At 47.1% G+C, this 115,888-nt stretch overlaps 8 protein-coding genes and 1 non-coding gene across 15 annotated transcripts; 2 read left to right on the plus strand and 7 right to left on the minus strand.

Annotated features, from left to right (window-relative positions):
• Nucleotides 1–13,493: 13,493 nt before the first annotated feature.
• On the minus strand, nucleotides 13,494–20,594 carry Fam50a (family with sequence similarity 50 member A). Its single transcript, XM_048457599.3, has 13 exons — nucleotides 20,371–20,594; nucleotides 19,080–19,164; nucleotides 18,878–18,977; nucleotides 18,243–18,388; nucleotides 15,923–15,999; nucleotides 15,741–15,807; nucleotides 15,334–15,395; nucleotides 15,092–15,168; nucleotides 14,694–14,748; nucleotides 14,459–14,507; nucleotides 14,306–14,376; nucleotides 14,066–14,176; nucleotides 13,494–13,684 (listed from the first exon to the last, which is right to left on the minus strand). Exons 1-13 carry the CDS (start codon nucleotides 20,479–20,481, stop codon nucleotides 13,676–13,678), a joined length of 1,020 nt encoding a protein of 339 aa, XP_048313556.1. The 5' UTR covers nucleotides 20,482–20,594; the 3' UTR covers nucleotides 13,494–13,675.
• Nucleotides 20,595–21,948: 1,354 nt separating this feature from the next.
• Nucleotides 21,949–28,984, minus strand: Gdi1 (GDP dissociation inhibitor 1). Its single transcript, XM_048457545.3, has 12 exons — nucleotides 28,864–28,984; nucleotides 28,652–28,772; nucleotides 27,399–27,506; nucleotides 27,147–27,246; nucleotides 26,854–26,988; nucleotides 26,233–26,431; nucleotides 25,853–25,984; nucleotides 24,625–24,724; nucleotides 23,605–23,776; nucleotides 23,196–23,340; nucleotides 23,039–23,093; nucleotides 21,949–22,944 (listed from the first exon to the last, which is right to left on the minus strand). Exons 2-12 carry the CDS (start codon nucleotides 28,694–28,696, stop codon nucleotides 22,792–22,794), a joined length of 1,344 nt encoding a protein of 447 aa, XP_048313502.1. The 5' UTR covers nucleotides 28,697–28,772; nucleotides 28,864–28,984; the 3' UTR covers nucleotides 21,949–22,791.
• Nucleotides 28,985–29,347: 363 nt separating this feature from the next.
• Nucleotides 29,348–37,240, minus strand: Atp6ap1 (ATPase H+ transporting accessory protein 1). The gene is made up of 10 exons (XM_048457524.3): nucleotides 37,038–37,240; nucleotides 36,609–36,735; nucleotides 33,749–33,823; nucleotides 33,309–33,502; nucleotides 32,694–32,734; nucleotides 32,037–32,122; nucleotides 31,439–31,677; nucleotides 30,721–30,768; nucleotides 30,407–30,635; nucleotides 29,348–30,196 (listed from the first exon to the last, which is right to left on the minus strand). The coding sequence occupies exons 1-10, from the start codon at nucleotides 37,181–37,183 to the stop codon at nucleotides 29,987–29,989; spliced, it is 1,395 nt and encodes a 464-aa protein (XP_048313481.1). The 5' UTR covers nucleotides 37,184–37,240; the 3' UTR covers nucleotides 29,348–29,986.
• A 10,347-nt stretch (nucleotides 37,241–47,587) lies between these two features.
• Tafazzin (tafazzin, phospholipid-lysophospholipid transacylase) lies at nucleotides 47,588–55,056 on the minus strand. 4 transcript variants are annotated; one of them, XM_048457551.3, is made up of 10 exons: nucleotides 54,699–55,056; nucleotides 54,382–54,510; nucleotides 54,094–54,139; nucleotides 53,769–53,854; nucleotides 49,754–49,834; nucleotides 49,633–49,674; nucleotides 49,337–49,402; nucleotides 49,130–49,182; nucleotides 48,668–48,745; nucleotides 47,588–48,551 (listed from the first exon to the last, which is right to left on the minus strand). In XM_048457551.3, exons 2-10 carry the CDS (start codon nucleotides 54,503–54,505, stop codon nucleotides 48,450–48,452), a joined length of 678 nt encoding a protein of 225 aa, XP_048313508.1. In that variant the 5' UTR covers nucleotides 54,506–54,510; nucleotides 54,699–55,056; the 3' UTR covers nucleotides 47,588–48,449. The 4 variants fall into 4 exon arrangements, with proteins under 4 accessions (XP_048313508.1, XP_048313505.1, XP_048313506.1 ...); XM_048457548.3 differs by having other exon boundaries at nucleotides 54,671–55,056; XM_048457549.3 differs by having other exon boundaries at nucleotides 49,337–49,399; nucleotides 54,671–55,055.
• A 5,500-nt stretch (nucleotides 55,057–60,556) lies between these two features.
• Dnase1l1 (deoxyribonuclease 1 like 1) lies at nucleotides 60,557–64,124 on the plus strand. Its single transcript, XM_048457533.3, is given in 8 exon segments — nucleotides 60,557–60,879; nucleotides 61,170–61,258; nucleotides 61,552–61,638; nucleotides 62,403–62,503; nucleotides 62,650–62,762; nucleotides 62,843–63,091; nucleotides 63,214–63,291; nucleotides 63,293–64,124. Coding segments are annotated over 8 exon segments (915 nt in total). The 5' UTR covers nucleotides 60,557–60,726; the 3' UTR covers nucleotides 63,338–64,124.
• Nucleotides 64,125–64,203: 79 nt separating this feature from the next.
• Nucleotides 64,204–66,526, minus strand: Rpl10 (ribosomal protein L10). The gene is made up of 6 exons (XM_087902483.1): nucleotides 66,383–66,526; nucleotides 65,658–65,716; nucleotides 65,466–65,573; nucleotides 65,182–65,320; nucleotides 64,509–64,671; nucleotides 64,204–64,423 (listed from the first exon to the last, which is right to left on the minus strand). Exons 1-6 carry the CDS (start codon nucleotides 66,403–66,405, stop codon nucleotides 64,271–64,273), a joined length of 645 nt encoding a protein of 214 aa, XP_087758609.1. The 5' UTR covers nucleotides 66,406–66,526; the 3' UTR covers nucleotides 64,204–64,270.
• On the minus strand, nucleotides 64,716–64,850 carry LOC125415505 (small nucleolar RNA SNORA70). The gene has a single exon (XR_015737103.1). It is a non-coding gene; the product is annotated as a small nucleolar RNA SNORA70 (small nucleolar RNA).
• Nucleotides 66,527–80,781: 14,255 nt separating the features above from the next.
• Nucleotides 80,782–83,583, minus strand: Emd (emerin). 2 transcript variants are annotated; one of them, XM_048457636.3, is made up of 6 exons: nucleotides 83,294–83,578; nucleotides 83,022–83,129; nucleotides 82,808–82,885; nucleotides 82,467–82,600; nucleotides 81,607–81,653; nucleotides 80,782–81,524 (listed from the first exon to the last, which is right to left on the minus strand). In XM_048457636.3, the coding sequence occupies exons 1-6, from the start codon at nucleotides 83,373–83,375 to the stop codon at nucleotides 81,194–81,196; spliced, it is 780 nt and encodes a 259-aa protein (XP_048313593.1). In that variant the 5' UTR covers nucleotides 83,376–83,578; the 3' UTR covers nucleotides 80,782–81,193. The 2 variants fall into 2 exon arrangements, with proteins under 2 accessions (XP_048313593.1, XP_085541205.1); XM_085685079.2 differs by lacking the exon at nucleotides 81,607–81,653 and having other exon boundaries at nucleotides 83,294–83,583.
• A 4,964-nt stretch (nucleotides 83,584–88,547) lies between these two features.
• Nucleotides 88,548–115,036, plus strand: Flna (filamin A). 3 transcript variants are annotated; one of them, XM_048457742.3, is made up of 48 exons: nucleotides 88,548–88,696; nucleotides 91,664–92,152; nucleotides 95,047–95,295; nucleotides 95,404–95,501; nucleotides 95,590–95,737; nucleotides 96,300–96,418; nucleotides 96,509–96,586; nucleotides 96,680–96,842; nucleotides 96,929–97,126; nucleotides 97,675–97,812; nucleotides 97,893–98,016; nucleotides 98,160–98,296; nucleotides 98,397–98,590; nucleotides 98,808–98,921; nucleotides 99,013–99,156; nucleotides 100,151–100,274; nucleotides 100,362–100,522; nucleotides 100,604–100,694; nucleotides 100,780–100,949; nucleotides 101,135–101,252; nucleotides 101,377–101,639; nucleotides 102,135–102,732; nucleotides 102,816–102,989; nucleotides 103,078–103,240; nucleotides 103,322–103,482; nucleotides 103,572–103,742; nucleotides 104,099–104,222; nucleotides 104,308–104,464; nucleotides 105,070–105,259; nucleotides 105,418–105,441; nucleotides 107,627–107,874; nucleotides 107,984–108,079; nucleotides 108,238–108,340; nucleotides 108,429–108,569; nucleotides 109,077–109,205; nucleotides 109,403–109,576; nucleotides 109,663–109,824; nucleotides 110,046–110,249; nucleotides 110,330–110,482; nucleotides 110,587–110,709; nucleotides 110,799–111,065; nucleotides 111,223–111,360; nucleotides 111,575–111,690; nucleotides 112,222–112,354; nucleotides 113,008–113,184; nucleotides 113,345–113,563; nucleotides 113,648–113,851; nucleotides 114,529–115,036. In XM_048457742.3, exons 2-48 carry the CDS (start codon nucleotides 91,780–91,782, stop codon nucleotides 114,714–114,716), a joined length of 7,941 nt encoding a protein of 2,646 aa, XP_048313699.1. In that variant the 5' UTR covers nucleotides 88,548–88,696; nucleotides 91,664–91,779; the 3' UTR covers nucleotides 114,717–115,036. The 3 variants fall into 3 exon arrangements, with proteins under 3 accessions (XP_048313699.1, XP_048313698.1, XP_048313700.1); XM_048457741.3 differs by having other exon boundaries at nucleotides 88,549–88,696; nucleotides 96,926–97,126; XM_048457743.3 differs by lacking the exon at nucleotides 105,418–105,441 and having other exon boundaries at nucleotides 88,549–88,696; nucleotides 96,926–97,126.
• Nucleotides 115,037–115,888: the final 852 nt, after the last annotated feature.

Consider the following 115,888-nt stretch of genomic DNA (forward strand, 5'->3'; position numbering starts at 1 on the left):
CTTTGGAGCCTGTCCTGGAACTAGCTCTTGTAGACCAGGCTGGCCTCAAATTCACAGAGATCCACCTGCCTCTGCCTCCCAAGTGCTGGGATTAAAGGCATGTGCCACCACTGCCTGGCTATTTAGGCCTTTTTAAATGTGTGTGTGTGTTTGCATGTGTGCCAGAGGATAACTTAATTTGCATGACTCAGTTCTTTCCTTCTAGTATGTGGGTCCTGTGAATTGAACTCAGGCTATTAGGCTTGGTGGTGAACATCTTTACCCTAGTTTGTTTTCTGACACAGGATATCAATATGTAACCCAGGCTATCCTCAGATTCACAATGATCCTCTACTCTCAGGCTTCTGAGTGCAGGAATTACATGTTTATGCCATCGTGCCCAAGCTTCCTTTTATTACTGTATCTATTTATTCATTTCGGTTGTTTTGTTTGTTTTTGTTGGTTTATTTGGTCCTGGAATTCACTGTGTAGATCAGGCTGGCCTTGAATTCAGAGATCTGCCTGCCTCTGCCTTTAGAGTGCTGGGATCAAAAGAAGGCACCACTAATGCCTCACTCATTTGGGATTTTTATGGCTTGGTTTCATAAAGACCGGGCTATCCTTGAACCCACTATCTGGCCAAGACTGCCTTGAACTCCTGATTCTCCTGCCTTGCTACCTCCTGAGTGCTAGAATTAAAGATGTGTGGTTCTATTCTGACTCTCCATATTCTTTTAATTTTATATTTCAAAAAATTCTTTCTGTCTCACTTAGCCTGTTTCTTCTAGCTAAAGATCTTTGAGGGGCTGGAGAGATGGCTCAGAGGTTAAGAGCAGTGTCTGCTCTTCCAGAGGTCCTGAGTTCAAGATCCAGCACCCACATGGTGACTCACAACCATCTGTGAGATCTGGTGCCCTCTTCTGACTTGCAGGTGTACATGCAGACAGAACACTGTATACATAATAAATAAAATCTTTAAAAAAAAGATCTTTGAGTATGTGGTAGTTCTTTATTGCATGCTGGACATTTATGACTCTTTTGTGGTTTGAATGTCTGGATTTGTTGTCTTCCTGAAGAATATTGGACTTTGGCAGGTGGTTAGAGATGCACATGATTCTCTGTTAAGGTCTGTTATTAAGCTTTGGTAGGGCAAGTCTAGGAAGCCTTTACCAACAGTCAGTGTAGCCCTGTTCCTAAGATGTGAGCCTTCTGGGTTTTCACTGATCTACTCCTGGATTTTCACCCTATGAACATGCAGTTGAATATTCAACCTACAATAATGCCAGGCATGGTGGCTCAAGCCTGGAATCTAGGCTATCTTAGGTTATATAGCAAGACCCTGTCTCAAAAACAATCAACAAGACACCAGAAACAAATTTTTGAAACCTAAGTGGGAAGAGATGTATATAACAAATATGCAGGGGTGGGCTAGGATGAGCTATAGAGTGCTTACCCCACTGTTTTATACCTAGGTTCACAGAGTAAAAGGGGAGGGGAGGGATGGGAGAGTGGGGAAGGAGGAAGGGGGGATGAGTCTGCAGAGGTTATTCTTGTATAATTACAGAGTAGAGGGATTCAAGGCCAATTCCTGTGGTTACTCAGCATTCTCATGTAAATATCACAAGCTCCAAACACAGTTGCTCACCCAGTCACATCTGTTTCTCAGTCCCATCTTTCCCATCTTATTTGCTTGCACAGGAAGCCTAGGTGCCATCCTTTGGTCCCCATGGCGATCTCTAGTTCAACAGCATTAAATAAGGTCTTTCTTGAAATAACTATGATATCTCTCCTGAGCCTTGTAATGTCTCCACAGAATCGCTAGTTCACAGATACACATCTCAACTTGGCAGTCCCACTGGACTACCTAGCAGGAATCTCTATAAAACATGTCCACAAATAGTAAACTGTTCACCAAAAACTTGCTTCTCACCAAGAACCCATCTCAGAGCAGATGCTAGAGCTTAGTATTGATGTGGGAGAATTGTCTGTATTCTGTCAATCATATTTTAATAAAACGCTGATTGGCCAGGCAGGCAGTATAGGCGGGAAAACCAGACAGGAAGTAGAGGTGATGCAATGAGAACAGGAGAATTCTGGGAAGCAGGGAGGTTCCTCAGCAGCACTCCTGCGCAGACCACTGAAGAGGCAGCATGTAACTTGCCCAGCTGAGAAAGGTACGGAGCCATTATGGCTAACATAGATGAGAATAATGGGTTAATATAAGTTATAAGAGTTAACAAGAAGCCTGACCTAATGAGCCAATCAGTTTATAATCTTATGGAGTCTTGTGCGTGATTTTCTTTGGGGCCTGCCTGCTGTGGGGTACTGGGCAGGACAGATACCCCAACAAGCCAGCCCCACATACTACATATGGTGCCCAGACGTGGATAACTGAATCCACAGAAAGCCTGAGAAAGCTTGGGAAAGAATAGCGTAAAGCATGTTTTCTTGGTATGGTAGCAGCAATTTCTCAGGTCTACTCTGCTTGCTAGAGGCAAGCAAGCGCTCTCGTCTAAGAGAGGCTTCCTGACTCAGCTTTAGCGGCAAAACCCTGCAGCTCATTAAGAGGTCCTGCCATGAAACACTTACGGTGTTGATCAAAAGCTGAACGCATGCTTTTCGGTTTTCAGCCGTAGCAGGAAAAAAGCTGCGCTGTTTTAAAATGCCGGCTTTCTGGACTGTCCTGCCAGGGCAATCTCTGACTCTTTCAGGCAGGCAGTCCGACTGAGTGTGGTCTGTGAGCAGAATGCTACAGCTTGCTTGCTAGCAAGGACCTTGAAAAGCCATAGAGTTGTGGCAGTGAACACAGCTCTGGCTGGTATCTCAGCCACAAGGCTGGAAAGCTAAGGAATGGACTGGATCTAGTCGTCAAAGCCACGGCTTTAAAGGAGAGGATTAATCTTCTCCTTAAAGACTCATGTAGTCAAAAAAGAGAGAGAGATACAGTAAAGAGGTTCAAAGATGAAAAAAAACCTCTAAAGAGTTTACAGTGTGTTAAAAATATATGGAGGCTAAAAGTTAAAGTCATTAAAAATAAAAAAGAAAGAAAGGGAGAAATAGGGTGTGGTGGTACATACCTTTAATCCCAATGCCTGGGAGGCAGAGGCATATTGACCTCTGTGACTTCAAGGGGTAGAGGCAGATTGACCTCTGTGACCTCAAGATGTGGTAGTACACGCCTTTAATCCCAATGCCTGGGAGGCAGAGATCTCTTGAGTTCAAGGTGTGGTAGCATACACCTTTAATCCCAGTACTGGGGAGGCAAAGACAGGAGGATCTCTGAGTTCAAGGACAGCCTGGTCTACAGAGTTATTCCAGGACAAAGATATACAGAGAACCAGTCTCAAAAAGTAAAAGTAAAAATAGGAAGAAATCGAGGTTAAAATAAAGATGGAAAATATACAGAGAATCTTGATACTGTATGCTATTATGCTCTCTTTGAATTGTTTGAATGCTGAGGCAGAAACAACAGCTGCTAAAGGACTTTTGTTTATAAATGCTGCTGAACTAATCCAAGATAGGTATTTTGAAAATACCTTGGCTTCAAAATTGAAGTCAAAAGGTATGTTACTTTGGAGAAGAGATTTTGCTTTTGTTTCCACATAAAATGAGAGGCTCTGGATTTATTCAGAGTTAAGAAAAATCATCTTTGGCCAAGGGAGACCTCCTGAGCAATCTCCGGTAGGAAGAGATGGCCCAGATGACAGAGTTCTACATCCAGAACAGATTCAAGACTGCTGCCTGAGATGATCAAGACTCACAGGATACTCCAGTCAGGACTTGATTATAACTTTAAATTTTCTTTAGGTCCCCATAAGATCATCAGCGCCCCCAACCAGCAGGAAGTAGCCTGAAATACTACGCCCACATTCCCAACAAATGGACTATGGGTATTTTTCTTTGTTTAAAAAAAAAGAGGGAAATGATGTGGGAGAATTGTCTGTATTCTGTCAATCATATTTTAATAAAATGCTGATTGGCCAGGCAGGCAGTATAGGCGGGAAAACCAGACAGGAAGTAGAAGTGATGCAATGAGAACAGGAGAATTCTGGGAAGCAGAGAAGTTCCTCAGCCACTCCTGCGCAGACCACTGAAAAGGCAGCATGTAACCTGCCCAGCTGAGAAAGGTACGGAGCCATTATGGCTAACATAGATAAGGATAATGGGTTAATATAAGTTATAAGAGTTAACAAGAAGCCTGACCTAATGAGCCAATCAGTTTATAACCTATGGAGTCCTGTGTGTGATTTTCTTTGGGCTTGCCCGGCTTTGGGATACCGGGCGGGAACAGAAACCCCAACAAGCCGGCCCTCATGTTACATAGTATAGGTATTAGGGCTTACCAGATGGCTCAGCAGTTACGCATGCATACTACTGTGGTAGGGAACTAAACAAGGTTCCCAGCACCCACATCAAGCAGTTCACAGATGCCTATAACTCAGATCCAGGGGACTTGGTGACTTTTCTCACCTCTGTAGACACCTATGTGCATGAGCACATACCCATACATAGACACACACACACACATTAAAAATAAATAAGAATCTTTTTAACACCTTAGTTGTCCTTCATTTCTTTCTCTTAACACCACTTCTTACCCATTATCAAATCTTATCCTCTCTTCCCTCAGGAACTATCCTCTCCAAGGCTGCACAATCCGCCAGCATATCAATTACTTCATTTACAATATTGAATTGCAGAAGAATTTTCTAATGCAGAAACCATAAAATCAAAAGAACAACCAGCAAAACATTTTTTGGGGAGTTTTCTGGCTTGAAGAACTGGCTCAGTGAATAAAGGCTTTGCTATATAAGCAAGAGAAACAGAGTTCAGATCCCCAGCACCCATGTAAATGCTGAATGAGTGTGGTTCTCCTGTAATTCCAGCACTCGGAAGAGACAGGGAATCCCGAGAGCAAGTTAGCTAGGTAGACTAGTCTACCAGTGAGTCCCAAGTTCAACTGACAGACACTGCCTCAATAAATAAGGTGGAGATCAACATTCTAAGATAACTTGAAAAATCAGAAAATTGTTTATATGCTTCTATTAGATGGCACAAAGGCTATTTTTCCTCATACATGGAAGGTACCTACATTCTGAATTTTTTTAAGGTGGAGGGCTAGAGCCAGGCAGTGGTGGTACATGCCTTTAATTTGAGGCCTGACTGGTCTACAAAGTGAGTTCCAGGACAGCCAGGGCTGCACAGAGAAACCCTGTCTTGAAAAAATAAAAACAAAACAAGGGGCTGAAGAGAAGGCTCAGAGGTTAAGAGCACTGGTTGCTCTTCCAGAAAGGTCTTGAGTTTAATTCCTAGCAAGCATATGGTGGCTCATAATCATCTGTAATGAGATCTGGCATGCAGGCATTCATGCAGGTAGACCACTGTAGACATAATAAATAAATTTTTTAAATGGTGAAGGGCTAGGCATGTAGTTCAGTGGTTTAGAACACTTGTTCTTGCAAAGGACCTGGGTTTGGTTCTGAGTATCAACATGGTGACTTAAAACCATCTATAATTCCAGTTCTAAGGGATCAAATACCCTCTTCTGGCCTTTATGGATATCTATCTACATGCAAACAAAACTCTGATACATATAAAACAAATAAATCTAAGAAAATTTAGAGAGGCTGGCAAGATAACTCAATGGCTCAATGGATAAAGGTACTTGCTGCCAAGTCGGAGGATGTGAGTTTGGTTCTTGAACCTATATTACGAAATGAAAGAACTCACTCTTGCAAGTTGTCCTCTGGCCTACCTATACACTAAGACAATGTTCACACCCACACTCAAACACAGATATAGAAACATAACAAAAAATGATCACCAAAGCTGGGAATAGTGGTACATGACTATAGTCCTCCCACAAGGGAGGGAGAGACAGAGGATCAGGAGTTGAAGAACATCTCAGCTACAAAAATGACTTTAGGGCCAGCCTGGGTTACATAAAACCTCATTTTAAAACAAAGAGAATCTGGAAAGATGGCTCAGAATTTAAGATCAGTTGCTACTCTTACAGAGGTCCTGGGTTCAATTCCCAGCACCCAAATTGTGGCTCATGACAATCTATAACTCCAATTCCAGGGGATCTGTTGCCCTCTTCTGGCCTCTATAGGCACTACACAAGATGCATAAATATACACACAGGCAAAACACCCATACACATAAATAAAAATAAACAAAATTAAGGAAGTCCACAAGAGCCCAGAATAAAGGATAACAACTACTTATTTGGGGAACACTCACAATAAGGAAGCCACTGCAGTCCTCTGCTCTGTCAGTGCTGGGAGCTACGTACAGAACTCAGACCACCAGTCAAGAAAGTGAGCATGATTTTCGTCTGCACTTATCAGTTCACACATAGTACCTGAGACCACGCCATAATGGGCCAGTACCTAAAAGGCTATTGGCTGAATGAATTCCCACAACAACCAACTATATATATAAAACCTCACACTGACATTGTTTCTTTGAGTCTCATCTGAGCCTAGCTAATAGGTGCAGAGCTTGGCACTCTGTAGGCAAAGCTCAGTGCTTTCATATTGCTGTTGGCATTGCAAAATAGACAAGCCTTGAGTGGAAACTGTCAATATCTGCAATATTCACTATGGGGTATAACAACAAATGACAAGTCTGTATGTACATGATATGAAAATACATGCAGATGGCCGGGCGGTGGTGGCGCATGCCTTTAATCCCAGCACTCAGGAGGAAGAGGCAGGCAGATCTCTGTGAGTTTGAAACCAGCCCAGTCTACAAGAGCTAGCTCCAGGACAGGCTCCAAAACTACAGAGAAGCCCTGTCTTGAAAAACCAAAAAAAAAAAGAAAGAAATAAAATATAAGCAGATGTTCAGCTATCAAGTGATAATAACCATGGGGGCAGGAGGAGAGGGATGTGTAGGCAATCTACACTTTATACAGAAAGGTGAGAAGTAGGATGAATATTTATATGATCTTGTCTTTGCATAGAGAGACAGAATGTAGAATCAATAGGTGGGTCACATCAAACCCTTGCTGGGGCCACTGTAGGAACAAGACTGGTCCAGGAGCTTGCTGCTGAAAATGAATGAAATACCTTGATATTTGTCATCCATGCTGGCTTCTGGTTGACCATTCAAGGTAAATGGAGGGGGGGGAAGAGTATTGTACTAGTTACTCTTCTCATTACTGTGACATAATACCTAAAATAGACCTCAAAGAATGAAGAGTTTATTTTGGATTACAGTTTGAAAATACTGCACAGCATGAGACAAAGACCCAGTGATAAGGTATCTGATCATTATGAAGCAGAGAGGGATGTATGTTGGTGCTCAACTCACTTTCTCTTTTCTTCATTTTTTTATTCAGTCTGGAACTTCACCCGATATTCAGGGCCTTCCCTCACCTAAACCTCTCTGAAAACAACCTCACAGACACACCTAGAAGTGTCTCCTACATGATTCTGGGTTTCATTTTGTTGTTTTGCTTTGGTTTTAAGACAGAGGGTTTTAAGACCCTCTCTGTTCTTGTAGCTCAGACTAGTCTCAAGTTCACCGTGTAACTGAGGATGACCTTAAACTTCTGATTCTCCTGCCTCTATCTCCCTAGTTCTGAATTTTGTGTGCGCCACTAAATCTGCCTGGTGACTTGTCATTTGGATATCATCTCACTTTCCCAACCTTTCTTCCTTCTTTCTCCCTTCCATGAAAGACAAGGTTATGCTTTGTAGTCCATGCTAGCCTCAAGTGTATAATTTTCCTGTCCACACCTTCCTATAATCTTGCTAGATGTCAGTGATGCCCTTACGCCAGAAAAACTCCATCATTTTACTTCAGTTTTTGTTTCTTTCTATGTTGCACACACACATCACAAAATGACAGAAAAAATGAGGGATGAGGGTGCAGCTTAGTGGCAGAGTATTCTCAAAGTACCTCCAGTACTGCAAAATAAAATAGAAAAGGAAAGGAAAAAAAGAAGCACAGGATTCACAGCCAGGCTGGACTGCAAAACAAGTTCCAGGACAGCCAGGACTGTTACACAGAGAAGCCCTGTCTCAAAAAAACAAAACAGCAAACAACAACAAAAAGAAACAGAAATAAGCCTGGGCAAGTGGACCAATAGCCTTCTTTCTCATTGTACTACTTCTGTGCATGGTCCACATCCTTTCTTTATGAAGTAATGAATTGCCAGAACAGTGAATGGCATCTGCTAGCAGCTCCTTTACTACTTTCTGCAACCCTATTTTCTCTTCTGAACTCTACATTCATCACAGAGAGCCTCCCAAGGACCTACTGAACCTGGGTCACACCTAGTTAATCATCCTCAGTCTAGCACCAGCTTCCAATAATGAGGTCCATGTGGAGACAGTTGAATCCCAGTGGCCACACAGGAATCTTAGGAACTGGACCCTCTAGTTCTGTTCTTCCAGCTTGGCTTCATGATTGTTAATGTTGTCAACTTGACAGGATCTACAGTCTAGATTCTATATTCACTAAAAGACCAGCCTCTGGTTGTGTCTGTGTGGGAGTTTCTATATTGAGTTAATTGAGATAGGAAGACCCTCTCTGTGGGTATAGGTAACACCATCCTACAGGCCAGGGTCCAAGAAATAATAAAAGAAGGAACTGAGCTGAGCACGAGCTTTCACCTCACTCTGCTTTCTGACAGTAGACACAATGTGACCAGTTGCCTCAAGCTCCTGCCACTGTGCTTTCTCTGTCCTGAGTGACTATACCATCAAACTCTGAGCCAAAATAAACCCTTTATTGCAACAAGGAACATAACTAATACAGCACAATGTAACCAGACGACGTTTCTTTCCCACCTGCCAGTTCCCAAATAACCATTCAGAGGCTTAATATTACTTATAAATGTTTGGCCAATAGCTTGGGCTTTTACTAACTAGCTCTTACACCTTAACCCATTTCTCTTGATCTATATATTGCCACATGGCCATAGTGTTACCTCATTTTCTACATGTCTTGCTTCCTCAGCAGCTGGCTGGCATCTCCCGGACTCCACCCTTCTCCTGTATCTCTGCTTGGATTTTCTACCTGTCCATCCTGCCTTGCTATAGGCCAAAGCAGCTTTATTTATCAACCAATGAGAGCAATGCATATTCACAGCATACAGAAAGATATCCCAAGGCAGCGCAACACTTCAGACAAAGGGATCCTGTGTTCCATCCTGGCACAGCCTTCTGTCTCTCCATTAGCCACAACAAGAATGTGACCTCTCCTGTCAGTGGCACTGGGATTTGTCTCTATGGCATGTACAAGTTTTTGGGGATCCTATTCTCTTTGGATGTATACCTTGCTCAGACTAGACATAGTAGGGTGGGCCTTGCACCTTCCACAAAGCAAAGTGCCTTACCCTCTCTTCGGATTGGAGGGGGGAGGGATCAGAGGGTGGGTGGAGGGAGTGGGAGAAGGCGAGGAAGTGGGAATTGGGATTGGTATTTTTTAAAGTAATAATAATAATAAAACTCTGAAATATTAAAAAAAGAACTCCACTACATTGTTTTAGAATAGAAAGACACATTTCTAACTATTTCTGAAAGAATTCAAAACTCCACAGATTCAATGTAATGCCCTTTAAAATCCCAGCAAAATTCTTCAAAGACCTCAAAAGAACTGTACTCAACTTCATATGGAAAAGCAAAAAACCCAGGATAGCCAAAACAATCCTGTGCAATAAAAGAACTTCTGGAGGCATCACAATCCCTGACTTCAAACTCTACTACAGAGCTACAGTACTGAAAACAGCCTGATATTGGCATTAGAACAGACAGGAGGACCAATGGAACCAAACAGAAGACCCAGATATCAATCCACACATCTTCGAACACCTGACTTTTGACAAGAAAGCAAAAATCAAATGGAAAAAAGAAAGGATATTTAACAAGTGGTGCTGGCATAACTGGATATCAACATGTAGAAGAATGAAAATAGACCCATATCTATCATCATGCACAAAACTCAAGTCCAAATGAATCAAATACCTCAACATAAAGCCAGCCACACTGAACCTTATAGAAGAGAAAGTGGGAAGTACACTTGAATGCATTGGCACAGGGAACCACTTCCTAAATATAAGCCCAGCAATACAGACACTGAGAGAAACAATTAATAAATGGGACCTCCTGAAACTAAAAAGCTTCTGTAAAGCAAAGGACATGGTCAAGACAAAATGACAGCCTACAGAATGGAAAAAGATCTTCACTAACCCTACATCAGACAGAGGTCTGATCTCCAAAATATACAAAGAACTCAAGAAACTGGACACCAAAAGAACACATAATCCAATAAAAAAAAATGGAGTACAGACTTAAACAGAGAACTCTCAACAGAGGAATCTAAAGTGGCTAAAAGACACTTAAGGAAATGCTCAACATCCTTAGTCATCAGAGAAATGCAAATCAAAACAACTCTGAGATTCCATCTTATACCTGTAAGAATGGCCAAGATCAAAAACACTGATGACAACTTATGCTGGAGAGGTTGTGGGGTAAAGGGAACACTTCTGCATTGCTGGTGGGAGTGCAAGCTGGTACAACCCCTTTGGATGTCAGTGTGGCAATTTCTCAGAAAATTAGCAAACAACCTTCCTCAAGACCCAGTAATACCACTTTTGGGTATATGTCCATAGGAAGTTCAATCATGCCACAAGGACATGTGCTCAACTATGTTCACAGCAGCTTTGTTTGTCATAGCCAGAACCTGGAAACAACCTAAATGTCCCTTGACAGAAGAGTGGATAAGGAAAATGTGGTAGATTTACACAAGGGAGTACTACACAGCAGAATTTTGCAGGAAACTGGATGGAGTTAGATAACATTATTTTGAGTGAGGTAACCCAAAGACAATTATCACATGTACTCATTCATAGGTGGTTTTTAAACATAAGGCAAAGAAAATCAGCCTACAAATCACAATCCCAGAGAATTTAGACAACAATGCAGACACGAAGAGAGACTTACATAGATTTAATCTACACAGAAAGTAGAAAGTAGAAAAAGACAAGATGTCCTGAGTAAATTGGGAGCATGAGGACCTTGGGGGAGGGTTGAAGGGGGAGGGGAGAGGCAGGGATGGGGACAGAGAAAAATGTAGAGCTCAATAAATATCAATAAAAAACAAACAAAAAACTGGCCTCTCTTTCCATGACAGACCTTTGTCCTCTTAGTATTGATCCTAAGGACTCCCCAGACACTCGGGGTTGTTTCCAGAAAACAGATCTGTTCCATTTGTAAAGCTGTAAGCTGTACTACTGTGCTTGTCTAAAACACCTGATTGGTGTAATAAAGAGCTGAACAGCCAATATCAAGGCAGGAGAAAGGGTAGGTGGGGCTGGTAGGCAGAGAAGGGAGAGATATCAAGGTACAAGAGAACAAGAAGAATAGGACTCTAGGGGTCAGTCATCTAGTCACACAGCCTGCCACCGAGTAAAAATGAAAGTAAGACATACAGAAGTAAGAAAAGGGAAAAAAAAACCCAGAGGCAAAAGGTAGCTGGAATAATTTAATTTAAGGAAAGCTGGCTAGAAATATGCCAAGCTAAGGCTAGGTATTTATAAGTAATATGACTCCATGTGTTTATTTGGGAGCTGGGTGGCAGGCCCTAAAAGAGTCAAGAATAGAAACAACCAACAATATAGATCTTTCCCCCATGAAGACTCAGGATTGAACTTCAAGGAGTTGCCTTTCCAGAAGATGCAGAACTGAAGATAGCTCCTATCTATCTAGGCTCAGAGTCCCTTAGGCATCATCCATATGAATGTAGAGTTCAGGGAGCTTGGGAGCTAAGGAGGGGATTTGAAGCACTAATATGTGGATGAAATAACTGAGAGCAAACTCTTTTTCTCCACAGTACTTTTTCTGATGGTTTTTCAAAAGGCAGACTGGGTTTGTCACAGAGGACTAGACAATTCAAATTCAGAGCGGCTCCCAGCAGCATACATCAAGAGTAGATGAGGTCTGGTCTAACTACCTACTACAATGTGCTCCCAAGATATCCTGACCTGCTCTACTCTCTTCCCTCCTCAATCTGATCTCAGATGTCTCTACTATAGGAACAGAGTCAATCATAGCAAAGTTCTCTACAAAGTACCATCATGCTTGCCAGAGAGGCAAGGTGCTCTCCATGGTGCAGACAAACATCTGGCCTCAAACAAAGGAAATCTCAGCCTCCAAGCCAGACCACTCACTATGTCTCAGCTTACCCAAGAGAAACTGAGAGAGCTGGCCATTGAGAAGGCAGAGCCACTGGTACTGGAGGTTGAAGCACTGCCCACCCCCAGATGGATCCTGCCCCACTGCTGTAAAAGTGACCAATCCCCATGCAGACTCAGCAGGGTAGGCACAGATGTGGCAAGGGAACAGTTACTTCGAGGCACCCTTAGCAGCTAAGAGGACACAAGGACCTGGGAAGGCTTAAGGAAGTACTCCCTTTTCACTCCAGAGCCCTGGCCAAGCCTGAGGATATGTCCCCACATTCAAGGACAACAGCTAAGTGTCCTGGGGAAGGGAGGACTGGGCCATGGCAACAGCTGGGTCTTCCCTTAGAAAGCCCCTCCTTTTCCTCTCAGATTTGTTCCCATGATATCCCTTTCTGTTTCCAGGAAAGGAAAGGTCCAAAGGGGCCAAACTGCAGAAAGCTTAAAGGTTGTCAAGGTCTAGGCCTGGAGATATGAGGAATCTGTTAAAAACCCAGAAGTCCTTGGAGTGATGCAAATGATCTTGAAGGATATGGAGGGAATGTTTTCATGCATTGTGAATAAACTAATTTATTCACTCAAATATATGGTTTAAAATGGGTGATATGGTTGCACATGCTTTTAATCTCAGCGCTTGAGAGGCAGAGACAGATGGATCTCTGACTTTGACGCCAGCCTGGTCTGCATAGTGAGTTCTTAGGATAGCTATGGCTATATAGAGAGAATCTGTCTAAAGAAATAAATAAAATGAATGGGTAAAAAGAAGAATCTTTTGGTGTGGTCTGTGAAAGAGAGTGACACAGGATCGTACTCTGTAGCTCAGGCTGGCCTGGTACTTGCTGTGCAACCCAGGCTAATCTCAAAACTCATTATTCCTCTGCTTCTACTTTCCCAGTGCTAGGATTCTAGGTGTGAACCACACACATGGTAAAATAACCAAAATATTACATGTTATCTCAACAAAAATGTTTTAGAGCTGGAGAGATAGCTCAGCTGGTAAAGTTTTGCCTTGCAAACATAAGATTATGAGTTTAATCCCCAGAATCCATATTTTTTTAAAGCCCAAAACTGATGGTATTCATGTGCAATTTCAACCCTGGAGAGATAGACAGGTTGGGGTTCACCAACCTTCTAGCCTAGTGTACTTGGCAAGTTCCAAGCCAGTGAGAGATGCCATCTCCAAAAAAAATAAATAAAATAAAAAAGAAAGACGGGAACAGAATGATACCCAGGTTGCCTTCTGGCGTGCATGCACATGCACGCGCGCACACACACTCACACTCTAAAAATAAAGCACAGGTTCTTATAATGTAGGCACTCCAGCTCCATTGTGCACTTTTTTATTGTAAAAGAGAAAAACAGTAATGACAATATTGGGGCCAGAGAATAGCAACTAACATCCTCCCAGAGTGCTTTGGCATGATCCCAGGGAATCTAGGCACCTGGAGCCCTGAAGACATGGGGGACACTCTGGGGAAAGTGAAGGTCATGCCCACTTCTGGATGCTCACCGGATCTGGTGTGAAAAAATGGGGACACATGAAACAAGGAATGGAAGCCAGGAAATAAATAGGGGCAGGCTAGCATGTCACTTCAGATTCTCCTCCTCCTCTTTCTTTCTCTCTCTCTTTGTGTGTTATAATGGTCTCACTATGTAGCCTAGAGTATCTGGGAACTTGGTGCTCCTCTTGCCTCAATCTCCCCTGTGGAGAGATTACAGGTATGTTCCACTATGTCAGATTAGTTATCTCTGGTTTCCTGGCAGGATGGTTGCAGATCACTAAAAGCTGAGATGACTCCCATCCCCTGACTTTGAATTGCCCAGAACCAGCAATGGGACACCAAGAAGTGGCTTCCCAGGACCTAAGCTTCCTCCCTGTCTTCCCTGCCTTCTCACCGTGTACTTGTCCCATTTCTTCTCTGGGTCATAGGGCTCCCAGCGACTGGCAGGAAAGATGTGCTTGTTCTTCTCATACCAGCTCCTCAGCACCACTTTGCCTGCATGTGACTGGGGAATGAAGGCTGTGATTCAGGGCCATCCTTCCTGACCTTGCCTTCCTGTGACTTCTCCCCAAGGATAACCCCAATGTCAGGCTCAGGGAGTCTTTGCCTGCCCTGTAACCTGGCACTATCATACCTCATCCTTCTCCACAGTGGCATCACTGAGCAGTCGTACATCATCATGAACATCGAAGTTGAAGAGTGGCCCTGGAGGGGAGAAGCAGTAATCCCAAGGCCATACTACTGCCTTTCCCAACATATTAGAGCAAGCTAAGCTAGAATCACTCACCACTCTTCCCTCGTGCTTTGGTGACGATGAAATCGTAGAAGCTGTGATGCTAAGAGCAGAGGGTGGGAAAGGCAAGCTTGATGATCCATCTAGGTCTCTCACCCACTACTCCCCACACTCCTACCTGCAGGGTGGGAGCAGGCACCACTGTGCCTACTAGCCCTGGAAGAGTGCACAACAGTATAGTGACTCTCCTATGAAACAGTGTGCATGACTCAGGGTTGAAGGAACTCACGTGGGGGATGATTAGGTCCTCCTTGATATACATGAGCTGCTCCACCCCTGCTGACCTGAGAGAGATTGGAGAGGATGAATACCTGGAAGTCAATGAGTTGCCACAATACTTTTAATCCTTAATGTTTAAGGGAAGCTGTGTAGTTTAGTGAACCTGGGATAGGAGTCCCAGTGTCCTCCACTTCTGGACTATATCACTAAGGCAGGGCTCTCTCACCTAAGCTCTCTACAGCAGAAGTTAAGAAAAAAAGAGCACAACTCTCCTCTTTGAGGAGCACACTGCTCAGCACAGCATCTTCCCAGCAGTGGAGCAGTCAGCATGGTTGTCTGATACTCTGGCTGGGGAGGCAGGCTCTTCAGGTGCATAACACAGGCACACACAGTGCATAGTTTGCTCACCTGAGCTCACTGAAGTCTTTGCGCAAGATCTCGAGTGCTTTCTGCAGGAACTGCTGCATGGTGTTGCCCTTTTTCATCTGCAGAAGCAAGTATACCAGTGAGTTGGGAAGGAAAGACAACAGCCCAAAGAAATACCTCCAAGAAGACAAAGATCCACCCTGCTATCCACAGAGGTTTCCAAAGCCAAGACTGTCAGTTGCTTTCTATTGAACTCAAGACAAAGGAGCCCTTCCATTGCTTACCTTAACTGTGCGCCGGTGTCCAGAGCCATCCCAGTAACTAAAGGTGATTTCAATCTCTTCACCTACAAAGAAGAGTTGCCTCTTGGTCTAGAGACCCAAGTGCCCAGAGTTCCCTTGGGCTACATAGCCAAGGTGAATATTTGCAAGAGAACTGCTTGGGTCTTAGCCCTGTTCTTTCACTGGCCCAACTCTAGATCACACATATTCAACTCTACTAGAAGTAATTGTTTTTGTGTCTGTTTTGTTTTTGACTTTTCGAGACTGGGTCTCATGTAGCCAAGACTGGCTTCAAACTAGCTATGTAGCGAAAGATGACCTTAAACTTCAGATCCTCTTGCCTTAAGCTCTTGAGTGCTGAGATAACAGACCTAAACAACTGTACCTATACTATACTATATAGTACTCACTCTTGATTTTCTCCTGCTTGGCTTCCCATTCCTGACGCAGCTCTTCCCGAAGCCGATTCTCTTCCTCCTGAGAGGAAATGGACAAAGGATGAGGTTCAGGGCCGCTCCCTGGTCAAGAGTCTCCACCAAGATCAACTTCCTGATCAATACCAAAGTCAACACCAGAGCCAGGCAGTTTTTACCTCCCTGTCCCGGTCAGGCAAGAAGCTCGTATCTACATCAGGGTTCTTCCCCAATTTCCTTTTCTTTGTGGTGATCTCTAGAGCAATGAGACAAAGAACATCTTACCATTTTTCAGAAAACAATTCTGTGGTTTGTTTTTAGACAGTCACATTTATGTAACGCTGAGTGACCTGGAACTCTCATATGTAGACCAGACTGGGCTCAAACTCAGAGATCTTCCTACCTCTGTCTCCTGAGTGCTGGGATTAAAGGCATGTGGCACCATGCCTATACTAAAAATGGTTTTGATCTCCGTGGACCTGTCTGTAAGGTCTCCCAGGTCACTGGAACATGTTTTAAGAACTACTGACTGAGCCAGCCATGGTGGCACACACCTTTAATCCCAGCACTCTCAAGAGGAGAGGCATGTAGATCAGAGTTTAAGTCCAGCTTGGTGTACACAGTGAGTGCTAGACATACCACAACTACAGTTAAACCTTGTCTTAAAAATAATCATTCATGTGATGGTGGCACACACCTTTAATCCCAGCACTCGGGAGGCAAAGGAAGGCAGATCTTTGGGAGTTTAAGGCTAGCCTGATCTACAAAGCAAGTTCTAGAACTTCTAGGGCTATTACACAGAAAAACCTTGTTTCAAAAAACCCTAAAATAAATAAATAAAAACAAAGGGAATAAAACAGAACTACTAACCTAAATAAATAACAAGCATAAACTAAAAAAAATAATCATAGATGCCAGGGAGCTGGGTGTCCAGTTCCTATTGCTAAGACCTCAAAATGATGGAAAGGGAAAACCCACCACCAGTGCTTTTCAAAAGTCCCAGTGAACTCGGAGTAGTGGCACACACCTGTAATCCTAGCACTCAGAAGGCTGAGGCAACAGCACTGAAATTTAGAGGCCAGCCTAGGATATACAGTAAGACTATCTGAAAGAAAAAGATCCCACTAATACACAGTGAGGTTGACAACCTTTCCACTAGCCTGTGCAATCTAGAATTGCTCCTAAGGTAGAGGCAAGACGACTATCAAGGCCAGACTGAGCTACGTAAGACCCTGTCTCAAAATTAATCAAACACTACTTGCCACCTAGAGCCCTGAGCACTACTGAATGTGTATCTAGCTCAACAAGCTATCTAATGGTATTATTTCAGATACAGTTGGGTTAAATGTACTACTAAACTAAAGTGGAAGGGCCCAGTGTGGTAGTACACACTTATAATCTTAGCATTGAGGAAAATCAAGAGGATTGGGAGTTCAAGGCCAGCCTTAGCTACATGAGACCCTGTCTCAATAAAAGAAATTTTAAGAAATTACAGTGGCAGGAAACAACCACAAGAAGGGGGACCTACATGACTAAGATAACAACTATTACCTAACTTAATCCAAGTCCTCAAATGCATCCTTTGTCCTGTTATTTCAGTCCAACTGTTTCACTTCATTATCTATTTGTCCTACCTCCTCCCATCTCTGCAACTAATGAAATACTCATCCTTCATACCCAACCCAACTATTCCCCATGATTCTTTCTCTCACACATGGATCTAGTAATTTCCCCTGGGCTCTAAAAAGCAGCATTCCTGAGTGTCCGGAGTCCATACTGACTGTGTAGCCTGGCCAGGCACAGAACAGATATACATACATAGGGCTGTACATTAGAGGCACTGGATTTCAGAAGATATAAGATCAAATTCACCAATCACTACCAATGCCCTGTGGTCACCTATGGTGAGCAGTTACAATACCTGGCAGTGGCCAGGCATGGCACACACTTTAATGCCAGTACTCAGGGAGGCAGAGGCAGGTGAATTGCTGTGAGTTCAAGGCCAGTCTTGTCTACAAAGTGAGTTCCAGACAGCAAGAACTCTATTTTGGAAAACCAAAACCATACCAAATCAAACAAACAAACAAACAAACAAAAAAACCGCACAATACCTGGCAATGTAGTTACAAACATTCCCATTATTTCAGAAAGTTTCAGCAGGCTATCTTCTTCCCTCGGTTTATCCTGTGTGCCCCAAAGGACAGCTTCTGGATCTTTTAGACCAGGCACTAGTCCTCTGGTAACTTCCCACACATGGGACTCCTGTACAGGGACTACTGACTGGCCTTGCTCTGACTCAGTCTCCTGCTGCCAGTACCTCTGCACTTTAGCTTTAAAACCATGGTGCTGCCTTAGTTCTGTTTTCTCTTACCCTGTGTGAAACTGGGAACCACAAGCCCAGTAGGTGACCAGGGCTAAAAAATGAGTGTGCTTCTTCCTTTGCCGGCCCAAATGTTAGCCCAAATGCCAGGACAGAGCTCTGGCTGGCAGTGCCCTCACCTTCCCTCTCCAGTTCCTCCTCATACATGGCCACCTCTTCCTCCTCTTCACCTCCCTCCTCTTCTTCCTCCAAGGTGAAGGACAGGCTAGAGATCTTCCGCTTGGCCTCCTTCTTGCGCTCCTTCTCTCGCAGCTTCTCTAGCTTCCTACCAAGGCATGGATGGCCATCATGCCCCATGTTCCTGCCCTGAGGCCCCTTCTCTGACCCAGAGCCACTGTGTGCCTAGCAAGGGGTCCACTTAGCACAGGCTGGATCTCCCCAGCACCCCAGAGGGATTCTATTTGCCCTAGTTTACTTCAAGCTCAAGGGCAGGGCTCTGATTATGACACACCAAGCATAAAGGACACAGGGGTCATGGGACAGAGAGGAATGGGGACAATGCAGGATGTTCAGGCACCCAGTAAAAAGAAAGGGCTCAGAAAGGACTCACCACCTTTACAGAGGAACAGAAAGAAAGATAAACCTGGAAAGTGAGAACCAGCGTGGAGCTCAATAGATACCACAACTGCTCCCAAGGCAGAAAATGGGGTCTCCCTGTGGAATGGGGATGGGAACAGCCTGACCCACCCCAGGAATTCCCAAGCACTAGCTTTACTATAAGGGGAGGGCTGCTTAGAGAGGATGGGGGACCCACAGCTGCAACTCCTTTGACTGTTCCTTTTTTGCCAGCTGCTTCTCTCTCTCCTTCACCAGTGCCTCCTGTTTGGCCTTCATGTCATTCAGGGTTACGAGACCTGTGAGGCAAGGAGATAAGGGAGGAAAGGCTGGTCATCCAGGGCCAGTGAAGGAGTAGCTCCTGGGTCTGGAAGAAGGTGGCACAACCATGTCTTGCTTACCCACAGTACTGGACTTGAGCTCTGCTTCCACAGCGTCATAGTGGGCAGAAAACTTCTTATCAATGTTGGATTTCATTATATTCTCCTGCAGGGGAGGGACACATCAGTGAAGGCCATCCACCACTCCACTGTAGAAGTGAAAGAGTAGCTGTGGGTCCCAGATCGGTACCCAGACACACTATAATATAATCTTAAAAACACACACACACACACCCTTCCTTTTCTGAGTGGAAGGGTCCATGAAGCTAGGAAGGCTAAAGTAGCCAAAGGTGATCCTTTCCCTGGCATCCCTAAGCTGCTCTGGCCCCTTCAGGTCTCCAGCTGGGCATCAGCACTGCCTCAGTACCCTACAGCCACTACCATACTCACCTTTGGCCTTTTTTCTTACCCAGCCTTTAAGTTGAAGATCCTGAGACCCAAACCATGAGATTTCAGGAAAGAATAAACAAGAAAATGAGGGATCCCTGTGACAATTTTCCTTCTTTTTGGCCCAGTATGCTGTCAGCAGCTATCCAGGTCACTGTTCTTCAGTCCAGTCCTATCTTAATAGGTACCGTTTAGGTCCCTCTCTGACCAGGACCTCCAAATGAATGGCCAGCAGAAGTATACTTCCAGCTGCCACTGAGGCAATGAGGTCAGAACTAGAGAACTACGTGCCAATCCAAGCATGACTGAGGGTTGATGATACCTCCATCTGATGCCTGGTTCTTGGGTTTGGTTTCTCACTTCCCTAGATAGGGCCTGTTCTCACCTGGAGAGCTAATGCCCTGCTCTTGTCAGGAGTCTTGCCCAAAGGATTAAGCCAAGGTCTCCTCAGTACCACGACCCTGAATCCAGCGGCCATTCACTGAAGAGCCCTGAGGGACACATTAGTACTCTGGGATGCTAAAGGCTCTGGAATGAGCTTCAGGGGCATACTCCTGTGCCTCTCCACAGGAAATGAGCTCTTCCCTGTATGTTTTGGAAGGCTGGGAACATGAACTAGGAAACTCTGTGCTCAAGTCTCACAAACATCAATGCCAAAACTGTGGATCCCTCCTGCTGAAGTTTTCACAAGCTAGTGGTCTCAATCTCTGACACAGCCCAACACTGAGCCCACTTTACAGATTACACTGTCTCAGCTGGCTTCCAATCCCAGTCAGAGATGCACAACCAAGTCCCGCCCCCGGTGCGGGGCCCGCCCTCTGGGCTCTCCTAGCCCGCCTAGGGGTCTCCCAGAGCCAAGCAGCATGAGAACGCCAGGGGGCCCGCGCGAAGCGCGTGCTCTGAGGCGCCCGGGCCTGGCCCACACCTCTGCGATCCTCTGCTTCATCTGCTCCATTTGCTCACGCTGTTTCTCCCTTTTCTTCATTAGGTGCATGGCGCGGCCCGCCTCGCTTGCAGCGCCCTTATACTGAGCCATAGTGGCTGGCTATGGCGGTAGTAGCAGCGACGGCGACGAGCGGCAGCGACGACAACGACCGTGGCGGTAGAGACTTCTGCTTGAAGGAGTCCTGGCGACGGCGGTTTAGTCAGCTGACTATGACGTCACCCACCAGGGAACGTACGAACGCCGGCCCTGCCTTACGCCCCTGTGACTCTGGCACGTGATCACACCTCGCCCCGCCCAACAGGAGGCTGGGCTAGTTCCTTCCCTAACCGTGTTTTGATAAACGACAAGTTCTGCTCGCTCTTTTGTGACAGAGCTGTGTCCCCTAGTTTCTTGCATGCCCTCAAAGTTAACTGTTGTCTTAAACTAGACCTACAGTCTCCTTATAGTCTCTCCTGTTGGCCCCAACACTGAGCGCAACGCTTCCCTGAGTTGGTTCTTAGAGCTATTTGAGCTGTCTTATGGTCAGGTGTCCTCATAACTCTGAGGCTATTTCCCCTACTTTGTCACAGACTGACACTTATTTTGTAGCTTGGGTTTTTTTTTTCCTGAGACAAAAGTTCTCTGTGTTACCTCAGCTGTCCTGGAACTTACTCTATAGACCACCAGGCTGGCCTCAAATTCACAGAGCTCTGCCTGCCCCCACCTCTTAGTGACTTGGATTTTTTGTTATCATCCAAGGCTAAATAGGTCCCTTTGCTTCCCTAGGACTGAAGCTGGCTCCTAATCCCCTCTTGAAAATTTGTGTGTGAGACTGAAGAGATGGCTCAGGCAGTGATGGGTACTAGAGGAGAGGTACTTCCAGAGGACCCAGGTTCAATCCCCAGCAACCACATAGCAGCTCACAACAGATTGTAACTCCAGTTCTTGGAGATCCAACTCCCTCTACCTGCCTTTGCAGACAGCAGACATGCAAGTGGTGCACATTTGTCTAAGGAAAACACCCATACACATAAAATGTTAAATTTGTATATATGTGTGTGTGTGTGTGTGTGTGTGTGTGTGTGCATACGTCATGGAACAGGTGCAGAGATCATATTATGGAGCTGGGCTCCGAAGATCAAATTCAAGGTTGCCTGGAAAGTGCCTTAATCCATTGAGTCATCTCACCCGTGCTTCCCTGCCTCAGAGAGCCCAGAATAGCCTTGAACCCAAAGTCTCCATACCTAGATGCCTTCTCTATGACTTAGAAACCACTACTGCAGCTGGGCAGTGGTGGCACACACCTTTAAACCCAGCACTCAGAAGGCAGAGGTAGGCAGAGTTCAAGGCCAACCTGGCTTACATACTGAGTTCCAGGACAGCCAGAGCTGTTATACAGAGAAAACCTGTCTCAAGATATCAAAAAGATAAGAAGCCACAAGTGCAAAGATGACACAACACCAGTTGTTGATCGACCTACTTCACCCTTGAGGATACAATCCTAATTCCCGAAGCTAAACTGCTGCATTCCTGCAAAACAACCAAACAAACTTTGAGCAAAGAACCTAAAGATCCAGATTCAGGTTTCAACAGTTTTATTGGGAGGTTTTTGTTTTCTGTGAAATACACTAGAGATTGAGGAAGGGAACACATTCACTTTGCAAGATAAGGTTTTCCCACCACTAAAGGAAAAGATATGGGGCAGGGCATACTGGGGTTTGGATCCACTTTCCCACCTCCTTCTGCTTTGCTCACATTTGCTTTTTATCAGAGAACACAACACAAAGACAAGAAATTAAAAATAGATCAACTCCCAAAGGAGGCCACACCTAAACCTTCACCCAACCCAGACTTTGCCAGGGCTGGGAGAGGCCAGGGCAGCTCACTCTACAGCCCCAGGCTGCACAGAAAGGCTGAGGGACAGGTAGGCTATTGTTAATAAATTAGAATAAATTATAAGGGGGAGAAGGAATGCAATTTTGTGCTGGGAGGGGTCCCTTCTCTCCAACACATAAGTGTTGGGGGAGGAGACAAAGGCCACTACATTGGGAGTAAGAACAGTGGGGGCAGAGTCAGTTTTTCCTCTACTCCTTCCCAAACAGCAGAATTAGGGTGTACATACACACACACACACACACACACACACACACACACACACACACACACACAGGAATCCTCTTTTCCTAGAACAAGGGTAGGCCAAGAAAGAGGATACTATCCAACCCCCATCTCCCAAACTATCGCTAAGGTTAAGGATTTGGTCAGTGAATCAAATCAATAAGGTGGGTGATCGGAATGCAGTGGGGGAAGCAGAAGATGCTGGAAACAGGGATGTGCCCAGCCATACCATCTTCCCTGCCCCAGAGAAGGACATACAGGTTGGGGAGAGGGTAGTAGGGGCTGAAGGAGGGGAGTCAGCAATCACTGATCAGCCTCTCCAAAGACATCATTCTGTTTGCGCTTCATGTTCTCAAAATCAAAGGCAGACCCAGCCATGCGTTTGTAGATATCTTTGATGTCATTGCAGGTGGTCTCAAAGTGTGTGGTGGCATCATAGGAGCAGGAACAAAACACCTGTAAATAGGCAAAGACCCAGGGCTCAGAGAAGTCAGACAGAGGATCTTGGATGGGCATCAAGAGGCAGGGCTGACTGAGACAGGTTTCTTACCTGACTCTCGGAACCATCATCAATGGGTTCATACAAATCACTTATAGCCACAAACCTGCAGGGCAAATGGAAAACAGAGGTAGATTAAAGTTTCACAGTAGGCCTTGTCCATTCCTGGTCTTCAACCCAGCCTGCCCAGTTTGGCTCAGCCCCTCACTTCTGGTCAATGGGTTCCAACAGCTCCAATGCAGGCTCAACTTCCTTCTCCGGTTCTGCAGTTTCCACGGTGGTGCTGGCAATGGCGATGTATTTGCCCTGTGCTGCCACGTTGTGCGCATAGGAGATCATGCACACATAGATGTCTGACCACAAGAAGCGCTCAGTTAACATATGCCAGGGGAAATGACCACACAAAAAGGTAGTTCTTAGACAATGGACAGGAATCTGGTCCACCTGCCCCTCCCCAGACCAACATGCAGGCAGCATTTAAACTGTCGCTCTCATAAAGAAGGGAAGGCCATCCAATCCCAGGTATATTCCATAATAAAATGTCACAAGAAGCCCCAAGACTTCCTGTGAAAATAGAGGCATAGCAACAGAAGGTAGCCCCTCATGGCTTGGCCTACCTGACTTCCTGTTGACCTGGTTCTGAGGGATGATAATTTGACAGGAATTGGCATCATTGGTGTTCTTGATGGGGTGGCTGAGGATACAGATGATGCGAATAACCTGGCCAGCCTTCCGTACACGGTCTGGGATGTAGCTAGGGTCACAGATCAGCTGCTTGCAGCGCGCCACCTGTGAAGGCACCAGAAGACTTTACACCTGTCAGATTACCCCTTGCCCTGTATAGTAGTAAGCCAAGTCAAAAGTCAAGCCAGGCAGCTGAGTTGTCATCACCACCCCTCCTGTGCATATAGCCCCTTTCTTGAAGCTCAGAGAGGTGAGCCCTCACATACAGGGCTAGGTGGTGACCCTACTGCTGAAACACAATGATCACAAACACTTTTTTTGCTGTTGATGGGGTTTTTGTTTGAGTCTATTTGGCCCAAACTGGTCTCAAACTCAGGATCTTCCTCCTTTTGCCACCTCAGTGCTCATGCACCACCATACCAGGCTGAAGGATGCTTTCTTGGACGGGGGCATGTCTCAGTTGGTAAAATGCTTGCCTGTCATGCATTAAACCTTAGATTAGATTTCTAGCACTGCATAAACCAGGTATGTTGACACACACCTGTAATCCCAGCATGAAGAAGGTGGAAGTGCAAGGATTAAGAGTTCATTCTCAGCGATATAGACTATTTGAAGTCAGCCTGGGATACATGATACCCTTTCCAAAAGAATGCTTTCAGGACAAGACACAGCATGTGACTTCTGAAGATTACACCTTGATTTAAATCCATCTGCCTCTGCCTCCCTAGTACTGGAATTACAGGCACGTACCACCTTACCTAGCAATTTGAAGGATACTTTCTGCCAACAGGAATAGCTATGTAGATTTTTATTGATCACCCAGTTCCTAGCTATGAGGCTCTCAGGGTTAAGCAACAGCAAACTTATCAGCATTAAGGCTCCCTATGAACATAGCCCTAAAGAAGACTAAACCTTAACTAAACCGCAGTAACAAATGCACAAGGCATAATTACCTCTCCCTCAGATTTCACACCCACCACCTTGCCATTCTCCATGATGATGTCATCCACAGGTTTGTTCAGCATATATGTTCCCCCATAGATGGCACTCAATCTGTAGTAAGGAAAATGATGGGGAAGTTTTCTCAGCAGAATGGGGACCAAATCTACTGTACTATTCCCACCTTACCAGTGAGTAGAGAAAACTGCCCACATAGGCAATATTTAGCTCCAACCATTTCAGGTGTCCTTCCTATGAACTTGGGGCCCATCTTGGCATACTCCTTCCTCTCTGGAGTTTCCATCCAGAATATTCTATTTTGCAAAGGGCCAGTGAGCATAGCATAAAGGAGTAGCTCCACAAAGAAAGAGCCCAGGAATTCAGAATAAAGGACTCTGGAAAAGAGCCAGCTTGCAAGAAAGCCGAACCTCAAGGTTCTGGGGTCCTAGAATTAGTACTCGTGCTACCAGGAGTTGGGGAAAATATGTTAATGGCGATCTTCTCCTTTACTTCATATTTCATTTACTTTTAAAATAATTTTTTATAGTCACTATTTTATGTGTATGTATTATATTTACTCATGTCTGTATACCACGTGAATTCTTGGTGCCTATGGAAGTCAAATGAGGGTGTTAGATTCCCTAAAACTGGAGTTATGGACAGTTGTGAGCTACCATGTGGGTCAGAATTGAACCTGGGCCCTCTGTAAAAATAAGTGCTTTTTGGTGGTGGCACACGCCTTTAATCTCAGCACTTGGGAGGAGAGACAGGCAGACCTCTGTGAGTTTGAGGTCAGCCTGTTCTACAGAGTGAGTTCCAGAACAAGCTCTAAAGCTACAGAGAAACCCTGTCTCAAAAAACCAAAACCAAAACAAAACAAGTGCTCTTATAACCTGAGCCAACTCTCCAGACTTTACTCTGCACTTTAATGTACTAGGGCTGTGCCCTCATTACCTAAGGATGGAACAATGTATATGAAGATTAGATGGGAAAGTAGGAGATGTCACAAAAATGCTCAAGGAGATAATTTCCATTCTTGGCCTTAGTCTCTTATTTATTTCATTTTATTTTGGTGTTTTGAGACAGGGTTTCTCTGTGTAGCAGCCCTGGCTATCCTAGAACTCACAGAGATTCACCTGCCTCTGCCTCCCAAATGTTGGGAGGCTTGCACTACCACCTGGCTTATTGGCCTTAGTATTATACATTAATGCCAGTTGGGAGAAAAAAAAAACAGGTCCTCACCTTGCAAAGCCCTGGGGCAGCTCACCCAAGCCATAGAGTGGGTACAAATATGGGCTCTTGCCATACCGGGCCAAAGACTCACTGTACAACTTGATGCGGTTAATAGTCTCAAGACAGGGCTGATCTAGGTAGCTGGGGAACAAGAGAAGATGCTTTGACAGCAGCCCCCCTGCTCACCTTCAAAGACAACAACATTCAGCCTTCCCACCACCCTTTGTGACCTGCAAAGGTATGGGTCAAATGGAAGAGAGGGATGGAAATTAACAGGTGAGCTTGTAAAAGGGATATGCAGGGTGAGCAGTGGATACAATAGGCAGGTATGGGGAAGGTAAGATGCAAGCCAGACAAAGGGGTTCCTGCCACCAGCGAGCTTTCCTCACTCATCAGTGCGGTAGAGCGCCAAGGCGTGGCCAGTGAAATCAATGACATCTTGGCCCAGATCAAACTTCCGGTAGACATCGCGCATGCTGGTAGTCTGGGGGTCGACACCCTCAAAGGTTTTGGGGTCATTCTCATCAAAGTTTGCCACAAACACCAAGAATTTTCGGAAGCGTCGTTTTTCAAACATGCCCATCAGATCTGAAGGAAGGGTATTGAGAAGACCCTTTGTATTACTGGGGCATAAAACTCCTCTTTCCACCAAAACAGGCCAAGAAAGTTGGTATCCTGGCTCCCACCAGAGCTCAGTCATGTAACCCTGCCCCACCCTTCTCAGTCTCAGTTTTTCTGTTTGTAGAAAGAGGCCCTCCCAGCTCCACTTGGGGATGTTATGGGGATCAGGTAGGCCCTCTGACAAAAAGAAATCCTCCTCTATGAGCTTCCTTTCTGGCAATTTGCCAGGATAGATAGTACTGTCCAATAAAGGTACTATAAAGCAAGGGGCCTCTGGTACTATGTGGAGCTAAGATTAGGCTTAGGCAAATGGGAGCCTTTTGCGAATCTTGAGAATAGTCTGCCTCCTCCTGTCCCCTTATTCTCTGGTTAAGAAGATTCATACTCACTAGAAGCCAAGGCCTCAGTCTCAGTGGATGGTACTTTGTAGATCTTGCCTCCCTTGTATACAAAGCTTCCCTCTACCACCTTGAAGTCCAGATAACGAGTCACTTCTGTATACAGTAGCATCTTTACTAGTTGACCTGTGTCCAGAGAGAAGAAGGGACATCAGTGGGGCTTCCTTCAAAAGCTGTCAGTTGTTTGACTGACCTTTTTCTGGAGCTTAACCCTTCCCTCTGGTCTTCCCAATCACCACTACACCCCAGTCAACCATATACAACATCTTCTTAATCTCGCTCACCATTGGCCATGAGGAATTTTGGGATCAAGTCAACATTCCAGTCTCGGCCACGGCCCATTGACTCAGGGGGCCCTTCCAGCAACTGAAAGCGCTTATATAGCTGAAAGTAGAATAGGAAGAAAAAAAAATGTCAAGGACCACCTATCCCTCTCCCACTCTCCTGCCCAGGACCTGGAAATTACTTTACCCCATGCACCTATGTGAGAAACTAACAAGGGGTCTGGGTCTAAGCCTAGCTCCAAGAAGCCTTACCTCCTCCAGGGGTGTGATGGAAGAGCTCTCACCCCCATAGTAGGGGTTCCGGTCCATGTGCAGCACCTTCTTTCCATTCACAGACATGATGCCAGACAGGATGCATTCCTAGGGAAGGGGGTGGCATTGACAGCTACACGCCCATTTATTTGCCTTCTGACCTGCATCCCTGATTTGTGCCTGACACAAACCCGCCACAAATTTCACAATGTAAAGCCCTGGCTTTTGTAACGCCTAACACTGGGGAGAGGGAAGATGGTTTCATGTGATGTCTCCTTTATAACCCTGCTGGGCAAAACGGTGAACTACTAGAGCATTAAAGTAGACTTAGGGAGGCAGAGCTTCCACCAGACCCAAGGACAGTCTTCTACCACCAACAAGTCAAGAAAGTATCTACCTGCTTTGAGCCCACAAAAGATAAGACAACGAATCTGGAGAAGAACCAGTTCAAAGGGTCTTTGAAAGGGAAGGCCAGACCTTGAAATCCCAGACCCCACCCTGAGCTGCTCCTCCATCAAAGGACAGTAACCCCTGACCCTTCTGGCCCTATCTACTGGTCCAGATTCAAGATGCAAACCAACAAGATTTAGAGGAAGCGGGGAAGACAAACACCCCACCCTCACCATCACTGTCACTAGCCCAAGGACAAAGGCCGAGGATACATTCAGCCTGAGATCTCCATGAAAAACCGGGTTGGGGTAGAGGGAATGTGCTAACTATTCCCCCACTGCTGTTGCTTCTAGAACATTCCTTGGGTTTCTCCATCCCCTCCCAAAAGGCAGAAAAGCCGGATGAGAGCCCATCCTTGGAAAGCCCCCATACCCAAACCTTCATACTCCATGTCCTAGTGTGATCACCACAAAATGGTGAGGGATGCTAATCAAGGATGCTAAGCAAGTGATGAGTGCGGACGATGGATGGGAGCTGGGTGCAACTGGTCCAGTAGGGGGAGGGGGAAGTTTTCCATCTCGGTGACACAAATAAGGAAAATGAGAGGGGTCCGGGTTTAAGGACTAGGGTACGGGGGTACAGGCTGAAAGGGGGCCCTCTACGGGGACTTGAGAACATGACAGCGCAGTAGAGTCGACATCATAGGGTGAGGTAGAGGGGTGGGCGCGGGGCTGACTTTGCCAGGACAGGAGGAGACAGGACCGCAATGATGGGAGAATGAGTCGGGTGGCCAGAGCTCTGCATCACCACGGGGAATGGGAAAGGCAGGATGCATGGCTATGAGCGCCGGAGATGGCACTTACGGTAAGACCTGTCCCCAGCACAATCACATCGTATTCCTCGTCCATGGTCAGGTCTTGGTATCAGCGCCCGCTCGGCTCCTCCTCCTCCTTCACCACAGCAGTCGCTGCCGTTGCCACCGCACTGAACCAAAGATGGCGGCTATCAGTCGTCTCCCTATCCCTCCGCCGCGTCAAAGAGTCCCTCTCCCTCTTCGGGCCCTACCACGCCCTACCGAAATCACTTTTTTCCCCCGCTTGTTTTCTGGAAGGGTTTCCGGCGCCTGAGACCCAGCACCAGCACGACTCCGGGTACAACGACAATCTTTACGAGTCCAGAGAAATACGGGGCGGGGCGGGGCGGGGCGGGGCGGGCCCGTTGCAGGTGCTGCGCCCGCAAAGGATCCATGCGCGGGAGCCGCGCGCGCCCCGCCCCGTCCCGCCCAGCGCGCTCCCGTCCCGCTCCCCTGGGAGAAGCCGCAAGGCCCTGCTGCTGCCAGTATCTCATTGGGAGAGCTGCCACCGTCAGAACTCCTCCCAAGGCCAGGAGAAATACAGGCCTCTACCCTAACTCGTTAGAGTTAGACTATCAGCTTACTGAAGATTCTCCCACCTTTCCAGTCTCACCTCCCGCCTGACAGGCCCACACCTGGGAACTTATTCCCCTGGGTCAGGAACAAATCTACTGTCAGAAATGAGTGACACGAAGCCAAAGCCCAACACATGGCAACACGTCTTTATTTTATTATGAAGGAAACAACAGAGCAGCCCCATCCCCGCCTCTTGACAGGTAATCCTAGTGGGAACAAGTCAGAAACCCAGTGAGCATTACTGCTCACCAGTCCCTTCTCTGGCCATAGAAATAAACCCCAGTGTACGGCTCATTCTTAACATATCACCCAAAAAACAATACCCAAGCTGGACAGACAGTTAAGTAGTATTCACACCTCTCAAACTCAAGAAACCTCAAGTTCATTGCTGTTGATGGAAGCTCCATAAAGTTTTGGGAGTGAGCATTTAACTACACAAAAGCATATAAACAGCAAGGGATAGTAGCCAAGGGGCAAGAATAAATAAGGGGGAAAGAAGGAAAAGGAACCCTAGAATTAATGTCCCTTCCCCTCATGATGGTGCAACCTGGAAGATTTGCCTAATATCTATGAAGAATATATATACACTTCGTTGGAAGAGATGGGGGATAGCTCCAGGGAAGTTCCTAAGCAGGTTGAAGAGGAAGTAAAACAGGCTGAGGGTAGTGTAGGGTTCATGATATAATGGGAAGAGCACAAACCCTTCCACCCACTGTGCCAAGATGACAACCTAGACACCAACACTCCCTCAATTCCTTTCTGGCACAGGTCACACAATCTGTGTCAAAGTGATAGTGGGGCCCTTGTGGTCATCAAAGCGATCCATGGTCTTGAGGCTGAGTATCATGTGCAGGCCATAGGTGAAGATGAAAAGCATGAAGAGGGTGGTGAGCAGCCCCATCCAGATGCCTGGGGAGAAGAAGCCAGCACAGTCGCTAGCATAGGAGAACTGCTCACCCGTCACATTGAAGGCCTGAATCTAGGAGACACATAGACATGGATCAGAAGGGATTACAAGTTCCTACAGACAGCAAGAGCTGGGGTTCTAGAATCAGTGAACAGTCTATACCTTCAGAGATAGTACAAGGATGGAGCTCTCAGCTACATCATCAAGCCATACTGAGATTTTCTGAGCTCTTCTTCCCTCCCCCTACTGACACCAGCTTGGAGCCCATCCCCCTTCCAATACCTGGAAGTCGTGAAGAGTCATCTGCCAGAGTGAGGGCACGTTGGTCACAAGGAGATTGCCTTTCTTGCTCAGACTGCTGACATACTCACAGTGGAAAGAATAAATGCTGGGTCCTGTGACTTGGGAAACATTGAAATGGGCAACAGAACCATTGCTGTGGATTTCAAGTCGTTCCATGGTAAACCAGTATCGGGCAGACACTGGGTAAAAGCGACTAGCCAGAATGAATCTGGAGGTAAGAGTAGCAGAGATATCAGATGAACGGAAAAGAATGGACACACCAGCCCAAACATACTTCAGTCACTAGAACTTACTTAAATGTCACTGTTGCACCAAAGAGTGGTTCATAGGTCAGTGAAAGTCTGCAGGACAAGATAGAGAGATGCTGTCAGACCCTAGAAGGACCTTAAGCAAGGTCCTCCTCAAATTAGTTCCAACATAAGCTGCCCTAGTTTCATCCTTATAATCACCTGCCAATACAGTGTCCCCATTTAGCAGATGGGAAAACTAAGGCTCCAGTCATAACCAAATCAGGAGCAGTTGGAGGGTCAGGACCTAGGTCTAACATCTACGGCTTACAATTCCTTCAACCAGTTATCCTGAGTCCCCTGGACCCCTTTCAGCCACTTCTTAAAGGGCATTTAGCTGCCTGCTGAAGTTTCAGGGGTAGGAGGCCTAGAACTGGCTTTTGGCAGTTGGTCTGCTTTTTGCTCATGTGCAATCCCAGGGGTTGAGCTCAAAGAAGGGCCAGGGTCCCAAGGGACTGTGTGATGATAATAACCCAGAACCCATCAACCAAGGCCTAAAAAGCATGGGAAAGCAAAACTTGTGAGAGGCTCCCTCTCCAGTAACCTCCCAGCAACATCGTTCTGTGATACTTTCACCAACTCCTTGGTGAACATACCACACAAAGACCTTCTTCAATCTCAACACATGTACACCTGATCCTACAATCTTACCCTGTACTGGGCTCACAGTGGCAAGAAGGCCATGTATGATAACAGTCCTTTCTCCCCTGCCTAGTACCCTTACATGGCAAAGGAGTCGTTCCAGAAGGAGCCAGTCAAGTTAAGATTCTCCACACCAAATGTGAGGGAAGTCAAGTCTTTCCACTCGTCTTTGTATGCCACAGAGAAGTTTTGTGCCCAGAACAGGATCCTTGGAGCAGTGTCATTGTAACTCACGGGAGGATGGATCATAGGTGCTGCCACCTGAGTCTGAAGCAGCTGGCGACCTAGAGTCCCAGCCACCATGGGTACATCACGGGCCACCTGCAGAAACATTCAACAAGCATTCTCTCAACAGTCCTAAAAACAAAGCCTAATCCACTATAATGGTCTCCCTCCCAACCGGGTACCCTGTACACCATCTGAAAGTCCCTAACCCTGATATTCCATCTCCCTGAACTTATGATCACTTGCAGCAAGTGTGCATGAACACTGCCCAAGTGGTTCACAAGTGAGATGGAAAAAAGGCCCTGTGGATAGAGGAAGCAATCCTTTGTCCACTAATCCCCCAAGTTGAGGACTCCTGGGAGGCCCTGCCTATGACATACCCTTCCATCTCCAGGCACACTCACCAATAACCTCACAACCCCATGCCCCAGGGCCCCTGCTAGAACAGTACATACTCTAGAAGGGCGGACTGCAGTAAGAGCCGCGGTGTAAGGGACATCTTCAGACTTGAGTGTGCTCAGTACCTGTCCAATGACCTCATCTGAAGAGTGACAGGAGAACATATAGCCAAGTCACCAGGTATGCTTAACTACTCCCCACTTTCTCTTTAGAGACCTTCTAGACCTTGATAAAATCAGTGCTGTTAGTTTCCACTGAAAATCCCTAAAACAAGATATTTCTCCTCCTACCCACTCTGCCAGTCTCTCTGGGGACATCTGGCCTTAATCATTGACTCTAATGACAAGCCCAACCTTAAGTGAAACAAAACATATAGTGATATAGACAACTCCGTATCTACCCAACTCCCTTTCCATGCAGATAGACTGTCCTTTACAACAAAGACAAGTCCTCCTAATTGCTTTGCATAATGTTACTGGTCTATTAAATCCATCAAATCATTAGACCTGTGCAGAAACTAGGTTCCAGGGTTCTTACACAGGGGGTGATAAGGCACCTCTGTCAGATGAAGCTGACTACAGAAGCCACTGTGTCCCTACTCAGATGTTAGCTGCTCTGAGAAATGGGGCCACCCTTGTAGTGAAGAGAAACCAGTTCTATCTTCCTGGCCCAAAGGCAAGATGAGGAAATAAGTCCTCTGGGACCACACTCACCGTTGCCTGTGAGGACCTCCCTGGGCGCCATCAGACCGGAGCTATGGATAAGAAGAAAGCAAGAGGCCTGCAGGTGGCTCTTCACTCAAGCTTGCCTGGAGCAGTTCAGTGTAGCTCACTACCTTTCTCTCAGCCCTTCCAGCATCTCCTTCCCTGCTAGCCCCACTCACCAAGCCTGTGTACTTCAGCTCCTGCCCTGACAGCCATGAAAAGGCCCAGCTCAGCAGTAGCAGCTAGCCCCTGTACTTCTATTTGCTTCAGTGTCCCTACCTGGAATCCCATTTCCCTTTCCCCATTTTGCAGGTACAGCCCCTGTCCACAGTTCTATAACGAGGGCCTTAATGGGTGAAGAGGTTTTTCTACAAGTAAGGGCCATGTCTGCCTCATTTCTGGAGGTCTAATAGGCATAACTCAATGGTGGATACTTGTAAGTCACAGCCTGACAGGAAGTTCTTCCTGTCTCTTCTGAGCATACAAGGAACTTTCTGGAACAGTCTAAAGATGGTGAACATATGGTGGAGGAATATTTGGCTCAACTCTCCCCAAAGCTCACAGTCTAGGACTTTACCCATCTCTTGAAGTGCAAGGCTAGAGGCTGTGCCACCCAGGCTGTACCTGGCTGTGTAGGGCAGACGAATGAGTAGCAGGGCAGGGAGACTGGCATTGAGCTTCAGTTCCTTTAGGGTAGCTAGATCCACATGCAGGGGACTAGCCCCAAGCTTCTCCTGAAGGTAGGTGGTCAGTGTGCTGATTGCATACCAGTCCACAGCAGGAAGCACCAGTGAGGAGGGGGCCAAATCCAGGGCATTCTGATGTTAGGGGAGAGGAGAAAGGCAAAGTAAGTCAGAGAACAATGGGCCTAATAACCTCTAAAAACCTTGCCTGGAAAGCCACACCCCACAGAGATCTTGCAACAGGTTATAAAGTAAATGTCTCACATCTGACACTCAGATCCCAGGCCCTCTACCCTCAAAGCCTCTGGTCCTCTCTCTGGGAGAGAGTATAGAATGTATTATTGTCTGTCCTCTTAGTTGGAGCTGTGAGCAGACTCTTACCTCCAGGTTAGAAAAGGCACTGTCCTGCTTATTTCCAAACACACCACCGTATGCTGTGAAATCCTCAATGCTTAGCTAAAAGGGAAGCAGAAGAGATATCCTAGGAGGCTGGGCAAGGAACAAAGACTAAAATTGTGGGGGGATGTAACATGAAGGCCGGCTTGTTGGGGTTTCTGTCCCGCCCAGTACCCCAACAGCCGGCAAGCAACAAAGAAAATCACACACAAGACTCCATAAGGTTATAAACTGATTGGCCCATTAGGTCAGGCTACTTATTAATTCTTATGACTTATCTTAACCCATTATTCTTATCTATGTTAGCCACACGGGCTCAGTACCTTTCTCAATGTGACAGCTTACATGTTGCCTCTTCGGTGGTCTGCCCAGGAGTCGCAGAGGAACTTCCCTGCTTCCCAGAATTCTCCTGTTCTCATTGCTCCACCCCTACTTCCTGTCTGGCTTTCCTGCCTATACTGCCTGCCTGGCCAATCAGCATTTTATTAAAATATGATTGACAGAATACAGACAATTCTCCCACACCAGGGGGATGCAGGGGCGAGGATTCTCAGGGCTAAAAAACATTACAAGTTAGATTTGGCATAGAGGGAGGAGAGTTAACCACCAGCACTTGTGGTGGGGGTGAGCGGAAAGCTCACTCTTTCCTCCCCAGTACTCTGAGGGCAGGGTGACAAGACTTTGAAGGTAGTCATAGGGTTGGGAGATCTACAGACAGTTGACTTATGATAAAGTACAAAGCAAGAGTCAGCTAGCAAGAACTGGGAAGGGAAGCTGGGGAAGAGGAAGAGGACAGCAAAGAACATTTATTGCATGCCTCCTAAGAGGGAAGTAGAAGTCAGAGCAAAGGAGAACTTCCATGTTTAGTCTGGATAGGATCCTTTTAAGGGGAAGAAGTCCTTGCCCCACCATTTTTGGTGGGAGTTAGGAGAGAGGAAAATAATGAAACACAATGGAGGAAACTGGGACTGCTGAGCTCCCAGGACCCCAGTAACTCCGATCTCATGCCTTCCCTCTAAAGTCTGTAAGTATCTTAGCCCTCCTCCTTTCAACAGCCAGCTAGCTTCCTCTGGCTTTTTCCAGTTAGGGCCAGAGGGAATCTTAACCAGTTCCTAAACTCATTGTGTTTAGTATACATAAGCCTAGCCTCCTTTCCTAGCCTCCTCCTCTTTTTTACTCTCTTATACTTTGTATTACATATGCAAGGTTTTGTTGTACTCAGAACTACCACTAACCTTTCCTCTAGTGGCTCCATCTCTAGGTGACCTAGCAGACCATCTCGTACCCAGGACCCTTTCAGTCACTAGGCTCTGGTCACACAAGCACTCCCTTGAACTTACTAAGAGCACTCCCATGCCGAGGGCCTTTACACCTGCCATTTTCCTGCCATAATGTCCCTCCTCAAGTCCTGCTAACAAGACATTACCTCCTGAGACCCTCCCTGACAACAGTGTTATGTAAAACAGTGTCCTTCCTTATTGTGTTGCCTTAGCCTGCTTCCTTCTATAGACTAAAGGACTGACATCACATCGTGTACCAACTTAGCTCATCTTTTTTTAGCTGTAGACCAGGCTGGCCTTGAACTCAGTGAGAGTCACCTGCCTCTGCCTATCAAGTGATGGGATTAAAGGTGTGCATGTACCACTGCCACTAGGCTCCAATTTAGCTTTTAACCACTTGCCTTCACAAGAATGTCTACTTCCTAACACATACTAAGCACTCTATTATTGGCAAAAGAAGGAAATACCCTAAGATTGGGAGACTGTGGCAGGTGATTATCTTCATTTTACACCTGTAGAAACTGTGGTTTACAAAGATTATTCCACGTGCCCCAAGGCTGAAACAAGTGGTAGGACTGAGTTCCAGTCTTCCGTGTTATTTACCACCTTTCGAAAGGACTATTGACTAACATAATCACCACCATCAGCAGACACAACAACAGAGGGAGGCCACAAACAAAATGAGCCAGCCAGGCCACTAAAGAGGAAGGGACAAGCAGAGACTTGACATCCTTCTGAACAATAATTTTATACTGCACTAGAACCTTCTCATAGTCCATACTCCTTCTCTGGGTGCACACACCTGGAGTGAAAGCAAAATAGAATGCTGGCTCAGCACAAAACTGGGGAATAGGTCTGATACCCCCAAGCTGGAAGCATTGTGTTATACTATCTCCAAATCTGGACCTTCAGCAACTCAATTTACCTCTTCAACATTACTTTCATTGGTGGTTAAATCAAGAAAATGATTTCAGTTGAGCACAGTATATATGGCTAAATAAAGAGTCATTCTCCAGTTATTCTTACTACAATTGTAACAGTTAAAAATTACAATTCTAAACTGGGCGGTGGTGGCGCATGCCTTTAATTCCAGCACTCGGGAGGCAGAAGCTAGCGGATCTCTGTGAGTTCGAGGTCAGCCTGGTCTACAGAGCTAGGCTTCCAGGACAGGCTCCAAAGCTACAGAGAAACCCTGTCTCGAAAAATCAAAAAAAAAAAAAATTTACAATTCTACCAACAATTAGTTATTGGGCAAGTCACTGATTTTTCCCCAAAGTGAATCTTCTTATCTGTAAAACTGAGTGAAAATCCCCCCCCATGCTGAGACACCAGAAAATAATGCTTAGTACTAGATAGGTATCTGATGTTTGACTCCTTGCTTCCTAAATCAAGTCATTGCCATGTCCATGGGTCTCCTGTTCCCACTGAAGCATATTCTACAAATCTTCAGAAAATCTGCCACACCTGCTTACATGTGGGACAAGGTCACCACACTTGGGGAACCAGCAGTGGGGGTGGGGCGGGGTCTGCTTCCCGATGACAAAAACAGACTGGGGCAGGCTCACCTTGTCTTGCAGGAACAGCAGTACATTGCGGGGGCCCAGCTCCAGGGCAGGGTCTAAGTAGGTAGAAAGCTGCATATCGCTGGTGATATGGCCCTCATGTGTGTCGGCCACAGGAGTCCACAGGTCCCTAGAAACGGACAGAAGATAAACTGTCAGATGTGATTGCGAGGCTTGAGATCCTAAGCCCATGGGCGCCCAGCTTCACGTGGGTGGAGGAAGCTGAGAGCTCAACACTGGTCGTCATGGAGCAAGCCCCTGAATAAGAGACAGACTCCATCTGGGCCTCGAAGCCCCCGGCCAAGGACAGCTCTGGAGTTCAGCGAGGGCGGCTCATCCCCTGCAGCGCACAGTACCATCCTCATGAACCCCACCTGGCCCGACTCAACTCGGCCTGGCCCAGTCCGACCCGACCTGGCCCGACCCGCTCACCGGTCACTCGACCACAGTACCAGTGGCACCTGCTGCTCAGTGGCCACTGCCGCCGCCACCACCACCAGCAACGACAGAGGTAGCCACAGGACTGGGAGCCGCCGTGTTCCCATTCGCATCCGAGACACCACTGTTGCCGCCATCATACCCTTAGCCTTCAGTGCCTGGGCCTCCGAGGACGCTGCAGATCAGATGACCGTCACCTCCACCCGAGCCCCGCCCCATATATCTGGGCGGGGCCTTCTCCCATACTCTCCTGTGATTGGGCCAAGATCATGGCACTCATGACCACTCCTTCTCACTGGTTGGTTGTACGTATCTCCAGTCGCGCACGCTCTATGAGAGAAAGAAGGCAGAACCGAGCGCTACCGCCTGCTACCTGGCTCTGCTGGGCGGGGTGATTCTATAGAGCCCCTTTTTCTAATACTTTTCTTTTTCTGTTTTCGTCTTAAAAATCGCAAAACTGGATCTTTTTCTAAAGACAGACCCTCTGCCTGGTACAGATGAAAAGCTGCAACACTTAGAATAAGAAGAGGGCTCACCGTACCATCAGAGAACAGCCAGCACTTAAAATGGGCAGGTTGGAGGAGGATCTAGAAAATAGAACAGTTGCAGCTTCAAAAAGGAAGGGAAAACCCAGGCGGTAACCCGGTCTGAAGGACATTAAGTAACAATGTCAGTGTCATTTGCCACTAAAAAGCGGGCAACACGATGAGAGCAGAGAACACTGTTTCTTTTTACTTAGCAACACTTGCCAACTTTAGCAAGGGCGATCCACTATAAACTAGGGGAGACTCCTTGTGGGAGGATTATTCTTCTTTGTGATTTGACTGAGAAGGACTGACAGCTAGAGTCAGAAAATGGAAGTCACCAGCACAAATGAAATGACTTTTATGTTGTTTTTTGAAACAGGATTGAGGTATGAACAAAATCCACTATACAAACCTCAACTTTTCAAGTGCTAGGATTACAACTGTGAGCCACCAAACATGCTTTATTTCTGAGCCATTGTTATTTCTTGGTCTGTTGATTACCTTTACAAACACTAAATTCATTCCCACAGTACTACAAAAAGAAAAAGAAAGAAAAATAAAAAAGAAAGGAAGAGTATAACCAAATCTTGAATTCTCCAAACATATGTGATTAATCTAGGTGGTTCTTCACCTGTGGGTCACAACCCCTAAAGACACTGTAAATGCGTCTTAATTTGGAAACAGGGACATTTTTGTTCGTTTGTTTTTCAAGACAAGGTTTCTCTATGTGCCTGGCTATCCTAGAACTCACTCCGTAGACCAGGATGGCCTTAAGCTCACAGAGATCCTCCTGCCTCTCTCTTCTCCTGAGTGCTGGGATTAAAGGCATGCGTCACCATCGCCCGGCTGGAAACAGACAGGGTCTTTGCACATATAATCAGTTTATAATAAACTCATACTTACTGCTAAAGTCAGAATATGGAAGGATAAGTCACAGTCTGATGATTGGTGTCATTATAAAAAGAGGAAAATTTGCTGGGTGGTGGTGGTAGATGCCTTTATTACCAGCATTTAGGAAGCAAAGGCAGACAGATCTCTGAGATTTCAAGGCCAGTTTGGTCTACAAAGTGAGTTCAGGACAGCCAGTGCTACATAGAGAAACAGAGAAACCCTGTCAAGAGAGATAGAGAAAAAAAAAGGAAAATTTATTTACTTTTTGTTTGTTTGTGATGGACTCATATAGTCCAAGGTGGCCTCAGACTCACTATGTGGGTAATGACTTGAAATTTCTGGTTCTCCTGCTTCTACCTCCTCTTAAAAAAAAAAGAGGAAAACATAGGTGCAGACAAGGAAGAAGGAAAAGTGAACAAACAGACTGCAGTGACACAACTACAACCAATTCCGAACAACAGGAGAAGCAGGAACCAATTCTCTCCTAGAACCTTCAGAGAAAACTCAGCTGCACAAACATCCGTATTTGTGACTGGTAGTCTACAAAATAATCAGAACTCTGTTGTTTGTTTGTTTGGTTTTTGGTTTTTTGAGGCAGGGTTTCTCTGTGTAGCTTTGGAGCCTGTCCTGGCACTAGCTCTTGTAGACCAGGTTGGCCTCGAACTCACAGAGATCCGCCTGCCTCTGCCTCCTGAGTGCTGGGATTAAAGGTGTGCACCACCACTGCCTGGTTAGAACTCTGTTTTAAGTTAGTTAGTTTGTGACAATTTGCTATAGCACTCTAGGGAACTAATACACTATTTATTTGGCATATATCATAGTATAAAAAATATAAGAAGAGTGTTTGTTGGGCTGGACAGTAGTAGCACTTGCCTTTAATTCCAGCACTCAGGAGGCAGAGACAGGTGGTTCTCTATGAGTTCAAGGCCAGCCTGGTCTACAGAGTGAGTTCCAGGACAGCTAGGGCTGTTACACAGAAAAACCCTGTCTCTAAAAAAAAATGTCAAATGCAAATGGACTGATATTGTTGATGTACTTATTGCCTGTATATATTTTATATTGTTATTGTACTTATTGTATAGTTTTTTCTTACATTAGTTATAGTCTTTTTTATTTTAGACAAAAAGGGGAAATATAGTGATATTTTATTTGTTTTTTAAAAATATTTATTTATTTATTATATACACAACATTCTGCCTCCATGTATGCCTGCATGCCAGAAGGGGGCGCCAGAACTCATTACAGATGGTTGTGAGCCACCATGTGGTTGCTGGGAATTGAACTCAGTACCTCTGGAAGAGCAGCCAGTGCTCTTAACCACTGAGCCATCTCTCCAGCCCTTATTTATGTTTTAATAAAGTTAAGCCACTAGAGGTCAGGCAGTGGTGGCACACACCTTTCATCCCAACACTAGAGAGAATATAAAATGGGAAGAGGGAGAGAATTAGGCTACTTAGTCTGCAGTTGTACCTTGAATCCCAGCACTCAGGAGGCAGATCTCTGTGAATCTGAGGTCAGCCTGGTCTGATAGAGCTAGTTCCAGGACAGCCAGAGCTACACAAAGAAACCCTGTCTCGATAAAACAAAAAGTAATAAACTTATCTGAATATGGTTGTCCTTGTCTGTGACCCCATTACTTAGACGCAAGAGGATAGAGAGTTCAAATCCAGCTTTGGGTAAATAAGGAGTTCAAGGCCAGCCTGAGTAGCTAGGAGGTGGTGGAGTATGCTTGTAATTCCATTACTTGGGAGGCAGAGGCAGGCAGATCTCTAAGTCTAAGACTAGCTTAGTCTACAGAGTGAGTTCCAGGACAGTCAGGACTACACAGAGAAACCCTGTCTCAAAAAACAAAAATATAAATAAATATAAAAATAAAGAGTTAACCGGGTGGTGGTGACACACACCTTTAATCCTGTTGGACTAGAAGTCCAACATTTTGGAAAGAGTTGCTCCAGATACCACTCTCATAACCACAACTGATGCAAAAGCAAGAGGATTTTTATTCTGTCATGACAGGGCCCTTCAGGTTCAGGATATGAAGGACATCCGATAGCTGTTACAGTCCGTCTTTTAAAGCAAAAAGCCGCAGACACAAGGGGGGAACCTGTAGGTTGTTTTCCAACTTATTGGATTGGCTTATTTAAAAGGTCACTAGCAGTGATTGGTCTATTCCAGGGCAGGAGAATAGCTGCGTGGTCAGGTGAGATAAAGGGAACATCTATGGGCCATCCTGGCCTTGTTCTAGTGACTAAATCAAACATCAGGAACTGAGTCAACATCTGTGGGTTGTCTTTGCCTCAATTCCCAGAATGGAGTTATGTTTGAAGATTATTCACAAGGACACAGGAGGATGAGCAGTCCAGCATGTGGGGGGAGGGGGCGATTGTCCTATTTCCAAGAGAGAGTGAGTGTAAGGTTTTAGAAAAATGTCTTAGGGTTGAGGGGGCTTACAAATGCATTTGGAGTCTTTCAATCCCAGCACTCAGGAGGCAGAGACAAGCAGATGTCTGTGAGTTTGAGGCCAGCCTGGTCTACAGAGGGAAATCCAGGACAGACTCCAAAGCTACAGAGAAACCCTGTCATGAAAAACCAAAAGTAAATAAAAAATAAATTAAATAAATAAATAAAAATAATTATAAACCTTTTCAGGCATGGTGTTTGTCAGCATGTATGTATATGCACCACATGTGTGCCTGGTGCCAGTGGAGTACAGAAGAGAGCATTGATGGTTGTGTGTAGCACCATTTATAATTGATCTTAATAATAAAAACTCAGATACTAGGGGGTGAAAGCTGAAATTTCAGAGAAGCAGAGCAGCCAGCCACTAGTTCTTAACTCTAATAAATCCTCAGACCGAATGAGGTATCGTGTCTCTGTAAATTCTCAGATTGAATGCTTGAGCTCCTGTCTCGACCTCTCTAGTGTCAGGATTAAAGACATGTGTGTCCCAACTACTAGGATTAGAGGTGTGAGCCTCCACTGTCTGGTTCTGTTTCTCTTTTAGACTGGATCAATCTCGTGTAGACCAGGGTAGTCTTGAACTCACAAAGACCACCTGCCTCCTCTTCCCAAGTGCTGGGATTAAAGGTGTGTGCCATCACTGTCTGTCCTGTTTGGCTAACTAGTGACTAGCTCCACACTCTGATCTTCAGGCAAGCTTTATTTGTTAGATCACTAACAAAATATCACCATACTCTGTGTTGTCACATGGGTGATGAGAATCAAACCTGGGTCCTCTGCAAGAGCAGCCAGTGTTCTGTTGAGCCATCTTACCCCACACCCTCTCCTCCCTCCTCTTTCTCTCTCTCTCTTTGGTTTTTTGAGACCAAAGAAGGAGAGGGTTTCTCTCGCCTTTCTTTTTTTAAAAATATTTATGTATTTATTTATTTATTTATTATGTATACAATATTCTGTCTGCATGTATGCCTGAAGGCCAGAAGAGGGCACCAGACCTCATTACAGATGATTGTAAGCCACCACGTGGTTGCTGGGAATTGAACTCAGGACCTCTGGAAGAGCAGGCAGTGCCCTTAACCTCTGAGCCATCTCTTCAGCCCCCTCTCCTTTCTTTTTAAGGTCTTTTATTTAACCCAGAACTTTTCACATGCTAGGCACACACTATTCCAACCACAGTCCTTTGTTGCCATTGTTGTTTTGAGATAAGATCTTGCTAGGTAGCCCTGATTGGTTTGGAACTAGCCATCCAGTTGAGGATGACTTTGAATTCTCATCCTACCTCTACTCCAGAGTTCTGCAATTAAAGCCTTGTGCCACCATGTCTAAAGGACAGCAGGTTATATTAATTTTTGAATTTTTTGAGACAGGGTCTCAAGTAGCCCAGAAAGGCTTTGAATTTGCCATATAGCCAAGGATGATCTGAATAACTACTCTTTCTGCTTCCACCTCTAAAATTTAGGCATTACTGGTATTTGTCATCATGCCTGGCTTACAATGTTTGAAACAGTGATATATAGAGATTAATATTTAATGTTGGCATGGACTTTGGTCTATTGATACAGATTTAAGGACAATTTGCTACACTGAGTATATGTATTTCTCTTCTTCTTTGAGGCATTGTGTTTGTGCAGCTCATTTAAAAATGTAATGTATAGTTAAGAAATACAGATTATCCCAGAGAATTTAGACAACAATGTGGACACTAAGAGAGACTTACATAGATCTAATCTACATGGGAAGTAGAAAGTAGAAAAAGACAAGATCTCCTGAGTAAATTGGGAACATGGGGACCTTGGGGGAGGGTTGAAGGGTGAGGGGAGAGGCAGGGAGGGGAGCACAGAAAAATGTAGAGCTCAATGAATATCATGGAAAAAAAAAGAAAATCCCCATTAAAAAAAGAAATACAGATTAATAGTCATCTATAATAGTCAAACTATAGTCATGTTAGCTAGGTTTTCTAGATATACGGAGATATATTTCAGTTAGATAGATAATCTTCAGTACTTCAAAGATTTACAGAATATGGCGTTTAAAATGTTTTAAGAACTTAGACTTTTCTCAACAGTGAGACATGTCTGCTACTGACAACAATTACTTCAAGAGGAAGATAGGCATGGAAGAGTCTCTTTATGGAGTTTGCTAGTCACTTGGGTAAGAAACTGCTTTTGAGCCAGGCAGTGGTGGCACATGCCTTTAATCCCAGCACTTGGGAGGCAGAGGCAGGTGGATCTCTGTGAGTTTGAGGCCAGCCTGGTCTACAAGAGCTAGTTCCAGGACAGGCTCTAAAGCTACAGAGAAACCCTGTCTCAGAAAAAAAAAAAAGAAAGAAAGAAAAAAAGAAACTTTTGCCTGGACTGCTTGATGGTATGCTGTATGAACTGGATATGCAGGACCCACAGAAAAATGACTGCTGAACTTGCCTAAAGAAGGTGAGACAGTCATTCAGGGTTCATGCTTTATGAGTCTGCCAGACATTCTGTAGGATACAGAAGAAAGTGACTGACAAACTGTCAATATAGGCAGAACTGTCTTTGAAATTTCCTGCTTCATGGAAAAATCTGCCAGATACTATGGGCCTGTAGGCTGAAGATGGATGCCCCAATGTTACAGAACTTTGGGTGACTATCTGCTGTGGGAACTCCTTCAGCCAATAGCCTTTAAGATATCAGCTCACTTTGGGTATCATCTCATGTACATGCAGACATAAAGTGTGTGCAGGCCTCTTGGTTGTTGGATTCAGTTCCAGTTCCCAGTGCACACAGAGGACTGCCAATTGTTACTCTCTGTGAGTTTACCCCCTATTAAACAAATCTTTATTATACTCCATTCTGGGCTAGTGTGGGACTATTATATTATAAATTGCAACACCTGTTCAGACAGTCAGATGTCTCTGTCAATTCTAAATTTTTGGAAGTTGCTTACAATGTACTTCCTGTTTACTTAGGTAATATTATATCCTTCTGGGGTCTTTGAAGACAGATTGTTATAGTTTTCCTTGGCTTTCCTTAAAAGATAAATTAGATATAAAACTTTTGACTCACAAAGATAGGATAGATGATAGAGTATTTTCCTTAATTTGCCAAATGTAAATAGACTAAATACTGTAACTATAATTCTTGCTTGATAACTGTTTTGGGTATGTAATTTTATTGTGTTAAAGTTAAAACCTTCCTTTTTACTTACACAAGGAGAGATGATGTGGGAAGTCCTTCTGTATATGTATTGCTCTTACTGGTTAATGAATAAAGCTGCTTTGGCCTATGGAAGAGCAGAATATAGCCAGGCTGGAAGAGACATAGAGAGTAGGCATAGTCAGGGAGACACCACGTAGCTGCTGAAGGAGAAAGATGTTGCTGCTGGAACTTTACCCAGTAAACAACAGCCTTGTGGTGATACACATAATAGAAATGGGTTAATTTAAGATGTAGGAGTTAGTTGATAAGAAGCCTAAGCTATTGGCCAAGCAATGTTGTAATTAACAGTTTCTGTGTGATTATTTGGGTCTGGGCAGCCAGAAAACGAACAAGTGGTCTCTATTTACAGAAGTTTCTTGTTTTGTGGCCTAGGCTGGCTTGAACTTGAGTTCTTCTTCATAAGGGCTAAAATAGGTATGTACCATCACGACAAATTTTGTTTTATCTTGCCTCTGTCTCACCTCTCTCCATCTGTTTGCTTCCCAAAGGGTGCACAGCTCTGTCCCATTATGCCTATACCCCATCATGATGCTCTCACAAGTCTACAGTGATAGGATCAAATGACCATGATTAAAGCTCTGAAATCAGAAGCCAATATATTTCCTCCTTTAAGCTCGTTTCTCTCAAGTATTTTGTCACAGCAACAGAAAGCTCAGAAACCCATTCATTGATCATAGGAATAGAAACAATATAGCTACTTTGGAAGATTAGATGTTGTCATCTAACAAAATTAAACATATTCTTGTCTTATAATCAAGCAGGCATATTCCTTGGTACTTACCTAAATGAGTTAAAAGTGTGTATTCATGAAAAGGTCTGCACAAAAAAGATGTCTAGAGCATTTTCAAATCATAATTACTAAAGTTTTGAAGTATTCAAAATGTCCTTCAGTAGGTGAATGACTAAACTGGCACATTCATACAACGGAATATTATTCAGTGGTAAAAGGAAAGCATTTATAATACCATGAAAAGACATAGGGCAAACTTAAACACTTATCACTAAGTGAAAAACAAGCAGTCTCATAGACCTGCCAACTATAATTCCAAATTTGCTGCATTCTACCCGATGCAAAACTGTGGACCAGTAAAAAGGCCAACAGTAGCCAGGGGTTTGTTGGGAGGGGATATGAGTAAGAGGAATATAGCATTTATGCTAGTAAAGCTACAATAATAGTGGGCATGTTATTAGACTTTTGTCAAAACCTATACACTGTACTTAAGTAAACTATGGAATCAGGGAAATATGTCATGTGAGTTCATCCATGTGTCAGATGTGTTCTAGTACAGAATTCTGGTAGTAGGGGAGACTATATGTGCAAGGCATATGGGGTATGTAGGAGTTCAATATACTAATTTTGTTGTGAATGTAAGAGCATACTGAAAAAGTCTATATTTGAAGCATGAAAGGTAGCTCAGTGGTAGACTGCATGTCTAGCATACGGGAGGCAGTATTTTAAGGTTTTAAGATTTATTTTTATCATTTATGTGTATGTTTGTGTGTAGGTGCCCATGGAGGCCAGACAGGGCTCTGGATTCTCTGGAGCTGGAGTTATAGGTGGTTGAGTCTCCTGACATAGATGCTAGGGATAAATAGAACCTGGGTCTGGTCCTCACCAAAAGCAACAAGCACTCTTAACTGCTGAACAATTTCTTCCGCACCCCCAACCTGTGTGTACACATGGGCATGAGTGTCATGGCATGTATGTAGAGACTGAATGAAACAACTTTCAGTAGTTCCTTCTCTCCTTCAATCATGGGGATTCTGGAGATCTAACTCAGGTTGACAAGCTTAGCGATGAATACCTTTATTTGCTCAGGCATCTTGCTGGGCCTTTTTTTTTTTTTTGATATAAGGGTTCAGGCTGACCCTGTACTATATAACCGAAGACCTTGAACTTCACCTCACAATTAATTGCTGGGATTCTAGGCCTGCACCACCATACCACCAGTGAGGGGTGTGTGTTTGAACAAATGGAACTGTAACATAGGATTTAAGTTTAAAACAATGTACCTAGCATTTCTCAAAGAGATACAAAATACATGAAAAGGGGATGTTACCCTTGGATCTAAGTTGTATGGTTGACTTTTACATGTATTCTATCCCCACAAAGTGATGCTCCCCCTTTCTGAAAAGTGTTTTAAATTTTTAATTATCCCCCCTTCCTCTTTTCCAAGACAAGGTCTCACTGTGTAGCCCTGGCTGGCCTGGAACTATGTAGTCCAGGTTGACTTCAAATTCAGAGATCTACCCTGCAGTAGTTTGGTATGTCACAGTGGGGGCAGGCTTTGAGGTCTTCTATGTTCAAGCTATGTCCAGTGTGGACATAGACTCCTTCTGTTGCCTGTGTATCAAGATGTAGAACTCTTGGCTTCTTCTCCAGCACCATGTCTCACTATGATAATGGACTAGACATCTGAAACTGTAAGTCACCCCAATTAAATGTTTTCCTTTATAATAGCTGCTGTGGCCAGGTGTGGTGTACACCTTTAATCCCAGCACTCAGGAGGCAGATGCAGGTGGATCTCTGAGTTTGAGGCCAGCCTGGTCTACAAAGTAAGTTCCAGGATAGCCAGAGCTGCACATAGAAATCCTGTCTCAAGAAACAAAAGTTGCTGTGGTCATGGTGTCTCTCTAAAGCAACAGAAACCCTAAGACAGGACTGGAGAAATGACTCAAGGATTAAAAGCACTAACTGCTCTTCCAGAAGTTCTAGGTTCAATTCTCACATGGCAGTTCACAACTGTCTGTAACTGCAATTCCAGGGGACCCAATACCCATAGCAAAACACCAGTGTATATAAAATGAAAAAAATTAAGGGCTGGAGAGATGGCTCAGAGGTTCAGAGCACTCCCTGCTCTTCTAGAGGTCCTGAGTTCAATTCCCAGCAACCACATGGTGGCTCACAAGCATCTGTAATGAGATCTGGTGCCCTCTTCTCGCCTGTAGGCATACATGCAGGCAGAATACTGTATACATAATAAATAAATCTTTTTTAAAAAGAAAAAATTTTTAAAAAGAAACCCTAAGACACACTCCAAGTGCCATTCACATCTAATTTTCCTCTTGAGACAGGGTCTCACTATGTAGCTCAGAGATATCTGCCTGCCCCTGCATTCCACACTTGACTTTTTTTTCTTTTTAGTGTCTCACTCAGAATCCCAGGTCAACCTTGGACACTTGGCAATATTCCTGTTTCACCTCCCGAGTGCTGGGATCACAGGTGTACACTACCATGTCTGACTTCACTTGAGGTTTTGATCTAGTTATTAGTCTTATTTTGCCACCATTATGAATCTCTACTGCCATATTGTTATGGGATTTTCAGGTGATAATGGAAGTCTTGAGTGGTCAGTGCATAGTGAGATCCCAATGTCCATCTACTTAAATGATCTCATTGTATCCAGGGTCAAGGGTCCTGTTTTCTTGTCCAGCAAGGTACTTCCCATCTGCATTCCTACACAGAAGACAGGTATAGTGGCATAACACAAATATTTTATTACTCTAAAAACATGAAAACCCAGATCTCAGGACATAGGGGATGTCAAGGCAAAAAGGTTAGAGAACTATATAGGCCCTAACATGAGGGGTCCATGTTCAGGTCTTGGGGGCCCTTTTTCTGCCATCTAACAGAAACATCTAGTTAAGCTTAGCTGGGCTTGAATCCTGGGTCAAGACTTGCTCTTGTTTGGAGGCCACCCAAGGATAAACCTTGCTGTGGAAGAAGCTCAGGTAGAAGAATGACAGCCTTCCCTGAGAATGTTGTAAGCAGCCCCTGGGCAAAGGTAGGTAAGTGGTGGTAGCCCATCCAAGGGGCCATTTGGGTTCTCTTTCTGCATTTATGGCCAGGACAACTATTCTCCTATTAGTTGCTCAACTGCCTGCTTTGCTCCCTTCCAATGCTAGCCCCTGCCTAAGAGTCTTCCTTCCTTCTCTGCCAAGTGTGAGGAACAGCCAAGGCTCTTCTTTTAGCCCAAGAGAACAAGAGGGGTCAGATGCTCATGGATAAGAAAGAGTATCCAGGCTGAGCAATGGTGGCGCACACCTTTAATCCCAACACTTAGGAGGCAGAGGCAGGTGGCACTCTGGTCTGAGACCAACCTGGTCTACAAACATAATTTCAGGACAGTCAGAGACACCCTGTCTCAAAACAAACAAAAAAGGGTACCCAGCAGGGACTATGTACCAATCTATCTGAGTTAAAAGCATCAGTTCATCTTTCAGCCTCAGTTTTGTGCAGGGAAGAATCTCAAAGGCAGTACAAAGTCAAGCAGGCCCTGGAGGTTCCAGTGCTCCCTCGGCTAAGGACTTCAGGGCACAGACTGGGCAGGAAAAGCCTATCTTCCAGGCTGGAAGTGGTTGTGGAGCTGTTCCGCCTGCATCTTCAGCCGCTGGAATTCCTCTTGAATGAAGTCGGTGAGGGCTTTCCGCATCTCCACCTGAGAGCAAGGATGGTGCTGGCCTGCACTCCTCAGGGTCCATGACTGAGGTACCCTGGGAGTCTGAGGGGCTGGGAAGGTCAAGGACACCTAGGGGACTTTGGGTGATAACTCACAGCTGACTTGTTTTCTGCCCGGAGCCGCTCAAGCACGGGGAGTGCACTGAAGGGCTTTCCAATCAGCACGGTGATTTTCTGTAAGGAGTTAGGTCATCAAGGATGACAAGGAGCCTATAGTTCCAGCCCAAACAATGTGGGGATTCAGAGACAAGCCTTCCTAATGGGTTTGGTGCTCCCAAAAGCCACTCTCCCTCTTTAAAACAGGCAGCTGGGCTTGGTGGTATCCAAGGGACAGCCTAATCCTGAGATGACCTATCCTGCTCTACTTTGTATCCCACCCCATCCTGATTTTCAATTCTTATTCTAAAGGCCTTGCTTCCAGAAAGTCCTACCTAGCTCCCTCCCCAACTACATGCTCATGTTCAGCAAATTCTCAACCAATCCTTTATAGTATGGGCTAGGAGACACAGGGTAGATAACAGGCAAATAGATAGACAAGAGTCATAAGTGCCTACCCACCTGTCCAAATCGGGGGAAGTAGGGTGGGCTATTAGGGAGGACATCATTCATTCCTGTAGCACAATGGATAGAAAGGCAGCCATTGGGGGAAGTAGTGCACCAGGGTACCAGGAAGAGAGCCCCAGGTACTTCTCTCAGCCATCCAACCCACAATCCCCTTTAAAACATCTAAGGAAGTCCCCTCCCTACCCCCAGTCCCTGGCTCACCAACATGCCATAGTGGCAGGATGATGGGGTTTAGATGACACTCAGCAATCAGACGTCCAATTCCTACTTAGGAGAGAGGCAGAAGCATTGGCACAAGTTGGGCCAAGCTGCCCTGCCAATCTCTGGCCAGTGTCACTTCTACTGTCTCTCAATTAAAAGACTAGTCCTTGACTCACCACCTGTCCCATTCCCACTGTCCCTGACACATCCACCAGAGAGGGGAATGAAGCCAGGAACTCACAGGGCCATCTTTGGATGGGGTACTTGGCTGTGTCAGCTTGAACAGCAACACTTACCCCACTTGAAGCGCAGAAACTCAGAACTCATGTTTACTTTCCCTAGTGAAAGAATACAGAGACAAGGCTTGGAAACTGAAACCATGCATGCTGAAGGACCCTGACCAAGCACCCAACTGACCTTCTGGAAAGATGTGTACCCAGTCCCCATGGTTAAGCTTCTCCAAAATGAAGTCCATCCCTTTCTGGTAGACACCATCTCCTGCAGAGAAAGATCTGTTCTCTTTGATCCATTCTCTGGGGAAGATATCAAGCTCTCCAAACCTCAATGAAGTAGATTCACACATTGGGGGCCCACTCTTGATTCACCCTCATTAGGATGGAAGCAAAAGTTCATCCCCTACAGCACCATCCATAGACACTACCAACAACTATTTTCAGAGCCTGTTCCTCCCTGCTACCCTGACCCTTCACATTTTTGGTTTGGTTATATCCTTCTCTCAAGATGGGCATGGAGGCTCATGCCTATAATCCCAGCACTTGGGAGGCTGAAGCAGGAGAGCTGCTGTGAGTTTGAGGTCAGGATGCACCACAGAGTAACATCCTATATCAAAACAAAACAATGTCCTCTCAACCTCTTAGTGCCTGTCATGTGCAAACAGATATTACTATGTAACCCAGGCTGGATCAATTTTTTTGTTTGTTTGTTTTTTGTTTTTTTGGTTTTTCGAGATACAGTTTCTCTGTGGCTTTGGAGCCTGTCCTGGAACTAGCTCTTGTAGACCAGGCTGGCTTCAAACTCACAGAGATCCGCCTGCCTCTGCCTTCCGAGTGCTGGGATTAAAGGTGTGCACCACCACTGCCTAGTAGCTGGCTCAAATTTGTGGCAATCCTTTTACCTGTTTTCCAGGTGCTGGAATTACGGGTATGCATCAAGACACCTGGCTAAACAGTATCTCTTACTGAAATGATAACCATGGCAATTCCACCTCCCTCCTCCCCTATGGCTTGCCCTGCTGGAATCTGCCCCACTCCAACATACACCCATTTGCTGGCTGCTAATCAGCTCCAGAGGCTCTCTACTCTTTGGAAGTCACTGCTTTGACCTTCTTTGAGGTTTCTGGACCAAGGTAGAACACTTCAGTAAACAGAAAACACAGAAGAGACTGGGAATTTGTGAGGGAGGACCTACTGGTATTTCAAGGTCAGCTGGGTTAATGTAAGTCTCAAAAAAAACAAACAAAAAGATTGAAACAAACTGAAAACAGGAGTCAAGCTGCCCTGAGGCTAGTAAAACCTTGGACATTCTGAGATGATCACACTAGAAAGGTAACAACACAAACCTGGATCATCCAGGTAGCCCAGCTATCAGTCACACTATAGATGTAGATACCTAATGCCTTTTGCTGACTAGCAACCTTGAATCACCTAGATATAGTAAGACTCTCCACAATAGTGGAAGAATAACCATAGGGTGGACAGAACCAGGAAACAGAAGGGAGGAGGCTGACAGAATAGGTAAATATCTTAATCTTATAAAATGGGACAGAGGGGGGGTGTCTCACAGGAGACAAAGCAACACTGGGGGCTATCTTAGGTCAGTACACTAAGAATTGCCTTTCCTCTGTTCTCTGTAAGCCTGCTGTTTGGAAGATGTGGTTAGGGATTCAGGAGTCTCAGTCCAACCTCAATAGGAACCTGATCTGGCAGCTCACTCAGGGGCCATAAGTGGGAATGATTTCAGGGAACAGAAAGAGACACAGGTTCCCTATTTGAGATGGCAGTACACAGAGCAAGAGTAGTAACTAAAGGTGTTTGCTCCTCTAGCAAAAACCACTCTGAGCTTGAAATGGGGAAGTAAAAAGGATAAGATGCCTTTGGAACAGGTTTACACTTTTTAGCTTTTGCAAATGCTATTTCTACTTGTTTAAAATCACTTCTTCAGTGCTTAAAGGTCAACCTACAAAATCTTAGAGGAAAATGGTTTAACATAGAAACTGTACTGCAAACTGTTTCAGTCACATGTAATTAGATCTTTGCTGTCCTTGAAATTAATGTTTCATTTTCTATCTTTTGTTTTATATTTTTTTACAGTTCTAGGAATACAACTCAGGGCTCTGTGTCAGAAAGACACAAACTGTACCAATGAGCCACACCTCTAGTCCTCAATTTTTCTGTATGTGTTTGTGTGTGTATAGGCACACAGTTGTATACACACACACTTGTGTGTGCACATGGGCTTTTTTTTTTGAGACAGGGTCTCTGTCTCCAGTTCAAGCCGGCCTCAAATACATGGTAAATCACCTACTTCAACCTCCCAAATACAGGGAATACAGGTATAGGCCACCATACCTAGCTTTTTTGTTTAAGATAGGGATTCTCTTCTTAGCCCTGGCTGTTTTGGAACTAGCTCTGTTGACCAGGGTAGCCTCAAACTCAGAGATTCATCTGCCTCTGACCTCTGAGTGCTGGGATTAAAGGTGTGCACCACCATGCCTAGCTTTTTTTTTTTTTAAAGATAAGGAATCACCAAGTAGTTCTGTAGTCCTGGTTAGTCTGGAACTTGCTGTGTAGACCAGGGTGGCCTCAAAGTCACAGCAATCCTCATGTCCCTGTTCCTGCTTACAGAGTGATGGAATGGGATTACAGACACATGCAATCATGCCCATCTCAGATCCTGTTTTTAACTGAAATAAAATCTAGGTAAAGATCAAAAAGAATGAACAAAACTGGGAATATAACTCAGAGGTAGAGTATATGCCTAGAATGCACAAGTCTCTGTGTTCTGTCCCCCAAACTGAAAACAAAAGAAAAATAATGAAAACAAGACACATACATACAAGACTTCTGAGATTGCAGAAGAGGAGCTTAGAGTCAGGGACAGGTGTAAATTATCAGAATACTGACATTATCAGAGCAGGACCTGGGAGAAAATGCCACTATCATTCAGCAAGATGATGTAGTCTCTGCTGGAACACTTAGAAAGAAGGAAATAGAAACTTCCATCCCTTCAGATATTTTCTACCTTTCTTTTCTCTTCTGTGGCACCTGGCACATGCCCCCCACTTTTGGTATTTTTGTTTTGTTTTGGTTTTCGAGACAAAATTTCTCTCTGTAGCCATTGCTGTACTGGAACTTGCTTTGTAGATCAGGTAGGCCTCAATCTCAGAGATCCAATTGCCTCTGCCTCCCGAGTGCTGGGATTAAGGTGTGTGCCTCTACCACTGGCTTATTTGCCCATTTTTAGACTTTTTCTTTCATTATTTCATTGAAAAGAAATCTGCTTCCCCAGAGGAAAAGGAAATGTGGATTTGAATCCTAAATTTGTCCAAGGTCATGACTTCTGAGTTCTATCTGGAAAATGGGGATCAAGATGGCCCCAACTGGCAGACTGAGAGGGCACTGATAATGACACTGGGATTTGTCTCTACTGTATGTACTGGCTTCTTGGGATCCTATTCTCTTTGGATGTATGTATATTTTGCTCAACATAGATGTAGTAAGCAGGCCCTTGGACTTTACACAGGGCAGGGTGCCTGGCCCTCTCTTAGGGTTGGAGGGGGTGGGGTGGGAGGGTGTATGGAGGAAGTGGGAGGGAGTGGGAATCTGGATTGGTATTTTTTTAGGTAATAAAATAACATAAAAGATGGTCCCAACTTCTAGGGGTTTGTGAAAGTAATCATTCAATCCAAGGCTCCTCACCCCACCAATTTGTTTGTTCTCCCAGAAACAAACCCTCTGGCTTTTATACATTACCCCACTACCATCATAAAGTGATAACACCACACTATTCTCCCTGAGAGGAGTAATAGATACAGAAGGGTCAGCAAATAAAATTCTCTCTCTCTCTCTTGGTTTTTCGAGACAGGGTTTCTCTGTAGCTTTGGAGCTTGTCCTGGAACTAGCACTTGTAAACCAGGTTGGCCTTGAACTCACAGAGATCCGCCTGCCTCTGCCTCCTGAGTGCTGGGATTAAAGGTGTGTGCCACCACAGTCTGGCTCCTTGAATTCTCATGCTAGAATTCTGGACAATCATCAAGCAGCAGCAGAGAATCTAAAAGGTCATTATTCCTACCCTCTGTCACCTATACTGTCATGCCATGGCTTCCCTGAGTCCTTCTAAGACAGAGACACTGACCACCAGCTTCCTTACCCCCAAAGGAGGCCTGGACATGCCTACCAGAGGAGCAGCTCACCTCGACATACAGGCACACATTTGCCCAAGCTGAAGAAATGGGAGTGCAGCTCCTTGGTGAAACAGATGTCTGCAGCTGCTGGGGTCCTAGAGCAGCAATAGACCCAGTCATCCCTACCTTCAAAACTTCTAGTCTTTGTCCCCAACTCTCCCCATCCAGTACAATGCCTGCCATCACTGTCATGCAGAATGAAGCTCAAGAGAAGGGCCTGTGGGGCCCCACACATGCCCTTCCTGGACTGCTGGATGCCACCTCCTGAGCAGAGAAGGAAGGCAAATCTGGGCAGAAATGGATGGGCCACTTCAAGGGGTCTATTGCTCCTCACCAACGCATCAACTTCAGGTTCCAGATGTGGCGGAGTTTCAGGATCCCTAAGAAAAAGGAAAGCCCTTGATGTGACATGACTACTTCCATATTCCTTTTAAATTTCTGATATCCTGTCCAAATAACATTCCCTGGAGCAATCCTAAGGGGAACACAGCAACTAGGCAGTATATCCCACAAACAATTCCATGGTTTCCCAAAGAGCCTGGTGAGAAGCGAATCTATTCTGTCTTTGGTTGGGGCCTGTTCCTGTTTTGCATACTTGAACCCAAGCACACTGGTACAGTACCCCAGAGATGAGGGTCATCCATGCAGGACTGGTGGTTGGAGACCGTGATGAGGGGGGTGGCAGGGTCTCGGTTCTCAATGAGCTCATACAGCACTTCCTTGTTGTGCACGGTGAGTTGGTTCATGTACTCTGGGAAGAGAAGTCAGTCTCAAGCTCTTGCTCATCTTCACCTGCCCGAGAATTCTTACTGTGCTAGAAGAGACCCTGCCACATCCCCAGTACCCAAACCAAATTCCAACTCTGGCCAGGTTAGGGGCCTGTGACTCTCCCTTGGCCTTTGGCCACTCACTGGTCCAGAAGCAGCTGTAGGTGCCCACCAGGCCCATGACGACGCTGCTGGCTATCGTCCAGGTGAGCCGAGGCACCGCGGGGAACGGCCACTTCACGTGGAGGGGCATATCCTCCGGTCCTGACTCCGCAGCCCGGAGCTCCTCCTGCCCCGGGCCAGCCCGTGCCCTTCCCAACGCTCAGGAGAGGGATCTCCGACAAACTAGCAGGGGGCTAAACTAAGGTCACTTCGTGAGGCAGCTCAGAGCCTCCCTAGTGCCGCTCTCCGGACAGAAAAGAGCTGCTGCTCAGGCCAAGAGACAGAATTGCTGTGGGGAGCCACACATACTACCAGATCTAGCCTTGGCGGCCTCAGACTCCACGGACCTGCCGGAAAGCGAGCCGGGAACGCTTGTTGTCGTAAAACAGGCCTAGGTTGCTTGACGGCTGCCGGGGGCAGGTCTACGCTATCCTCGCCCCGCCCTCTTCCCCGTCAGAATCTTGATTAGATACCGCCAGAAACTACGCGTCTCTTTGATGCCTTAATTCTAGTGTCTGTAGGTGACGAGAGCTGCGCAGCACCAGTATCTGAAGCCACTCAAGGCCTAGGCTGGTGGAACTCTTACTTATTATCTCTCCCTCCCCCACCCCGTGTGAATCGGATTATCCGCAGAGGCAAAAGGGCATTGAGCGTCTGCGACCATCATTCTGTGCCTTACTACTTTCGAAGCCAGGTCTGTTCTTGAGCCTGGAGTCACGTTTTCCACCAGGTTGGCGTCCAGGAAGCCTCAGAGATGCCCTTTTATTCTGCCCCCTCCATTTAAAGATATAGTCTCATGTAGCCCACATTAACTTCAAACTTGCTTTCAAGTCACAGCAATCCTCCTGCCTCTGTCCCTCAAATTCTGTGGGCATCACAAGAGGATTTTTTTTGGGGGGGGGGATTTACTGTGATCCCTGGCTAGTCTGGAACTTAATATATAGACCAGGCTAACCCCAAACTCTAAAAGCATATGCCACCTACTACATCCTGGTATTGTTTTAAAATTCAGTTTTATTGACAGTACTGTAGTATTTGCCCCAGTGAGCTGGGGGGTGGAGGGTTGGGTGTGATTATTTCCATGATAGAGTACTTGCCTAGCGTTCATGTGGAAGCAAAAGTAACAAATTTCTGCCCATGAGAAATGTTTTTGGTTTTGGTTTTTCGAGACAGGTTTCTCTTTCTTTGGAGCCTGTCCTGGAACTCACACCAGGTTGGCCTCGAACTCACAGAGACCCATCTTCCTCCAGAATGCTGGGATTAAAGGCATGTACCACCACCGCCCGACCTCCTATGGGACGTTTTTTCAAACTCCATAGTCATCCAACGGGGACTTGAAAGGACTCAGTAGCCAGTCGCGCTGCCTATCCTGTGCAGAAGGTTCATTGCTTTGGGTTTTCTGACAAATATAATTTAGGAAGGCCTAAGTACCTAGAGAGAAAGAAGACTGCTTCGCTCCCCGCTGCGGTGAAGGACCAGAGAATGAGCGAGCAAACCTCCTTGGTCCCTAGGTTCAGGTAACTGCTCAACGATGGATGATGGCGCAAGTGGCAGCAACCACCCTTAGGTCCCCAACGTGCTGTCTGCTCAGAACAGGCACCACCCATCTTGGGCGGGGAGGACAGGCCGGACCAGTTCCCAGGCACCGCCTCCTGGACGGAGAGGCGGAGACCAGCCCTGCTTGTGGGGACTAGAGAGTTGGTTGTGGGGCCGGCTTTTGGGTGGGTCTGAAAGCAGGCTTCCTCTTCTCTCCACCCCAAGTCCGTAACCTGGCTGGCGCTGCGATTCTGTCGAGTGTTTCAATCGGTTCAAGGCTGAGGCAGGCGTGGGGCCAAGTTGGTCTGCCGAGGTATGAAAATCCTAAGGGCTAGGGAAAAGGAGGAGGTTGCTCTACTACCTGGGGGAGGGGCTTAAGAGGGGAAGGGAGCTTTGATCTAGAACTAAGGCTGGTCTTGGAAGACTAGGATGGGGATTGGGCTGGGGCCAGATACAGCCATTCTTTGAGATTCTTTCCAAGAGTCCTAGTGGTCTCAGTCTTCAGATGTAGCTTGGTCAGTTCAAAGCTGCACCAATGCTCACATGTATCACAGAATAGTCACCAGTGCAAAGAGACAAAAATAAGCGTGAGTGACAGAGCAGATGGCCAGAGAGAAACAAATATCAAGGCTAGGCAAGAAAACACTAATAGAAACACTGAGATGGGCAGAACCGGGAAGATAGAACAAGACAGATAGAATGAAACTAACAGAAAGGAGAAAGTGACAGGGTGACTGAGAAAAGCAAGCAGACAGAAGCAGAGGGCCTCGTGTTTCAGAATGTGACATGGACAGTACAGTAAAGGGCTGAGCCCAAAAGATATGATAAGACAGAGGTGAACCTGAGACAAAGATAAACCAGAGACATGCTCAAAAAGGGGCACCAGTAGCACCCAGTAAAGTTGAAGCCAGCCTGGGACTACATAGTGAGTTACAGGTCAGCCTTGGTTATAAATTGAGACCTGTATATGAACCAAGAGAATGGGAAAAAAAAGAGTAAAAGGAAAGCACATAACATGTTATAAATAGAAAGAGGGAGATGACTGGTATAATGGCTCAGCAGATAAGAACATTTGCTGTCCCTGGGCGGTGGTGGCACAGGCCTTTAACCCCAGCACTCGGAGGCAGAGACAGGTGGATCTCTGTGAGTTCGAGGCCACCCTGGTCTACAAGAGCTGGTTCCAGGACAGGATCCAAAGCTACAGAGAAACCCTGTCTTGAAAAAAAAAATTGCTGTTAAAGTTGATAGCCTGAGTTTGATTCCTGGAACTCACGTGCTGTAAGTAAAAAACCAGAACTCCACATAGATGCACGTATACATGCAAACATACACAAACACATACAAATAAATATTTTTAAAAAAGAAAAAAGGTTAAGAAGAAGAAAAATGCCTGAAGAGGTTCATGTTTGATTTTCTAATATGGATAGAATAAACTGGACCTTCCTGAATCTGGGACTATCTCTGCCCTAGCTAGGAAGTGGGCCTATGTGGAAAATGGTACACAACAGTTTGTTTGCTTGTTTATATTTTGAGACAGGGTTTCTCTGTGTATCCCTGGTTGCCTAGAACTCATTCTTTAGACCAGGTTGGCCTAGAACTCAGAAATCCTCCTGCCTCTATCTCCTGAGTGTTGGTATTAAAGGCATGCGCCACCACTGCCCAGCTGCTTCTCGACATTTTGAGGAAGTAGGTTAAAAGAATGAGATCAAACCCTTATGCACTGTTAGTGGGTATGTAAAATGTCACAACAGCAATAGAGAGCAGTTTGGTGTTCCTTAAAAATTAAAAATAAAACTATCATATGAATCAGCAGTTCTATATCAGGAAATTGAGGTGCTTGCTTTACTCAAAATGGCTGAGCTGGAGCTGGATGGTGGTGGTGCACACCTTTAATCCCAGCACTTGGGAGGCAGCTGCAGGTGGATCTCTGTAAATTCAAAGGCCAGCCTGGTCTACAGAGGAGTTCCAGGTTACCTAGGTATACACAAAGAAACCCTGCCTCAAAAAAACAAAAAAGGGGGGGGGGCTGAGCTGGAGGATCATATAATAACCATATAATACAGTGTTTGGCTAGTTATGAGACTTAACATAGTATAGCCTTCCCTACAAAGCCAACATTTGAGGCCCTGGGTTCTATCCCCAGCACTACACAAGCCAAGCTTGGTGGTATACACCTGTAATTCCAGTGTGGGGGAGGTAGAGGCAGGAGAATCAGAAGTTTGAAGTCAGCTTGCCACAAAAAAAAAAAACATGCCAGGTAGTGGTGGTACATGCCTTTAATCCCAGCACTCAGGAGGCAGAGGCAGGTAGATCTGTGAGTTCGAGGCCAGCCTGGTCTACAAGAGCTAGCTCCAGGACAGGCTCCAAAAAAAATACAGAGAAACCCTGTCAAAAACAAAAACAACAACAACAACAACAACAACAACAAAACAGGCAAAGAAGCAAAACACTACAAGGTTAGAGATATAGCTCGATGGTAGAGCACTTCCTTAGCCTGGGAAAGGCCCCATCTTCAATCCCCAGTACCACACATAAAAAAATTAAATAAGGGCTGGAGAAATGGCTCAGTGGTTAAGAGCACTGACTGCTCTTCCAGAGGACCCGGGTTCAATTCCCAGCACCCACATGGCAGCTCACAACTGTCTGAAGATCCAGTTCCAGGGGATCTGACACCTTCACACCAATGCACATAAAATAAAAGATAAATAAATCATAAAAAATTTAAAAAAAAAATTAAATAAGAGCCAGGCAGTGGTGGTGCACAACTTTAATCCCAGCACTTGGGAGGTAGAGGCAGGTCTGCTCTACAGAGTGAGTTCCAGGACAGCCAAGACTACACAGAGAGACCCTGTCTCAAAAAAAAGTAAACAAATAAACAAACAAACAAATAAATAGAATAATCCAAATAGTGGATGTATCTCAATGCTGATGGACAAAGTGTGTCTAAGCATAGACTGAAATGTTAACTATCCTTAATAAGGAAGATGGGGCCAGGTAGTGGTGGCGCACACTTTTAATTCCAGCACTCCACTCGGGAGGCAGAGGCAGACAGATCTCTATGAGTTCAAGGCCAGCCTGGTCTACAGAACTAGTTCCAGGACAGACTCCAAAGCTACAGAGAAACCCTGTCTGAAAACAAACAAAAAAACAAAAAAAAAGGATTAAAGACAAACATAGAGACAGATAAACTTTGCTGTTGTGCTGACCCTCTGCGAATTCCTGGCCTCAGTTTTGGCAAAGAAGTTATACTTACTGAGTACACAATTTCAACTAGAGAAGATGAAGAAACTCTGCATATGTAGGCTGGTGACAGTACACTGTGCTTGTGTCTTAGGTACTAGACTGAGTCTTTAAAAGGCTTGATTCCTTGTACATATCTGTCACTATTTAACTTCAATAATTATTTTTTGTTTTTTTTAATTTATTTAACTTTATTTTATGTGCATTGGTGTGAGGGTATCAGATTCCCTGGCACTGGAGTTACAGACAGTTGTGAGCTGCCATGTGGGTGCTGGGAATTTAACCTGGAACCTCTGGAAGAGCAGCTAGTGTTCTTAACTGCTGAGCCATCTCTCCAGCCCCTCCCCCTCTTTGCATTTTATTTATTTGGTTTTTCGAGACAGGGTTTTTCTGTAGCTTTGGGGCCTCTCCTGAAACTAGCTCTGTAGACCAGGCTGGCTTCGAACTCACAGAGATCCACCTGCTTCTGCCTCCCAGGTGCTGGGGTTAAAGGCATGTGCCACCACCACCACCACCACCCGGCTTTCCAGCTCCTTTTTGTATTCGCTCTGTAGACCAGGCTGGCCTCAAACTCACAGAGATCTGCCTGTCTCTGTCTTCCAAGTGCTGGGATTAAAGGTGTGTGCCACTCCCCCACCCACCCCTGGTCAATGATAATTTCTTGTCCATAAATTTCTTCAGATCCCGAGGATAGGCCTTGGTTATGGTGGCTATGCTTATGGTTTGCATTTTTTTTTCAGACAGGGTTTCTTTGTAACTTTTTTTGGAGCCTGTCCTGGAGCTAGCTCTTGTAGACCAGATTAGCCTCAAACTCACAGAGATATGCCTACCTCTGCTTCCTGAATGTTGGAATTAAAGGCATTTCACCACTGCCCATGACTTGTACTTGTGTTTTGAAGCAGAGTATCATTATGTAACTCAAGTTGGCCTCAAAATTATGATCTTCTTACCTTCATTTCCCAGATGCTGGAATTATAGGAGTATGCCACCACACCTAGACTTGTTTTTGTTTTTTGAAAGACAGGGTCTCAGGACTGGAGAATTGCTAAATGACAGTGCTTCTCTACTATGCCTAGAAAATTTTATGCCATACCACACGTATCTTATCAGGTGGTCAAGCCTAGTATACAGAAGTTGAAACACTTCCCAGGAAGAGATGCAAGAAACATTCAGGGCTAGTAGCAGGAAGAGCACCAATTAGCTGAGATCAGCTACAGTGCCAATGCACTCTGGACAACCTGGATTCCTTTGGAAGGCTCCTGATGCCACATATGGCCATGCATGGCCTTGTTTTGTCTCTCGTGCTCATCCTTCTGGCTGGTGGGGCTGAAGCCTTTCGTATCTGTGCCTTCAATGCCCAGAGACTGGCACAGCCCAAGGTGGCCAAGAAGTCAGTGATGGATACCTTAGTTCAGGTAAGTTAAGTTCATTGTTGCAAAAATCTGTGTCCCTAAGGACCTTGACCAAAAGCCCTCAGCTCTGCCTGACCAGGGACATGCACTAAAAAGGAGGGGGCATCAGGAAATGTGAGTACACAGATGTGAAAAGTGCCTTTCAACTATCATTTAATTACCAATCTCTTCCTCTAAAGAGGACGGTATAATGGAATGATGCTCTTTGTTTTTCTGGGTTCCTCCTAGTCCTTCTGTCTTCTGCTACCCTGGCTTTTATATATTAATTGGGTTGGTACCCTCATTCCCTGCAGATCCTGGCCCGATGTGATATCACGGTTCTTCAGGAGGTGGTGGATTCTTCCCAGAAAACAGTCTCCCTTCTGCTTCAAGAACTTAATAGGTAAAGAAGGGTCCTGTCTGGCTGGAGACATAGCTCAGAGGTTAAGAGCACTGGCTGCTCTTCCAGAGGTCCTGAGTTCAGTTCCCAGCAACCAATTCCCAACAACCACATGGTGGCTCACAAGCATCTACAATGACATCTGGTGCCCTAGTCTGTCATGAAGGCATACATGTATGTGGGCAGAACCCTCCACCTAATAAAATAAATTAATTAAAAAAGAAGGGTCCTGTTAATCTAATCGGGGTTCCACCTAGAACCTCAAGGGCCCTAACTCTGGGTTCTTATTCTGGCAGATTTGAGGGTTCCAGGAGTTACAGCTTCCTAAACAGCTCCCTGCTGGGGCGTAGCACATACAAAGAGAAGTATGTGTATATCTACCGGTGAGTACAGGGGTTTAATTCTATCTTCATAAAGACAATTCTAGCTGGTTCTGGTGGTCTGAAGACCCAGCTAGCCTATTCAAGAGGCTAAATTAGAAGATTAGCTTGAGTCCATGATTTCAAGACCAAATGGGCAATAATGAAAATGGACCTCAAAAAAAAAATCTCATGAAAGTTCTAGGTAGAGCTGGAGAGATGGTTCAGTGGTTTAAGAGCATTTGCTGCTCTTTCAGAAGACTATAGTTTTATTCCCAACACTCACACAATAGCACACAACCATCATTAACTTCAGTTCCAGGGGATGGGACATCTTATTATGGTCTCTGCAGACCCATGGTGCACAAACATACATGCAAGCAAAACACTCATACACATTAAATAAAAATAAATCTTAAAAACAGTTCCAGGGAGCCGGAGGCATAACTCAGTGGCAGGGTACACATTTATCCCCGGAGATAAAAAGAGAAACTCTAAGCTAGAAGTGGTGGCACACACCTTTAATCCCAGCACTCAGAGGTAGATGGATCTCTGTAAATTCAAGGTCAGCCTGATCTAGAGTTCCAGGACAGCTGGGACTACATAATAGAGATCCTGCCTAAAAAATAAATTTTTAAAAAAGAAAAAAAAAACAGAAGTTCTAGAAAAAAAAGGTTGTGCCCACATGAAACTGGCAGAACAAGGAACCAAGAGTGTTCCTCCTTGACAAGCTTTGCTGTTTTGCGTAAGATGTGGGGCCACTACTTCCCACCCCTTGGTTTTCCCAGGTCTGACAAGACACAGGTCTTGAGTTCTTACCAGTACAATGACACAGATGATGTTTTCGCCAGAGAACCATTTGTGGCCCAGTTTACTCTCCCTAGCAAAAGTAAGAGGGAAAGGTGGGCCTGGTACATGGAAACAGGAGGGGGTGTGGCTGGCTCTCCTGTGGGTTTGTTCCTAAGGGGAAACAGAAGTGGATGTGTGTGAGAAAGGCCGGCAGCTGTGGCAGCCTTAGCTTCCTGGGCTTTGCAGTTCTTCCAAATGTGGTTCTGGTTCCACTCCACACTACTCCTAAGGATGTAGAGAAGGAGCTGAATGCCCTATATGATGTGTTTCTGGATGTCTCCCAACGCTGGCAAAATGAGGTAGGGGTGATAGCATGCACAGAAGAGGGGATGGTGGGACTTTCCTGTGGCAAAGCCCAACTGCTTGTTTTCATCTTTAGGATGTGATCCTGCTTGGGGACTTCAATGCTGACTGTGCATCACTGACTAAAAAGCGTCTCAACAGCCTGCTACTACGGACTAAAGCAGGCTTCCACTGGGTGATTTCTGATGGTGAGGACACTACAGTGAGGGCCAGCACCAACTGTACCTATGACCGAATTGTGATGCATGGGCAGGGCTGTCAGACACTGCTGAAGGCTGCAGCCCCCTTCAACTTCCCCAGGAGCTTTCAACTGACTGAGGAAGAGGTAGAGAAGTTGGGTTGGCACAAGGGTTACACAATGTCTAAGGGCAGAATTGTGGAGGGAAGTTGACAGGAAAGCCCCTCAGTCCCAAGCACTGACATCTCCATTTTGCTGTCCCTCCCCAGGCTCTCAGAATCAGTGACCATTATCCTGTGGAGGTGGAGCTGAGCCAGGCAGCTCAGGGCATCCAACCTTTCATGTTGGGCCATTCTGCTGCTGCTGTCACTTTTTCCATCTCAGCTGTGCTAGCTCCTTTCAGATGGCCGCTGACTTGACTAGGACACTGGCATCTCGTGGAGTTAAAGCAAGGCCTCAAGGCTTCAACTACAGCTTTTCCTTCTGTTTTTATATAGGCTTTCTGCTGCTTGCTATTTCAAGAGGGAGACAGGGCTGGCAATGTTCTTACCTACTATATCCAATGCCCTGGGGTTGATTCCTTTTTGAAATAGGATTCATTACTGTATGCAACTCCAACTCAGGTAGTCAGGTACACAAAGGAGGTTCCAGGACTAGGAATGAGCTAAAGAACTCTGACTACATCTTAAGATTTATGCAACTAGGGCTGGAGAAATGGCTCAGCAGTTAAGAGCACTGACTGCTCTTCCAGGACCTGGGTTCAATTCCCAGCACCCATATGGCAGCTCACAACTGTCTGAAAATCCAGTTCCAGGGGACCTGACACCTTTACACCAATGCACATAAAAAAAATCATAAGATTAAAAAAAATCATACAACTGACATCAAGAGCCAGATAGGAAGTCTAAGTGTCCTAGAAACCTTACAGAAAATGAACTCACACTAAAAAAAAAACCTCAGACACGAACTTATTTATCACTAGCTTACAAAAACTCTGGTAGATAAAGTGTTCCAAATTTCTAGACGTAGCTAATCCTGCTTCTCAAATGGCTAAACTATATGGGCTAGCCTTGTCTCTGGGCCACATATCTATTGTATGGTGCACTTAGTATTCATATACTTAATTACATGGCTGTCAGGGATATCAGGCAAAATATCCCAATAAAGTCACTAATTTTAACTCTTTGTATGCTCAACTCACTACTTTGCTCTGTTAAACCAAACCCTATGGACTTAAGAATCAGATACAAATACATAAGCAGGCTGGATGTGAGATTTATTACTGAACATGATTTGGTAGGGTATAGGAGAGCACCGAGAAAGCCCTCAGGAGTGTAGGGCTCGCCACTTGTCCAGGGGACCACGATTAGGAATATATTTGACCCCACAGCCATCAGGAATCAGTCGCTTCTCAGCAACCATGTCTTCAAATTCATCTGCATTAAACTTAGTAAAGCCCCATTTCTTTGAGATGTGGATCTAAGAGACAGAAGACAAAAAATTACTCAGTGACAAGGATCAGTCTCTGAACTGATAAAAGCAAGCAGAAGTGAATATCACCCACCTTCTGGCGGCCAGGGAACTTGAACTTGGCTCTACGAAGAGCCTCAATCACATGTTCCTTATTCTGCAGCTTAGTGCGGATGGACATGATGACCTGGCCAATATGAACCCTGGCCACTGTGCCCTGGGGCTTCCCAAAGGCACCACGCATACCTGTCTGGAGCCTACATTGGAGACAGCATTGAGATCAAAGACATCATTGAGATCAAATTGTCTCCAAGGTCCCTTAGAGCAGCCCATACAGGTAACAGGCTGCATACACTACCAAGGAGGCTGCTGTTTGCAACCACTGCACACCAGGCCCCCATGGGGAAAGGGACCTGGTCGGCTTAATTAGTTGCGGGGGGGAATCCCCCAAAGTCATTTGGAAGTCATTACTTGCTCTTCAAAAGCTACCCAACTACGTGCCCCTAGCAGATGACTGTCATGTTCAGAATATGAAGAGCACAAGTTTCCCTCTTTACTTCAGGACCAGAGACTGATAAGCTTTAATAATTATATGCCTGGGCACCACTAGTGTGCCTAGTGCTCTCAGAATTGAACATGGGTCTTCTACATGAGTCAAGTGCTCCTAGCCAGAGCCAAGCCATCTTCCCAGACGATCTACCTTGACTGCTGAAGCAAACCCAACATTAAGGCCAGATTATGAAAAAGGGTGCAAACTGCCACCTTACCTGTCAGCCCCAGCACAGGACAACATCTTGTTGATTCGGATGACATGAAAAGGGTGAAGCCTCACTCGAATATGAAAGCCATCCTTGCCACAACTCTTTACCATGTACTTGTTGGCACAAATACGGGCAGCCTCCAGAGCTGAGTGGGGACAAATACAGTACTTAAAACAGGACAGTGTAGAGGCAGGACTGGAGATGGTGGTCGGTAGTTGAATAAATCACGCAGAAAATCTCAGATTAATGTATACACAGGAAGAAAAGTTCATCAACAAAAGGGATCTCACCTTCGGAAGAGAGTTGTTCGTATTCATCTGACACCATGTGGCCACAAAGTGGGAATTCATCAACTTTTGCCTTCTTCCGTCCCAAGTCAAAGATGCGGATTTTTGCATCTGAAAACACGTGGTATTAAGTGTCCATGAAGTGAGAAATGAGCCAGCACCACAGATTCAATTTGCAAGTTTGTCACTACTTACCAGGGACACCTCGGCAGAAGCGAGACTTTGGGTACGGCTTGTTTTTACAATACCGGTAACTGCAGGAGAGTCAAGTGTGATTAGGTGTAGCAACTAAATACAGTAAGGCATAAGTAGTGAGAAAGGGACAAGACCAACTCTGAATTCAGTCTCCATTACCAGAAACCAACTCTAAGGTAATATTAAACAGGCTGCCACATAAGACAGAAACTAAGCACTACTATCTCCCCTAATCAGAATAGGATGAGAAAGCACAATTTCTCAAGTCTTCTGAGCATGTGACATGAAATCCGCCTCAACCACGTGAAGAGAATATGGCGCCCTCTGCAGGCACGCGGCTAGGTGGCGCCTACAACCTCTTGGCCGCCCCTTGGTGTCCGGTTAAAACCACAATGCACAAGGCCAAGAAATAACAAAGATGGATACAGAAGGCACCAAAAGGACATGGGAATCTGTGTGACAAGGTTTGAGAGACAGAAGATTGGATGCATACTCACATGCTTATAGTTCTACACAAGCGTTTTAAACTAGTCTTGAGTCAACCCTCCCACAAGCTTGAAAAGACAAAGCTCCCAGTGAAGTATTAAAAGAACCCCTGGGGTCGGTCTTTAGTTCAGGGTCGCTGAGTGACGGACGGTCCGCCCCCAAAAAATGTCTTTGGGAAGAAATGTAATCATTTCCCCGTATTTACAGGAGGAAAAATAGTATATAGATTTAGCACTCACCACCGGGCGGGGCGGCGACCCATGATGACAAAAGGATCGTCGGTAGCTGTAATGAAACGGCCAAAATAAGAATAGAAACCCAAAATAAATCTAAGAGTCCCAAAAACAAACGCTGAAAGAACCGAGAACACACTAACGAAACAACTCACTCACCGCGCTGGAGGAAAAGAGACGCTCCCACGCCTGCACATGCCTTATATAGGCGGCCTATCTTCCACAGAGTAACCATAGAGTCCCAGCCATTGGGTGGTGTCGACACTCTATCAGATGCCCGGATCATAGATGCAGCGACGCTTTGCGCATGTGCACGAGGCCAGCCCGAAATTTACGCAGAGCGCGTTGGTGACTGGACACCGGAATTGGGAGCAGCGCGTTAGCGAATGGGGTTTCGACACATAGGCAAGAGAAACCAGCTTCCGTTTGGCCATTTTGGGCGGGGAGTCGTTCGGCGACTTTGCTGTAACTAATATTCTAACAACATACTAAGACTTGAAAAAAGGAGTTTTTCTCAGTAAAACTAGGCTGTCACGCAGATATTCTTTCTCTAGTTTATGGGGCTGCAGATCTCTGGTTCTGGTTTTCCTCAAGGCTACAGGAAATGGCGCAAAGCGTCATGCTTGGGACTCTATGTTCCTTTGTCAGCAGGGAGGTTGGAGCCGGAGACCCACCCACAACGCTTCTACCTACACCGAAGAGCCCACAAAGAGCACCATGATAGGTGCTCATTTGCTTTCAAGAGGCCAACTAAACGCCTCCGTAGGTGATTGCTGTCGTCATCGCTAATTGGGCTCTCCCCCACTCACTCTAAACTCCCGGGGAAGATAACTTAAGTTCCCAAGGAGACTGTAAACTGGTCAAGGACAGTGGCAATACCACTACTTCCATTTAGAGGAGGGTCACAATGCCTTGGGCCATGCCTCAATAAGAGGCATCAGAACTCCTTTGCTGAAGGTTCCAAAAGAAAAAGTGTAGCAGCATACCACTTCTTTCACTATGAGGAGTTGAAGATGTACATTTGGGTGTGTCTAGGAAGATTGGCAGCTAACCACTTACTGCTTTCCCACACAAGGTTACTATCCAGGGAGACACCAGGAGAATACTGTTCTGACCCAGGAGCACATGTCTGGCCATCAATCATTGAGACTCTGAGTTCCTGGATCTAGTGTCACCTGGGGGAGACATAATTGGGACAGTAACCATAAGAAAGCCATTGGCTTTTCTAGAAGTAAAGGTAGGAACTAGGAGCCTTCCCTCCCTACAGTTCTCATAGTGCATCTTCTGAGTACACAGGCCCAGCTTGTCCCAACACGCTGATGAGTCCCAGCCCCAGCCCAGAACTAGTAGGTTTCCTCTGACTCTCTCCCAAATTGCTTCCCTGAGACAGTCATTCAGTTCCTGTAGGCTTCTGCACAGTAGTCCATTTTCAAACATTGCCATCTATCCCCTGAAGACAGATGTGTCCAGTCAGTCCTTTCCCTGATTGGTATTTGTGCAGTTGTGGAGGTGGCTGGTTCTTTAGCTGGAGGGAGATAAATGAGAATCTTCTTCTTTCTTTCTTTCTTTCTTTCTTTCTCTCTCTCTCTCTCTCTCTCTCTCTCTCTCTCTCTCTCTCTCTCTTTCTTCTTGAGATAGTTGTCATTAAAGTCACACAGCTACCAGCTTTTGCTTCCACAGTACTGGAATTAAAGGCTTGTGCCACCACACCCTGACTGGACCTAGCATCTTACTGCTGTGGGAAGAGATCATCTCCCAGAGTCACCTACAGGTAGTCAACCATTTCCCTTTTCACTTGTCATTCTTCTCCAACTCCCTCTAGGCTTTCATTGCTTTAGGCTTACTCGGGATGGACTGCCCTTTGCTGATTCCCAACTGCTGTGTGGCAGGTAACCTCAAGGTTAGTATCTTTCTTTTTAAAGATTTATTTATTTATTATATAGACAGTGTTCTGGACGCCAGATCTCGTTATAGATGGGTGTGAGTCATCATGTGGTTGCTGGAAATTGAACTCAGGACCCCAGAAGAGCAGTCAGTGCTCTTAACCTCTGAGCCATCTCTCCAGCCCTCAAGGTTAGTAACTTCCACATGAATGGCACTTCTGTTCTTCAACATTTTATTTATTTTTTGATTTATTTGTTTATTTTAAACATTTATGTATTTATTATCTATATATTTTGACATCTTTTTCTTTTTTAAGATTTATTTATTTGTTTATTTATTTATTATGTATACAGTATTCTGTCTCCATGTATGCATACAGGCCAGAAGAGGGCACTAGATCTCATTACAGATGGTTGTGAGCCACCATGTGGTTGTTGGGAATTGAACTTGGGTCCTCTGGAAGAGCAGGGAGTGCTCTTAACCTCTGAGCCATCTCTCCCGTCCTTGGTCTCTTTTTCAATTAAACATTTTTTGAGACAAGATCTATGTTATGTGTTACCCTGACTGGCTTGAAACTCGCTATGTATGTCAGGCTAGCCTCCATCTCACAGCATCCACCTGCCTATGTTTCCAGGGTGTTGGGATTGAAGGCGTGTGCCACTACACCCAGCCAGTTATTTTTATGTGTATGAGTGTTTTACAATATGCATGTAAGCACACCACATGCATGTCTGAAGATGCTAATGTCTGCAGCCCTCACCCTGCCCCGCAGCTGTCTTGCCTGTGGCCTCTGTGGGTTGTTCCCACAGTCACCTGCTACTTGTCCCCTCTGCTCTTTTTCCACCCTGCCCCCTTGGCCTGGGCCAGCTCTCTAGAAGCCCAAGACACTACTGGCCAGTTCTTGGTGGAGTACAGGTGTTGTGGCCCCCACTGCCAAGGGGAGCTCCACTGAAGGCATTGTCCCCCTTGCCTTATGGGGGTGGTGGGGTTTGAGCAGAGTTTCTGGGCTGTCAGGCTGACTAAAGGAGGAGGAATGGTCAACTGGACCTGCCCTATGCCTTGCCCTGCCTTGAGTCCAGCCTGAGCTTGCAGTCTATGGGCCCTGCTTTCAGCTGGAGCCAATCAGCCCCTGGTACCCTTCTTGGTGTCACTGGGTGGGAGGGAGGTCAGGCTGTGGAAGGCTATGGCCATGTGGCCTTGACCTCTTGGCTTTTTCTCATACCTGTTGGCCAACAGAGCCAGGGCGTGGACTCTGTTGTGATTAGGTATCGCCACCCCACTGCAGACTCTAGGCCACGTGGCCTGGCTGACTTGCAGAACCAGCTGAGGTGGCCACAACTGTGCACCCTGCCTGCCTCTTCCTGGTAGCCTGTGGGACCTCCTGTATTTATTTCCTGTGTGGCTGGGTCTGTCAAGAACGGTAGGCATAGGACTGACTGGAGAGATGGCTCAGCTGTGACTTGCTGTTCTTCCACAAGACCCGGAATTGTCTGGTTCCCAGCATCCATATTATGGTGGCTCGCGACTGACTATCTCTAGTTCCAGACCCAGGCAATCAAATGCCCTCTTCTGGCTTTTGTAGGCACCAGGCATGGATGTGGTACACATCCATGCAGGCAGACACTTAATACACATAAAACAGTTAATTCTTTTTAAAAGGATCTGTTAAGGATGATAGGCATACTTGCAGGTGTCATATGCCTGGCTCCCGGCCGGGATGGAGCACCCATCTCTTTTCCTTTTGCCTCCCCGGCTAGGTATCTTCCAGTTCACTGCCTGGAGCCTCTCTCACCAGGTGTCCTCAGAAGCCTGTCCCATCCCCAGTCAGGCATCTTCTGCCCTGTCTACAGCCCCAGGTATCTCAGCCCCGTGTCTGATGTAGAGACAAGGAGATGGGGACCCCTGCTTAACTCAACTCAGCCTTGACTGGTCAGTGGCTCCCCTGAGTAACTGCCAGGCCTTGGCTTGAGAAGAGGATGTGAAGGTGGGCCTGTGTAGGCAGAACTGGTGCCAGGACTGGTTAAGAGACTCTGGGTGATTAGGGAGAAGGAGTTGTCCCAGGATGCAGAGTTGTAGCTATGTAGCATGGATAGTATCGGTCTTAATAATAAAACCCTTAGTCAGATATAGGATTAATGCTGAGAGCTCAGACAAGCAGAGCAGCCCGCCACTAGTTCTTACCTCTACTGAATCCTCAGACCAAAGGGGCGATCCTGTCCCTACAAATACTCAGACTGAATGCCATCTCTACGAAACCTCAGACTGAATCCTGAGCTTCTGTCTCCTCCCGCCTTCAATTCCTTTCTCTGTCCAGCCATATCACTTCCTCCTTAGTGCTGGGATTAAAGCTGTGAGCCACCACCACTTGGCTGTTTCTCTTTTAGACTGAGTCAATCTCTTGTGGCCCAGGGTGGCCTTGAACTCACAGAGATCTGTGAGTGTCTGCCTCTTGTTTCCCCGAGTACTGGGATTAAAGGTGTGTGCCACCACTGCCTGGCCTCTATGGCTAACTAGTGTGGCTAGCTCCACACTCTGATCCTCAGGCAAGCTTCATCTGTTAGAGCACAAACAAAATATCACCACATAGCTATGTAGAGGGAGAAGCTGTGTCAACTGCCTCTGTTAGTGCTGTACCTCCTTGGACTTGCCTTTGATACCTCTCTTTCCCTCTCCAGGTGGGCAGCTTCTGGAGACTCCTAGAATGTTGGGCCCTCCTCTCTATCCTGGCTATTTAACAATAATAGCAATGGACCAAGGGAAGGAGTGTATCTAGTTGTGTCTGCCTGCCCCTTAGGCAGTTCCTTCTGTGAACAGATATCTTCAGACCATAAAGCACGCTAGTACTAGGTTTAGAAAGTCTGGATTCAGTGCTGGGCTGTGGTAGTGCACTCCTTTAATCCCAGCACTCGGGAGGCAGAGGCAGGCAGATCTTTGTGAGTTCAAGGTCTACAAAAGCTAGTTCCAGGGAAGGCTCCAAAGCCACAGAGAAACCCTGTCTCGAAAAAACAAACAAAAAAACAAAAAAAAGGTCTGGACCAGCACGAAAAGTAAGTAAAAAGTGATGATCTAGTCCCATTTTTGTCCTTTCTTAAGTGTCCCATTGCCTGTCAACCATTGGGTTCTTTTCAGAAGAGATCCTGGTAACTCAGGATGTGGTTCAATTTCTATAGTTCTTGCCTAGCAGACATAAAGCCCTGGACTCCATCTCCAGCACTTAATATTTTCAGTATTATGACACACATCTGTAGTCCCAGTACTTGAAAAATTGAAGCAGGAAAAACAGGAATTCCAGATCATTCTTGGATATACAATGAGTTTGAGGCCAACTTGAGGTTCATGACACCCTATCTAAAATAAACTAACAGATGCCAAATTGTCACTGTCTTGTAGGTTCTATACTAGTGCAGATTCTGGCTTTGTCATGTAGAAGTCAGGCAGAACAACCCTTTGGCTAACCCTCTCTTATATGTTCGCTCCATCAGATGTACACTGTGCTTGCCTTGCTCTACAGGGTACAGGCCTTCCTGGATATCTTCCCACACTGTCAATTCTGCTATGTTCTCCACTAGCTATTAGACTCTTTCCTGGTCATCAGGGTCTAGCACACAGTCATGGTGACTGTACACATTGTACTTGCATAGGTTGTACTTTCATAGTCATAGAGGGAGAGAACTGGGAAGCTGATCAGTGTCTGGCACAGTCTTTTTTTGACACTTGAGCAACTACACCCTGCTGTCTCCATCAGCTACTGGAGTCCTGAGGTCAGGGAGGGGTGTGTTTGTGTGTGTAGAAGTCTTAGATCCCCCAGAAGTCTTGACCACTGGTAAATCTGAATCCTTGGAAACTTTTAGGGGTTAGAGTCACAGCTGCCACTCAGGTATTGGAGAGTGGGTTCTGGAGCTCTACAGAGCTAGCAGCCTTTATTTCACTTGGAGGGTCATTACAAGTCAGTGGCCCAACATTTAGTTCATGTCTGAATACTCATGTACTTTTCTGAGGCACCAGAACCTTTAAGATTCAATGAGACATGGAGTTGGAACCTCATAGCTTGTAGAAGCCTTGGAGGCTGAGGATCAAAGCAAAATGAGAGGCCTCAGGAATTTGAGAGAAGCCCAGGCAAGTTGCTAAAGAGTCTTAGAGAAAGCTCAAAGTCCCCAGGAACCCTTTTTATTATTTTAATTTTTATGTGCATAAATGTTTGCCTGCATAGATATGCACTGTGTACATGCTTAGTCCCTGTGGAGGTCAGAGGAGACCATCAGATTCCCCGGAATGGAAGTAACAGATAGTTATGAGCAGCCATGTAGGTGCTATGAACTGAACCCTGTTGTGGAATATTATTTTATGTTTTATGTAACAGATGTGTTACATTTGTTTATACTGTGGAACATTTGTTTTAATGATGCAAAGATGTGTTGCATTCTTTTATGCTATATTTGTTTAACTCTGTGAAGCTGTGATTCTTTGCCCATCTCAAACACCTGATAGGGGGTTGAAGCAATGGCTCAGCAGTTAAGAGCACTGGCTGCTCTTCCAGAGGATTGGGATTCAGCACCCACATGGCAGCTCACAACTGTCTGTAACTCCAGTTTTAGGGGATTCAACACCCTCACACCAATGCACATAAAATAAAGAGAATAAATAGAAGAACAACATTATAGGAAGTGGAGGAACAAGAAGAGAAGGAGAGGATTCCAGGGGCCAGTCATCCAGTTACACAGCAAGCCACAGAGTAAGAAGGAAAGAAAAGATATACAGAAACAGAGAAAATTAAAAACCCAGAGGCAAAAGATAGACAGGATAATTTAAGAAAAAGATGACTAGAAACAAGCCAAGCTAAGGCTGGGCATTTGTAAATAATAATACGCCTCCATGAGTTTATTTGGAACCTGGATAGTGGGCCCCCCAAAAGAGCAAAGAGTTAAAGAGTAACAAAACAACCAACTACAGAACCCAGGTCCTTTGGAAGATTAGTCAGTGCTCTTAACCCCTGAGCCATTCCTTTAGCCTCCGGGGACTTTCTATTAGGTCCTTGACCATGGATGAAACTAGGAACCCTTAAATTAATTAATGAGTGAATAAAAATTGGGAGAATTTGACATATTAAGGTCACTCTTCCTTTTCATACTCAATGCCAGAAAGTATGAAATTGACACATAGATACATACAGAGTTGTTATGCTCTCCATACTTGCAACAGATTTGAGACCTGAGGTAGAAGGGGAGCCTTTTGTTCCAAACCCTGACAATGATCCCTACCCTTGGGCTTTTCAGAACCTAGATCCCTTACTTGTGTGGTCCCTTCTCTCACCACCGACTGCCTCATAGCTTTGGGAGGCCAACCTTGATACAACCATGGGTCCCAGGTGTTATACCCCATTTACTTCTGCCTGGTCCCAATCAGATGCAGTCCAATAGCCATCCCAAGCATGTAGTCCTTTCTCAGTGTTTTGTGTGAGCAGTTGATGAAGCAGGATGCTGTCATCATGTCCTTCGAAGGTGCTGTTGGGAATTGGCCTGCTTATTTTGACACCCCATGTACAGAATCCTTGACAAAACTTTTACATCCTTAGTACTGATCTATAAGGAAGCAGCATGTTCACTACCTACAATGGATCACTGGGCAGGTAGGGCCAGACTTCAGACTTTGTATTGAAACTGATATGGTAAGGAGCAGAAGGCAGTAACCTGGGTCATAGACAACAGTTGTGAGGTGCTGGGGAAGCAGTCAGGTAGAAATGGTTTACAACAAACAAGAGAGACTTAGGCTGTGAGTGGTAAAAATAGAAATATCTCATTCTTTTTTTCCCCCCGACACAGGGTTTCTCTGTGCAGCCCTGGCTGTCCCAAAACTCTCTGTAGACCAGGCTGGCCTCAAACTCAGAGATCTACTTGCCTCTGCCTCCCGAGTGCTTGGATTAAAGGTGTGTGCCACCACTGCCCAGCTCTGTTGTGGAATATTATTTTAACTATATAAATATGTGTTACATTTGTATATGCTGTGGAATATTTAACTCTGTAAAGGTGTGTTGCATTTGTTTGTGCTGCCCTTGTTAATGATATAAAGATTATATTTGTGCTGCATTTAATTATGTAAAAGTGTGTTGCTGTTTCACCTTGCCAGCCTAAGGTACCTGATAGGTCTAATAAAAAGCTGAATGCCCAATAGTTAGGCAGAAGAGGGATAGGCAGGGCTGGCGGGCAGAGGGAATAAATAGGATAGGAGAGGAGAAAATAAGGGAAAAAGAGAGGGACCCACCAGGGCCAGAAGTCAGCCAGCTGCCAGCCAGCTAGACACGAGAAGTGAAAATAAGACAGACAGACAGAAAAGAAAGAGAAAAGAAAAAAAGTAAAAAGCCCCAAAGCATGCTGTGGGACAATGGTCTGTAACCTGTCAATTGTATTTTAATAAAATGCTGATTGGCCAGTATCCAGGCAGGAAGTATAGGCGGGGTGACCAGGCAGGAAGTAGAGGTGGGGCAATGAGAACAGGAGAATTCTGGGAAGAGAAAGAGTCAGTCTGCAGTTATCACCGAGACACAAAGGAAGCTGGACACACAGAGCAAGTAAGATGTGACTGCCTCGCTGGAAAAGGTACCAAGCCACATGGCTAACACAGACAAGAATAATGGGCTAATATAAGATGTAAGAAAGAGTAAATAAGAAGCATAAGATAAGACCAAGCATTCATAACTAATAAGAAGTCTTTATGACATGGTTTGGGAGCTGGTTGGTGGGTGGCCTAAAAGAAAGCCTGATACACAGCTCATAACTCATCCTTCTTGGGGGAAGCATTGCACAAGGGTCTCATTGAGTTGCCCAGGCTGGCCTCTACCTTGCCACTCCCATTTCCACATCTAGAATGCTGGAATTGCACGCACCATACCACCATGTCTAGCTGGCTCATGTTTTTCTGCATCAATTCTTTTTCTGAGACTGTCTCCTGAACACCCTAGGCTAGACTAGGATTCATTAATATACCTGAGAATGACCTTGCTGTTCTGATTCTTATGACTTTATCTCTGGAATGCTGTGATCACCCTGTGAACCACTACACTAAGCTAATGTAGTGCTGGGGATCCAAACCAGGGCTTCATGCATACTAGGCAAGCACTCTACCAACTACATCCCCATCCTATGTTAATTTTTCCATAGCTAAGGACCAAATTTAGGTCCTTGTGCTTGCTTGGCAAGTGTTCTACCACTGAGCAAAATCCCCAACCCCATACTTATTGTCTTAAAGAGAGATGGCTCAGAGGTTAAGAACACTGGTTTTTCTTAGAGTTCCTGAGTTCATTCCCAGCACACGAATGGTGAGTCACCACCATCTATAATGGAATCTGATACTCTCTTGTGACATGCAGACAGAGCACTCATATATAAAAGATACATAAATAAACACACATTTTTGAGACCTTTTCCCTATGTAGCTCTAGCTGTCCTGGAACTCAATAAATATGTAGACCAGGCTAATATGGAACTCAGACACCTGCCTGCCTCTGCCTCCTGAGTGCTGTGATTAAAGGTATGTGCCATCATGTTATTTTTTAAAATATTTATTTATTTATTATGTATACAATATTCTGTCTGTGTGTATGTCTGCAGGCCAGAAGAGGGCACCAGACCTCATTACAGATGGTTGTGAGCCACCATGTGGTTGCTGGGAATTGAACTCAGGACCTCTGGAAGAGCAAACAATGCTCTTAACCACTGAGCCATCTCTCCAGCCCCATGTAATTTTTTTTTAAATAAACACACTTTTAAAAAAGTCTTGGGGCTGGAGAGACAGTTCAGTGGTTAAGAGCACTAGCCACTCTTCCAGAGGATCCCAGTTCAGTTCCCAGCACCCACATAGCAGCTCACAACTATCTGCAACTCCAGTTCCAGGGAATCCTACACTCTCACACAGATACATACATTCAAAACACCAATTTACATAAAATAAAGATAAATTATTTTTTAAAAAGATTTATTTTTGTTTCATGTGTTTGTTTTGCCTGCATGGATGTATGTACACTGAGTGACTAAGGAGGTCAGAAGAGGATGTCTAGTTCCCTGGAAATGCTGGGATTAAAATTGTACACCACTATACCTAGTTTTTAAATTATTTTTAAGTAGTCTTGCTTTGTAGCTCTGGCTGGCCTGGAGCTCATTATATAGGCCAGACAAATCTTGCAGTTTTTTTTTTTGTAGGTTTTTCAAAACACGGTTTCTCTCTCACAGAGATCCGTCTGCCTGTCCCCTAAATTCTGGGATTAAAGGTGTGTGCCATCACCACCCAACCTATATAGTTTGTGTGTGTGCATACCACATGCATGCAGATACCTATGGAGGCCATAAGAGAGTGACAGATACCCTGGTACTGGAGTTACAGGTATTTATGAGCTGTAAGATATGGATGCTTGGAACTGAACCTGTCTTCATTTCTCCAGATCCCATATATTATTTTTTGAGGCAGTGTTTTACTTTGTAGCCCTGCCTGGCCTTGAATTCAGGGAATCCCCTACCCATGCCTCTCCAGTACTGTGATTAAAAGTGTGTACCACCAAGATTGGCCCTATTATCATTTTTAAGTGTTTAGAAATATATATACTGGGGGCTGGAGAGATGGTTCAGTGGTTAAGAGCACTGACTGCTCTTTCAGAGAACCCAGGTTCAATTCCCAGCACCCACATGGCAGCTCACAACTGTCTGTAGCTCCTATTCCAGGGGATCTGACTACTTCACACCAATGCACATAAAGTTAAATAAATCATAATCAATTATTTTTAAAAAAGAAATATATAGAACAGAAGTATATATACTTGTTTTTTGAGACAAGGTTTCTATGTGTAGCTCTGGCTGTCCTGGAGTTCTGTAGATCAGGCTGGCCTTGAACTCAGAGATTTGTCTGCCTCTTCCTCCTCCAGGGTGCTGGGATCAAAGGTGTGGACCACTGCCTGGCTGTTTTTTAACTCAAATTTTATTGTGTGTTTACTGAGGTTGTCAGACTTTCACTGAAAGCACTTTTATTTACCCTGAGCCATCTTTTCCACTTTTCTTTTTCTTGAAATAAGTTTATTTTTTTTTTATGTGGATTGGTGTTTTGCTTGTATGTTATATCTGTGTGAGGAGTTGATTCCCTGGAACTTGACTTACAGTTGTGAGCTGTCTTGTGGGTTCTGGGAATTGAACCCAGGTCCTCTGGAAGAGCAGCTAGTACTCTTAACTATTGAACCACCTCTCTAGCCCCCTCCCCGCTTTTGAGGAGGGCCTCATGTAGCCCAGACTGGCCTTGAACTCCTTATGCAGTTTTTACCTTCCAAGGCTTAGCATGCCCATAGTGGTACGTGCCTTTAGTCCTAACACTAGAGAGGCAGAGGCAGAGGCAGGCAGATCCTTGAGTTCCAGCCAGCCTGATCTACTGGGAGTGTTCCAGGACAGCTAAGACTATACAGAGAAACCCTGTCTCAAAAAACACCACCACCACCAAAATAAAAGAACAGAAAACAACAAATCTCAGCCTGGAGAGGGGAGTTGGCCATACAATCCCACCCCTAGTCATGGATTGAATAGGAATTGAAATCTTCTAGGAGAGGGAGACAGTTTTGCCTAAATTGGAAGATATTCAAGAATATTTGAGCAGCATAAATTAGCCTGGAAGGTTTTTTTCTTCTTCTTCTTCTTCTTCTTCTTCTTCTTCTTCTTCTTCTTCTTCTTCTTCTTCTTCTTCTTCTTCTTCTTCTTCCTTCTTCTTCTTCTTCTTCTCCTTCTTCTTTTTTTTTTTTCGAGACAGGGTTTCTCTGTAGCTTTTGGAGCCTATCCTGGAACTAGCTCTTGTAGACCAGGCTAGTCTCGAACTCAGAGATCCGCCTGCTTCTGCCTCCCAAGTGCTGGGATTAAAGGCATGCGCCACCACCGCCCAGTCTTGGAAGGTTTTTTTAAAGACAAAGTTGGATGGGTAGGTAAGGGGGGGCGGATGAGGAGAGTTGGGGGGAAGGGGAAAGAATGAGTGAAACACATGAAGCACAAAACTGAAAAAAATAAAAGACATGGTTAGTTAAATAAGATCTGTATAGGCGGGTGGTGGTGGCGGCACATGCTTTTAATCCCAGCATTTGGGAGACAGTGTTCAAGGCCAGCCTGGTCTACAAAGTGAGTTCCAAGACAGGCTCTAAAGCATATGGAGAAACCCTGTCTCACAAAAAAGACCTATACAATGAAAACTCCACTTGACATGCCAATGTGGATGAAGGAAAAATCACAAGGTCCCATCCATAGGTGAACAACTATAGATAATCAATGTCTGCCAAGAGAAGGAAAGTCAGTTTTCTTCAGGTACAAACTTCCTGATAGGTTTCTCCTTTTCTTTGATAGGTTTACCAATCACAAATGGTGTCTTAGTTAGGGTTTCTGTTGCTGCAACATAACACCATGACCAAAATGCAAGTTGGGGAGGAGTTTATTTAGCTTACACTTCCCCATTGCTGTTCATCACCAAAGGAAGTTAGGACAGGAACTCAAGCAAGGCAGTATTCTGGAGGCAGGAGCTGACTGATGCAGAGGCCATGGAGGGGTGCTGCTTACTGGCTTGGTCAACCTCTTTTTTCTCTTTTTTCCTTTTTTTGGTTTTTCGAGACAGGGTTTCTCTGGTATCTATGGCTGTCCTGGAACTCACAGAGATCCGCCTACCTCTGCTTTCCCGATTGCTGGGATTAAAGACATGAGCCACCACCATCTGGCTTCAACCTGTTTTCTTATAGAATTCATGACACTCAGGGATAGCCCACCCACCATGGGCTGGGCCCTCCCCCATTGATAACTGAGAAAATGCCTTACAGCTGGATCCCATGGTGACAATTCCTCAACTGAGTCTCCTTCCTGTCTAATGGCTTTAGCTTGTATCAAGTTGACACTAAACCAGCCAGTACAAGAGGTCAGCCCTAAATGAACATACAAGCAACTTTAAATGGGTTAGATAGAGGTTACCTGGGGAGAAAATGGTAAAAATGTTCTATAAATGTACAAAACTTCTCAATTAATAAAAATGTTATGTTAAGCCAGGCAGTGGTGGCACACACCTTTAATTCCAACACTCAGGAGGCAGAGGCAAATGATCTTTAAGTTTGAGGCCAGCTGGATCTACAGTAAGAGTTTCAAGACAGCCAGGGCTACACAGAAACCCTGTCTTGAGCTGGGCGGTGGTGGCACACTCCTTTAATCCCAGCACTCGGGAGGCAGAGGCAAGAGGATCTCTGTGAGTTCGAGACCAGCCTAGTCTACAAGAGCTAGTGCCAGGACAGGCTCCAAAACTGCAGAGAAACCCTGTCTCAAAAAACCAAGATATAGAAACCCTGTCTTGAAAGGACAGTACAAAAATAAAAAATTGTATTAAGGAAAGAGAGATGACAGGACAAATGAACTTTTAAAAATGCCAGAATCTTGGGTTTCTGGTTGATTTTTTTAAATAATTATTTTATTTTGTTCTTAGATTTATTTATCATGTATACAGTGTTCTACCTGTATGTATCCTTGCAGGTCAGAAGAGGGCACCAGATCTCATTACGGATGGTTGTGAGCCACCATATGGTTGCTGGGAATTGAACTCAGGACCTCTGGAAGAACAGTCAGTGCTCTTAACTGCTGAGCCTTCTCTCCAGCCCTTTATTTTATTTTTTAAATACTAAAAAGAAAATACATGTATGACTTTTGCCCTCAACTGTCTATACATAACATGTATGTCTTGTACCCACAGAAATCAGAAGAGGGTATCAGCTCCCCGGGAACTAGAATCAGTTTGTGAGCCAACATGTGAGTGCTGGGAATTGAACCTGGATCCTTAGGAAGAGCAACCAGTGCTCTTAACCACTGAGCATTATCTCTGCAGCCCAGGATTTGATTTTTCTTATTTTCATTTTGAGATTCTGTCCTGAAACTTGATATGTAGATCCGGGTAGCCTTGAATTCAAAGAGATCCTCCTGTCTCTGCCTCCCAAATGCTGGGATTGATGTGTGTACTACTATGCCTGGATAAAAACTTTTTAATATTATATCTGGCACAGAAAACCTGGAAACTGAGCAAGAATAAACAGGCAAAGAATTAGGATACTCATGGGAACACTGTAGTCTTGAATCTACCCCCATGTCATCAAATGACCATCAATCCCAGGGCTGAGCAACAATCCACTGGCAAGATGCCTTATTTCTTTTCTAACCTTGTAGCCTCAGATATTGGCATGAACCTCTCCTGGGTAAAATGCCTGTGTGCATCATCATACATGCAGCTTTGCCTACATTTCCCATGGGCACATTTGGTTACATGGGAGTTATTTCTGTAAGTAGCTATAAGTGCTTCAGGGAGTGAGCCCAGAAATAAAACCCACAACCAAAACAGACTTTTATCTTTGGGTACCATTTGGTCCCTTCCACAAGACCAAAGTAAAATGCACAACCAAAGGGAAAAGCCAGTGTTCTTTGAGATCCACGATGAAGCACCTGTACCATGGTTGCCCAACTCCCATCCCAGTAGGAAGAGCCAACAAATAAAAATAAAAGTGTTTTTTTTTTTATTGTATCCACGAAAACAAAGCCAGGGTGGCTTTGCTTAACACACCCTGAAAAAGTGACAACAAACAGGCATGCATAACAACTACCACTGCCACCACCAAATTTTCCTCTAAAGAAGTGAAGTCTTATTTCCCAGAGCCCTAAGGGTCAGAGGCAATAGGGCTAGGAAGCTCCAGAGGAAGGTACTTGTGAGCCCACTGGACTGTGGAAGGCCAGCATTTGCTGCTTCCTAGGCAGGAGGAGGTGGGAGAAAAGCACTGCCCTAGGCTAGGTCCTGAACCCCTTAACTAGAACACACAAAAAACCCCCACCCACCCCACCCCCCAGCAAATACTGCTAAGGCAATTAGCCAAAACTCCTGTTAAGAGCTTCTCTGAAACCAATACCCTCAGGGATCCATCCAGAAAGGATTGCCTTCTTCAGCTTGTATGGAGTAGTAAACAAAGAGCAGAAAAGCAGCAAAGACCAGGAAGAGCAATAGCTGGCCCCAGAGTGGAACGTGGCGATCCTGGCCCAGAGCAGCAACAGGGGCCTGCTTTTCTGGCCTGATGGCACGTCGCGTAAGCCACGAAGTGGGAGAAGATGAAGAGGAGGACACAGAAGAGGTGGAGGATGTAGGATAATAGGATAAGCCCAGGGAGCTCCTGGAGACATTGGAAATGGGACGGTAGTGTGCGATGCTTTGGTAGGCACTGTCTCGGCCATAGATGGGGCGTTCCCTGTGGCAAAAGAAGGGAACAGGTGGGCAGGAGAGCCTGAGTCCCAAACCTGTCCCTGTCCCTATGTGTATTCACTACTCACCTATCCTTGCCCTCCTCTTCTGAAGAAGAGAAAATATCATCACGCACCTATAGGATAGTAGGAGTTAGGAACTGGGAGAAGGGTGTTTTCCCACAAATGTCTCTGGCCACCCCAGAAGCCAGACCATTGCCCCCTCTCTTCAAAACCATTCTGGTGGGTCTGTGACATTTTTATCTGTGGGACCTTGCCACCCAGTGACTATCCCTGTCAACTCTGTCCTTTCATTCCCCAATATTCTCACAAGGCTTAAACCTCGATCCCAGACTAGAGTGCAGGGAATGCTACATGTACTCTGATCAAAAAAGTTTGTAAACTGCCCCATGAGTGCCTCCAGCTCTAGGAGGAACCTGACACTTTTGGCCTCTGCATGCACCAGCACTCATGTATACTACCACAGACACATAAACGTAACAAAGTAATTAATTTTTTTTTGTTTTTTTGAGACAGTTTCTCTTTGTAGCCCTGGCTGTCCTGGAATTTGCTCAGTAGAAGAGGCTGGCCTCTTCTCAGAGATCCACCTGCCTCTGCCTCTCAAATGCTATGATTAAAGGTGTACACCACCACTGCCCAGCAAAGTAATTAAATCTTAAAAGAAAGCCCAAAACCTAAAAACAGTTTGTGTACTGGTGAAGATAGAACCATAGGTAAGTGGTACTCCACTGAGCTTCATGTCCACCGCAAAATCTAATAGTTTTGGAGGCCCCAAAGTAGAACTATTGACCCAACAGCTATATGCCGACCCTAGCTCTGTTTAAAGGCTTAAGGACCACTCACTGAACCTAATAGTTCCTTGGACTTATCCAGACCTAGCTAGTATCCCCCCTCAGACTACACCCAGGTATGCTTGCCAGCCAACTTACCTGGTGATGGAAGGTGTGAGTATCTGCCAGTGAGGTCCCAGGCTGGCGGAAGCTCTTGGACATGCCCACAGACTCAGGCTCCCCATATGTCCTGGTAGTCAAATAACTCTCCTCATAGTAGTCGTCATTATAGTCTTGGGAAGGAAAACAGTGGTAGAGGAGAAAGTGGTGTCCCTTACCTGGCCTCATAGCCCCAAATTCTGTGTTTGTGCTGTGCTAGTTTCTCCACTCTAGAGCCACTGAGAACTAGTATGAGGGAGTGAAGTCCAACGTTTTTCATGTGCCCAAATCCCTTGAAGTACGGGGTAAACATATCAGTGCCCACCCCACACCTGTCTTACCCTTGCTCTGGTAAAGTAAGGCGTCCTCTTTTTTGGGCAGATCGTACATGTCTGAGTCCACTGAGGCTGAATCCAAGTCTGCATTAAGGGGGAGGTACAGACCATTAGCTCTCCAGGCTTCCCCCTACTTCCTCAGTTGCTTCAGCCACACCCTCCCTACCCAAGTCTTGTGCCCCCCAAGCAGCTCAACGGGGCTCTGCGTCGGGGGCCTCACCTGAGAATCGATAGGAGAATGAAGATGATGATGAGTTGGGGGGTGAGAGCCTCCGTCTCTGGGTCTCATACTCAAAGATTTTCTTTTCGTAGAGCTTGCGAGTGGAGCCTGGCCAGACACAGGGTGTGAGGCGGTCAGGGGGTGCGAGCCGAGCACCTCGAGAGCGCCCGGGTACACGGGGAGGGGACGAGGAGGTGGGGGAGAACGCTCTGGGAGGAGTGCAGGAAAGCGGGGCCCAGGAAAGGTTCTGCGCGCCACCGGCTGCCGCATACCCACGATAGGCCCATGCGGGATGTTGTACTGGCGTAGGACGGCGGCCAGCTCAGTGTCGGACAAAACCGCATAGTCGTCCATGGCAGACACGACCGGAACTGGGAGACGGTGCCGAACGTAGGGGGCAGCCCAGGCCTACGAACACAGCCCAAAAGACGGACAGCTCCCTGCGCGGTAGAGGAAGCGACTGTGGTCGCGTCACGCCTCCGTCACATTTGCGTCACAGCAGCGGCTACGCGGATTGCACGCGCTGCTCAAGGTAGGATCAAACCCGCCAGAAAGGCCGGTACAAACCGGTCTGGCAGAGGAAACAGGCGGGGCTGGCGAGAGGAAACGTAACACTTGTGTGGGATTGGCTAGAACAGGAAGAGGGCGGGGCCTGCCGGAGAGCCTGAGGGGCAACCAAGAAGAGTAGCTCTGGGAACCCGGCTGCTGAGGGGCGGGGTTAGATGGCGTCATTAGAGCATGTGTTAGAGCTAGACCTACTAGAGGGACGGGAAGTGCTTGTTCTCAGCTGGCCAAAACCAGCCTCTGGTTGGGAGACTGTGGGATCTCACATACCTTTGTCACTGATTTTATTCCCCAGTGCTCTAGCGCCTAAGGTCCTCAGCCGTAGTCTGGTCCACAGCAATGCGAAGAGTCCAATCCTAAGAGCGAACCCTTCCAGAGCGCCTGGTGATGCTGCGAGCTCTTTGTGTTGTACGCACAAGTGCCAAGAAATGGCTGCCATTCAATGCTCTCATCACCTAACGTAGCCACCCGCAGACCCCTGGCCCACCCCACCCGTCTCCGCTGGTCTTTCCAGTCTCCGTGGTCCTGGCCTGAGCACCTGCACCAACCCATTCCCACCGTCTTCTTTTATGGCTTCTAGTTCCATCCGGAAGGAAATGGGGCAAACAGCTGAGCCAGGAGGCTGCCAGCACTCGAGGACCAAGCATTCTTCCAAAGGCCCAGGGCATGCCAATGGGCAAAATCAGAGGGCACTCGCCTTGTGATGCGTCTAGCCAGGCACACCTCGTGCCTGCCTAACTCACAGTTCCATCCTCCTGGGGCCCTGAGGAATTCTGGGGGAGAGTTCTCACGTGGCAGAGTAGAATAGCCCCCAAAGTTTGGTGTGAAGGCCATCCTGGAGGCCATCAGGATACAAACAGTGGGAATCGACTGACGCTTACAAAGGATCTGTATCATACAAAGTTTGTCTCGAGACTGATCATGACCATTATATGCTATACAAAGTCATCTGGGACTAGATTGCCTACCCCTTCTTAGACAGACCTAGAAGGAAGAGTACATACAGAAAAGGTGCCTGGGCTGCCTGATCTCTTAAATCAGTGGTTCTCAACCTTTCTAATGCTGAGACCCTTTTGTTAGCATTCAGGCATCTGTCCTGGCCTGCCCTTGGGGTCCTGACAGGATATGTCCTTAGCTACAGCCACTAAGAGCACCTCCTGTGCACATTTGCTACAATCTCCCCCCCCCTTTTTTTTTGATTTTCAGTACAGGGTTTCTCTGTAGCTTTAAAGCCTGTCCTGAAACTAGCTCTTGTAGACCAGGCTGGCCTCGAACTCACAGAAATCCACCTGCTTCTGCCTCCCGAGTGAGTGCTGGAATTAAAGGCGTGCGCCACCCCCCCCCCCCCGTTTCTACATTCCCTTTTAAAAGGTAGGCCTTGCCCACCTCCCCTCTCTTTCTGTCTGTCTCTTCCTCTCCCTCTCTCTTTTTCTCCCATGACTCTTGTCCCCAGGGTCTGGTCTCTGCCACCCTTTCTGTTTCCTTCTCAGTCCCCCCTTTTATCCCTTCTCTGTCCTCTTCCAATAAACCTCCTATGTGAGCCCTGTTACATGATATGGCTTCTCTTCTTGGCATTTTAAAATAAATTACAACACCTTTAATACAGTTCCTTATGTTGTGGTGACTCGCCACAACCATAAAATTATTTTCACAGCTGCTTCATACCAGTAATTTTGCTACTGTTATTCATCTTAATGTAAACATTTTCGGAGTTAGGGGTTTGTTAAAGGGGTCAAGGCCCACAAGTTGAGAACCACTGTCTTAAATGGTAGTGATAGAGAGTACTCTGGTGAGTTCTAGACTGGCCTGATGGCACTTTAGTGAAGGTCACAGGCCAATTCTTTATGGGAGTTTAAAATAGGTAATGGCGAGGAGATGGAGCCCCATTTTGACCACATTAATGAAGTAGAGTTGCTGTTGGATGGAGCTAAAAGACAGTGCCCTCCTCTGTCCCTGGAAATGGAGCTGTATGAATCCCTGGAAAAGATACTATTTTAGGGAGAGACAGGAGTGTGTGTGAGAGACATTCTGCCCATTCAGAGGCTGCTTCATGATTTTTTTTTTTTTTAGTTTTGGCAAAATCAGATTTCCCAGCATCCCCCCAACCCCGTGCTGGCCCCTCTCCCAGAGGCCTCTGCATACAGAGTGATTGCTCAGTACTCCCCTATGCCCCCCCCCATACAGAATCAAGCTGCTTCCTTATGAGGTCAAGGAATTTTAGGTTTGCCTTCTCCCCAAGGATCACCCTCTGCACCTGCCTCAGCATTCTGCCTCTTAACCCCCCCCCACCCCACTATAAAATCCAATCACAGATGTTACCAGGAAACTGAACTGTGGTTTTCTCGCACACACCTGGAGCTTAAGTCTAGCCCCTTTGCAGTGTAGCTCCCTTCTCTATTATTCAGCAGAAGAATCAAGACCCCAGCATCAAAAGAGGCTTTTGCAATAGTCCTGAGTTGAGTGATTCATGTAAATAGTTTCCCCAAGACGTACCTCAGTCAGGATTTGTCAGAGGGACTAGAAGGATGTGTGCAAGGCATTCTGTGCATATCTGGGAAGTTCTTCCTGGGAAGGAGTAGCCATTGGCAGGTGTGACTAATGGGGGAAAATCTTGAAAGTGGCCTATTCTAAGAATAAGAAAATTATTGGTCCTGAAATCCCATTCAGCACTTACAATTCTGAGGCTTGAGAATTGAAAGTTCAAGGCCTGCTTGAGCTACAGGGTGAATTCAAAGCCACCTAGGTAACATAATGAGACCCTGTCTCAAAACCAAAAGAAAAATGGGGAGCTGGGCAGTGGTGGCTCACGCCTTTAATCCCAGCACTCGGGAGGCAGAGGCAGGCGGATCTCTGTGAGTTCGAGGCCAGCCTGGTCTACAAGAGCTAGTTCCAGTACAGCTAGGACTGTTACACAGAGAAACTGTGTCTCAAAAAAATGGAAGCTTGGGATGTAGTTATCTTGGTAATAGAGTACTTGGCTAGCATGCATTAAATTCTGGGTTCAATCTGGACTCTACCCACATTGGAAAGAAAATTCTACATGAAAACATTTATTTAACACAGGAAGAAAATGTTTTTTATTTGTTTCCTTTTTTGTTTGTTTGTTTTTGTTTTACAAGACAGGGTTTCTCTGTAGCTTTGGAGCATGCCCTGGAACTAGCTCTTGTAAACCAGGCTGGCCCCCAACTCACAGAGATCTGCCTGCCTCTGCCTCGCGAGTGCTGGGATTAAAGGTGTGTGCACCACCGCCTGGCTTGTTTTGTTTTGGTTTGTTGAAACAGGGTTTCTCTGTGTATTCACCACTGACCAGCAAGAAAATTGAGTATATGTGCACTGGGAGGGACAGTAAAGAGAATTTAAATGTGGTGTGTGTGTGTGTGTGTGTGTGTGTGTGTGAAATACAGCTACACACTACCTCCCCCATGCACCTTCCATCTACCTACCCAGTGATCTGATTACTGTGCATGTGGGAAAAAGGGTTTCTCCTCTGGAAAGACAATTGTTTACATCAACTCTAAGTTTCCTCATGAACCTGAAATCAAGCCACTAATTTAGCATATGATGATAATCCATTGGCTTCCCTAGCAGAGGTCTCCTGCTGGACAGTACAGTGAGAGACCTTGGTCCTATTAAGAGTCCAGAATGTGAAATGTCATTGCCAGTAGAGCCAACAAAGGTAGCAATGGATGCATCATACCTGAAGAGCATCCCGGCACTTTGCTATTCAAGTTAAACTATAGATTACTGAATTGACTTCGCAGATGTAATCAAACTCTCCCTCACTGTTCTTTCCTATTCCTTCCTTCCTCCCTTTCTCTTCTTTTCTCCCTTCTATCTTTTTCTTCCTCCCTTTTATCTTATTATGTAGTATATGCAACCTTCTCTTTTTGATAATATAGAATAGGAAAACAAATCAATTAGGCCTGTTATTCCAGCACTTGGAAGGCAGAAATAGGGGGATTGCCACTTCAAAGCCCAGTGTGGGTGCTACATAGTGATTTCCAGATCAGCCTGAGCTACACAGTGAGACTTAGTCTACACACACACACACACACACACACACACACACACCAGAATATATTATAGGTGGTAAGGAAAATTTCATTTGCAACATCTATTTTAGTTTTGTGTGTGTGTGTGCACACTGGCATGATATAAATGTATCTCATATTGGGGTTGCAGGCAAAATGGTAAAACAAAGTGTTTTTAAAAATGGCATTGCTTTAATGTATCCTTTCCCTAGAAAGTTACATTTGAGTTGAATCTAAAGCTACCAGGAAATGGGCACATAGAAGAGGCAGAGAAAGCTTGACAATATTAGATAATGGCTGTGCCCACCAAGTTCACATATACTTGACACTTTGTACCACCTTGCACACTCCCAGGCTTTGAGACTTGCTTTGAAAATTCAATGTATTTCTACTGTTTGCTCCCATGCAACGTCTGCGCGTAGAACGGACCAAATCAATGATAGTTGGGGGGTGGGGCGGAGTTGTTCATTACAGACCCATTCGGGCCTCAGGAATGACTGGTGCTCACTACAATTACATGTTGCATCTCTCTTCCCATGAACAAGACCTGACCTGTGAGGCCAGCCCAGGCTTGGGCAGAGACAGAAGGCTGTGACTGTGGACAACTCCCCAGAATAGGTGGCCTTGGAGCAGAGCCTCCTTTCCAGCCAGTAAGCACTTGACTCCCCTATACTCATCTAGCCTATTAAAGGTTGGGCCTAAACATAGGTTTTGCAGACCTCGCTCTGGAGGTGAGCCCCCCTCCTTGGAAGCCTGGCGGCCCTCATGGAGCGGTGAGCTCATTCTGGGGGGCGGTGTCCTCAGTCAGCTGGGGCACTAGAGCTCGTGGCGCGCCCCCGCATCCCCTCCCCGCCCCCAGCTCCCGGGCGATTTTACCAATTAAGGCTTTCTTGCTTGGCCGGGCTCGGCCGGGCCCCGCGCGGGGCGGACGTGGGGCGGGGATGCGGCCAACAAGAAGGCGGGCGGCAGCGGCTCATTCGCGTGGAGGCGCGCGGCGCGCAGCGGACACCAGCAGAACTCTGAGGCATCCGGCTCGAGGGTGAAGAGCTGGGCGCCACCCCGCGGTTGCAGGGACAGCAGGTGAGGGTTCCGTGGCCAGCCTCATGCTGGATAGTCGTCGGATAAGTGGGTGCGCTGCTCGCGAGCTGGGGAGAGAAGTCTGGAAAGCAGGTAGAGAGGCCGAGGCCAGGTGCAGCTTCGGTGTGGCATCGCGTTAGTGTCCAGAGGTAGCCTTGCACAGTTCACCACACACAAACTTATGTCTGTGCTCAGGAATCTGGGAGCTTGGGGTCATGGGGGGGGTGTCTCTGAATAGGGGACTGATATCCGAGTGTGTGGCAGGAGATGGGTACAGGGGTGGGTACCCATAAACTGATCATTACCTGGCTATCTGGGAAAGAAAGGTCTTTTGAGATTAGTACCTTGATTGGGATAAGGGTGAGTGGAAACTTGGAAGGACACTTTTCAGCCAATGCCAAGGGTGTATATGAGAGATGAGTCCCCTATTGATTTTGGGAACAGGGGGCCGATTCTGGGGCTGCGGCAGGGGTATAACCAGCTTGACTTCCAGTCTAGATCTTGGGTCCTGTCTCAGGTTGGTTCTGAGTATGATGGTCACTGTCAGCCAGAACATAAGCACTAACATCCCCAGATCCCAATGTTAGACCCGGGCCCCCCAAAAAAGTGGGTGAAATCCGCCCGCAGTCTCTTACAGCTCCAAGCATTCTGGCTAAGGTGAGAGTCCAGGAAATCAACGCTCTCTCCTGTCACACCTGGATTTGCCTTATGGCCACTGGTTCTACTTTGGGGATTTTCTGCCTCCTTCCCTCCTGGCGCCCCCTGGCTACACAGGTCTAGAAACAGCTCTTAGTAACAGATCGAGAGTATAGCTGGTGGGCTTGGGCCTATAGTTCCCTGTGGGAGGGCCTGGCCTGGGGTCTGATGGTAGAGGTGGGGGAGGTGGGCGGGGTGTGTGCAACATCCAAGAATCTACTCCAAATAAGGGAAAATATGAAAGAGCTGGATTTTGGCTTCCTGGGGCTGCCCATCTGGGTCTTTAGGATGGAGCGACATCTGGTGGTGGCACTGTGTCTACTCTAAGGCCAAGAACTCTCCACCCCACTCCCCCATTCCTCTTTTCCCCTAAATAGCCAAATCATGGGGCCAGAAACAGGGACACCCAAATTCTGTGTGGTCCATTACTATGATTCCGTTTTCCTTGTTCCCTACAAATTAATGAACTCAGGTGATATAGACAAATGACAGTGGAAAATCAATTATTGATGCAATTCCATACATGGGGATTTGTTCTCCAGTAGGTTGGGGGACCAGAAAGATAACTCTAATCATGTCTTGAATGACATTTCTGCAAGTTTCCATTTGGGTTACCCCCTCACAGTTCTGTCATCCTGTTCCTCAACTTTCCCTTTGGCTTACTTGGTGCAAGTATATATGAAAATAGAATAGGAGAGGGTATGCAGGTGATTGGAGGTGGGATAGGGGAGTTATGTACTGAAAATGTATTTGACTGGTGAGATTATAGACAGTCCCAAAATGAACATGCTGTGACAAAGGTGGTGCCCATTGTGATCATAGCCTTACCATAGCCCCACCATAGGCAAAGCAGACACTCCAGGCCATAGGAGAGCCAACCATATTTGGGCATGCCATGTCGGCCAACCCAGGGCCTCCTTCAGCCACGGGTAAATACATTGCTAGAATTTGAGAAGTAGGGATAAAGGCCTGCCTTTCTGGAAAAAAGAGAAGGGAACATTCTGGAGAGGATGTACTTCGGTACAGAGAATGTAATTGGAAGGAGTCTACCATGGGGAAGGTAAGCTGGATTCCTTTAACTATAGAGTGTCCCCTACAGTTTCTTACCTCTGTGGCTTTGCTCATCTCTGCCTCAGTACATTATCCTCATCATTATTCCCAGAATTATCTATCATAAAATTAACTTTTAGTGAATAGCTTCACACTACTCAGGGAACACAACCTAGGGTCCTTAGCAAGCCTTGACCCCTGGTGATTCTCCTCCAGTAATCTGGGACCTGTCCCTGAGTCCCTCCACAACTCTAGGGTCACACCAAACTTTGGGGGCTATTCTACTCTGCCACGTGAGAACTCTCCCCCAGAATTCCTCAGGGCCCCAGGAGGATGGAACTGTGAGTTAGGCAGGCACGAGGTGTGCCTGGCTAGACGCATCACAAGGCGGGTGCCCTCTGATTTTGCCCATTGGCATGCCCTGGGCCTTTGGAAGAATGCTTGGTCCTCGAGTGCTGGCAGCCTCCTGGCTCAGCTGTTTGCCCCATTTCCTTCCGGATGGAACTAGAAGCCATAAAAGAAGACGGTGGGAATGGGTTGGTGCAGGTGCTCAGGCCAGGACCACGGAGACTGGAAAGACCAGCGGAGACGGGTGGGGTGGGCCAGGGGTCTGCGGGTGGCTACGTTAGGTGATGAGAGCATTGAATGGCAGCCATTTCTTGGCACTTGTGCGTACAACACAAAGAGCTCGCAGCATCACCAGGCGCTCTTGGAAGGGTTCGCTCTTAGGATTGGACTCTTCGCATTGCTGTGGACCAGACTACGGCTGAGGACCCTCAGTTCGAGAAGAAGGAGAAAATAAATATAGCGGAGGAGGGTGCTGGATCCGGATGGAGTCCAAGTGACTCAGGCACACTATTTGCTCCACCCCCTGCGGGACCTTGGGGGAAAGAGAGTCCCTTGTAAGGGTGTGCCTACTGGAGCTGAGCAATCCTGAGCCAGAATTGCTCAGCCTTTCCTAGCTTTGGGATCCGTTTCTTGTAGTACCGTAAGCAGATGTGGCTGGACCTTCTTGTGTTCTTTGGGGCTCAGTGACCCTCCCTGAAGCAGAACTTGGTCGCCTTGGGCGGAGCAGGGGAGGGGGGCTTTGTGGAAGCATTCCAACGGGCGGGGCGAGGTGGGGCGGGCACAGCCCAGAAGCCCCACCCAGAGGTCCCGCCCCAAGGAAATCTTGCCTCTGGCTCCACCCTTCGCCCGCATTTAAAGGGCTCGCTCTTTCCGCAGCGCAACCTCTGTTCTGTGCCTCGACTCTCCGTCGCCGAAGTGCCTTCGGCTTTAATTAAAGGGCCGTCCCCCTCGCAGAGGCTGCAGCACCGCCCCTCCGCTCCTCGCGCTTCAAAATGAGTAGCTCTCACTCCCGCTCCGGTCAGAGCGCGGCGGGCGCGGCTCCTGGAGGCGGTACTGATACGCGGGACGCCGAGATGCCTGCTACCGAAAAAGACCTAGCGGAAGACGCACCATGGAAGAAGATCCAGCAGAACACATTCACCCGCTGGTGCAATGAGCACCTTAAGTGCGTGAGCAAGCGCATCGCCAATCTGCAGACAGACCTGAGCGATGGGTTGCGGCTTATTGCGCTGCTCGAGGTACTCAGCCAGAAGAAGATGCACCGCAAGCACAACCAACGACCCACTTTTCGCCAGATGCAGCTCGAAAATGTGTCGGTGGCGCTTGAGTTCCTGGACCGTGAGAGCATCAAGCTCGTGTCTATAGGTGAGGGTGTGGGCCACACTGGGGCACCGCGTGGGCGCGGGCGGGGTCACCACAATTCTCCCTCCCTTACCTCCTAGAGGCCCTCTCTCTGACTCCCTTCCTAACTGCCGCACAACCAAGAGTACCTTTAGGCCTCTCAACCACCGAGGTCCTCGAGAACAAAGGCGCGCAGGCCTGCTGAGCACGCGAACCGCTAGGCGCCCCCGCCCGCTGTGCCCTCCTGGCCTGCTCCCAGGCTGAGCTCACATCCTCTGAAGGCCGCGCCCCCAAAGCTGCACCCGTGGTGGGACAGGCACAGACTAGGTTTCTGTCCCTGAGAGCCGCAACCCATCCTTGGGCAGTGGGATGTCCAGGGTCTTCCCCTACAACAGTAATTCTAACCTCTAGGCGCCTGTAGTTCTAAAGTTGAAGGTGCAGTTTGTGACTCCTATTATATAGGACGCCCTCAACTTCTTGTCCTGGGACATGTTCCCCCATTGGAGGTAGCTGAAATCCCCAGTTTATATCATTTCTGGCGAACTTGGAGGAGGGCAAACAGATGTATTGCTGGCAAAACTGTACCCCAGTTGTGTTGGGTGTGGTTGACTGAAGACACCTGGGCATCTGACTGCAGTGTGCTTGATTTCCAGCTTTGCTGTCTGTCGTGTAAACCTTGTAAACCCCCCCCCCCCAAAAAAAACGTGTAAATCTTCTACATCTACAATGCAGAGATTGGTTGAAAGGTGCTCCAGTGTATACTGGGTTTACTGCCAGCTCAGTGCCCATGCCATTGAACTGGAGAGGTTAGCAGTGGATTGCCTTTTGAAGGATCCCATGCCTTTCTCAGAGTAGGGGCTGCTCATGGACAGGCATCAGAATTGGTAACTTGGGAATGTGGAACAGGGAGAGGAGGAGAATGAACTTTTCTTCATAATAGAAAGGGTTTTCTGTTATACTTTGGGATGGTACATGCTAAATCAATGAGGGACCAAGATTTTCCTGGCCCCTCACTGAGCAGGTTTCAAGTGGTGATCTCTTTCTTTGGAATGCCTATAGAGGCATGCCTGTGGATGTTTGGGGGCCCACCCCTAGTCCCAGCCTCAGTCTAGCCAGCTGAGTCATTTCGGAGTCTTGGGGGGGGCAGCCGGATGTGGGGAGGCAGGCCACACCCCAGCTCTTGGGGGGGGTCTCCTCCCACCTCCCTTCTCCCTCCTTCTTGTGAGCTGGCTGGAGCAGGCCTAGTTCCCAGAGCTTTGCCATATAAGGCAAAAAAATGTTGGAAAGCAGCAGTGATTAGGAGAGGGAGGGGGCCGGCTGGCCCAGGGGCTGGGGATAGGGGGTGGGATGGGGCGGGGCCATCTAACCAGGCTGCTTCCCAACCCTGGGCCCTGGTCCTCTCCTCCTCTTGGGAGGGGAACGGGTAGCTAGCATAGCCAGCCTAATCAGGCCAGGGGAGGGACCAGCTGTACCTTCTTGGGATGGTGGGTCTGTCTTTGCACTTCCTCTTGGAGGCCACTAAGAACTTATAGTTTCCTTGGGAGCTCTTGTGCTGGACTTGTGACTTGGGGTAGGATCATTGTGTCCTTGATCTTCTTTGAACTTCTTCCTGAATCTTCTCACCATTTTGGGACAATGAAAAACATTCACAAGAGACCAGGACCAACCTGTTTGGGAATAGGAAAAGATCACTCTGCTTGGAGAGGCTCAAGTAGTTGTCCCCCAGGTGCTGTCCCACTGGACTGGGATACCACCTGTTCTAGATGGTCCTCCCATTGGTGTTCTAATTTTCATAATCCACTCCCATTGACTCACTAGATAAACATTCTCTGATTGCAGGGAAGGTCTGTAGGGTTTCCAAAGATTCTCTGTAGAAAACCGTAACCACCATAAGCCATCCACCCTTGAAGAGGTTAAGATCCAGAGGTGGCCTTGGGTGGGGCTCAGAGGCGTTACCATGGTGATGGGTGTCAGGGTGCCCGCCTTAACCACTTCCCTTGTGGTAAGCCTGAGACCTAGCCCATTAGGTGGCAAGTAGGCTGGGTGGTAACAGCTAGGCAGATTATGCTGAAGCAGCAGGACTTGAGGACCCCACCTAAGGTCTCTGCAACAGGGGCTCCCAAGTGGGCCTTGGCACCAGAAGCACACTAAACTAGCCCCTCTCTACTCTTCCTCTTCTACCTCCTTCAACTGGGCAATGGGTCCTCTTACCCCAGAAGTTCCCGATAGGCCTCAATGAGTCAGGACCAAATATAGTTCCTTTGACTTATAGCCCCTCCCCCAAACCAGTCCTCTTTTGTGCCACCTCCTGATTCCTAGTTTGGTAAGGGGACAAGGAAGTGGCAAAGGGTGTGGCTCGCACCCTTTCACACAAGGATCCTTGCTAACATATTCACTTCCCCTGTCTCATCCCCTACCCTGGAGCAGCAGATGTATTTCCTAACTACTCTTTGCCAATCTAGCCTTCCTCTTCTTTGGTCTCAGCTCAGCTTGAGGTCAGGGGCCTTGTTTCTAAGGCCAGTTAGGGCTGGGCCACTTCTCTCTGTTCCCATGTATCCCAAGAGGTGGGGGCAGGTTTTGATCTCAGCAGCTGTGAAGCATTCATCTCACTTGCTCTCCCACCCTCCTTCTGGGCCTTGGGGTTTTTGGCACGGTCCCCTTATTGCATTATATTGTTATCATGTGTCTATGGGTCTCTTCCTCCCACACCAAAAGTTTCCTTTAGCACTACATATTTCTTGCACCCCTTTAGAGACCCTGAGCAGAGGGTACCTGATTCACTTTTCGCCCTTAGCTGGGAGGAGCCTTTGTCACCTAATTGACCTGTTGTGCCTGTCCACCCAGGTTCCTCCCTGCTGGCTTTGGTGAGGGAAATCCCTAACTGCCCAGTGTTGCCTCCCCACCCCCTCTTCCCACAGACAGCAAGGCCATTGTGGATGGGAATCTGAAGCTGATCTTAGGCCTCATCTGGACCCTGATCCTGCACTACTCAATCTCGATGCCCATGTGGGATGAAGAGGAAGATGAAGAGGCCAAGAAACAAACACCCAAACAGAGGCTCCTAGGCTGGATTCAGAACAAGTTGCCACAGCTGCCCATTACCAATTTCAGTAGGGACTGGCAGAGTGGCCGGGCCCTAGGTGCTCTTGTTGATAGCTGTGCCCCAGGTGAGGGGCGCAGAGATGGGAGATCTTGGGCTAAGGTTGTTTGGTCAACTGAGAAGGTGGGCCTATATATAGTCCCAGACTCACAACATGACCTTTCCTGTGTTATAGGCCTATGTCCTGACTGGGACTCCTGGGATGCTAGTAAGCCTGTGAACAATGCACGAGAAGCCATGCAGCAGGCTGATGATTGGCTAGGCATTCCTCAGGTATGTTCCCTGACTGACCCCAGCAGCTAAGGTGTGCTTGGTCATGGTGAGGAGAGGCCCAATGCCTCTTATCTTCTTTCTGTGACAGGTGATCACCCCAGAGGAAATTGTGGACCCCAATGTAGATGAACATTCTGTCATGACCTACCTGTCTCAGTTCCCCAAGGCCAAGCTGAAGCCAGGGGCTCCTCTTCGGCCCAAACTGAACCCAAAGAAAGCCAGAGCCTATGGGCCAGGTGAGGGGGCCTGGTCAGTGGCATTCCAGGGGTAGGAACACTTATATCTGGCACATAGAACAGTATTTTCTCTCAACTTGGGTCCTAAGAGGTTTGGGGTCATGGCAGCTGGGCAATGAAATAATCACTCTTGAGGGGGATGAATGGATCAGGGTTGATCAGAAATGATGCCTTGACAAGGGAATGGTAATAAGTTCCTTAAGTCATACTGGCTTGTGGGAAGTTTCTTGATTGAAAGAGGACCCAGTGTGCTGCTATTCTATAATTAGAGATGAAGCAGTCAGGATGAAGCAAGTGCAAGGGTTTGGGAAACCACTGCAGCAAATCAGACTGTTTCAGAGAATGGGCATGGGCAAGAGCACACACAGCTGGATTCTGAGGCCTGGCTCAATATACTGGACTTACATTGAACAAACCTTCCTGATTGGATTGTCCCTAGCTTGGGGAGGGGTACTGAACCTGTAGAAGGATGGGGTCACTAATGTTGTGTCCCTGTTACTGTATAGAGGTAAGGGTGTGGACCTACCAGCTGGTCCATGGCTTCCTCACCCTCTCCTGACAGGCATTGAGCCTACAGGCAATATGGTAAAGAAGAGAGCAGAATTCACTGTGGAGACCCGAAGTGCTGGCCAGGGAGAGGTGCTGGTGTATGTGGAGGACCCAGCTGGACACCAGGAAGAGGTAGGGTTATCCATTGGCAGGGCAGGATCCTGCTATTATCCTCTTTTAGAAGGGCTGCTCTTAACACTCATAGACTCCTTCCCACTACAGGCAAAAGTGACTGCCAATAATGACAAGAACCGTACCTTCTCTGTCTGGTATGTCCCTGAAGTGACGGGGACTCATAAGGTGAGTCCTTGACTGAGAAGGAGGTTGGTGGCCATGGGTAGTTGGCAGAGGACCCCTTACCTCACCCTGACAGCCTGCCCCTCCCGGGAATAGGTGACTGTACTCTTTGCTGGCCAACATATTGCCAAGAGCCCATTTGAGGTATATGTGGACAAGTCACAGGGTGATGCCAGCAAAGTGACTGCCCAGGGCCCTGGTCTGGAGCCCAGCGGCAACATCGCCAACAAGACTACCTACTTTGAGATCTTCACTGCAGGTGAGGGGAGGCAGCCGAGGCCCAGCCAGCCATGGGGGAGAGCTGTGCTGGAGTTCCAGAGCTAAGTCTGTGCCTTGGGACAGGAGCTGGCACAGGTGAGGTGGAAGTCGTCATCCAGGACCCTACGGGACAGAAAGGCACAGTGGAGCCTCAACTGGAGGCCAGGGGTGACAGCACCTATCGCTGTAGCTACCAGCCCACCATGGAGGGTGTCCACACAGTGCATGTCACCTTCGCCGGTGTTCCCATCCCTCGCAGCCCCTACACTGTCACTGTTGGCCAAGGTAGGCCTGGCCATGGATGCTCCTCTACTGTGGTGCGATGGTCTGGGCCTTCTGGGGGAGGGGGGGGATGTAAGCTATTAGGGCTGTCCCACTGAAGCCCCAGTCTCCAAGCTTCTATTGTCTGGGCAAGCACTATCTTTCCTTTCCCATACTTGGGCCCTTCTTGCTCCTCTTCCTCTCCTTGCCCCTTTCATCTCTCTTCTCCATGCTTTTACCTTCGGAAGAGCTCGCTCCAGTTGTCTAGAAACCTGCTGCTCTCTGCTCTGCCCAAGGGTCAACGGTACTTGGATCCATGTTCCTCTTGGTGTGGAGGGCTGGGTGGAGGTATTGGGGCTGTTGTCAAACAGTTGGGAGAAAGCCTGCCATGTCCCTGCTTGGGGTGCAGGTTCTGGGGTCATGGCCCATTTCAGTTTTCTTGCATGTGCTTTACCACCCTGTTGGGCCAAACTCTGAGTAACCCTCCAACTCCAAAGGCCTGGCCCTGTGTGGCAAGGGAAGGGGCAACCAGCCCCAGTTTCCAGCAACTCAGCTGGCTTATTTGCCCACAGCTTGTAACCCAGCTGCCTGCCGGGCAGTTGGTCGAGGCCTCCAGCCTAAAGGTGTGCGAGTGAAGGAGACAGCCGACTTCAAGGTGTACACCAAGGGCGCTGGCAGTGGGGAGCTAAAGGTCACTGTAAAGGGCCCCAGTAAGTTTGTCTGGTGGGGTGGTGGGTAATGGACCTCAGGTCACAGTTAGACAGGTCTGAGTTCTTCCTTGTCTTTGCAGAGGGCGAAGAGCGTGTAAAGCAGAAGGACCTAGGGGATGGCGTGTATGGCTTTGAATATTACCCCACAATACCTGGCACATACATTGTCACTATCACATGGGGTGGCCAGAACATTGGCCGCAGGTGAGCTCCCTCTACTACTCAACCATTTTTGAGCCCTCCCGTCTCCCTACCTGGCAAGGGACCAGTGACATCTTTGTGCCTGGCCCACAGCTGTTGGGCACAGAGCCTCTTGATGCTTACCTATGTGGTGCTTTCGCTTGCAGTCCCTTCGAGGTGAAGGTGGGCACTGAGTGTGGCAATCAGAAGGTACGAGCTTGGGGCCCTGGGCTGGAAGGCGGCGTTGTTGGCAAGTCAGCAGACTTCGTGGTAGAGGCTATTGGTGATGATGTAGGCACCTTGGGTAAGTTGGAGGCTTCAGAGTAGGCACCTGAAGCAGAGGGTGACAAAGGAAGCCTATCCCAAGGCTCCAGGGTACCAATATGACTGATGACTGTTTTCAGGTTTCTCCGTGGAAGGTCCATCACAGGCCAAGATCGAATGTGATGACAAGGGTGATGGCTCCTGTGATGTGCGCTATTGGCCCCAGGAGGCTGGCGAGTATGCTGTTCATGTGCTGTGTAACAGTGAGGACATCCGTCTTAGTCCTTTCATGGCTGACATCCGTGAGGCACCTCAGGATTTTTACCCAGACAGGGTAAATGGCACACAACACTGACCCGAGCTTTGGCCTACTTCTCCTGGAGAAGGCTTCTGGGGGTGGACATTATCTCATCTTGTCAGTGAGGTGGGGTTAAGAGACCCTGGCTGGTATTCCCAGAAACATGTCCTACCAGTGTGTGTGTTACTTACTGCCCTACCTGCCTTTGGTGGCCTTGCCTTCATTTTCTGAGATTGGATTGACTTCTTACCAGGTGAAGGCACGTGGGCCTGGATTGGAGAAGACTGGTGTGGCTGTCAACAAGCCAGCAGAGTTCATAGTTGATGCCAAGCATGCTGGGAAGGCCCCTCTCCGAGTTCAAGTTCAGGTGGGATGCCTACCAATGTTGGGGTTAGGACTGGTAGGCCCCTAGACCTGGGTACTGACCAGAAGGCTGTTTGCTTTTGCCTGCCTTATAGGACAATGAGGGCTGCCCTGTGGAGGCAACAGTCAAGGACAATGGCAATGGCACTTACAGCTGCTCTTATGTGCCCAGAAAGCCAGTGAAGCACACAGCCATGGTTTCTTGGGGAGGTGTCAGTATCCCCAACAGTCCCTTCCGGGTAAGCCAGCCCATGGGCCATTAGCCCATCTCCCCAGAACCCTTTTGTTCTATAGCATTTTTTTCCTATAACAGTTTTTAACAGGATCAAGCTTGCATACCAGTACAGTTTTCCTATTTACAGGGTAGTTGGCAGTCATCACCATAGTCTAGTTTAGGACATTTTCATCATCCCCAAAGAAACTTCTATGCTTTCCATTCTCCTTTCTTTAGGCCATGGTAATCACTGATGTATGAATTTGCATTTTCTGGGCCTTTCATATAGATGCAATTCTAACTATATATATTATACACACAGTGTGATCTTTTTGGTGTGTGTGTTTTTTAAGTTTTTAAAGATTTATTTATTTATTAAATATACACTATTCTGCCTGCTTGTATCCCTGTGGGCCAGAAGAGAGCACCAGATCTCATTACAGATGGTTGTGAGCCACCAGGTGGTTGCTGGGAATTGAACTCAGGACCTCCGGAAGAGCAGCCAGTGCCCTTATCCTCTGAGCCATCTCTCCAGCCCTGTATTTTCTTTTTGGGACGAGACCTCACCATGAAACTTGTTCTGCAGACCACACTGGCCTTGAACTCACAGAGATTCATCTGCCTCTGCCTCCCAAGAGCTGGGATTAAAGGAGTGTGCCACCATGTTTGTTCTGTGATTTTTTGTCAGACCTTTGTCAGTGCTTCAGACCTTTTAATGACTGAATACTTTTTACATCACATTGTGTAGATGGAAAATATTATTTGGCAGATATGTGTTACTTTTGGGCTATGTGAATAGCTCTGATAGGAACATCTGGGTATGTGTTTGTGTGGACCTAGGTGTTCAGTTCTCTAGAAGTAGAATCAAAGTATCATGCAGTCACTTTTACCTGTTTGAGGAACTTCCAGTTGTCCCAAGACAGCAGCAATATTTGTCCTATTGTCAAATATCTGAGGGAGCCTTTCACCTCTGCTGCTACAGACTCATCATGTCTTTTTACTTGTCCCGTACCCTACAGGTGAATGTGGGAGCTGGCAGCCACCCAAATAAAGTCAAGGTATATGGTCCAGGAGTGGCCAAAACTGGGCTCAAGGCACATGAACCCACCTACTTTACTGTGGATTGTACAGAGGCTGGCCAGGGTAAGACCTAGCCTTGAATGGGAGGACAGATGGGTAGGCTGTCTCTACAAAGTCCCAGCTTCTTCTTATCCTACTTCTTAACCACAGGAGATGTCAGCATTGGTATCAAGTGTGCCCCTGGAGTGGTGGGTCCCACTGAGGCTGATATTGACTTTGATATCATCCGGAATGACAATGACACCTTCACTGTGAAATACACACCCCGTGGGGCTGGCAGCTATACCATCATGGTCCTTTTTGCTGACCAGGTAGGTGTTATTGCTCCCAGTTCCTAGACTGCTAAGTGTTGGGGTGCTGCTGTCTTCAGCTGTTTTTTCCATCACTTGTAGGCTACACCCACCAGCCCCATCAGAGTCAAAGTGGAGCCTTCTCATGATGCCAGCAAGGTGAAGGCTGAGGGTCCTGGCCTAAGTCGCACTGGTAAGGATGAGTATTCTGTATGTTGAGTAGAGCCAAGGGCAGGGAGCTCATAGTAGAGTACCTCAATTTTGTTATATCTCCTCAGGTGTTGAACTTGGCAAACCCACCCATTTCACGGTCAATGCTAAAACTGCTGGGAAAGGCAAGCTTGATGTCCAGTTCTCAGGACTGGCTAAGGGAGATGCAGTGCGAGATGTGGACATCATCGATCATCACGATAATACCTACACAGTCAAGTACACTCCTGTGCAGCAGGTAGCTATCTCTATCTGCTGCAGCCATACCCTTTCCCTTCCTTATATAGTGGGCTAGTTAGGCTGCTGCAAGAAGTTTCTAACTTCTCACCTGGGAAGGGGGCTGAGGAGCAAAGTTTGGCAGCTGTAGGCCAAAAGACACTGGAGTACTGATTAGTGACCCCTGCCCTTCTGTACCTATTTCAGGGTCCAGTAGGTGTCAGTGTCACTTATGGAGGAGATCACATCACCAAGAGCCCATTTTCAGTGGGAGTATCTCCAACCCTGGACCTCAGCAAGATCAAGGTGTCTGGCCTTGGTGACAGTAAGTAGTCGCTATACTTCCTATTGCCATTGAGGACCACTTAGCTCCATTCAGTTGAGTCTTGCCTGGAGCTGCATAAATAAATGGTTAATTTCTTTTTTCTCTACTTTCATAATTGCAACAGAAGTGGATGTTGGCAAAGATCAGGAGTTCACAGTGAAGTCAAAGGGTGCAGGTGGTCAAGGCAAAGTAGCATCCAAGATTGTGAGTCCCTCAGGTGCAGCAGTGCCCTGCAAGGTAGAGCCAGGCCTGGGAGCTGACAACAGTGTGGTACGCTTTGTGCCCCGAGAAGAGGGGCCCTATGAGGTGGAGGTGACCTATGATGGTGTTCCTGTGCCTGGCAGTCCCTTTCCACTGGAAGCTGTGGCTCCCACCAAACCTAGCAAGGTAATTGGGTTTGGGAGTCTATAAGGGGAGGGCCCCTCTTCCTTCCTTCCTTCCTTCCTTCCTTCCTTCCTTCCTTCCTTCCTTCCTTCCTTCCTTCCTTCTTTCCTTCCCTCCTTCCTTCCCTCTTTTTTTTTGGGGGGGTGGTGGGGATGATTTTAAGACAGGGTTTCTCTGTGTAGCCCTGGCTGTCCTGAAACTCACTCTGTAGACCTGGCTGACCTCAAACTTATAGAGATCCGCCTGTAACTGCCTCCCAAGTGCTGGGATTAAAGGCATGCACCATCACAGCCAGCTCCCATCTTCCTGAGGGCACCTTATCTTCTCCAGATTTGTTCTGACCCTTTGTCATTTCTGTCTTTATGATTGATGGGTAGATTACCTATTAGACAGCCTATGCCTTTCATGTTTCTGTTTGGGTAAGGAGGAAAGCTAGGGCAAAAAGAGGCAGAAGAAAGGTTGGGCTGGTAGCTGCTTCTGACATCCTCTTTCTCTCAGGTGAAAGCGTTTGGACCAGGGCTACAGGGGGGCAATGCAGGCTCCCCTGCCCGCTTCACCATTGATACAAAGGGAGCTGGCACTGGTGGCCTCGGCCTGACAGTGGAAGGCCCCTGTGAAGCACAGCTTGAGTGCCTGGACAATGGGGATGGCACATGCTCTGTGTCTTATGTGCCCACTGAGCCTGGGGATTACAACATCAACATCCTTTTTGCTGACACCCACATCCCTGGATCCCCATTCAAGGCCCATGTGGTTCCTTGTTTTGATGCATCTAAGGTGAAATGCTCAGGTCCTGGGCTGGAGCGGGCTACTGCTGGTGAGGTAGGCCAGTTCCAAGTGGATTGCTCAAGTGCTGGCAGTGCTGAGTTGACTATTGAGATCTGCTCTGAGGCAGGACTGCCAGCTGAAGTATACATTCAGGACCATGGTGATGGCACACACACCATCACCTATATTCCTCTCTGTCCTGGGGCTTACACTGTTACAATCAAGTATGGCGGCCAGCCTGTGCCCAACTTCCCCAGCAAGTTGCAGGTGGAGCCTGCTGTGGACACCTCAGGTGTGCAGTGCTATGGACCTGGGATTGAGGGTCAAGGTAAGGAGGTCTGCTGTAGGGGAGTAGCAGTTACGGGGTACAGAGTCCTATAGCCACAACCTCCTCACTGTGGCCTTTTCCAGGCGTCTTCCGAGAAGCAACCACTGAGTTTAGTGTGGATGCCCGAGCTCTTACACAGACCGGAGGGTCACACGTCAAGGCTCGTGTGGCCAACCCCTCAGGCAACCTGACTGAAACCTATGTTCAAGACTGTGGTGATGGCACATACAAAGTGGAATACACCCCATATGAGGAAGGTATGAATGTGTTGGGGTATACCTTAGGCAGGCAGAGAGTAAGTGGAGAAGCCCAGTTCTTCCAGACCTGACTTGCTCTACCCTCTAGGAGTACACTCTGTGGATGTGACTTATGATGGCAGTCCTGTGCCCAGCAGCCCCTTCAAGGTGCCTGTAACAGAGGGCTGCGACCCTTCCCGGGTGCGTGTCCATGGGCCAGGCATCCAAAGTGGTACTACCAACAAACCCAACAAGTTCACAGTGGAGACTAGGTGAGTGAGTCACTGAAGAGGCAAGGGCAGCCAATGGGCTTGGGAATCCCAGGTAATGATAAGACTGTCTGTTTGGAATAGGGGAGCTGGCACAGGTGGTCTGGGCTTGGCTGTTGAGGGCCCCTCCGAGGCCAAGATGTCTTGCATGGATAATAAAGATGGCAGCTGCTCGGTAGAATATATACCCTATGAAGCTGGCACCTATAGCCTTAATGTCACTTATGGTGGTCACCAAGTACCAGGTGAGGAGATGATCATGAGGATGGAACCCTAGGATTGTTAATTCCCACAGTTTCTTACATAGTTACCATCCTTTTGTATCAACCCTTAGGTAGTCCCTTCAAGGTCCCTGTGCATGATGTGACAGATGCATCTAAAGTCAAGTGTTCTGGGCCTGGCCTAACTCCAGGCATGGTCCGTGCCAACCTCCCTCAGTCCTTTCAGGTGGACACAAGCAAGGCTGGAGTTGCCCCACTGCAAGTCAAAGTACAGGGGCCTAAAGGTGAGAGTTCACATACTTAGGAGCAGGGAGTTATGGAGGTATCATTTTTCTAGGCCAGCATATGGAGGCTAGGGCAGATAGTGGAAGGGTTTCATGTAATCACAGAACCAAGCAGAACTCTAGAGAAGGTATAATGGACAGGACTTGACCACTGAATAGATGTGGCAAGAGAGAGGGCCTAAGAAGGCACTTAGGTATGTTTTATACTACAGGGTTTTGGAGTCATTCCTGGAATTGGATAGTTAAGGACGTGATAAGGTCTAGGCTTTGGGTCCAGTCCTAGTCCTTCAGTGAGATGGGGTTGGGGATGGGTACAAGGAGCCAACCTAAGGTTCTGTCGTTGGGACTGGGGGTAGGCCTGGTGGAACCAGTGGATGTAGTGGACAATGCCGATGGTACTCAGACTGTCAACTATGTGCCCAGCCGAGAAGGGTCCTATAGCATTTCTGTGCTATATGGGGAAGAAGAGGTTCCACGGAGGTAAGAAGCAGGGTTCACTGTGCATGCTGGGGGCAGGCTGGGTACTGAAACTTTTCTGATGGTTCATAACACCCTGATCCCACAGCCCCTTCAAGGTCAAGGTACTGCCCACACATGATGCCAGTAAGGTGAAGGCCAGTGGACCTGGACTCAACACCACTGGTGTACCTGCTAGCCTGCCTGTGGAGTTCACCATTGATGCCAAGGATGCTGGGGAGGGTCTATTGGCTGTCCAGATTACGGTGAGCTTGCTGGCTTCCTGAGCTGTGCTGTAACTTCAGGTAAAGGGAGGAGAGGCGAGGAACAAGACCTGGGCAGATGGAGTATAAGGCTGCAGGTGGACAGGCAGCCCAGTCTAGATAACTAGTCTGCCTGGAGCTGTATTGTAAGGGAAGGACCTCTGCTTTTGGTCTGCTAATGTAACTGCATTAGGATGTGTAGCAGTTTTCTCCAAGTTGAAAGGAATAAGCTTCCTCAGATATACATTAGTTGCTATTGAGTATGGTTCCAAAGCCTATACATGCTTCAGCTTCCTCACATGTAATAGTCTCACAGGACAGGTATAATGTTACAACATCGAGATCTTGTAAGCTCCTAGTGCCCCTATGACAGGCTCAGGACTGAGACTGGGCACCAAGCTGCTCTCTTGTCAAGTCAGGGAATGCTGGATGTTTGGAGGCTTCCATTTTGGACTCTGCTACAGGCAGGCAGCCACTGGAGCCATGGGGGTAGAGGAAAACAGAAACTATTTCTATTATAGCAGTATTTGGTGTTTTATAGAAGGCCTGAGATAGTCCAGGCCTTGCTAGGCTTAGACCAACTACCTCCCCTGTGCTTTGCTACATAGGACCCCGAAGGCAAGCCCAAGAAAACACACATCCAAGACAACCATGATGGCACATACACAGTGGCTTATGTGCCAGATGTGACAGGCCGGTACACAATCCTCATCAAGTATGGTGGTGATGAGATCCCCTTCTCCCCATACCGTGTCCGGGCTGTGCCTACTGGAGATGCCAGCAAGTGCACAGTCACAGGTGAGCTGGCCCACCATCGGCCACCGTGGCTCTCAGCACGGGGCTTGGGTGTGCCTGTGTGCAAGGGCTCGCTGCTTGGGGCGGCGTGTGGGAATGGGGGCCGCCCTCTTGAGTGACTCACCTGACCTTTCTCCTTGCTCTCTGCCCTCTCACCTCAGTGTCAATCGGAGGTCACGGGCTAGGTAAGCTGCTTGCTGGGGCCACTCCCAATGCCCCTGCTGCCCAGAGAGGCAGTTTCCTTTCCTCTTCATTGCTAATTCATTCCCAGGACAGTTCCAGCTGCAGCTCTAGGCAAGGACAGAGTGGGGGAGGCTGTGTAGACAAGGTCATGGGCTGGAGGGTCAGGGCCCAGGGAGGTTTCTGGAGCTAAGCATGAATGCTCTGGTTCTCCCCTCTCTGGGCCTCCGTTTCCCCATCTGAGAACTCGGGTTGCAGCTGAGAGCTTTGGGGTAAAGTGTATCCTAGGAGGCACCCCACTGGGGACTTTGGGGTCTGGGGATCTTGGTACCCCTGGGGATGGACAGCAGGTGCTTCCTTCTCACAAGGGTTCCTGTGTGGGCTCAGGGGACAAGGTGGTTTTCTCCACCCAGTGGGAGTCTCTAGGCCTCATCAGATCCACAGACTTCCATCCCTGCCTCCCAGGGGCATCTGTGTCCTGGGCTGAGGGAGGTGCATGAGTGGGTGGGGCTGGCTGGTGATGCAGTATTGCCAGTGTCAACTGCTTGGGTGGCCAGCATGGCGGGGCCTGGCCCAGCCTCAGAGCCCCAAAGTGCATTCTGCAACCCATCTCTTTTCCTTCTCTTCTTCTATTCCCTCAGCAGTGACGTTAATTAGACAGCCCCTATCAGATAGGTTTGTCTGCCCAAAGACTGAGACACCCTAGGGATACTGATATAAGACTATAATTATTTACAGGCCTCTGAAGGCTGTAGGCCCAGCATTTGGGTAGGTGGCCAAGGACAGGATTATAAGATAGCTAGGTCTTTTTGGCAAGAGGCTAGATTGCTTTGTAGAATAGTCCATAGGATAGGAGATCGGAGAACAGGTTAGGGACTTGGAATGACTTCAATTTTTCTGACCATTATGAGTGGAATGGAGGCAGTAAGCCAGTAAGGGAACTTAAATCACCTTTGGACAAGCCAAAAGGTTGGCTTGGACCAGGTCAGTGGCTGTTGGGACATTAAGCAATAGCCCAATTAACAGGTGTACTTTGAAGATGCTATGGTTAAGACCTGCTGATCACCTGGATCCTGGGTACAAAAATGAGGAATCAAGTAGCTGTCAGGAGAGGGCTCAAACCATTAGCTAGATGGTACAGGACCAGTATTCAGAAAACCTATAGGGCAGCATGGGTAGCAGGCAGCCAACGATATAGCTAAAGGTGCTGAGTTTCATGTTGCCAGTGTGAGACCAAGGTCAATGGGAGCTTGGTGACAGACTGGTAGGCTGGTAAGGAGGGCCCTTAAACTTGGTCCTCAAGTAGGTTTGGTGCTCCTAGCTGCTTTCCTTGTGGGAGACTGGGCTACAGGGGTGCTCTTGCTGCCAGGCCTTACAACCCACAGCTCCCAAGCCTCCACAGCTGAGCTCCAGATCATAATGTCACTGTCCTTACCCTTTCCTTGGGCATTATGGGGCCCTAGAGGCTGCTTACATGCTTTACCCTTGCAACCCTGCAGTGGTGGCTTGGGCCTTCTATTCCCTGTTCTTTGGGTGCTGCCACTGCTTTGCCAAGCCTGCTGTAATGCATTGCATGGGTGCTAATCCTGCTGTTTTCCTGCTGCTTGCTCTTGTCTGCCAGGCTGTGCTGGGCTGCTTCTCACTGCAAGCCTCTGGTTGAGCAAGCGTTCTCAGTTGTCAGGAAACTCCAGTTTCACCTTCAGGCCTGGGGGGTGGATAGGGAGGAAAATGTCACACTCCCCACACTGCAGCAGGACTCCGCCTCACTGCGTCCACACATAGCACTGGGGCCGGGGCAAGTAAACAAGGGCGCAGGTAGCCATGGGCCTAGTCAGAGTGCTGGTATTTGTCAGCATAGACCATGGTACCAGCTGAGGCTGAGTTGGCAGAGGAAGTGACAGTAAATGCTTGTGCTGGGATGGGATGGTCCCTCAATTTTCCTCCCAGGTACCTTGGTACCACCTGTTGGGCCTCTATCATAAAGGGGCTTGAGGTGGTCAGGAGAATCCTTCCTGCCTTCTGAGAAACCACTCACCATCCTAGCTTGGGGTATGGGTTGGGCTAGGGGTTGGGGCTGGCTGTGCTTGGTGTAGCAGTAAGAGACCTGAATGGGTAGTAGGCTGATGGTAGTAGCCCAAATACCAGGCTCACCTGCTGGCTTCCCTCTGGGGATCCACTCTGCCCTCCCAGGTGCTGGCATTGGCCCCACCATCCAGATTGGGGAGGAGACAGTGATTACTGTGGACACGAAAGCAGCAGGCAAAGGCAAGGTGACTTGCACTGTGTGCACACCCGATGGCTCAGAGGTAGATGTGGACGTGGTGGAGAATGAGGATGGTACCTTTGACATCTTCTACACAGCCCCCCAGCCGGGCAAATATGTCATCTGTGTGCGCTTCGGTGGCGAGCATGTGCCCAACAGCCCCTTCCAAGTTACAGTGAGAAGGGGCCAAAGACGGGTGGGGAGGGAGATCTGGGAAGGTCCTAGTTTGTCCTTCCAGGTCCCTCTGTGACAACAGTCTCCAGCTCTCTCACTTTGCCTTGCAGGCTTTGGCTGGGGACCAACCTACAGTGCAGACCCCACTACGGCCTCAGCAACTGGCTCCACAGTATACATATCCTCAGGGTAGCCAACAAACCTGGGTAAGGCATGACCTGGTCTATTATTCAATTTGCCTGACCCATAGGGACACTTGGAGCTGGCCATCTGGGTGTTGCATGTGGCCCCGTTCTTCCATATGTGCAGAGAAACCTCAAATCTTATTGTAGCTCCTCACCTGATTCTTCTGTCTTCACTGTAGGTTCCAGAGAGACCCATGGTGGGCGTTAATGGGCTAGATGTGACTAGCCTGAGGCCCTTTGATCTTGTTATCCCCTTTACCATTAAGAAGGGAGAGATCACTGGTGAGTAAGGGCTGGAAAGGAACTTGGAAACCAGTGATACCAAAGTATGCCATTTGCCTGTTCTGACTTCAAAACCACTGCCCTCTAGGGGAAGTTCGAATGCCCTCAGGCAAGGTGGCCCAGCCTTCCATCACGGACAATAAGGATGGTACTGTTACTGTACGCTACTCACCCAGTGAAGCTGGCCTGCATGAAATGGACATCCGCTATGACAATATGCATATCCCAGGTGGGCTCACAGCCTCTTGCCCACCCCATCCCAGGCCCCTATTGCTACCATCTTAGAAAGAACAGGTTAGAGTGCGGTTATAGGTCAAACTGCTTGCCTAGCATGTTATGAGGCTCTGAATAAACTAGATATTCACATGCCTGTAATCCTAGCACTGGGGGTAGAGGCAGACAGATTAGGAGTTTAAGGTTATCCTCAGCTTTATAGCGAGTTCAAAATCATCCAGAGATACATGAGATCCTGTTTCAAAAAACAAAAACAAGGGGGCTGGAGAGATGGCTCAGTGGTTAAGAGCATTGCCTGCTCTTCCAAAGGTCTTGAGTACAATTCCCAGCAACCATATAGTGGCTCACAACCATCTGTAATGAGATCTGGTGCCCTCTCTGGCCTGCAGGCACACATGTAGGCAGATATTGAATGCATAATAAATGAATAAATAAAACAAAAACAAATAGTCTAGTGCATGAATGAGACTGTTATTCCTTGTGGTTTCTATTCCTGCCTCAGGAAGTCCTTTGCAGTTCTATGTGGATTATGTTAATTGTGGCCATGTCACTGCCTATGGTCCTGGTCTTACCCACGGAGTGGTCAACAAACCTGCCACCTTCACTGTCAACACCAAGGATGCAGGAGAGGGTAAGGAGAAGCTCTAGGCTTGGCCTGCCAAAGTTGTCCTCCTCCCTTGGCTGAGGGCTAGGTATGGAAGATGATCCTGAATAAAGTTCTCTAGCATGTCTTCCTGCCTCTGCTGAGCCATCAAGTCAGCTCATCCACAAAGGCCCAGCAATGCATGTCTGGGCACAGTTTCTACTCTTACCTGTAATGCTTTTCAGGGGGCTTGTCTCTGGCCATTGAGGGTCCATCTAAAGCAGAAATCAGCTGCACTGACAACCAGGATGGAACATGCAGTGTTTCTTACCTACCTGTGCTACCTGGTGACTATAGCATCCTAGTCAAGTACAATGATCAGCACATCCCAGGCAGCCCCTTCACTGCCAGAGTCACAGGTGGGGAACATCAGGAATAATGACAGGGTGGGCACAGTCTCTTTGGGGCTGGATCCATAGTGACCGATGACTTGTACCCTTACCAGGTGATGATTCCATGCGTATGTCCCACTTAAAGGTGGGTTCTGCTGCTGATATTCCCATCAATATCTCAGAAACAGACCTCAGTTTACTCACAGCCACAGTGGTGCCACCCTCAGGCCGAGAGGAGCCCTGTCTGCTGAAGCGGTTGCGCAATGGCCACGTGGGTAAGAGGTTAAGAGGGATCAAGCATTTCTGGGAAAGAGAGAGAGCCAGGTGTGATGATTGCCTATAATCCCAATATTTGGAGGTGGAGGCAGGAGAATTGGGGGAATCAATCATTGGCTACATAGTAAGTTAAAACCATCCTGGCTTGTGGAGGGAAAAAAGAAAGGAGGGAGGCTGTGGGCTCACCTACACCTTGTTGATGGCCTTACTCTGTGCCCAGGGATTTCCTTCGTGCCCAAGGAGACAGGGGAGCACCTGGTGCATGTGAAAAAGAATGGCCAGCATGTGGCAAGCAGTCCCATCCCAGTAGTGATCAGCCAGTCGGAGATTGGTGATGCCAGCCGTGTACGGGTCTCTGGTCAAGGCCTCCATGAAGGTCGTACCTTTGAACCTGCAGAGTTTATTATTGACACCAGAGATGCAGGTAGGCAGTGGTGGGCCTACCAGATAGGGCAATACAGCTTCACTTGGCATTCTGGCTTATAACTGCTGTCTATCCCCTAGGCTATGGGGGACTCAGTCTGTCCATTGAAGGCCCTAGCAAAGTAGACATCAACACAGAAGACCTAGAGGATGGCACATGCAGGGTCACTTACTGTCCCACAGAGCCTGGAAATTATATCATAAACATCAAGTTTGCTGACCAGCATGTGCCTGGTGAGTGCGTCAGCCACACCCCTATGGTTTGGCAGCCCCTAGACACACCTCAGTGCCCACCTGTAATATGTGCAGGGTATGAACTGTCATTTTTTTTCCTACAGGCAGTCCCTTCTCTGTGAAGGTGACGGGTGAGGGCCGGGTGAAAGAAAGTATTACACGCAGGCGACGTGCCCCCTCAGTGGCCAATGTTGGCAGTCATTGTGACCTCAGCCTGAAGATTCCTGGTAGGGAAAAGATCAGGAGGGGTTCCTAGGGTAACCCTAAGCCCAAGTAGAGACAGGATCCTGCTCAGCAAGCTGTCTTCTACTTGTAGAAATTAGCATCCAGGATATGACAGCCCAGGTGACCAGCCCATCAGGCAAGACCCACGAGGCAGAGATTGTAGAAGGAGAGAACCATACTTACTGTATCCGATTTGTGCCTGCTGAGATGGGAATGCATACAGTCAGTGTCAAGTACAAGGGCCAGCACGTGCCTGGGAGCCCCTTCCAGTTCACTGTGGGGCCTCTGGGGGAAGGGGGCGCCCACAAGGTCCGTGCTGGAGGCCCTGGCCTAGAGAGGGCTGAAGCTGGAGTTCCAGGTAGGTGTGCTTGTCTAATTCTTGTTATCCTGGGTGGGCCTAGATGGGTGTTTGTAGGAAGTAGCTGGCCATCATGTTGATCTTGGCTTTGCTTGGAGTTGGCTGAGGTTGGGGATCAGTTCTCTAATCCATGCACACCTACTGCTTTCTCACACAGCTGAGTTCAGCATTTGGACCAGGGAAGCTGGTGCTGGAGGCCTGGCCATTGCAGTTGAGGGCCCCAGCAAGGCTGAGATCTCCTTCGAGGATCGCAAGGATGGCTCCTGTGGTGTGGCCTATGTAGTTCAGGAGCCAGGTACTGGGAACAGAATTGACCAGGGCAGGGGGAGGTAGAACCTGAGTGTATGTGTGTTGACCCCAGGTGCACATAGTCTTCACTTGGTGCTTATTCTCCATCTTGAGGTACCAGGGACACCCAAACTGGCTGTGGAAGGCAATAGACCTTTCCTAGGCTAGCCCTTGGAGATATGTGGCATCCCAACACAGCCTTATGTTCTCTTCCTATCCAGGTGACTATGAAGTCTCAGTGAAGTTCAATGAGGAGCACATACCTGATAGTCCCTTCGTGGTGCCTGTGGCTTCTCCGTCTGGTGATGCCCGCCGCCTTACTGTTTCTAGTCTTCAGGTGAGGCACTGAGAGAAACTGCCTACCTGGGGCTCCTAGGCCCGGCCAGACCAGAGTCACCATGGCAAGCAGGCCTTGACTGTGAGCTGAGTGGCCTACTACCCAGAAACAACTCTGGGTGCTAGATTTCTGCTCTGACCGGGTACAGCCCACGCTTGGGGTTGGCAGGAAGTGCCCTGCCTACCGCGTGGCGTTTTTCTCGTGTCTCAGGTCTAAAGGCTTTGAACAGAAGCCTGTGCCCATTGAGCACCAGGGCTAAGGTTTAAAGAGGGAAAGCCTGCTAGAGCTGAGTGCTACCCACAGGGTGGGGCCACCTTCCCTTTCTGCTTCCTGGGTGTGTGATTGCGGAGCACATGTCTAGGGGATAGGAGGTTGGGGGTGTACCTGTGGCTTGCTGTCCTCACAGATTAATGGCTCTCCCTCTTTAAACCATGTTGGACACAAAATGGGTAAGTGACCTTGTGGGTCTCCTGCTCTTCCATTTGCCCTGGCTCTAGCCATCCTGTCTAACCACATCTGCTGTGCTTCTAGGAGTCAGGGTTAAAGGTCAACCAGCCAGCCTCTTTTGCAGTCAGCCTGAATGGAGCCAAGGGGGCAATTGATGCCAAGGTGCACAGCCCCTCAGGAGCTCTGGAGGAGTGCTATGTCACAGAGATTGACCAAGGTGAGGCTCTATTCCGGTGTAGCTGTTCAGCTATCTGCCCTAGCGGACTAGAACCAGGCTGAGTGTATACAAGGAAAGTAATGATTCTGTAAGAAACCAAAATTGGGCTCCTCAGCTTCCCAGATTGATAAGCACCCATGAAAATATGGCTTATCAGCATGGCCACTAGGAAGAAAGCTTTAGCAGTTCCATACATGAGACGGACAAAGACAGAGATACAAAGAGCAAGAGAGACAGTCCATCCCCATGACCAGAGAAATAGCAACTGTATTGAAGGACACTAGTTCCACCCCCCCAGGTCCATGATCTGGAGCAGATTTCTCACTAAGCCTGCTAATCTGTAGACAGCATGGTATTAAGAATACACTGTCTAAGGAGGCATCAATGTGAGCATTTTGCTTGTTAGTCCAAAAGACTCACCGGTAGACTTCTTAGGTATTTATAGCTTTAGTCCTTAGGATGTATGTGTTGTTGGGGTGGGCACCCAGCACAATTCTGGAAGCAGAGGAGTCTCCATGGAGCAGTTGGGTTTCTCCTGGTAGCAAGAGAAATGAAAGGGATGGTTAGTACTAAGGCTATTCCTTTTAGACACTATTTGCTCGTTACATACTGGAAAGTACCCCAGACTCTTAACATGTCCTTCTATATCTCAGATAAGTATGCTGTGCGTTTCATCCCACGAGAGAATGGCATCTATTTGATTGATGTCAAGTTCAATGGTACTCACATCCCTGGAAGTCCTTTCAAGATCCGAGTTGGGGAACCTGGGCATGGAGGGGACCCAGGCTTGGTATCCGCCTATGGAGCAGGCCTGGAGGGTGGTGTCACAGGTAGGTTCATGGGTACAGCTCTGAGTGTGGATGCAGTTGTTGGGGCCCTGCATCTAAGCTCTTAGCAACAGGAGGCATGTGGAAGTATTAAGGCTGTACTGGGTGGTTGAGGACAGGGAATCCAGTGAGGTAGACTCTGCCTGATCTTCCATGCTCCCAGGGAGCCCAGCTGAGTTTATCGTGAACACAAGCAATGCGGGAGCTGGTGCCCTTTCGGTTACCATTGATGGACCCTCCAAGGTGAAGATGGATTGCCAGGAGTGCCCTGAGGGCTACCGTGTCACGTATACCCCCATGGCACCTGGCAGCTACCTCATCTCCATCAAGTATGGTGGGCCCTATCACATTGGGGGAAGTCCCTTCAAAGCCAAGGTCACAGGTAAGTCTCAGGCTAAGCTGTTGGTGCCCATCCAATTCCTTGATAGTCCAGTCATTTCTCAGTCTCACCCATTCTGTCCTGCAGGTCCCCGTCTTGTTAGCAACCACAGCCTCCATGAGACATCATCTGTGTTTGTAGACTCCCTGACAAAAGTTGCCACTGTTCCCCAGCTTGCAGCCTCAGGCCCAAGTCCTGCTGATGTGAGCAAGGTAGTAGCTAAAGGATTGGGGCTGAACAAGGCTTATGCAGGCCAGAAGAGCAGCTTCACAGTAGACTGCAGCAAAGCAGGTAAGTAGCCCTGTTTCTAGATTCTGGAAGTACAAAGCCAGAAACAACAGGACGGTCAGCATGTGGGAAGTGCAGGAACTGCCTTTAGGGTTATGGTTGTTGCTTTGGGGGTTACCTTCTATTTGGGCTTCCTGGAGAAAGATGGCTCAGCAGTTAAGAGCACTCACTGGCTGCTCTTCCAGAGGACCTGAATTCAAGTCTCAGCAGCCACATGGAAGTTCACAACTAACTATAATTCCAGTTCCAGGGGATTTAGTACCTTCACACAAACAAACATACAGGCAAAACACCAATGTACATAAAATAAATTGTCGGGTGGTAGTGGCACACTCCTTTAATCCCAGCATGTGGGAGGCAGAGGTAGGTGAATCTCTGAGTTTGAGGTCAGCCTGGTCTACAGAGCTAGTTCTATAACAGCCAAGACTGTTACACAATGAAAGCCATCTCAAAAAACCAAATGTGTGTGTATATTGATATAAATATGTAAATATATGAAGAAAATGTCCTGGAGGACCTGGAATCCATCCTCTGGTGGCCTAGGTGGGTTATGAGAAGCTTGTTGGGAAAGGGTTATTCTGAAAAGGCAAGGGACAGGATGTGGAGTAGGAAGAAGGGCTCAGCAATTACAGATGAAGGAAGGGGTTAAGGTTGGTCACTGAGGCCTGTGCCTACCTTAGGTAACAACATGCTGCTGGTGGGGGTGCATGGCCCAAGGACACCCTGTGAAGAGATCCTGGTGAAACACATGGGCAGCCGCATCTACAGTGTCTCCTACCTGCTCAAAGACAAAGGGGAGTACACACTGGTGGTCAAGTGGGGTGATGAGCATATCCCAGGCAGCCCATACCGCGTTATGGTTCCCTGAGCCTGGTACCTATTCCAGCCAGAAGCTCCCATGGCAAAGAGCATCCTCACACCTGTCCCAACCCCAAGAAGCCCCATATTCCTTTCCTGAGCCCTGGGCCCTCCCTCCCCTAGATCACTCTGGCCACTCTGTCACTGCAGTTGCCCCTGCCCTGCGCTGTGCTCACCTGCCTCTCTGGGCTTTCACTTGGGCAGAGGGAGCCATTTGGTGGCAGATCCTGTCTCCTTTGGTTCTGGGATGGTGGGAGTCCTATGTACAACCATCTGCTAGTTCTCTTTCCCAGCCAGGAGGAATAAAATTCTGCTTTCATTGTCCTGTGAGTGTCTGTAGCTTTCATGGAAACAGTGATGAAGACCAAACTGGCAAGGGCACCAGTAAGGCAGAAGCATAGGCTGTGGTATCTCCAGGTAGCACAGTCTATACTTGTTCTTTGCTTCACAGAGGTGGGTGTATGGTACACCTAGGCATATAGGTTCAAGTAGGCAAAATGTGGGGCATTAAGATTCATTGCTAGCTGGTTGATGACCCCTAGCAGTGATGATCAGGTAAATAATCTTTGAAATAGCATTGGTGCCTAGCCATCTATTAGACACCATGGACATAATACCAGCTTTTTATTTTTGTTTCTTTGTACAGCTTTGACTATCCTGAAATCCTCTGTAGACAATGCTGACATCCAACTCAGAGATCCATCTGCCTCTGCCTCCTCAATGTTGGGATTAACGGTGTGCACTACCACAGCCTGGCTTATTTAGATTTTTTTGGAGACAAGGTCTCACTATGTAACCTTGGCTGACCTGGAACTCTATGTAGACTAGGCTGGCCTAGATCCTCTGGCATCTGCCTGCCAAATGGGATTCAAGGGGTGAGCCACCATGCTTAGATTGTTATAAACCCTTTAAATAAGGCACCATTATAAAGGTTCTTACCACAGTAGGGTATGATTCTTATCCATCAGTAAAAGGAAACATGTCTACTCCTAGGGAAGTGCTCTGGTCCTAAGATTCTTGATGGTCTTCTTCTCTCTCCTCCAATGGGGCTTATAGAGCCTCCTTGCCACAAGTGCAGTGAAGAAATCACTTAGCCTTTTGCTCAATAATCCCTTTCTGTATCCTTTGTATGTGGAATCTGCCCAGTGTCTCCTAGAGCTAAAATTAAACAATGTCTTCAAG

Source organism: Myodes glareolus, chromosome X, assembly GCF_982192425.1.
Source record: "Myodes glareolus chromosome X, mMyoGla1.1, whole genome shotgun sequence".
Lineage (NCBI taxonomy): Eukaryota > Metazoa > Chordata > Mammalia > Rodentia > Cricetidae > Myodes > Myodes glareolus.

Excerpts from the sequence above, each read along its gene's own strand:
- Flna (XM_048457741.3), top strand. The coding sequence starts at position 91,780 with ATGAGTAGCTCTCACTCCCGCTCCGGTCAGAGCGCGGCGGGCGCGGCT. Across the intron at positions 109,206-109,402 it reads CACCAAGGATGCAGGAGAGG|GGGGCTTGTCTCTGGCCATT; the intron begins GTAAGGAGAAGC and ends AATGCTTTTCAG. Across the intron at positions 113,185-113,344 it reads CCTGGAGGGTGGTGTCACAG|GGAGCCCAGCTGAGTTTATC; the intron begins GTAGGTTCATGG and ends CCATGCTCCCAG.
- Rpl10 (XM_087902483.1), bottom strand. The coding sequence starts at position 66,405 with ATGGGTCGCCGCCCCGCCCGGTG. Across the intron at positions 65,321-65,465 it reads CGAACAACTCTCTTCCGAAG|CTCTGGAGGCTGCCCGTATT; the intron begins GTGAGATCCCTT and ends GTCCCCACTCAG. Across the intron at positions 64,672-65,181 it reads TCCTGTGCTGGGGCTGACAG|GCTCCAGACAGGTATGCGTG; the intron begins GTAAGGTGGCAG and ends TCTCCAATGTAG.
- Tafazzin (XM_048457548.3), bottom strand. The coding sequence starts at position 54,779 with ATGCCCCTCCACGTGAAGTGGCCGTTCCCCGCGGTGCCTCGGCTCACC. Across the intron at positions 49,675-49,753 it reads GGTACACATCTTTCCAGAAG|GGAAAGTAAACATGAGTTCT; the intron begins GTCAGTTGGGTG and ends TTCTTTCACTAG. Across the intron at positions 49,403-49,632 it reads GTTTCTGCGCTTCAAGTGGG|TAGGAATTGGACGTCTGATT; the intron begins GTAAGTGTTGCT and ends CTCTCTCCTAAG.
- Atp6ap1 (XM_048457524.3), bottom strand. The coding sequence starts at position 37,183 with ATGATGGCGGCAACAGTGGTGTCTCGGATGCGAATGGGAACACGGCGG. Across the intron at positions 36,736-37,037 it reads GTACTGTGGTCGAGTGACCG|GGACCTGTGGACTCCTGTGG; the intron begins GTGAGCGGGTCG and ends GTCCGTTTCTAG. Across the intron at positions 31,678-32,036 it reads CTGCAGTCCGCCCTTCTAGA|GTGGCCCGTGATGTACCCAT; the intron begins GTATGTACTGTT and ends ATGTTTCTGCAG.
- Gdi1 (XM_048457545.3), bottom strand. The coding sequence starts at position 28,696 with ATGGACGAGGAATACGATGTGATTGTGCTGGGGACAGGTCTTACC. Across the intron at positions 26,989-27,146 it reads AAAATTCCTCATGGCCAATG|GTCAACTAGTAAAGATGCTA; the intron begins GTGAGCGAGATT and ends CTCTGGACACAG. Across the intron at positions 23,094-23,195 it reads TTGGAACCCATTGACCAGAA|GTTTGTGGCTATAAGTGATT; the intron begins GTGAGGGGCTGA and ends TTTGCCCTGCAG.
- Emd (XM_048457636.3), bottom strand. The coding sequence starts at position 83,375 with ATGGACGACTATGCGGTTTTGTCCGACACTGAGCTGGCCGCCGTCCTA. Across the intron at positions 82,886-83,021 it reads ATTCTCCTATCGATTCTCAG|ACTTGGATTCAGCCTCAGTG; the intron begins GTGAGGCCCCCG and ends CCCTTAATGCAG. Across the intron at positions 82,601-82,807 it reads CTTACTTTACCAGAGCAAGG|ACTATAATGACGACTACTAT; the intron begins GTAAGACAGGTG and ends TTCCTTCCCAAG.
- Fam50a (XM_048457599.3), bottom strand. The coding sequence starts at position 20,481 with ATGGCTCAGTATAAGGGCGCTGCAAGCGAGGCGGGCCGCGCCATGCAC. Across the intron at positions 14,749-15,091 it reads AAAGACTTCAGTGAGCTCAG|GTCAGCAGGGGTGGAGCAGC; the intron begins GTGAGCAAACTA and ends AATCTCTCTCAG. Across the intron at positions 14,508-14,693 it reads AGGACCTAATCATCCCCCAC|CATCACAGCTTCTACGATTT; the intron begins GTGAGTTCCTTC and ends CTCTGCTCTTAG.